Raw genomic sequence first — 144,179 nt, forward strand, 5'->3', positions numbered from 1 at the left:
ATGGAGGAAAAAAAGTTTGTAAGTGTGAAGTCATAAACAATAAAAATTAAGGCACATCTAAAAAACTCACTAGAAGAAGTTATTTTGATGTTGAAATACCCTCAATTCGATCACCTCGACCTCAAGATGTATAGACACGAGAAGAATAGATTTCAAGTCATGGAAATAATACGTCCTGTAATGTATTATCTAGACCGTCAATTTTTATGATTTTCAAATACCCATAAATCTGCACGGTCTACACTGTTTAAAATCTTTAAATTGAATAATAAGATATAAAAATAAATTTCTCAGTCATCATAAAGAATTCTAATAGTGAGATAACATATTTCAACACTATTCGAATGTGTGCTTTATTTTGATTGCTTAGGGCCTCAACCCTATACATATTAAACCCTTTATTGAGAGAAGAGTATGCATAAGATACAAGAAATCAAAAAAGAGAAAAGAAGAAAGAAACATACACGAAAGCAGAAAAAGGCCCTGCATACATAGGGAAAGCCATGCACAATGAAAAATGCAAGCACGGTTTAGAAAGAGATCATTTCTCTTATTCAAAGAGTGAGATTATCTACTCCATTCGACTAGTTCCAGGTTCGAGTACCTGACAACTCATTCTTCCCACATAGGAAAATATTGAAAAATATTTTTTTTACTTTTTCGTTATTGAATTGAATAAATTCTTAATTCAATTTATATGTCATATGTCTTTCACCTCACTTATCATTTACTAATCATTCGTATAGGGCAGTCACAAGAAGTATGAAACAAAGCCTATACTAACTCATCAGCATCCTTATTTTTCTGTGAAAATATGTTGAAACATAACCTTCTTTGCTCTCAACCTAAAAAGAATCTCATCCATCACCAGTTTCCACGCCCAAGGAGTAGTTTGCGGGTTATTATACCGCTTGATTACGTTAGCTTAATATCCTTCGATGATAAGTTTGTTATGTTATGCCTCGCAAGTTTAAGACATGAAATATACTGTGCTTCTATGTGCTTCTATGTGAAGGGAAAAGTTTATATAGATATGAGGCTTTAAACAATCAAATTAGACCTTATCTCAAAAATTTCATTAGAAGAGGTTGTTTTGATGCCCAAATATCCTCAAATTGATCATCTCAACATCAAGATGCATATACATGAGAAAAAAAATAGATTTCAAGTTTTGAAAATAGTGTATTTTGTAATGCATTTTTGGACCGCCAATTTTCAAGATTTTCAAGTTTTCATAGATGTGTCTATCTACACTATTTTTTAATATTTAAACTTTATAAATAAAGATGAAAATATATTTCAAGGCTATTACAAAGATTTTCATCAATATTGAAACCACATTTCTCGACACTATTTGAAGGTAGGCTCTAATTTGATTGTTTGGAACCTAGGCTCTATACAAACAGCAGCCCTAAGTTAAAGACCCCATTTTTTAATGCCATCAGCTCTGACTTGCAAATATTTAACATGGTTACTTATTATGAGAATACATTCAGCTAAAACTAAAGTTAGGGCATCTTGCATCTCTTAGATAATCCAATTATGTGTTTTGGAACCTGGTGATTTTCAATCTGGATCGTCAATCAGAATGGGAATCGATCAGGACTCAATTGGTTCCGGTAAGGTATAGATCCTAGCCTCATTTCTTTTTTATATATTTTTTAAAACTTATTTAATATTTTCTTACGTCCCTTGTATATCCCCACCCTATAAACCCTTATTTTAAATTTTTGTTTTATTTTATTATTTTGTTAGCATTTTTCTGGATCACCAATTCAGAGCTATCCAGACCCGCTCTAGATCTGTCTAGTAATTCACCACAATGATTTGCCCTACCGATCCAAGTTTTGAAACATTGAGAGAAATTGCCAAGCAACTTTCATGTAGAGAGATAAAAGTCCTAAGTACACCAAAGGTTCCCCCCCCCCCCCCCCCCCAATATAATTTTTTGTTTTAGGATACCACAACGGTACTAGGCCTCGCAATGGATCAAGCAGCCTGATATTTAAATATCTAGGGCTTGGGCCACAAATTATAGGTGCGTGGCTTACCCTGGAAAACTAGGGTGGGGGCTGCAAAATATGACCTGGAGTTGGGCTAGGGGTGACCCACACTCGAGCCTTGGCTTGGGCCACGTTCTGGCAACATTTGGCCTGGGTGGCGTTTGGGCCGGCCCTATAGGCACCGCGGCCAAGCGAGGGCCAATCCTATCCCACCCCAAGCGCCCATTTCTAGCCCTCTTTTGGCATTGATTTAAGTAACAAAAGTTTAAGCTTGAAGTGGCACCTTGCAGGCTGCATGGAGTGTACTTGCCAAGTCTATTTTGACTTGAATTAAATGTGATTATGATCAAAGCATATTTTTCTAAATGAAGAGATTTGTACAAGATGTCAATCTTATATTATTGAAGTAAGGTGCACTTTATAAAACTATATCGAAAGATGTAGTTATACTATTGAAGTGAGGTGCACTTTATAAGACTATGTCGAAAGATGTAGTTGTGGTGCTAGAAATCCTTACAATGACATAAAAATTTATTGTCACCGTAATTATGAAATTTGAAGGTCCAAAAATGAAACTTATAGAACAGATCTATAAATACTTAAAGATTTTGAAAATAGACGGTTCAGATAATGTGCTACAAGAAGTACCATTTTCATAACTTGAAATCTTTTATTATTTTGTGTTTACATATTTTAAGGTTGAGATGATCCAGTTGAGGGTATGTGGGTTTTTCCGCATGGAAACAACCTTTTTTTGATAGATTTTTAAGGTACGCATTACTTCAAGAGAAAAGTTTATATAGAGCCGAGGCTCTAAACAATCAAATTTGAGCCTACCTCAAAAATTTCCCAAGAAGAGATTGTTTTTATGCCCAAATATCCTCAAATTTTTATCTCGACATCAAGATACATGGACATGAGAAAAAAATGGGTTTCAAGTTTTGAAAGTTGTGTATTTTGTAATACATTTTTGGACCGTCAATTTTCAAGCTTTCATAGATCTATCAATCTACACTATTTTTTAAGCTTTAAACTTTATAAATAAAAATTAAAATATATTCTAAAGCTATCACAAATATTTTCAGTATTGAAACTACCTTTCTCAGCACTATTTGAAAGTAGGCTCTAATTTGATTGTTTAGGGCCTAGGCTCTATACAAACCATCCCCTTACTTCAATAGTAGAAGTAAAATGAGGTCATGCATGTTTAGGGCCTTGTCCATGGTGCTTTATAGACAAAATAGCATAAAAAAGGGGATGTACACCAACTTATCGCCAAATAGTAACTTTGCAATGAGCAAGGCAGTCTGGCTTTGAAAAATTAGGGCGTGTAGACCACAAAATGTGGCTTGAAGGCCGGGCCAAGGACCGGCCACCATGGTCCGAGTGCTAGGGCCACAAGAGGTCGGCCCAATCCGGCCTTGCTGGGCCTTGTTTCCCCCCCCCCTCCCATATTTTTTCATTTTCTTCTTAAGGTCTATGAGACCCGACCCAGCACAGCCCTGACAAGGGCAACGCCAAGAACAAGGCATCTTTAGTTTAGGTAGGGCCAAGACCAAGGGTTCTTTGGTTTAGGCTAGGGTCAAGCCAGTCCTAAAGTGGCTAGGGCAATCGCTAGATTGGACCAGGCCTGGACCATTAGTATTTCTAGTGGTCATCATATCGAGTAGGGATTTGGGTTATCCCAATTTGCCAACAATTACATTGTATGTTTAGCGTAAAAGCATGCAATGTGCATATAACTTGCTCTAATGATGCTTTTTAGAGAAGTCATTCCATTAAATCATCGCCCCTATATATATATATATATATATATATAGATAGATATATATATATATATATATAGACACGAGGTTATGGTGAGTCAACCAACACACACCTATTATTGTAAGCCACATTGTGCACCAACGTCATCTCTAAGGTGGACGTCAAAAAATGGTGCCTCCGCTAGAAGTTAAAATGGATGGTAGAAAAAAATGTTTAGAAAACACCATTTTTTTTTTCCAAACACAAAATTTCAGATTCATGATCATCCTCATGAGCAAAAAAAAATTTCCCAAGAGATTACTATCATCTAGAACATGACCATAGTGAAATCCCCAATCAGATATTTCATCATTGTCCAATCATCAGATGGACGTTCATAAAGAGGTTCAAAACAGCATGACCCATGTGGTTCCTATTTTTTTCTCCTTTTTTTTTTTTTTGACAAAATTACAAGTGGTTCCTATTTTGTTCCACCAGCATCCATCCATTCATCTACTAATCAATGGTGTACACCATGCAATTTTTCATAAGGAGAGATGAAATGTTCACCCGAAGGTTTTAAAAATTGGCAAACCAAAATGAAACCGACAGGTTCTGATCGGGAATCGACGAGAACAGTGGGGTTCTGCTTATAGATCTGGAACCAAAGTCGATTATGTTAGAGAACTAGTTTCACTTTATTTTTAAGGGAAAAGTTTATATAGAGCTGAGGATCTAAACAAGCAAATTCGAGGCTATCTCGAATATTTCACTAGAAAGATAGCCAAATATCTTCAAATTGACCATCTCGACATCAAGATGCATGGACATGAGAAAAAAATAGATTTCACCTTTTGAAAATAGTGTATTTTGTAACATATTTTTGGACCGTCAATTTTCAAAATTTTTAAGTTTCTATAAATATCTCGATCTACACTATTTTTTTAAGCTTTAAAATTTATAAATAAAGATGAAAATATATTTTAAGGCTATCAAAAAGATTTCCAATATTGAAACCACATTTCTCGATACTATTTGAAGGTAGGCTCTATTTTTTATTGTTTAGAGCCTAGGCTCTATACAAACCGCAACCTATGTTTAATATTCTTCTAAATTTTTTTGCTCCTTAATTTTTTAGTTTTTTTTATTTTCCAGTTCACCAGGCCGGATCATCAATGTAGATTGTTGATCTACCAATTCGGGCCAATTTTTCATGGAGGGGGCCGGGTCATCGAATCCTATTTTTAAACCTTAGTTCATCAAATTTGCGTTGGGTTAGTGTTGAAAAAGGATAAAAAAAAATAGATCCCCCCACGAGATCGCATTAGTCTCTCTTTCGATTTGACGTGGTCGAATCTTTCAACGGCTATATGTTCTCCCGGTCCTTTAAAGAATACAGTCATTAATTCCCTCTGAACATAATGTAAACCGACAAGAACTCACCTAATTTCCATTGGCAATAAATTGGAGGCCACGTCAGCATTGTACAGGCCGGCCTATAAAACTCAACACTCCCTCTTTCTTTGTCGGTGAATTTGTCAGAAAATAAAAAGGTAGAGGAATCATTGATTGGTCACTTAATTTAGCTGAGTTGTGTTCTTGGAGTGGGGAGGATCCATCTCTTATCTTATCCAGTTTAGCATTTCCCCAAAAGAAGAGGCTGGTAATTTCTTCTCCATACCTCATTATTGTTCTTCATCTTCATTTTTAGTTGAAATGAGTTTTTTTTTTTGTTATTTCAAATTATATTTCTCAGTGATTGTCCTCTGAATCTAATGGGTATTTCTCTCGGTTAAAGAACGTTCACTGGTTTCAGTGGGGAGGGACAAAAAAAAATTTCTTGAAACCAAAATCTTTTCTCAGAATTTATTGTGGTTCAATAGGAAAACGAGTTCCTATATATCGTTTTAGCTTGTTCTGATTTTTAAGCTTGTGGTTTTAGAAGCAATGCCACAACGCCCTCTCATACCCTTTTAGGACCCGTTATTTAATGGCAGTAGCTTCATATGGCCAATAATGTGAATGATCGAGGTTAAAAAATTAAAGAAAAGTATATAATAAAATTATTTATCTTTAATACAAGATGATCATAATTAATTTTGACTGAATATGAAATTAGATAGATGCATTTAGCCCATTGACCAAAATCAAACTTCAAAAGAAATTCTTTCAAACTTTACGACACACTCGTGATATCATATTAAACATTGGATAGTTGTAAGTAATTGTAAATCAATCGTAAATTGTCGCATTATATGCAATCCCAAAAATTAAAAGTTATTTTCTTAATACTTGATAAAATGGGACCTTGATCAGGCGAATTATTAGAGGATTCAATGCTTTTTATTATTAGTCAGTGTCTTTTATATCTTGCTATAACCTTAGCTGGAAAGTTTCTGGATCAGGTAATCATAGTTTTAGCTCCGACATGTCCCTCCGATTTTCTTTTTCGCCTAAAATTCGAGCTATTTATGTGACTATAAAATATTCAAGGCTCTTTTTTTTTTTTTTGGGCCAACTCCCTTGTTTTTTAAAAAAAAAAAAAAAAAAAAAAAGGAAAAAAGGGAAAAAAAGAAGAAGAAAAAACCCTTTGTCCAACAAAATAAACCTCGGCTCGGAGTTTGAGGAGCCTTTTATTGTCATATTCACCAACAGTAACCAATTATTTTGGTCCTTCGTATCCACAATGTTTGTATTTTGGTGCTTTCGTATACCACAATGTTTCACGGGTTTGTGTTTGTCACGATGAGACTTTTCTTTTTTTTATTTGGTTATTTTCTTAATGAGATATTGAAAGAAATTTATCAACTAACACATCGTCATTCTATTTATGAATTATGTTAAGTCATTTTGTTCTATCAGGGCTATATCATCTATATCGTCTGCTAGATATTAGTCATCAAATTTTTTTATTATTTTTATCTATATTTTTTTTAATCTTTCTCTTATCGTTTAAAAATATTCTATTTAAACCAAATTACACTTCCTAACCCGTGATGTGTTAAATCGATACTTCACTTGACCAAACTATTTAAGTCTATTTTTTTTTATCTTATCGTCTATTAGAGCTATCCTGAAATTCTTTCAGATGAATTTATTTAGAGTTATATTATTTATTGTATTGTCATTCATCCATCTCGTCGTTTGTATTTTTTGACCTCCAACATTCTTTTTGAACTTCTCTCTCAGATTTATTTGTATATGCAACTATCACATAAGACTTTAGCAGCACAATTTCACTTCATTTACTCTATTTTAATTTACTCTATTTTAATTTTATGTATGGTATCTTTTTCAATCTTTTTAGCCGAGAGTCAAACTATTTTTCTGGCAAAGTTAATAACTTTAGGCAATGATCCAATGCTATCACGCTATGCTCATTTAAATCTAAATGATTCCTTAAATGACACCTCACTATGATGAAGAATCGCCAAGCATTATTGGGTGGTGAATTATTTAATAGGTAACCTGTTTTATAAAATTATTATTATTATGACATAATTATTACTATATAATGGGTTGGAACGGTCTGGCATTGCCCGTGAGTGATGTGTTGTTGAGCTTAAAAGGAAGCAGGTCACGTTTTTGTCCGTATGTTATTTGGCGGGAGCTTTTGGGTTTGGGTTCCCTTGGGACATTCTTGATTATTTTCTTCTTATGGCACTCCTGTTCGACACGTGTCTTGTCCTTCGATTTGCATTCAATCTTCTTGAGCACGAGGGCCGCGAGATTAGAGGTCGCAACGGTACCCCGATTCAAACTCGAAAGGTATTTGAGTTCAAAGTTTGAACTTATATCCGGATTCATCCGGTCTCGAGTAGATTCATTATCACTATATAATTATGAGTTTTTTTGTATTTTTGGGTATTTTTTATCACCATATACTCTATAATTATAAATTTTTTTTTTTTTTTTTTACAAATAATATAGTAAATATTGTTAATATTATCACAATGTAAACACCGAGCGATTGTCCAAAGACACTATAAGTATAGGTATGGTTTGGTTGAACCTAGACCCATACCCATACCTAAATAATTTTCGAGTCCATAATTTGGATAATATTGGAATTCACAATTTAGACTTTACTCGAAGCCCCCGTCAGATCTGCCTGTAAGGTCCCACGTCTAATCGGGTCCATTGCCTGGCAGGAGATCCTCCATGTGGGAGCTGCAAGCAAATTTGTCTTTTCGTTGGTGGCCTTGCGGCACGGGCGTCCGATCGTGATGGTATTCCTTCTAAGAAAGGGGGCAAAATTGTCTTTGTCAAAAATAAAGGGGAAATATCGTCTTTGGGGAAAAGAAATGAAAGTTGCCCTAGTCTTTGGCAGGGGAGGATAATGGGTAATGGTGACATTTGCCCGGCCCAAGTCTAAAAAACTTGGATCATGAAGTGTGCCCTAAGGGCTAGGTTAGGGCAACCACGGCCTCAGAATAGCTGGATCGAGCTAGGCGAAGGCCAAGGTTAGGCCAAGACCAGCTCTTTTTCTTTGGTTTTCTTGTTTGTTTTATATGAATAATTGAAGGGGTGAGGTTTTGTATAAGGAGTTAATCTTATACTATTGAAGTAAGGCGCACCTCAAAACTATGCTGAAATCGAGTTTGAGTGTTGCAAAGCCTTGCAACAATATAAAAATCTATTGTAGCCCTTATTATGAAATTTAAAGTTTCAAAAATAGTAACACATGAAAATCTAAAAAATAGATGGTGTAGATAATATATTAAAAAATAAAGTATTTCTAGGACGAAAAATTCACTTTATTCATGTCTATTAATCTCGAGGTCGAGATGATTGATTTGAGGGTTTTCAACATAGGAACAACCTTCTTTAGTGGGGTTTTTAGGTACAGCTTACTTATATAGTATAAGGTTGACACCTTATCTAAATTTTAACCTTTCAAAGGCTTAGACCTCACAACAAACTCCACAGTTCATATTCAACCTTAAGCTATAATTATTAATTCAAGTACCTCCTTTTTTAATCTCAATACAAATTTTGCTCTTGTGGTTTTGAGCTAGGCTGAGTGGGTTAGATACCCAAATTTGGGGTATCCTAGAAATTCCTTCCAGCGGTTTTTTCTGAGGGAGCAAATGATCATTTTGCTCCATTGGGAGCACATGATCTTTGGAGAGCGGTGCTTCATAAACAAATCGTCGACTCTCTTTATGTCTCTCTGTTATAAATGTCAAAAGCCGATCGGTCCCGTCTTCAAATTAGTGAAAGTAAATGTTCATATCTCTCTCTCTTCTCAAATTTTATAAAATGTCAAAAGTCGATAGCTCCCGTCTTCAAAGTAGTAAATGTCTTCATCTCTCTCTGTCTGTCTCGCAAATATAGAATTATACTTTTTAGGAAATACACTATATTTATGCACTTTTGTTTTTATTTAAAATTTTAGAAACCACATAAGAATTACTAGATGATTCTATTTAAAAGAATAAAATTTGGATTTTGAGTTTTGTGATAATTAGATCTAGTTTTTCGAAAATTAGATAGCGCGATCATGGCTTCCCTTTTTTCTTGTACATAGACGGCTTACTTTTTAGATCTTTGTTTTGTTTACTACTATTAGTGTAGATATTAGTTCCCCAAAATTTGAGACATACAAATAATATCTCTAGGATGTATTTTGCTCAATGAGGTAAATAAATAGTAAAGTAGAAAAGTTTGGTTCGCGTGAAATTTTTTTCTAAAAAATATTTTCACATTGAAAAAATTATTTCATTTGGTTAAATGTGGAAATATTTTCATACCAATTGGTTCTAGTGCATCTTTTCACCTTAATTGACAACTAATTGATATTAAAATATTCTCACACTTAACACACAAGAAATTTTTTTGAAGTAAAAATATTTTTCGTAAAATATTTTTACATGAACCAAAAGTGCAATAAATAAAGGAAAATGTTTACATAAGGTTGTAACTTTAAAATGAAGAATTATAAATGCATCTAAAAATCCATTAAAGAATGTTTTTTTAAGGGAAAATTTTGTATAGAACCCTAATTCCTCATATTATTTCATGGTAGATCATCTTTCCGTTTTTTCTTTCAAGCGGCACAAGAAAACTCTTAAAGATTTCACCATACTCTCATCTCTTATCTCCATCTTTTATTAACTTTTGATCATAAAAAATAACCCCAACAAATTTTTTTATACCATTTCAACCTAAAAACTTTTTTAATGGGTGAAAAGGGAAAAAGAAGGTTAAAAAAGTTTTTGAGATGAAATGGTATAAGAAGATTTGTTGGGGCTAATTTTTATAGTAAAAAAGTCAATAGAAGAAGGAGATAACATATGAGGGGTTAGGTGAAATATTTAGAGATTTCCTTATGCAGACCGAAACAAAAACGGAAAGAGGGTCTATCAAAAAATAATATGAGAAATTAGGGTTCTATACGAAAATTTTATTTTTCTTATTATTGAAAAATCCTCTAATAGATTATTTCGACATCGAGATGTATGAATATGGAAAAAAGTAATGATACTATGAGACCATCTCACACTCATATGTAGCACTTCAAAAGATCACCATTAAATTTGACATACATCTCTAGAAAATTTATCATATGGGTGTGGGATTTGACTTTTTTACATATCTATTTCAAATTTAATATTGATCATTTGGAGTCCTATACATAGGTGTGGGATGATCTCATAAGATCATTACTCATATGAAAAAAAATAAAAAGATTGAGTCCCAAAAATAGTGCATCTCGCAACACATTATCTAGACCGTCTAGTTTCAAAATTTCGTTTGTAGATCTACTTTATTTTGATCACTTTCTAATTTAAAATTTTATAATTAAATATAAAAATAGATTTTTAGATAATCATGCTAACTTTTTTACATCAAAATGGTATATTATAGTAACATTTGGAGGTGTGCCGGGATTGTTTAACGTACATCCATAAATAAACACTCCTCTCTCTCTTCAGTTCCAATCGTTGACCCCGATCACCCTTCAACATCTTTAAAAGTGCAAGTGGCCGCATGATATGATCGCATCTCTCTCTTCAGGACCAATCGTTGACCCGTATCACCCCTCAACATTTTTAAAAGTGCAAGGGCCCGCCCTCAATAATCATATCATGTAAGGGAAAGGGGGACGCTATAAACTGTCCAAAACCCAAAAACCACCACCCACTGTGGGCTTCAATGGATCTTGCCCTCTATGCCTACACCCTTCTCTCCATCTGCATCTTCATCATCATCTCGGAGCAAGCCACTTACCTGCGAAAGAAGGGCTCCGCCCCCGGCCCCTACCTGGTGGTTCCGTTCCTCGGCAATGCCCTCTCCATGGTCCGCAACCCCACCGCCTATTGGCATGACCAAGCCTCCGCCGCTCTCTCCTCCCCTTTGGGCCTTTCGGCGAACCTCCTCTTCGGTCGCTTCGTCGTCTTTCTCAGAGACTCTGGCCTCTCTCAGAAGGTCTTTGCCAATGTCCGTTCGGGCGTCTTCCACCTCATTGGCCACCCCTTTGGCAAGAAGCTCTTCGGCGAGCACAATCTCATCTACATGCTGGACCATGCCCACAAGGACCTTCGCCGCCGCCTCGCTCCTAATTTTACCCCCAGAGCTCTGGCTACCTACCTTCCATTGCAGTCTCGAGTCATTGTCTCTCATCTCGTGGCTTGGGGGCATCTCGCCAATGCCGGAAATGCCCCTTTGCCGATCCCCCTCCGCCTCTTGTCTCGTGACCTCAGCCTCGAGACCTCCCAGACTGTGTTTGTCGGCCCGTATCTTCCCCAGAACGATCGATTGGCCTTCAAGAATGACTACAATCTGTTCAATGTGGGCCTCATGAAGCTCCCAATTGACCTTCCCGGGTTCGCTTTTTGGAGAGCGAGGCTGGCGGTAGGGCGTCTGGTGGACACCCTGTCCGGGTGCGCCGCCAAGAGCAAGGAGCGGATGAGGGCTGGGGACGAGCCATCATGCCTCATGGACTTCTGGATGGCGGAGACTGTGAAGGAGATTGCAGAAGCTGAGAAGGCTGGGATGCCGGCCCCACCGGACTCTAGCGACAGAGAGGTGGCGGGTCATGTGTTCGACTTCTTATTTGCCTCCCAAGACGCCTCGACCTCGTCATTGTTGTGGGCTGTGACTCTGCTCGATTCTCACCCGGATGTGCTAGCCCGGGTACGTGAGGAGCAGGCCAAGGTGCGCCCGACAGGGTCCCTCGACATCACCCTCGATCAGCTCAGAGAGATGAAATACACTGAGATGGTGGCCAAAGAAGTCGTGAGGATCCGCCCCCCTGCCACCCTTGTCCCTCATGTCGCCGCCTGTGATTTCCCCATCACCGAAGGCTACACGATCCCAAAGGGTACAATTGTTTTCCCCTCAGTTTACGAGTCATCCTTCCAGGGGTTCACAGAGCCAGAGAAGTTCGACCCCGACAGGTTCTCAGGGGAGCGGCAGGAGGACCAAGTTTTCAAGCAGAATTGGCTACCCTTCGGAGCCGGGCCGCACCATTGCATCGGACAGAGGTACGCGCTCAACCATTTGATGCTGTTCATAGCTGTTTTTTTTACTGTTTTCGAGTTTCGGAGGCACAAAACGCCGGGGTGTGATGAGCTCGCGTATGTTCCCACCATTGCTCCCAAGGACGACTGCCTGGTTTATCTCTCCTTTAGGAAGGATTTCATCCTTCCTAAATACACAGCTTAAACGGAGAAGCCATTAAAGCATTTCCAACTTTGATTCATTCCTTCTGTTATTCTGTCTTGTGCTATGTGTGGTTGATCTCCTACTTCTTTGTCGGATTGGTGAAACAACTCTGTATAGATTGATAGGATTCTTTGGCTGGAAATTGAAAAAAAAACAAAAAAAGTGAGAGGGGAGACACTGCAAATAACATTTGGTGGTCCATGAGGTAGCATTTGAGTGTTGGTGTCTTTTTAGTTGTTCTTCGCTTATTCCCTTCCTTTTCATATCAGGTGCATCAAGGTTTCATTCAATCCACATAAAGCTCTGATTCATTCAAACCAAAGAAGTGATAAAAGTTGAATTCGATATTTTTGCCTGCAAATGCGACTATTTGCTTTTATATATATATATATATATATATATATATATATATATATATATATATATATTGCTAGGAATAACTTTTAGACATGTAATCTTTACAACCTATAAATTAATCTCTATAAAAAAATTATTTCTGAAATAAGTACTAGAAACAAAATAATAATGCCTCAAGATTGAATGGAGACCGTCTAATATTTGATGTAAGTGCTACAATACTCTAAATTTGATTTTTTTTTCTTTTGAAGATAATCATCTAATAGTTTTCGCTAAACTTCGTAAACCCTAGAGTGAGAGAAGGAAAGGACCGAACCACACTCCCATTATCTATTGCATATATATGTGCAATAGATAACAAAAGACTAAAGTACCCTTGAGGGGAGAGAGAATAAATAAATGACTATATAATAAATAAACGATAAAATAACTCTCTTAACAGTTTGATGTGGTTCTCAAAATTTTAGACCAAAAATAATCTTTTTAAACAGGAGTAAGGCCCATTTTTTGCGCCCACAATTTTAAACTAAAATAATTTTTCTAAATAGGGTTAGACCCTTTTTTTTGTGCGAGGGAGTAGACCCGTAGCATGCTCTGGAGCATAGTATAGGTTCTATTTTATTTTATTTTTATTTTTTTTTTCAGTTTGTTTGGTGGTTTGTGAATGAGTAGTTAGCTTAATTCAACCTAAACAGGGCTTCTTAGCCGTTAAATCGTCATAAACAGAGACCAATCTTCCAGCCAATATATTTCACAACCCGTATTGTGGCCGTTGCTGGGCCCAAATGCATGGTATTTTGGGCTACATTTGACCATCCTTTAACCTCCATAAAGATGTTCAATTTCTAAGAAGATATTCTTTTCCTTCAAGAAATCCACAAAAGAATCTGGGTCCGACAAAGAAAGAAAGAAGAAACCAATAGAAAAGAAAAGGGTCTCCATAACACAAAGGACCAAATGAAGCATTAGAAAAGGAGAAGATGAGCTTCTTTGGGCAATTCTTGGTGGTAGAGAAAAGTAGGGTTGCAATGGGCTAGGCCCTAGCCCCTATATGGCCGGCTTGGGCGGAAAGAAACCCACTCCTTTGGACCACTATACAATAAAGTAACAAAAAAAAAAAGATTTACATTTGGATCTCAAATTTTTATCCTAATATACAAAATGTTCCATTTAAAGGGCACTATCCCAAAGCTTGGGCCACTACCCTACTAACGGTAAAAGATAAAAAGAAAAAAAAGGAGCATTTCGTATTTTACAAAAAATATTAGAGTCCGGATGTAAATCACTCAAAAAAAAATAATAAGAAAAAAAGTTGGGCCAGTCGAACTTGGTGGACCCTATCAATGACTTGGCCCGGGTCCTACCTGGCTTTATCATTGAGCCATAGTGGCCTCGCTGGCCCTAGTTGTTTGGGCCACCAACAGGCCATTGCCAGCCCATTGTCAGCCCTAGAGAAAAGGAACTTCGAAATGGATAACCATTTCTCCTAACTGTAATATTTGCATAAATATCCGGTTGCTGCTGAAAAATTAGGTCCAGCAGAAAATCAGGATCTGTTTATTTACACTCAACTTCGAACTCAAAGCAGCCCTGGCTTGCAAACATTCGTCCTTCATGATTAGCCTCTCATTCATCAGGATGTGAGTTAGTTGCTTGCTCTTCTTAGCATGTACATCTCCTTCTACAGTAATAATGAATGCCATTAATATAACATCGACCAACTATAAAGACCAAGGGGTCTGTTTGATGAAATTCATATATATTTTTTTTTCTTTTGATATTGCGTATTGTTATAGAGGATAATTTTGAGGCTGATGTTTTAAAAAAGCGGAGTGCACCGATCATCTTCATGATCTCATCGTTCCTGTAACTTTCCTTGTATCTCCCTTTAAAATTCACGGTTAATTTTCAAAAAAAAAAGAAAAACAACGACCGGCTCAAATGTGAAGAACCCGACCAAAAAGGACAAAAGAAGTTAAAATTGACCAAAATAATATGAGAATATGTATTGGAGAAAATTTGGAAAAAAAAAAGGTCAGAAATACGAGGACGAAGAGAATCAAACGTCGGAAACGACGTGATGAGAAGAGAGAGAGTAGAATTAAAGAACGTCAGAACGAGCAGTTATCCATGGCTCAGAATAATCATCAGATGGCATGATGCACATGCAAGGTTTTCAAGTGGGGTAGACTCCAATGTGTCCAAATTTTTTTTTGACTATGAAATAGAGAAAAGCAAATAATCCCCATCACTGTCTAATCAATGATGTAATGGGCGTCACCCTCTTTTTTTCTCTTTTTTTGTTTTTTTTAATTTCAGGGTCATGTACCTCACTGTATTTGGACCACTGTTGTCATCACAAAACCTGCCGGTTCGAACCGGAACCCGACGGTTAGATTGGTACCGGCAAGGTACCGACTCTGGTTAAAGTCGGTTTTGTGGTACTAATAGATACCTCGGTCTCTCCAAAATATTTCGGCACCAAAACCGGCCGGCTTATGGTCGAATCGGCCGTTTTCATTCAAAACCAACCAGTTTATTCAAACGGGTCAGGTTTAACGATATAACACCTGAAATAACGTACAAAATGGTATAATATGAAATAACGGCCGTCATTTGACACAACGGGCATTATTTGTAACAGAAACTGTGACTCGAATTTTGTAGCTTTTTTTTATTCCAATTTCTTACTTTTTTTTGTTTGTGTCGATCAATTATTGCACTTATACACCTGAAATTTTCTATAAATAACTGTTTATTGAATCAAAATCGCAGAAGAACGATTTTCTGTGGATTGAAAATGGCGGATTTATGAAATTGTGAAATTTCCGCCATTTTATCAATCTGAGCTTCAATACCCCATGAATATGCATGAAAATGGAGGGCTTTGATGCATTATTGAAGGCTTAAACTATTCCCTGTTTCGATTTGTCGAAAAAGATGAATATTTGAGGTTGATTTCGGCCAAAAGTGAGTAGCAGTGAAGAACTGTATTCGATGAAAAAAAATTGATTTTTGATCCATGCATTGATCGTTTGTTTTCGAAGTTATCAGTGAAGTTTGATCATAAAGGCTTCATCAACATAATAAATTAGGTATTTTGATTTATCATTGAGTAAATTTATTTATATGAATTTTTTTTGCTGCGTTTTTGTTTTGAAAATTTCGTGAAGTGAAATATCCATCATTTTTTGAAGAACAATTTCAATAGTGAATGGATTTTCATGAAATATGGGGCATTTGAATCTTAATTGAAGTATTTATCATATCCCCATGTCAATTTGTTCAAACAATGAAAGATTTGGGGTTGATTTTGACTCTAAAGTTTATGTGTTCTTTGGCTCGATTTTAGGGTTCTTAAAAAAAAATTGTTTTTTTAAATAAAATTACATTTTGTTTTTATAAAAAATATGTTATTTGTGTTGAATAATTGAAAAAAAAATTATTCTTTCTTTTAATTTTATATATATTTGATGAGCCTGTTGGATTATTTTTAATGTTATTTTTTTTTTTACAAAAATATTTTTTTTGTGTGATAGATGCGAGAAAAAATTATTTCTTTCTTTTTAATGTTATATATTTTTTATGAGCTTCTTGGATTGTTTTTAATGTTAGATTTTTTTTTATAAAACTTTGTTTTTTTTGTGATGATTATGAGAAAAAAAATTCTTTCATTTTAATTTTATATATTTTTGGTGAGCTTGATAGATTGTTTTTCATGTTGTGCTCTTTATATTTTTACAAAAATATGTTTTTTTGTGATGAATATGAGAAAAAAACATTTCTTTCTTTTTAATGTTATATATTTTTGGTGAGTTTGTTGGATTGTTTTTAATGTTATATTTTTTTTTATAAAAGAATATTTTTCATGTTAAAATTGCAATCTTATATAAATTTTTCATCTTAATTTTACATTTTTAAGTTGTAATGTCTACAAAAGGCAAACCTTTTGTGGAAAAAGGTGCATATCCTGAATATCTTTATTGCCGAGGTGATTATTTTCTAGTTATGAAGGCTATTTATTGATTCATGGTCATGATCATTTAGGGGAATAATCTATCAATGGCTAACTTTGCTTTTCTTTTTCATGATTGATCAATAGTGCTCCATTCTTTTTCTCTAACTATTTATTTATTAATTTTTTTGTTTGTATAATGATTTTGTTTTGCTCCTTAATTCCCATCGATTCAAGGTCTCATTGCACCTCATTCCTATAACTGTGCATCATTTTTTTTGCTCCTCAATCTTATTTTTTTGTTCATGTATTGTTGGTTTATGGGATTATTGTCGATTTTTTCGTTTTGATGAAAAATTTGATAACTAATTGTTGGTGTATCTGCTGTCTATGTTCTCAACTTCTTGTTTGGTTGTGACATTTTATTCTAATTTATTTTTTTATTTATTTCAAGTTATCTATCATTTGTTGCAACTTCATACTCCTGAAATCTATTTATCAGCCTCTATGAAGAAAAGAGGTAGAAACTAAAAAGTGTTTTACTCATCTCTCATGTTTCCACGTGCTGAAATGGATAAAAAGTTAACCTATTTTTTTTTAAATATGCATCTTAATTCTACATTTTAATGTTGCTATCTTATATAATTATTATTTTTTCATGTTAAAACGCAACTCAAAAGGTTATTGAGTAAATGAGGTTTGACCATTTGAGATTTGGCCATTTGCAAATCGATTTGGTCATATTTTTTTAAAATATAGAATTTAGCCATTTGAAGCAGTACTTAACACCTTGACCCACACCCTGCATTTGATAACCAAGTTATTGAGTCAACGAGGTGTTCTCTCTTACTGCCTTGACTCACAACCCTTTGAAAAACTGGGAACATTATGCTATTAGAAAATATGCTCTCAAATCTAATTCTAAACTGTATTAAAGGGTTTTTCAACATTAAAACAACTTCTTTCAACATCAACATTAAAACAACATTAAAATAGTATGGAAGCATATATTATTGCATCAATTTACTTTTTCTTTTATTATTGTCTTCTATGACCCATAAAGAAGTAGATATAAATCTTTGTTGCAAATATTTTAATTTAAAAAACAAAATTTTGTTTGTACTTCATTTATTTATTTATTTATTGTGTGTTTGCTTGTATGCTTAATTACCTTGAGTTGCATTATGCACAGAGGGATGGATAAATTTGTAATGCTTTATTTCATTTTGGGGTCATCGAAAATGCAAAGAGCACCTTGCTTGGGTAAAACATTGAGGCAAAAATGTCTCAAATAAATTTTTTAATGAAATTTTATGTTCAAGAAAATAATAAGATGAGGAGGGGGGATATGACGTGGCAGTATGGCATAAAAGTGAGTGATAAGAGACGAGTTCGGTGCAATTTTTGTAATAAAGAAATGTGTACCATGATCTCCTTTGCCACTCTCATTACTAGTAGCCATTGTTATTTGGACTTTGTAACATCATTAATTGAAATAATGTCAAATTATAAATTGTCTTGCATATCTCCATAGTATTCAAATATTAATTTATATAAAAAGTTGTTTCAATTTTTTTTATAAGATAAATGTATGTAATATGATAGTATACACTTAATCTAAGTTTTTTTTTTTTTTTTCAATTTTTTGGAGGTTTTTGACCTATTTTTTTTTTTTTAATTTATAAAAATCTACTTGACTAGTTAATCCAGTTAACCGCCCCGATTAGTCTTGTTCCGATTCCAACCGCTCCCAACCCCTTGATCTGTTACCGTTTCGGTTCGATTTTACAAACAGTGTATCAAATGTACTTTGTTTAGGCCGAGAGCCAAATCTTTTGATTTTTCACTTGTACTTTGTTTCGGCCGGAGAGCCAAAGCTTTTGATTTTTCACTTGTACTTTGCTTGGCCGGAGCCAAAGCTTTTGATTTTTCACTTGTACTTTGTTTCGGCTGGAGAACCAAAGCTTTTGATTTTTCACTTGGAACTGATGCGAAATGAATAAAAAAACATTTTGGCTAAATTCGGCTCACTTCAGCTTGTTTCGGCCGAAAAATAGCGTTTCAGCTAAAGACTTCGAGGTCAAAAATGAAAATTTTTCTCTCTCAAGGGGAAAAATGAAATTTTTCCTCTCTCAAGGGGAAAAATGAAATTCTTTCTCTCCCAAGGGGAAAAATGATATATTTTTTTCTCTTATATGGTAAAAAACTAAAAGGTTTTAACTTCAAGTTCAAAATTAAAACGTCTTATAGAGTTTTACACTTTTATCGTATGCACTCGCCACCTTCGAGCCAAGGTCTTCTCAGCCCTGCAGGAAATTATAGGTACTCACCCTCTCTCTCTTTCTAACTCCTAAGTCATGTGCAACTATGCCCTAATTTTGGGTTTTTTTGAAGATCCAAACGGTACCCTAATTTTGGGCTTTCAAAGACCCAAAAGGTGCTCTAATTTTATTGAGGATTGTATAACTCCCTTTCTTAATTGTAGAGATTCACTTGAAATTTTCTAGTTTGTAGAGATTGATTTAGCCAGAGGTACTTTCTTAGTTGGTAAAGATTCACTTGGCCATATTTGTAACATTCTAGTTTATAGAGATTTATTATTCATCATCCCCACAATCAAGAGATATTGCTGTATATTTTTATACCAGCGGTATATTATTATATATAGCTCAATATCAATAGAGAAAGATACCAAATTCTCACATCTCTTTCCCAAATACGAATTTTACATGGTATCCGAGCAGTAAAGTCCACAATAAACCTGTTTGTCATATCTCTTCTTCACTTTCAAGCCTTGACACAATGGAAACGATGCAAACTCGCAATCAGGTATCGAGTCTCAGTTTTCACTTGAAAGTAGCAATGCTTTTGCTTTTGATTTCTCTTCTCCTTATTATCTCCATCACTCTGACAAAACTGGAGTTATATTTGTCTCCAAACCTCTTTTTGGAGACAACTACAAAACGTGGAGAAGAGCTATTACTGTGGTTCTTGGAGCAAAATATAAATTGTGCTTTGTGGATGGTTCATTTTCCAAACCATCTAAACTACTTACTGATGTTAAGACTTGGGAGAGATGCAACCACATGGTGGTTTCGTGGTTACTCAATGTACAATCCAAAGATCTTGTAGATAGTGTTGCATATGTGGACACTGCATATGAAATTTGAATAGATCTCGACGACAGGTTTCTCAAGGAAGTGGTCCAAAGATCTATATTCTCAAGAGGAAGCTCTCTACAATCCAACAATGGCAGTCCTTAGTGGCCTCTTACTTTACTTCTATGAGGCCATATGGGACGAACTAGCCTCGTATGTGAAAGTTCCTGTGTGCACTTGTGGATCATTTAAGGAGAACTATGCCCAACAACAAATTGAACGAGTGTGCCAGTTCCTAATGAGGACTGAGTGATTTTTTTGAGATTGTTCGTAGTCAAATCTTGGCTATGGACCCTCTTCCTAATATCAACAAAGTTTACTCCATAGTCCCGCAATAAGAACAACAAAAAGGGGTTTGCAAATTTGTCAACCCTTGTAAGGAGAAGCATCTGCTCTTGCAGCTCATTAAAATTTGGAGAAGAGATGGCGCTATAGAGGAAAGAAGTTGCGTCTATTTTGTGAGCATTATGATCGCGAAGGCCACATCAAAGCAAAGTGTTACCAATTAGTGGGGTATCCTGCTAGACATCCCAAGGCTAAGGATCAACCACATGCTCACAACTCACTCGTGCAATCAGCTAACCATGGCCAGCATAACATCAACACTAGTTCAGGCGTAGAGTTCATAAGCAATGGTGCAGCTGTCCCGGGTTCATCCAAAAAGAACTTTCTTTCCTTAACACCAAGCCAATATTGACAGTTGATGTCCATACTGAATGTCGAAATCCAACCTACTTTGTAGGTATGGAGTTTGTCTCTTCATTCCAAAAAACAATGAGGACTCATAGATCATTGATTTTGGAGTAGCTAACCACTTTACTTGTTCCACTTCTAGGCTATCAACTTGTGTTTCAAATCATAATGGTAAACTTGTTCGTATGCCTAATGGTAGTACTACTTCCATTACTCATGTAGGTCAATCCAACTTGAGTCCAACTATTAGCCCAGATAATGTTTTTTGCGTTCCAACTTTCAATTACAATCTTCTCTTAGTAAGCAAATTAACTAGTTCCATGAATTGTGCTGCTATTTTTTTTTTTATTACTTTTGTGTCTTTTAGGACCTGCGCACGAGGAAGCTGATTGGAGCTGGTGAGGTGCGAGACGGTTTATATCACTTCGTTTCTGGTATCCCTAATAATCTCACTGCCTTGCCTACTATTCAGAGTCATTTTGCTGCATTATGGTATAAGAGGCTGGGGCATCCTTCTCTGCACTGAATGTGTAGTGTGCATTTTACAAATTTAAACTTATCTCTATGTTCTATTTCTTTTTGTAAAGCATGTACTTGGGCAAAACAAACTAGAGTTCCTTTTCCTTCTAGTTTGAATAAATCTAAAGACCACTTTAACTTAATCCACTGTGATATATGAGATGGATACTGCACTCCATCCCACTTAGGAGCACATTATTTCTTGACTATTGTAGACAACTGTTCACGATGCACATGGGTTTACTTGATGAGGTTCAAATCTGATACTTCCCATTTTTTAAAGCTTTTTTTTGCAAATGGTACAAACCCAGTTCAATTGTTGTATTCAACAAATTCGAACTGACAATGGAGCTGAGTTCTTGTCTCACGCTTTTTCAAGAATGTTGGATCCTCCACTAGCAAACTTGCATACATATACCCCAACAGAATGGCATTATTGAGCGCAAACACCATCACTTACTTAAAGTGGCATGTGCTTTGCGCTTTCAGGCCCATCTTCCCATTAAATTTTGGGGTGAATGTTTTTTGATAAACAAAATTCACCAAATTCCCACACCCATATTGTCTCGCAATCTCCATATGAAGTATTGTTTAAAACTTAGCCATCTTATGAACACTTACATGTTTTTGGGTGCCTCTGTTATGCTCATAATAGTGATATTCATAAACACACATTTGATCATAGGTCTAAGCAATGTGTTTTTGTTGGATATCCTCATAATTAGAAAGGCTACTGTGTCTTTGAATTGCAAAAGGAGACAATTTTCACTAGTCTAGATGTGATATTCATGCAAATGTGTTCCCTTTTCAAGAAAAGAATATGGAACCTGAGACCATTCCCACAGTTTTTCCCATGCCTGTTGTGGACAATGACACTTTTGAAGTTCCATCTTTAAACCTACCCACTCCTGATATTGAGGTGCCACCTTCTCATGAGTCACCTATTCCAGTTTCATCGCTGCCAGTTGCAACCATGATACCTGCTACACACATTCTTGTGCTTACCCCCGTGTGTCGTTCGAAATGTGTCATTTGGTGTCCAACTCATCTTAATGATTACATGTGCTCCCAAGCTCACACACAATCGTCTCTCACCAATACGGCTTCACTCAAACAACATCCATCAGGCACTATTTCTCCTGGTAAACCCTATTCCATCTCCCATTTTATTTTGGATTCCAACTTTTCTTCATCTCACCGTGTTTCTTTGACAAACATTTGTTTTAATAATGAACCACAAGGTTATGCACAAACTGTCAAACACTCTCACTAGCGTGATGTCGTGAAAGCTGAGTTTAAGGCTCTTGATCTCAACAACACTTGGATTGCTCAATTCTTACCGCCGACAAACATCCCATTGGCTGTAAATGGGTGTACAATATTATGTACAAGGCCGACGTCACTATCGATCACTACAAAGCACGTCTTGTCGCGAAGGGCTTACCCAAATGGAAGGGCTGGATTATCATGAGACATTCACTCCTGTAGCAAAGTTAGTTATTATGAGATGGCTCTGTAAAGGGCTAGAAATTGCATCAATTAGATGTCAATAATGTATTTTTGCATAGGGATTTGCATGATGAAGTATACATGAAACTTCCACAGGGTCATCCTTGTAAGAGGGAGCATCTAGTTTGCTGATTGCAGAAGTCTCTATATGGCCTTAAACATGCCTTTCGAAATTGATTTGACAAATTTTCCCAAGCTCTCCATGATATCAGATTCAAACAATCCATTGGGGACAATTCTCTGTTCGCATCCAATGTCGATCACTCTTTTACACCTATTCTAGCTTATGTTGATGATGTGATTGTCACTAGCAATGATGTCAATGCCATTTCCTCATTGAAAGTATTTATGCAATCTCGGTTTCGTCTCAAAGATCTTGGATTGCTAAAATACTTTTTTGGTATTGAGGTTGCACTATCAACTTGAGGGATCCTTCTCACTTAGAGGAAATACGCCTTGGACATTTTGTCTGAAACTGGCTTCCTTGGTTGCAAGCCAATATGGTCGGCTGGTGGGGCGACTCATATACTTTACTATTACATGGCCTGACATTACTTATGTTGTGCACATCTTGAGCCAGTTCATGCACAAACCACAAACACCTCATCTTGAAGCAGCTCATCGTATTTTACATTATTTAAAACATATACCCACACAAGGAATTTTACTTTCATCTAACAACAACCTGCAACTATCCACGTTTTGTGATTCCGATTGGGCAAGTTGTTCGATGACCCGATATTTCACCACTGGATATGTAACTTTCTTAGCAACAGTCCTATCTAATGTGCACTAAGAAGCAAAAGATCATATCACGTTCTTCTATAGAAGCAAAATATCGTTTCATGGCTACCGCTGCTTGTGAGCTCAATTGGCTCAAGTATCTTCTTCTTGACCTAGGTATACGACACTCGCAACCCATGCTCCTCTATTGTGACAACCAAGCAGCACTACACATTGTAGCAAATCCCTTCTTTCATGAAAGGACGAAACATATAGAGTTAGACTGCCACCTTGTTCGAGAGAAAATTCAAAATGGTCTTCTCAAAACATCTTATCTCTCTAACAAACATCAACTTGCAGATATTTTCACCGAGGCCCTTGGACGGGACCAATTTCATTCTTTATTGCGCAAGCTGGGTGCCTCGTTCCTCCACAATCCATCTTGAGGGGGAGTATTGAGGATTGTATAGCTCACTTTACTAATTATAGTGATTCATTAGGACTTTTCTAGTTTGTAGAGATTGATTTGGTCATATTTACTTTCCTAGTTGGTAGATATTCACTTGGCCACCATCTAGTTTGTAGAGATTTATTATTCATCATCCCCACACTCAAGGGATATTGTTGTATATTTTTATACTAGCTGTATATTGTTATATATAGCTCAATATCAATAGAGAAAGATACCAAATTCTTACATCTCTTTCCCAATTACGAATTTTATAAATTTTGGGTTTTCCCACACTATGCCCAAATTTTGGTCTTCTCACTAGGTTTTTTAACCACTAATAATTACTGTAAATTGATATGCTATGCAATTGAAAGTTTTCGATCGCCAATAACTGACAAAATAGCCATATTTTAGAGAGAAATAAAAAACAGAGAAGAGATCTTCAAAAAGAAAACACATACATGGGAGTCTGAGTCCTCTACCACACACCACCAGATCACAAAAAAAAAACACCCACTCCTCTCTCTCCCTCTCTCCAAAATAAGCTTATTTCATTCTACAAAAAAAATAACTGTCATTTCAATTGGATGTCCATCCCCTTTTATCATTGTTTTCTCACCTCCAATCCTTATCTTTCTACACAGCTTAACCCAAAATTAAAAGTATGAACCAACCAAACCTAAAAGAAAAAAAGATAACTCCTTTTTGAACGAACACCTCTTAAATATAAATGGATTCATCAAACCAAGGTGAAAATCTTAAATATAAATGGATTCGTCAAACCAAGGTGAAAATGACTCATCCTCCAAAAGAAAAAACAAATAGACTCATAAATAAAACACTTATCAAACTAACCAAAGAATCCTAAACTAGTCTTATCTCTAACAAATTAACCCTAATAAAACTAGAAATAAAAATTCTAGATACCATAACAATATATATATATATATATATATATATATATATATATATATATATATATATATATATATATATATATATATATATATATGAGTAATGACACTATGATACCCTCTTACACCCATGTGAGTAGGACTCCAAAGGATCATCATTAAATTTTGACACAGATTTCTAAAAAAGTTATGATATGGATGTGGAACTTAGGTGAATAGGTTTATTGATAACTTTTCTAGAGATCTGTGTCAAAATTTAACGGTGATCCTTTGGGGTCTTACTCACATGGGTGTGAGAGGGTCTCATAGTATCATTGCTATATATATATATGAAGAAGTTTTTCCAAGAAAATAAAATGTAACCTTAACTTCTAAAATAAATATAATTCTAAAAAAATAACCAAAAATCTTCCCACATCACTAAAAATAATATCAACAAAAATAAAAAAAAATAAAAATAAAAATAAAATTTCGTAGCAACCAGATCTTAATATGCATCATTCTCCTCTTGTTGGAGAGAACTCGTCATCAAATTATAAAATATGCTACGATAAAATTTGTATTAGTCTTGCAACCTTCTTTGACTCCAATATTGTAAGCACGATCTTAGGACCTAAGGGTTATTGCATTAATCATAACGCAACAATTGTGCATTAAAAATGTGAAACCATCGAGGAAAAGGTCATTGTATGTTGATAAAGTCTGTTCAGCCACATAAACTTGTTGAAACTGCTTAGGCTCATCCTCGAAGACACACAACATATTCAATGGTTGAACCAGTTTCACTTAGTGATTCTCCTTGGTGGCCTTTATCTTTTTCTTCGTCAAATATCTGCAAAGATTCAATCTCAAATGGGTTTGGATTGATATCTTGTTTATCCACCTCTCCATTGATGAGAAAGTCATCATTGCTGCCTCAAGGCTAATTTCTTTCTTTTCATTTTGCTTTTCATAAAATAAGGTCACACATGACATCAAGGAATGATGATTCCAATTGAAGATCCAAACTCATTTTTTCTTCACCATCAATTGGTTCTTCGTCAAACTTAGGTAGATCAACTTTGCTGTTGAAATCATACGTTCTACTCTCCCCAACATGAGGCTACTGATGTAGAGAGTGTGCATAAAACAGGTTATCGAAAATAACATTTGACTCACTACCGTCATCATAGTGTGTCGGGGCTGGATTTTATGCCAAGTGTTGGGTCAGCTTCTCTACTTGACTTTTGAAATTTTTTATCTCGATATCTTTAAGGACTCGCTCTTGCTGTGTTGACTCATTCCCAGTACTTCGCCGTAGACTATCTTCACGAGCCATGATGCCTATTGATGAACACCATGATCTACAAGAATCGATTGATGCTCTGGTACCACTTAACAAAGTTGAAAATATTAGGCCGCCAACAGAGAGAAAAATAACCATGTCTTAGAGAGAGATAAAACACTGAGAAGAGATCTGTAAGAAGAAATCATAGATGTGGAAGTTTGAGTCCTCCACCACGCACCACCAAATCACAGAAAAGAAAAGCTACAAAAAGGGCTCTCTTTCTATCTCTCTCTCTAAAAATAAACTTATTTCATTCCATAAAAAAAAAAAAAAAAAAAAAAAACAAACAAACCACTATTACAATGAGATGTCCATCCCCCTTTTATCATTATTTCTCTCACCTCCTATTGGTTAGGCCTCGTTCTTGTCGGGTCATATGACTGCGCGGGGACACAAAATTGGGTCCAGCTCGAGATCACTCTCTAGGGACCGCGACGTGCATGCGGGCAGGTACCAACTAGTGAGAGAGGATTGTGTGGTGTGAGGCGGGACTGACCTCATGGTAGGTCCGTGACACGCGCAAGCGGTTTTCGCTTAGGTGCCCTCTTAGATCACGACTAGCCTGAGGCTGGTTCGGCTTTAGCCTCCTTACTTGCACTCTACGACTTGTAAACACACACACGTAAGGTTGTCAGACAAGTGGGTCGAAAGACCCTGACTTGCCTGGTAGAGGGGTAAATAAAAAGAAGAAATGAGGTGATGCGATATTGTTTATGAATAAACAAATGAGTGAGTATATTAGAGTGTTTGAGGTGGAAGGTAAAACGAGAACAAGTAAAGTAGAAAAAAAGGCGAAGAGAGAAGAGAAGGAGAAGGCGGAAAAGAGTAGGGAGAGAGAAAGAAGAGAAGAGAGAGAGAAGAAGAAAGAGAAGGGAGGAAAAAGAGAGAGGGAGAGAACGAGAGAGGAGTGAACAAAGGGAGAAAGTGGGAGAAAGATGATAAAAGAAAGGAGGAAGAGAGAGAGGGAGAGAGAGCGAGAGAGAAGAAAGAGAGGGAGAGAAGAGACGAGAGAGAGAAAAAAGAGATAGAGAGAAGAGACGAGAGAGAGGGAAAAGAGAAGGGAGAGAAAGAGAGAGGAGAGAGAAGGAGAGAAGAAAGAGAGAAAGTGAGAAGAAAGGAGGAAGAGGGAGAAAAAAGAGGGAGAGAAGATAAGAGAAAGAGAGGAAGAGAAGAGAAGAGAGAGGAAGAAAGAGAAGGGGGAGAAAGAGAAAGGAAGAGAAAGAGAGAGGAGAGAGAATGAGAGAAAGTGAGAAAAAGAGGAGAGAAGAAAGGAAGAAGAGAAAGAGAGAGAAAAGAAAGAGAGGGAGAGAAGAGAAGAGAGAGAAGAAAGAGAAGAGAAGAGAAAGAGAGAGAGAAGAAAGAGAGGGAGAGAAGAGAAGAGAGAGAGAAGAAGAAAGAGAAGGGAGGAGAAAGAGAGAGCGAGAGAAAGAGAGGAGAAGAAAAGAAAGAACAAGGGGAGAGAGAAGGGAAGAAATAGAGAGAGAAAGAGAAAAGAGAGGAGAGAGAAAAAGGGGAGGAGGGAGAGAAATGAAAAAAGGGAGAAGAGAGGGTGGGCCGACAGCTTAACCATTGGTTCAGTTTAACCGTGAGAGAAAGAAAGATGGAGAAAGGAAAGAGAAGAGAAGAGAGAAAAAAGAGAAAGAAAGAGAGGAGAAGACAAAAAACAAAGAGAGAGAGAGAGGAGGGAAGAGAGAGCGAACCGACGGCTTAACCGTTGGTCCAATTGACTGTGGGAGAGAAGGAGAGAGAGGAGAGAAGAAAGGAGGAGAGAGAGGGAAAGAGAAGAAATAGAGAAAAGAGAAGAGGAAGAGAGGGAGAAAGAGAATAGAGGAGAAAGAGAGGGAGAGAAAAAAAGAGGTGAAGAAGAGAAAGAAAAGGGGAGAGAGAGAAAAGGGAAGAAATAAAGTCAGAATGAGAAAAGAGAGAGGAGAGAGAGTACGAGAGAAAGGAGAGGAAGGAGAGAAAGATAGAAAGAGAGAAGAGAGGGTGGGTTGACAGCTTAACCGCCGGTCCTGTTTGACTGTGAGAGAAAGAAAGAGGGAGAGAGGGGAGAGAAGTGAGGAAGAAAGAGAGAGAAAAAGAGAGGAGAAGAGAGAACAAGGAGAGAGAGAAGGAGAGAGAGAGCAGACCGACGGCTTAGCCACTAGTCTAGGTGATTGTGAGAGCGAATGATAGAGAGAAAGGAGAGAAGAAAGGAGGAAGAGAGAGAGGGAGAGAGAGAAGAAAGAGAGAGAGAAGAAAGAGAGAGAGAAAGAAAGAGAAGGGAGGAGAAAGAGAGAGGGACCGAAAGAGAGAGGAGAAGAAGAGAAAGAACAAGGGGAGAGAGAAAAAACAAGGGGAGAGAGAAAGAGAGAAGAGAGGAGAGAGAAACCAAGGGGAGGAAGGAGAGAAAGGGAGAAGAGAGGGTAGGCCAACGGCTTAGCCACCGGTCTAGTTTGACCATGAGGGAAAGAAAGAGGGAGAGAGAGGAGAGAAGAGAGAGAAAAAGAAAGAAAGAGAAAGAGAGAGGAGAAGAGAACGAACAAGGAGAGAGAGAAATTTGATATCTAGGGGTTCTGAACCCAACAAAAGTGGTTTGGTGTTTATCTGAAGCTCCAGTGATAGCGCTGTAGTTGTAAGATGCATTTTTGGCACGTTAGAGGCTGAATCTGAAAATTGATTTTGTCTCTGATCCACCTTAACGTCGTCAGATCGCGACGAAACTTAGCGGGTATTCTTAGGGAGTCATGGGATACCTCCACATGCTTTTTAGGACCAATATATTCTTTTTCAAGAGTGTGCTCCAGATTAGGGTTTATTTCAATAGTGCTTCCGTGACCTACTGACATTTTGGTACCTGCCGGCCTAGGTCGCGATTGGCTTCCTCTTATTCGCCTCGAGGATTCAAGTGTTAAAAAATACCTCAAAACACCTATCCTTATCTTTCTAAAAAGAATCGTATCAAGGCCAAGCTTCTAATGACTCAAACTTGCCTGAACGGAACTCAACCCAAAACTAAAAGTACTGACCTATCTAGAGAATGTTTAAACTTCCTAAAAACAATAAGATAAATCCTTTTTGAACCAACACCCCTTAAATGTAAATGGACTCATCAAACCAAGGTGGAACAGACTCATCCTCCAAAAGAAAAACAAATGGACTCATAAAACCAATACTTATCAAACTAACCCAAAGAAGTCTTGATTATCTCTAAAAAATTAACTCTAATAAAAATAAAAATAAAAAATACAAGATAACGTAACAAAAAAAAATACAAAAGAAGATTTTCCAAAAAAAAAAACAAAATGTAACCCTAACTCCTACAATAAATGTAATTATTAAAAATTAACCCAAAAATCTATCAACATCTTTAAAAGTAAAATCAACAATGCAAATGAAGATCTGTTTGCTAGAAAATTTTAATTTTAATTTTGTTGGTTTTATTTAAATTTTAATTTATTTATTATTCTTGACACAGTTGAAAATTTTCAATTGGCAATAACCAGGAAAATAACCATGTTTTAGAAAGAGAAATAAAAAACTGTTAAGAGATCTACAAGAAGAAAGTGCAGACTTGGGATAAAAGAAAAACCAACAAAAATGAGACACTCTCTTTACAAAATAACCTTAATCCAGTCCATAAAAAAAGGCACCATTATACGTCTATCCCCTTTTTATCATTGTATCTCTCACCTCTTGTCCTTATCTTTCTACAAAGATTATTTATCTTCTAAGGTCAAGCTTCTAAGAAGTCAAACTTACCTAAAAACAACTCAACCCAAATTAAAAATAGGGACCCACAAAGAGAATGTTTAAACTTCCTAAAAATAAAAAGATAACTCCTTTTTGAACCAACACATCTTGAATATAAATGGAACCAAGGTGAAACAAACTCATCCTCCAAAAGAAAAACAAATGGACTCATAAAAAAAAGGACTTATCAAACTAACCCAAAGAACCCTAGACTAATCTTATCTCTAACAAATTAACCCTAATAAAAAAATTATAATATAAGATACCATAACATAAAAAATAACAAAAGAAGATTTTCCAAAAAAAACAAAAATGTAACCCTAACTCCTAAAAAAAATATAATTATTAAAAGGCAACTCAAAAATCTACCCACATCTCTATAAGTAAAATCAACAATACAGATGAAGATTTGGTTGCCACAAAATTTTAATTTTATTTTTGTTGATTTTAATTTTAATTTTATTTTTTATTTAATTATTGACATAATTGAAAATTACAACTGGCAATAATCGGCAAATTACCTGCATTTTAAAGAGATAAATAAAAACCTGATAAGAGATCTGCAAAAAGAAAGTACAGATGCAGCAGTCTGAGTCCTCCACCGCGCATCACCAAAACCCAAAAAATAAAAACCCACAAAAATGCTCCCTCTTTCTTTTTATAAAGTAATCTTATTTCATTCCATGAAAAAAAGAAGCCACCATTACAGTATAACGTCCATTCCCCTTTTATCATTATTTTTCACACCTCCTGTCCTTATCTTTCTAAAAAGAATCTTTATCTTCCTAGGCCAAGCTTCTAAAGTCAAACACAAAACCAACTCAACCCAAAAGTAAAAGGAGGGACCTACTAAGGGAATGTTTAAACTTCCTAAAATTATAATAGGGACCTACTAAGAGAATGTTTAAACTTCCTAAAATTATAAAATACTTCCTTTTTGAACCAACACATCTTAAATATAAATGGACTCATCAGACCAAGGTGAAAAAGACTCATCCTTCAAAAGAAAAACAAATAGACTCATAAAAAAATGACTTATCAAACTAACCCAAAGAACCCTAGACTAATCTTATCTCTAAGAAATTAACCCTCGTAAAAAAAAAAAAAAAATACAAGATACAATTATAGAAAAAAAAATCAAAAGAATATTTTTTAAAAAACCAAAATGTAACCCTAATTTCTAAAATAAATATAATTCCTAAAAAGTAACCCAAATATCTATCACATCTCCAAATATAAATTCAACAAAAATTATAATAAAAGAAAAATCAACAAAAATAAAAATAAAAATAAAATTAAAATTTTGTAGCAACCAAATTTCATATGCATTAATCTGCACAAATTAAAATTAAATTTGTGCATCTTGTACAATTGCTTGATTTTATATTATAAATGGATTGATCTCATCAAGCCACTATTGTCAAATGGATATTAATAAACTTAACTCATGGATAATTATCATCTTTTTTCATCACCATTATTGGGTTTATTAACATTCACTTTTTTTGATTTTTTTTTTGCATATTATAAATAAAGATTGTCAAATAGATTTATCTCAACAAGCCATTGATGTCAAATGGATGTTAATAAGCTCAACTCATGAAGAATTATCAAATATTTTTCATTACCACTCTTTGAGTTTTTTAATATCTATTTTTTTTATGCATTTTATAAATGGATGTTGTCAAATGGATCGATCTCATCAAGCCATTGTCGTCAAATGGGTGTTAATAAACTCACTCATGAAGAATTATCAAATATTTTTCCATTGCCATTGTTTAGTTTATTAGCATCTTTTGTTTTTCGCATATTATAACCATATTTAATTTTTTATTTTCTGGATTGTTTTAGTGATTATAGTTTGTCAATGGTAATAGTTAGAACATAGTAACAAATTTATTTATTATTAATTTTTTTAATTTTTAAATTTTTTTATAAACATATATATATATATATATATATATATAATTTGATTTAAAAAGAACCCGAAGTCTTTCCCGAATCAACCGAAGCACCGAATTGCTTCAATTTTCAGACCAAACTGAAGCAAACTCATGAAGCACATCTAAAATGATTGATTTGGACATCATATTAAACCTGATGAGTCGATTCAGATAGGAAGCGGTCGATCTAATTGGTGCTAGGGTGGTATGGTTTCCGGCTCGGTTGCTGATCGCTGATCATCTGACACAGATATTTGGGTGAACAATACGCACCACTGATCTAAGTTTTGAAACACTGGTTAAAAGCATCGTGATCATACATGGATTCGAAAGGCAGTATACTTTTCCTTTGACATGGTCTGTAATTCTACATCACCGTATAATCCTCTTGAGCGATTATTGCACGCATATGTGGTCGTGAGGGTGATCGCTCTTCAATCAATGGATGGATGGAGAGGGAGTAGAACCCCATTTTAGGTCATTTCATGCTCTGGTGCCTCCCACCATTGAAACACAAAGCCCAACAGTTAAAAAATTGGCTAATACATTTTTATTTAATGTGGGAAAAAGAAATAGTATTTATTTAGAAAATTTATATTAATATCTTTTTTTAATTAAAAATCTATTCCCCGTATGCTATAATTTATGCTTATGTTCCCATTTTCTATATCTTTTTTTCATTTTTTACAAATGCCATAGGTTGGGACTTTCAAAATCTAAACCAAAACTATGACCAACATGATCTGGAAATCCAAAATCCGAACTTGTTTTTTGTGAATTGATCAATTCGAATTTTGAAATTTCAAATCGGTTTATTTTAGTGTTGGTTTAGAATTTTTAAATTTCTCCCCTTTCCTCACCTACTTAACTCGATGCCTTCTCCCAAAACTCAAATGAACTATTTCAGAGTTTTAAAATCCAAAAAAGTTGCAGTTCGGAATTTCATTTTTCAAATTGATTTGTTAATAGTTTCAGTTTGGATTTTGAGAGTCCAAACCAATGGTATTTTTAAAAAATAAAAAAATTTAAAAAAAGGGGAGGAAATTTTTCTTCAGTCCTTAATTTTAAGAGATTGGTTTTCGTAAGTTTCCTATTTTTTTGGATAGTTACCATTATGTAAGATGATTATCTTTTGGGTTAGTCCTAATTGGGTGAGAATAGATATGAGAATCCACATAGTTGATTAGGATAAAGTTACTTTTTCATAAAGTTAAGAAAACTATGCGTCATCACATGGGATCTTATTTGGGGGTTTCTTCTCTATTTAAGTTGTACAATAGAGAGAGAAAATATAAGGAATAGAAGGGAAACTTTTGTGGTTTTCTATAGAGTTGCATTGTGGGAGATTGAGTTTCTTCTTTGGATCTCTCAGGTATGAACCTCTTGTAGTTTTCTCTCATTGATTAGGGAAACAACATCGATCGTCTTCGCCCATGAATGTAGTTATATCTGTGAAGAAACACGTAAATTCTGATGTTTTTTTTTCTGTTATTTCTTTCCTGCTTTATTTTTTTTGCTTGTTTGTATATTTTTCTCGTACTTTATTTGTCAAAAATCTACCCATTGGGTTTAAAGGTTCCACGGACAATAAGTGGTATTAGAGCCTGGTTTGAGGTTGTCGGTATGACAATAAAGATTTCGAATGACAAGTACGAGGTGGGGAAATTTGATGGCAAAATAATTTTGGAATTTGGCAAATAAATATTTGAGATTTGCTAGTGCTACAAGGTTTACATAAAGCTATGAAAGAAAAGTTGAAGAAACTAGAATCGATGTCGGATAACTTAAATCTGAGGGCTATAAGCACTATTCGATTGTGGTTATCAAGCAAACTGCTATTTAATATCGTCAATGAGGAATCTGCATCAAGTCTTTAGTCGAAGCTTGAGATTTTTTATATGTCGAAGTCCATCATTGTTTTTTATGCCAAAATTGTGTACGCTACGGATGAATGAAGGTACATATATCCACGAGTACTTGAATCATTTTAATAAATTATTTGTGAATTATTGAATGTTGGTGTTAAAATAATGATGATGATAAGCATATAATTTTATTGTACTCACTCCATCATACTATCAGTATCTTATCACAACATTGCTTTAAAGAAAAGTGACTTTGACTCTTCTCTCTAATGAGTTGAGGAATAGATAGTGGAATGCTTGATCACATGCAGATAGTTTAGTGGCTAGAGGGAGATCTGTTGAGAGAATGAAAATGGACATGAAAATCAAGGTTGGTCTAGATCCAAATCCAGATCAGTAAAATGTAATATTCATTGTTATTACTACAAGAAAAATAGACTTATCAAGAAGAATTGTTAGAAACTCAAAGAAAGACAAACTTCTGAAACAACCAATATAAGTGATGGAAGCTCGGTAAGTGGAACAGATAATGTGTTGGCAGTCTCAACAAGTTGTGACTACTCTAAAGATACATGGGTTCTTGATTCAGGATATTCCTATTTTATATACCCTCATCGGGATTGGTTCACCACATACATGAGCATTGATGTGAACAAGTTTTGATGAGGAATAATACAGTGTACAAGACCATTGGTATTCAAAAAATTACTATCAAGGTGTATAATGGAGTTGTGAGAACCTTGATTGATGTTAGACATGTTTCAAATTTCAAGAAGAATCTTTTCTCTTTAGGTGACTTAGACTCTAATGGCTGCAAATTTGTTGGAAAAGGGTTCTAAAAAATCTAAAAGGTGCTCTGGCTGTGATGAAAGGTAAGAAGCTCAGACAAAATTTATATGTGCTGCTTGATAATATTGTCCCAGATAGAGCAGAAGTTTCCATATCTAATGATGGTGATTTTGACTTGACTCAGTTGTGTCATATATAGTTGGGCCACATGTGTGAGAGAGGTTTGACAGAACTTAGCCAACGTCAATTGATCAATGGCATGAAGAAGTACAAGTTGGACTTCTGTGAGCACCATGTCTATGATAAGCAGTATAGGGTGCAATTTCGCACGTCAGAATATACAAGAGAAGGCATTCTTGACTGTATTCATTTAGATGTATGGGGCCCTACATCAGTTATCTCAAAAGATGGATATCTATACTTTGTTTCCTTCATAGATGATTTATCAAAGAAGGTGTGGACTTACGCATTAAAGAAAAGACAGATGTATTTAACACATTCAAGCATTGAAAAACTATAATCGAAATATAGACCTAAAAGAAGGTCGAGTGCTTGAAGACTGATCATGGCGTTCTCTTATCTCTCTATTTTCTCTCTCTCACGGTGATGGTAACGTCCTGTGCATTCTTCTCTCTCTTTTTCTCTATCTCACACATAGTGATGACAATGTCGTGTGCATTCTCTTCTCTCTCTATCTTCCCTATCTCACGACGATGGCAACGTAGTGTGCCTTTTCCTCTCTCTTCTCTATCTCTCATACACACGGCGATGGCAACACCGTGTGTGTTCTCTTTTCTCTCTGTTTTCTCTGTCTCACACACACGGTGATGGCAATGCCGTGTGCATCTCGTTCTTTCTCTTCTTCTTCTTCCTCTTGTCCTTCTTTCTTCTTTGTCTCTCTCTGTTTGAACATGCACTGCGATGGCAACGCCGTGGATAGATCTCTCTCTCTGTTTTCTTCTTCCTCTGACACCCATGGCGGTGGCAACACCGTGTGTACCTCTGTTCTTATTCTGTCGTCCCTGACATCCATGACAGTGGTAGTGCCGTGCGTATCTCTTTCCTCTCCTCTTTCCTCTTTCCTAATCTCTTTCTCTCTCTTTCCTTCTTTCTCCTCCAGCTCTTTCTTAATTTCTCTCGTCACTTTCCTTTGCCATCTCTTCTTTCCTTTCTTCTCTCCTCACTTTCCTTTGCCATCTCTCTTTCCTTTATTCTCTCTCTACTTTCCTTTCTTCTTCCTCTTTCCTCCATTATGGATGCAGAAGTCCATCGCCGTTCATGTTCTTTCTCTCTCTTCTTTCCCTGTCTTCTTTTCTCTCTCCTATTTCTCCTTTTCATCTTCCTTAACCTCCCTCTCTTCTTTTCTCTCTTCCTTTCTCTCTCTTCTTTTCTCTCCTCTCTCTTCTCTCCTCTCTGTCTTTCTCTCTCTGTTATTCTCATCCCTTATCTCCCTCTTTCTTCCTCTCCTTCATCTCTCATTTGACTAAGGGACAAGTCTGGCACTGTCACGGTAGTTTCGTCGTCATGCAGTATTGCCATCGTGCTAGTCTGAGTTACCACGCTCGTCTTGCTGCCACGTTGAACTAGCCATTGTGCCAAGGGGATCGGTGTTAGTGTTCTATCGTCGAGTAGTACTGCCGTCGTGTTGGTCTCGTTACCGTGCCCATCTTTCTACCACGTCAGGTCGATCATCATGCCAATCTAGCCACTGTGCTAGGCTAGTTACCTTGTCAAGTGTCTCTTTTTTTTCTTCTTCTCTCTTTTTCCTTCTCCCAATCCTCTTCTCATAATCTCTTCTCTTTTCCTCTTTGAATGTGCGTGCCTTGTGTACATTCACCCAAGGACAAAGTGGGGTCACTCAGCCCATTTGTCTTGAAAAATTAACCATGTGTGTGTGATTGCAGAAACAGGAGAATACAGGCCAAGAGAGGCGATTTCGAGCCAGTTGTAGGACTGAGGAGCTTTCTTTATTATCTAAGAGGGTGCCCACATAAGCTAGCCCAAGCAAGTCCCAAACCCACCTTAAATTCTTCTCTCATCAGTTGGTACACTTTCCCTCGCTCCTGAGCGAGGTTCCCGAGAGAGCGATCTCAAAAGTACCGGGTTCCCCTGAAACCTGAGACACGCGCCGCCAGGTAATCCGGATCCGGAGGGTGAGATTGAGGCACCTAACTTGCTTAGCAGCTCCACTGGGGACTTACCACCCTTTAGTCGGATCGTCCTTGTTTGGCTAGTTTCTCCTTTCTTTTTCTGTTTCACACACCATATGGCTTCTGGGTTCTTCAACCTGTTGATCCGAATCGGGGATTTTTTGATCCCCGCATTCACGAAATTCCCCTGAGAACAAGTTCCTCGAACTTCATTCCCAACCTTCTATTTGAGCAAAAACCCAGTGTCTAGCTCCCAGGTTCTAACCTGGATACACGTGAGGAGGGACTTAGAAGTCCCTAATTCCCCATCTCTTCGCCCTGGTGGAACTTTCACCAAGGCACCCTGCATTGGTAGCACATTTGCTGTCACTCACAGCATGCACCATGTCATCGACAAGTCACTTGTCGATCGTATTGCCGAGGTATGAGGGAAGGTTGCCCAGTCCCTTTCTACAAAAGGCAAGCAAATTGCCATATCTCCTGTGGGTCGCCATAAGGCCACCCCCCACATTCCTGCACCACCACGAGTCTCTGTGATTAGAGACGCGACACATCGAGGAGGAGACCATGGGGCCTCCACCGCACGCTCACACACTAAGGCTTGTGGGTCATCCACTCAAGTCACACCTTGGGGCAGCCCTTGTGCTACCTTGAGTAAGCGTTCAGGACCAGGCCTCTTTGGGTCGAAACCTGTGCGCATGCATATGGATCCCACTGCTCAGGCCAACTCCATTTCTGTGCCAACCCAAGCACATAAGAGACGATCCCTTCGTCCTCCCACTCAACACACACATGCACACCCTGTAAGGAGCAGGCTGCGACCTGTTCCCTTACATACATGTGCTCGCAGTTCTTAGCTTCCTGAGGTTAGACCACCTGTTCGAGCTAGGGCTGACCCCCAAGTCACCCGGAATGCTACTTCAAGGGCCGTACAAGTGCCACCTTCCCAGATCACCGCTTTCTCCTGACCCAGACAACATCGAGAGCCGGTCCCCTCTCCTTCCGCCCTTTCTCCTCCTGACGGACATCTCAAGACATGATACTCGAAGGTTTTCCCTAAGAGTACCATCCTCAGCCAGCCTCATCCGGTTTGCTATGCCTCTGGAGCCCACAAAGGAGCTCGGGGAAAAGCCCTGCTGATTGATGAAGTTCTTCAACTTTCAAGGCAGCAGCTCAAGCAGGCCCCTGTCCAAGGTCAACATTCGCTGGGCCATTTCATGGACATTGCCCTCTCATGCTCTAAGAAAGCGGGTCAACCTCAACCCCAGTCTTAGTTTCGGAGATGTCTATTGCAGTTTAAAGCTCAAGTAAGATAGAGGACTGTAGATTCTGATTTAGGAGCCGACCAAGAAAGTCATGACACTCAGCTCCAAGGGTCTCCTCCCTCAAAATCCCTTCCACCCTCTTCAAATCATAAAGATTGAAGAAGAGGTGTGAGAATCCTCCATCATGATCAGCATCATAGAAAACGATCCGACCACCCAGCAGCCACGGTCCCAAGACCGTCAAGAACCGGTCCTCACAAACTCGGTATACAAGAGTCAAGTCCAGTCGAGGCATGTTGACCCCTTGCTGACCGATTTGCCACGTGCAACCCATCAAGCTCGGAAGCCCTCAAATGCAATAAGGCTGACCTCCCTGGAGAAACAGTCAGCATAATGGTTATAAATGAACCTGACTCGCAGGAAGAGCTCATGAATAAGTTCGAAGACATGTGCATGCAATGATGGAGAAGATTGATCACATAGATGCCGCGCGACATTCGGCTAACCATGAGGTCAACTCCCATCATTCAGATGATACACCTCCAAGGCAGCCTACTCCTTCTGCCTCACAGGATAATTCTATCCCTCACCCTGTCTCACAAGCAGCTATGGTGACTCACAACCTAAAGGACAGACAAATCTTGGGAATACAGGGTACAACACTTTATCAAAAGCCGTACCCTTCATACATTGACCAGGAGTTGTTTCCCTCATATTACAAAAAAGAGAAGTTTCCCTTGTTCAATGATACCACATCCCCGCACCAGCATATTGCCCATTTCCAAGCAGCATGTCGAGAGACAGCACTGGTGGGAGACTCCTACTCCATCAGTTTGTTGTAACCCTTGATGGCCCGGCTTTTCAGTGGTATGCTCGACTTCCCACAAACTTAGTACATACTTGAGAGCAAATAGAGAAACTGTTCCACTAACGCCTCTATGAGGTTGAGAGAGAGGTTCAAACCATCTAGCTTCTCACTTTGACCCAAGATCCAGATGAACCTGTAGATCAATTCATAGTAAGGTGGAGAGATTTGGCTGCTCGTCATCCCAATACCATGCTTGAGAAGGAAGCAGTTCAAACTTGTGTACGAAACCTGCGACCTGAAATTGCTCCTTCAACCCGACCTCCATGTCAGAGCTGATCTCTAAGTCAATTCGCATAGAGAGTCTGTCACGCCAGCATGGTGGGTCACGACAATAGTCCTTAAGCTCGAGAAACAACTGGGGCAATGGTACTTCTCGTATCAACGCCCGGGGCAACCAACAAAAGGGGGTGATCAGTGCAGTCGTTACCGTCAGTGATTCAAAAAAAGCTACCTCTCAGACTTTGGACCTTTCCAAAGGGGTAAGCACAACAAAGACAACACCTTAGATAGGCAAACAACAGTCGTTGTACAACCGGGTACCCCCCCTGCAAACCTTATTCGAGATGACTATTTCACCAGACATCAGAACAAGGTTTATCCTTTTGAAAAGGAATGGGTTCCTGCACTGCTCTGACTATTGCTGGGACAGAACATGATCGAGCTGCCCGAGGTCAAGTTCCCTGATCAAGCTGGTCTTGACACGCACGCAAGATACTACGCTTATCATCAAATGATAAATCACTCCACAAAAAAATGCTACACACTTAAAGATCTCATCGTGGCTCTAATTAAAAAGTGTTAGATCAAGCTTAAAGAACTCAAGAAAGCATTCAGGACAGCAGAAGCATCCCACACAGTGACAGTTCAGTATGAAGATGAGGCACCCATCATCCTTTGTGCCATGTTTGCCATGATGCTTTAAGAAGGCCTCATCATGGCAAAACTAGCAAGACAACCCAAACACCAGACTCAAGGAGCCAAGGGTCTATGATGCCCATATCATAAGATATCGGGGCATGACTTGAGCGAATGCTCTAACTTCCACGAGTTATTAGCGAAGAAAATGCAGAAAGGCCAAGAAGTTGGTGACGTCCCAGACAGAGATCCCCAAACCTCTCCTCCATTGGTACAAGAGGACCCCTTGACTCAAGACTTCGAAATGATAATTCGGATCCCCTTCTAACCCTGTTTGAGGTGATGCACCAATAAGGGCTTGTCACTCCCCAGCTGGCAAGGCAGCCCAAACACCTTGCTCAAGGGACCGAGAATTACTAGTGCCCATACCATCAGATATGGGGCCACGAACTGAACTAATGTTAGGGCTTTGAAGCTGTGGTTGTGGAAAAAGTCCAGGTAGGTGGTCAGATGCCTTGATCTCGCCTCCTCGTATCAAGGTGATCGGGTGACATATGTCTTGGGTTCGGAAGACCCGCGACCTGAGATTTCTCTCGAGGACCTTGTTCACAGAACAAGGGCAGGTTCCCAATTAGTGAGAGAGGAATTTTATTCGTGAGGTGGGGACTAACCTCACCTGGGTTCGTGACTTACTCGGGCTGACTTGCACGGGCACCCTCTTAGATCACTATAGAAAGCCCCCAAGCTGCCTCCGTTGGTTCGAAATCACCTCCCTTGACCTGTAATCGCCTTGTTTTCTGAACAACACTATCATGGTTAACTTGCAAGACAAGTGGGTCGAAGGACCCACCCTTGTCTTAGGGCAATGCACATTCACATGGCAGAGAAGATAAGAAGTTATGGTGATGAAGAAGTAGGTTCAAACAAAGAAAAAAAAAGAGAAGACGACTTGATAAGGGGACGAGACTAGCACGATAGCCGGACCAATATGGTGACTAACTCGGAGTGGTAGCAAGATGGGCACGGTAACTTAGACCTACACGACAACAATACTACTCGAAACCAAGGTCAATATGACTGGCTTAATCTGGTGTGGCATCAAGACGGGCATGGTACTAAGGACAAGCACTATGGTACTACTGCTGGATAGCCAGATCACTATGATATTGCTAAACTGAGTCTGTCTTTTAGTCAAGCAATAATGAGGAGAAAAGAGAAGAAAAGAGAATGAAGAGAAGGTGTGAGACGGCGAAGAGGGAGGATCTCGACAGTGTTAAGATCGCTATGGCCATGGAGTAACAGTGTTGTGGCCCTAGACAGTGTTGGACATTACTGCTCACGATGAAAGGGGGCAGGCAGCGAACTTCAAACAGCGTTGCGACACGAAAAGACAACACATCCCTCCCCAGGCCACAATAGCTTTCTTGTGAAGCGCACGACAATAAGCGTGGGACCTGAGAGAAGCCTGCAGACGGCGATAGGCACCGAACACACGAACGAAGCTCGAGGATGGTGATAGGCATCGAGCATGTAAAAGAAGCCTACAGACAGCCATACGCATTTTTGCGACCCTTCACGGGTGGCGATAGGCATCGCTGTCTGTGATAGGCACAGGGTGTGAGAGAGAAGCTCACAGACAATGATAGGTATCGTCGTGACCCTTCGCGGGTGGCGATAGGCATCGTTGTCTGCGCATCAGGATGAAACCCCTGGAAGCGGCAATAGTCATCGCCATCTGCGCTTAAGCGGGACACCGAGGATACGCATGCGGACAATGATGAGCAGCGTCATCTGTGAACTTCGTTGAGAGATAAAGATGAATGAAGAGAGGGGGAAAAAAACTCATGCATGGCGCTGCCATTGCCATGCATGACATGCAAAACCACAGGAACAGAAAGAAAGGAAGAGGCATGCACGACACTGCCACTGCTATGCATGGCTTCTAAGAAAAACTCAGACGAAAGAGAAGAAAGAGAAGAAGAGAGAAGAGAGGAAAGAAGAGAAGAGAGAGAAAGAGATGTACCTTAAGCTCAAGGGTATCGACCTAAAAGTTTCTTTCTCCTTCATGTCTCTCTCAAAACTTGACCCAACAATAATAGGAGATGGAAATTTTATCAAGCAAAGTTCACTCCATGTATAATGATAGTACATGATATATATGGAGTTTTGCCCAAACATGGGTGGATTGATAAAAATTAAACCTAATTGCTGAAAATTAAGATTTAATTGAATTAAATAAAATAGGGTGAAAAATGACTGATTTGCCCCTTTCTAACAATTGGGAAAATTCCAAAACAGTCCTTGCCACTGCCCTAGAATGTGCGTTATCTTTCATGGATGATTCGAGGTTGCTCTAGTGCCTATTTGTTTGAAAGATGATTGTTTTTTTATAGGGCTCAGTATGGCGATCGATTTGATACCAACTTCGAGCCATGGATCATGTTTTTAAGCTACTATCATGCGATTTGAAATTTAAATGAATCTTGCAAACTTCAGATATATAGTGTGCTCGTTTCTTGATGTTTTTCTGTTATTTTTTCACTGGATCACACTGAGCATGCTGTTACGGTCGCATGACAACACACAGCTCGATTTCCTGCTCGAACGAAGATTTTACAACTTTTGAGTTTTGGCCGGAATCTGGAATTCTGGTGCCCAAATTTTCGGCCATTTCATCAGATTTTTGTGCAAAATCTGATCATTTATCATGCGTCGGGTTCGGACCAGTGATAGCCATGGATCTTATGCACGCGATGCAATTTCTTTCATGTTGATCGGGTTCTCAAGCGCCGTGATTTGGCAACTCATGTGAGGCGTGTCGCTGCTGATTTTCCTACTACTTTCTTCCTGGATCAGCAACTTCTCCCTAGCTTTTCTTTGTGCTCGAATGTTGTCAAGGGGCATGCCACATATCGAAACGGCTGTCTTGACGAGACGAATACGTCCACAAAATTTGAGCACGATCTAACTGGGGACGAATGAAGTATGGACCCCGAAAGTCACTGTTCATGACTGTCCCTTTAATGGAGATTACTTGCAGGGTGGCCGCATAGGAATAGTGTACGGCTCTCCTGTTTCGGTCTTCCACCCATCACTTCTTCATGAAGTGTTCGTTTAAGCTGAAATTTAACTTTTGAGGGTTTTTAATCGTGCCGTATCCAAAGGCGGTGATCTCACAACTGTGTGATGCTCCAAAAGTAGGGTTCCAGGTATAGGAGTTTGTTTCAGGGTGCTAGAGGTTGATTCTGTCGGAACTGTTTCTCAGTCTGCACTGCCTTAAAGATGTCGGATCGTGACAAAACTTGGAAGGAAACTTTTTGAAATCCTTATGAAGATCTTGACCTATTATGGGGCCATTATGAGATTGTCAAAATTTTCATTATCTGTCAGGTTTTATTGATCGGCTTCTCCTTTTATTCTGCATCAGAGATCCATAATATTGAAAAATGTCTTCAAACAGCATGCCCAGCCGAATGTTGTGCTTCAAGAGAAGCGAGAAGGACAACATTAAAAAAATTTCCACTAGCTTTATTTCCTTTTTTTTCCTAGCCACAGGACCACGTGAACGTCGAGGAGATCTACCCAATGCCGTAACTAGGATGCTCAAATGTTTGGATGCAATGTACAGGTCCATTCGTGGAGACTTTAAGGGGAGAAGAGACTTTGAGGGATCATGTAGAAGTCCTCAGTCTTAAGGGACTATTTGTGATTCTGGCAGCTGAGGATTTTGTTTAGACCTCGTTGGTCAGAATTAGGCCTATCTGGCGGCCAAGTGCTATGAGCCTTCGGTCGGTGTCATTTGCTATTACACCCGGTTAGCTTTTGACAATCAAGCTACCTTGGTGGGTCCTCATCCTGCTGGGTCTAGTCGGGGGCTTTTTGTTGACATGTCCCGAAAGTTTGGAACTGTCAGCTAGGGAGGGATTTTGGCGAGGCAGCCGCATGGCGAGGCATCACCCAGAAGTCTCTGGTAGGTTCTGCCCTTTGTCAGTTTCTTGCCTTCATGAGTGTCTTTAGCATTTTGGAGGGATCTTTTGATCATCGTCCTCACCCTCAAGGACTCTTTTTGATTTTAGGGGATTTATTGTGCATCGCCCGCACCCTCAGGGACTCTTTTTTATTTTGGAGGGATCAATTGTTCATTGCCCCCACCCTCAGGGAATCTTTTGGATTTTGAGGGATTAATTGTTCATCGCCCACACCCTTAGGGACCCTTTTTGATTTTGATGTTGAAGTTTGGAAGATCTTGTGAAGCTCTTACTCCCGGGTGAGCCATTTTGTGTTGTGATTGGATGCTGGTAGCTGAGGATTTTGAGTAGACCTCATTAGCCAAAATTGTGCCTGTTTGGCAATTGGGTGCTGGCTGAGGTTGTGATGCTGTGTCAACTTGCTTTATTGGTCCAAGCGCCCTTTGCAGGTTTTCGCTTGGACTGGGGAAGTGGCATTGTAAAGACGGTTTTCACCAACCTACTTTCTTTTTGGGTTCTTTTACCCATGACCTTACGGTCATGTCCACCCATTTCATCTGTTTTTGCTCACGGAGCCCCTTTGGGATTTTCATCATGCCTGGGTTTTTATTTTCACGAAAATCTTTTACTCATGGTTTCATGACTATGCCCATCCATCATTTTTACTCATGACGTTTCCTTGTTCAGGTATACACCATGCCCGTTATTTTATTATTATTTATTTATTTATTTGTGTGAAGGAGTGTTTAAGGTCATGCCTTCGGGACCTGTGCGAAGCCCTTTAGCGTCATGCGGCCAGGATGTACACTATAGTTTAAGGTCATACAGCTAGACCATGGTGGGGATAGATAACAATCTGTAGAGGCCATAGAGTGATTGTGGTGGTGGTTTTGACTCACTTTGGGGAGATGGTACGAGGCTACCTATGAAAAGTGGAAGACGTATGAATGGAAGATAAAAAGTGGTGACCCACTAGCTTACGACAAGTATGGATGGCAGGATGGTTTGCCATTTTGTGAGCATGGGTGAGATTCATTGGGGAATGATGAATGTAATGATAAAGTGAATGGATTCACTGGGGAAATGATGAAGGTGGTGCTTGCACACGAACGGGTCGATTAGGGAAGACATGAGTGAAGATGCACGTATTAAGGTCATGCCTCCGAGACCTAGGCAAAGCAGTTTAACGTCACACGGCCAGGATGCGCATTATGGTTTCAGGTCATATAGCTTGGACCGTGGTTATGCAATTTAAAGTCATGCCCATGGGACCATACAGTTTAAGGTTGTGCAACTAGACCTCTGCTACATTTTAAGGTCATATAGTTTGGACAATTTTACTAATCCTTTTAACGTCATGCGGCTAGGACGTGCACTACAATTTAAGGTCATGCAACTGGACCATGGTTATGTAATTTAAGAGTCATGCAATGAGGACTGTGCAGTTTAAGGTCATGCAACTAGACCTCCACTACAGTTTAAGGTCATATAGTTTGGACCATGCAGTTTATGGTCGTGCACCTAGACCGTTAAGGAGAGTTGCCATGTAGGCGATTCTCAATGGGGAATAGGTATGTGGATAGCAATCCGACTCCCTTGGGGATAAAAATGGTTAAAAATAGCAAGAGGTTTAAATGGCGAGGTAAATTTCTTTGGGGATTGTAATTTCATTGGGGATTGTAAGACAAGTATGACTCCCTAAGGTGAAAGATGAACTCCATGGCTCATGGGAAAGTAACCCAACTCCTGAGAATAGGATAATTTGGAGCGCGACTAACTTAAGGGGATTGAAGGGATAAGCATGACTCCACGGGGCTAATGAACAATATTATGCATGTAACTCCGCTGAAAATGAAAGGCTGGAGCACAGGTGGAACCCTATCGGGGATTGAAGAGATAAGAATGACCCTAACTCCATTGGGGATAATGGGCCGCTATACGGATGTGGCTCCTACTAGGGATGTGGGAGGTGCATCCTTTTCACAGATTAAAGTCATGCGCATGGATTATTTGTCACGTCATTTTAACGTCTTGCTACAGGGGCGTGCGCTATAATTTTAAAGTCTTGTTGCTTGGACCATGGCTATGAAGTTTAAAGTCTTGCAACTAGGACCATGCAGTTTAAGGTTGTGCAACTAGACCTCCGCTACAGTTTATGGTCATATAGTTTGGACCATGGTGCTAAGCCTTTTAATGTCATGCAACTAGGGGGTGTACTGCAGTTAAAGGTCATACATCTTGACCATGGTTATGTAGTTTAGAGTCATGCAACGAGGACTGTGCAGTTTAAGGTAGTGCAACTAGACCTCCACTACAGTTTAAGGTCATATAATTTGGACCATATAGTTTAGGTCATGCATGTAGACCATTTAGATGGAAAGAGCATGTGACTCCATGGGGAATAGAGCCATAATTGGAGACTCAACTCCCTGAGGAGTGAGGAGTGCGGTGCAGGGAATGAACTCCCTGAGGATGCAGAACGATGGTCCAAGTGGGAGTGACATAGTATGCGCATGGTGCTAAGTTTTGGATGACGGACACGACGTTAGGCCCGGATGACGTGCGCACAACGTTAGGCCTGTGGATAATGCACATGGAGTTTACCTCTTGTGAAGCACGCACGACGTTAGGTCTTCGCGAAGCACACAACGTTAGCTTCTTGACAAAGCGCACAATGATAGCTTCTTGGTGAAGCGCACAACGTTTAAGACTTTGGTGAGGTGCACGACGATAACACTTCATGAAGCGCGCGACGATAACCCTTTGTGAAGTGCACGATGATAGCTTCTGGTGAAGCACACGACGATGGCCTTCGAAGGATACACGACGATAAGGCATAGTGATAGTAACAGATGGTAGTAGTTTCATGAGGCACAGGCGGCAACGATTCGTATTCAGGCATCGGGCTTTGAGCTGCCTTGAGCTGGATCTATCGCTGTTTGAAAATGAGGATTGAAGCATTATTTCGAACTTGTGAGGGGCCCTTCGCGGCACAACTGAGTATAAAAGGGAGTAAAACCCCATTATACTATTTTACCTAAGGGTAAAATAGTGAAGAGAGTTTTTAGAGAGAGCTGGGGCTTCCGTCAAGAGACTTTTGGCAAGAGTTTCCAGGCCAAAACTCATAGTGTGCAGGCATTGAAGAGTTCTTCAGCAAACTTCAGCGAGTCGTGAGCCTTCGCAAAGCGCTTGCGAACTTCTTCAGAGAGTGCTGAGACCTTTTGAGCAGGGAACATGAAGCTTCACAAGGATTCATCGAGACTCTGGCAAAGTTGCAAGGGTCGCAGTGGTACTTTGCCAGAGTTCCAGTGATCTTTCGGTCATTCTGTGGTTTCTTGCAGGTTGCAGAGAGGTCAGGGGACTCTGACGGAGAAGAAGGAGGAGCAGCAGTGGGCTCACCGAAAACACAGTGAAATTTCGGCGAGTTGAGGCGTGCAAAGAAGGGAGAAGGGAAACCCGCAGGTTCTATGGGAATTCCAGTTATTGTTTGTTAGCTTCGATCACCGGTGGAAGAGAGGGAAATGGTGGGGAAGGGTTTCCTGGAGAGTAGGAGTGAGTTCCCGGCGAGGAGAGGAAACACCGGTGAGAACCCGAGGCATCGTGAGGCTGCAACGGTCGGGGAGGTGAAGGACCGTGGGATGGCGAACAGTCACCCTGCATACCCAGGGTGACAGGCTACACTGCGAGTGTCAGGCGGCGTGCCCAGATTTCAAGGGACGTGGTGTGCCACACATGTGACGCATGCAAATAGCTGGAGCACAGGTGTTAAACATAGACGACATTAGCCCACTCTTCATCCCAGTCTTTATGCAATTCTTCTGCTTTCAGATGGTGATAAACCCTTAGTTGTGAGATGACGATAGCCTTGCCTTTTGGGCATGACGATAGCCTCCTTGGTCATGAGACGGCGATAGCCCTACCTTATGTGCACGATGATAGCCTCCTTATAAGAGCAGTCGGCTTTATGCCTTTAGTGACCAGCCGACGATACTCCCTTGCGAAGGCAGTCGGTGCTACGCCTTAGCATTTTGTGGAAGCCTTACACAGTCGGCGATAGCTCTGCCTTCTGTGCATGGCGATAAGGCAGACTCTTAGTGACTTGCACGCGGTAGTGAAGCCTTTGTTCTAGTCTTCATGGCCCAACCTTCAGGAGCCATCCCAGATGTGAAGAACCTCCCACGAGTAGGGGAGCTTGGCACAAATGAATTCACCGGTGAAAGCTTGGTGAGGGGTGAGCCAATCTGGCTCACCAAGGCTTTGAGTGAACCAAGGTGGCCTTTGAGTGTCACCTTTGCTAGTGACCCTGTTCGCTTTGAGGTTAGAGAAGACGGCGACGAGATTGTAAGACTAGAAGAAGGGGTAGGCCTCCTTCACTGCTTGCATAGAAATATAGCCTTAGGTGGGGATTTGCCAACCCTAGGCAAAAGAATGGTGAAGACCCCGGGCCTGAAGTGGTCTTCTGCTGGTCTCCGAGTGTGAGGGGAGCACGAGTATCTGAATGGGTATTCATCCTGGACTGTAAGGGTGCTGAGTCGATACAGGGATATTCTGAAGTGCACTTCCCAGCTGGCCACCGTTTAGTGCTCAATGGGATACTATGACCGTTGTTCAAAGACGGTCAAGGTGCTATTGAATAGTATCCCACCGTTCGTGCCCCCAAACTCAGTCATTTTTGGAGGTGAACGGGTAGGGAAAGAAGACCCACCAGCAGGATTGCAAGAGTTGTTCGGGATTTAGAAACTGCTCGGCTTGAGTCCAAGAAAGGACACGTCTCCTTCACCCAGTGGGTGGCGTTCTTCTATGGGGACTTTGATGATGACGCTGGCCCAAGCCCATGAAGAAAGGGGAAGGAATCCATGAAGGGAACTCCTCTAGTATTTGAGCGTCACCGCGGGAATGACCACAACTTCTTGGCGGCGTACCTGGTGCTCTTTTGGTGTAAGTTTGCTCTTCCCGAAGAAGCATACATTATACATCCAAGCACGTTCTATGTAGCTTGTGACATGGCAAGGGGGAGAGAGTACGTGCTCACACAACCGGTCGTATGCAACATCTATTATGGCTTGAGAGCCATGTCTAGAGGAAAAATGTATCAAGGCGACGAAGGAGGGAACAACATAGTGGATGGCGAAGCCTTCCTAGAGGACTTCAAGATGCTTTTTCCCATCCACTATGTGTATGGCTGGCTCGGGCTTTATTTCCCCAACACCTACCTCATAAATAGGGTGTTGGATGAGACAATGTGCCTGTTTTTTCCGATGATTGCTGGCAGAAAGCAATCTTCCACACTCTTGGTCATGCTTGTAACTTGCTCTACAATGACCATCTTCATATGAGTAGACCGGCCTTCCTGGTTGGGAACCTCATAGATCGTGCTTTTGCCGATGAGCTGGGCAAGAGCCTGAATGATAATGATGCTCCTACCACCCATAAGGAGTTGATGTATAGGCTGAGTGTCAAAGGCGGGGTGCTACCTTACTGTACCATTCATAGTGTCAAGCTTGAGGGGTATTTCCCTCATTGATTTTCTCGACAGCACGGGCTAGACCAAGGGTGTCCATTCTCGGTGTTATTTCAGAAGCGGCATAGCAAAGTTAGCCACATGAAGAAAGACCAGCTAGGGACCCATCGTGAGACCTGGCTCTTGAGGCACATTTACACAGCTTGGGCCACGTGCTTGGAGTTTACAGTGGTCAACAAGTACGTGCTGCCATATTTTGGCAGAGTAGTGCGAGCAACCGAGGCCCACGAACTCTGGTGGCGAATCACTAGTAAGGGGTATTGGGAGGCCGACCACCCTTGGAAAGGGGATAACACCTACTGGAGCTAGAACACACGACAGAGGAAAGTGACGATGAATCCTCCATTGGGGGAGATATTCACCCTGAGCTTCCCCTAGAACTAGCGTGTCGTTGGGCGGCCTTGCTAGATTGCCGCAGACAAGTCTTTGCCATGGTTTCTCAATATGGAGAAGAAGACAAAGAATTTTTGACAACCTCTCTGCTATCTTCAAATGGATGGAGGGCTGCAAGGTTCCAGGGTGTGAAGGGCGCCCGGTCCAGGATTTGAATAAGTTGATACAACAAGCATGCTGCTGGCCCTTCTTGAGGGGGTGCTTCTGAGACTGCTGCACCCCTCTCAAGCGAAGGGGAAGAAGAGGAAGTGGGCTGCCCTGACCGTTCCTCGTGCACCTGCTCGTCAGGCTTCGAAGCGTAAGGGCTCAAGCGTCCAATGGTTCGGGAGCCGGAAGATGGCTCTTCGCCTGCTGCTTCTTCGAAGTCATACGTGTCTCCTACTATTTCTGCATCACCTTCTGCTCTTGAGGAGTCTTCCTCCTCTGGCTCTTCAGAGACTCATGCTGGTGCCTCAGATCCCACTGCACTGATTGAAATTGCTTCGGACCAAGAAGTAACGTCCGAAGCTGAAGGGGAGGACCCAGTCCCGATGGAGATGAGCGGGGCTGATGAAGCCGACCTTGATGGGGCGGCTCAGACGAAGAGGGATGCTGAAGCTCTGGAGGTTGCTATGCCTATCGAGGAAAGGGAAGCCCCGGTAGAGCTTGCGATCATAAAAGAGGCTAGTGCCCCAGGGAATGAAGAGGAGCCACCCAAGCAGCAGGAAGTTGCTGCCCCATGTGTTATAGTTGTAGGAGATGTAGAGACAGGACATCCTCAGGGGTCAGACTTTTAGGGCCCAGAGGTGGGCCCCCTCCACACTTGCAAATGATGAGATCTTGGGCTTCACAGTCCCTTGGGATAAGTCAGCAACTCACACGGGAACCCTCGTTAGGAGCTTTGGCTCTCTTTCTCTCTAAAACAAAAAAGCCCTTCTACTGTTTTACCCTTCAATAAAAATGTAATGTGGGGTCTCTCCCCCCTTTTACACCCCGCAGTACCTAGGACTGCCCCCCCCCCACAAACTCAGAATGATGCTCCAGTTCCTAGCTGTTGATGGTGATAAGGTCGAGCTGAGGCAGCCAAGCCTGAGACTCGAAGAAGAATCACTGAGCGCCTCATTAGGACTTAGTCTAGGGGACTAGTGTCACGCGCTTTGTTAAGAAGATTTTCACCACGCGTCTCATCCAGGGACTACCACTGAACGCTTCGTCAAGAGGCGATTGTCGTGCCCCCCGTTAAGGAGTTACCACCTTGCGTCTGGCCAAGGGCTACTACCACACTTCACGCCATCATCCAGGTCTAATGCTGTACTTAGCGTCATACGCAGGCCTGACGCTCCCCTCCGGACCATCGTCCCATATCCTCAAGAATTTCATTCCCTACACCACAACCTCGACCCTCAGTGAGCCCAATTTCTGGTAATGACTCTATTCCCTCCATCTTTATGGTTTTCGCTCTATGACTTTAAACTGCACAGCCATGGTTCGCACTGCATGACCTTAAAATGCATCACCATGGTCCTAACTGTATGACTTTAAACTGCACAGCCATGGTCCTAGTTGTATGACTTCAAACTGCATAGCCAGGGTTGGCTCTGCATGACCTTAAACTACATCGCCATGGTCTGCGTTGCATGACCTTAAACTGCATCGCCATGGTCCTAGCTGTATGACTTAAACTGCACAGCTATGGTCCACGCTGCATGACCTTAAACTACATCGCCATGGTCCTAGCTTATGACTTTAAACTGAACAGTCATGGTCCACTCTGCATGACCTTAAACTGCATCACCATGGTCCACGCTGCATGACCTTAATACCTTAAAACTGCATCGCCATAGTCCTTGTCTCACGACTCAAAACTGTATGACTACGATTCGAACTGTATGACCTTAAACTATAGCGGAGGTCTAGTTGCACGACCTCAAACTGCAAAGTCCTTATCACATGACTTTAAACTTACGACCATGGTCCAGCTGTGTAACCTTAAACTATAATGCACGTCATGGTCGCATGACGTCAAAAGGCTTAGCACCACAGTCCAAACTATATGACCCTAAACTGTAGTGGAGGTCTAGTTGCACAACCACAAACTGTATGGTCCTAGCCGTATGACTTTAAACTGCTCATCCATGGTCCGAGCTACAAGACCCTAAAATTGTAAAGTGCAATGCGCCAAATGGTCCATAGGCATAACTCCAACTGGACCCCCAATGGATTTAGATGCATGTAAGGGTTGTATTCATCCCGTCATCTCCAGAGAGTTAGAGACGTTCTTCCTTCAACCCACGAGGGGGGGTTCATCCATGCCCTGGCCTCTCGGAGTTCCATGCACACCGATATTCATTATCCCCATGGAGTCACACTGGCCCTCCTAATCCCCAGTGAAGCCTTTCCCGTTAACTACCCCTCGTAGGTCACCACCTCCATCTACGTCTCTTCACATGTGGATAGCCTTAACTATCTTTATCTCTAGGGAGTCAAATTGCTATCCACATACCTACCCCCATGCAACCCTACTGACATGGCGACTCATACACGGTCCATGCTGCATGACCTTAAACTGCATAGCCACGGTCCAAACTATATGACCATAAACTGTCGCACGACCTTAAACTTTACGGTCCTAGTTGCATGACTTTAAACTGCATAACCATGGTCCAAGCTATATGACCTTAAACCATAATGCACGTCCTGACCGCATGACATTAAACTGCTTTACCCCGGTCCAGAAGGCACGACCTTAAAGATGTGCCATGTGCGCGTACACCCCCCTTTTTGCATGCATCACCACACACGTCTTCCCTAACTAGCCCATTGGTGCGCACATACCATCTTCTTCTTCTCTCCAGTTAGCCTACCTAGGCCCACACGCCCTTTACATGCATCACCATGTACGTCTTCCCCAGCCGGCCCATTCTTATGCGCGGGCCACCTACACCACTTCCATTGCCTCTCTAGTGAGTCTACGTGTGCACACACACCCTTTACATGCATCGCAACACACGTCTTCCTAAGCTGACCCATTCATGTGTGCGGGCCACCTTCACCATCTTTCATTTCATTCCCCAAAATCTTAACCATGCTCACCAAACGGCGAGACATCTCATCGCCAGCTAATGGGTCACCACTTTTCACCTATCATCCAATCAACTCTCTACATGCAACTTCATGCCACCTTCCAAAATGAAGCAAAGTCACCCCCAAACTCACTCTATGGCCTCTACAGACTGCCACTCCTTGCCGTTATGGTCCAGCTTTATGACCCTAAAACTATAGTGCACGTCCTAGCCGCATGATATTAAAAGGCTTCGCATAGGTCTCGAAGGCACGACCTTAAAACATGTATTCTCTAAAAAAAAAACGGGCATGGTGCACACTTGGACAAGGGAACGCCAAGAGAAAAATGACGGACGGGCATGGTCACAAAACCATGAGTAAGAGAGTTCCGTGGAAAAATAAACCCAAGCACAGTGAAAACCCCAAAAGGGCACCGTGAGTAAAAATGGATGAAAAGGGTGGACATGACCACAAAGTCATGGGTAAAAGAGCCCAGAAATAACGAAAGTTCGTGAAAACCGTCTTCACGGTGCCACTTCCCTTGTTCAAGTGAAAACCCATGAAAGGGTGCTTGGACCGATAAAGTAGGTTGATGCACTTCAACAGTCTCAGCCGACAGCTCAACAATCATGGCTTGTTAGGGAGTGAGAGCCTCATAAGATCTCCTCAGTTTGAATGGCTCGTCAGGGAGTGAGAGCCTCACAAGATCTCCCCAGTTTCAACGGCTCGTCAGGGAGTGAAAGCCTCATAAGGTCTCCCCAGTTCAGCAAAAACAAGAGCCCATGAGGGTGAGGACGATGACAAAAATATCCCTCTAGAAATGCTAAGGGCCATTACGAAGGCAAGAGACTGACAAGGCCAGGGTTACCATAGGATTCAGGGCACGTATCGCCAAAGCCCTCTAGCCAGCTGGGGACCAAAATTTCAGGCGGGCTTGAAGCCCCTGATTGGACTCTGCTAGACGGGACCTACAGGGATACCCTGCACATCAAAGGAAAACCTAGTGTAGCCATAGTGCCGACCAGAGGTTTGTAGCATTTGGCCTTCAAAAACAAGCCTAGTTCTGTACGAGGAGGTCCTGACAAAGGCCTCATGCTCCATAACCACAAAGAGTCCTTGAGGGTGAGGACGATGACGAAAAGATCCCTCCACCTCCAGAAATGCTAAGGGCTATTACGAAGGCAAGAGACTAACAGGGCCAGGGTTGCCACAGAATTCAGGGTACGTCTCGCCAAAGCCCTCTAGCCAACAGGGGACCAGAATTTCGAGCAGACCAAAAGACCCCGATTAGACTCCGCTAGATGGGACCTACAGGGATACCCTGCACATCAAAGGCAAACCTGGTGTAGCAACAGTGCCGACCAGAGGCTCGTAGCATTTGTCCTTCAAAAAAGGCCTAGTTCTGAATGAGGAGGTTCTGACAAAAGCCTCATGCTCCAGAACCATAGAGAGTCCTTGAGGGTGAGGATGATAATGAAAAGATCCCTCTAGAAATGCTAAGGGCCATTATGAAGGCAAGGGACTGACAAGAACAGGGTACATCTCGTCAAAGCCCTCTAGCCAACAGGGGACCGGACTTTCGGGCGGGCTAGAAGCACCCAACTAGACTCCGTTAGATGGGACCTACAGGGATACCCTTCACATCAAAGGCAAACCTGGTGTAGCAGTAGTGTCGACTAGTGGTTCATAGCATTTGGCCTTCAAAAAACGTCTGGTTTTGTACAAGGAGGTCCTGACAAAGGCCTCATGCTCCAGAACCATAGAGAGTCCTTGAGGGTAAGGATGATGATGAAAAGATCCCTCCATAAATGCTAAGGTCCATTACAAAGGACAGATACTAACAAGGCCATGGTTGCCATAGGATTCAGGGTACATCTCGCTAAAGCCCTCTAGCTAGCAGGGGACCAGACTTTCAGGAGGGCCAGAAGCCCACGATTGGACTCCACTAGACGGGACCTATAGGGATACCCAGCACATCAAAGGAAAACATGGTGTAGCAGCAGTTCCGACCAGAGGTTCATAGCATTTGGCCTTCAAAAAAAAAAAGGCCCGGTTCTATACTAGGAGGTCTTGACAAAGGCCTCATGCTCTATAACCACAGATCGTCTCTTGAGGGTGTGGACTCTACGAAGATCCATCAAACTTCCTAAATGATTGCACTTCTCGATTCTCTCGAAGCACAACATTCAGTGAGGCATGCTATTGGAAGGTATTTTTCATCAACATGAAGCCCCCACTAAAATAAAGGCCTAAAAAATAGTGGAAATTTTGATAGTCTCAAAACAGCCCTAGAACTATCCAGGATCTTCATGAGGTCTCTCAAAAGTCTCATGTCAAGTTTCTTCGCATTTTGACGTGTTTAAGGCAGTGTAGACTGAGAAACAGTTCCGGCAGAATCAACCTCTTGCACCCTATAACTAGAGCTACCTTTTCAGCATCTCAAATTACTGTAGGACCATCACCATTGGATCCGACACGGTTGAAAACCTATAGGGGTTAAGTTTCAGCCCAAACGGACACTCCAGAAAAATGTTATAGGTGAAAGAGTAAAATAGGAGGAGCCGCACGCTATTCCCATGCGGCCACCCTACAACACTACACCATTAAAGGGACAGTCACGACTAGTGGCTTTCGACGCTTATATCTCAACCGTCCCAGATCGGATCGTGCTCAAATTTGGTGAGCATGTTCGTCTAGTCAAGACGAGCGATTCGATATATGGCACGCCTCGTGATGATACCCAAGCATGAAGAAAAACTAGAGAGAAGTTGCTGATCCGTGAAGAAAGTGCAGTAAACTCAGCAGCGTCATGCCTTGCTCAAGCGGCCAAATCATACTGCTCATGAGCCCGATCAACACGAGACCAATTCCATTGTGGGCTTAAGGTCTCGGGCCATCTTTGACCTGAACCCCGTACATGATCAACGGTCGGATTCTGCACATGAAGATGATGAAAAAACTGCAAATTCCATCATCAGAATCCTTGATTCTGGCCAAAATTCCAAACTTGTAAAATCTTTGTTCGGTCACAGAATTGAGCTGTGTTTGGTGCCCTGTGATCGTAGGGGCATGCTTAGTGTGATTCAATGAAGAAAACACAGGAAAACACCAAAAAACAAACACACTATTGATTCGAAGTTTCAAGATCTACTCAAAATTCAAGTCACATGATCGTGCACTAAAAACACTATTGCTCGAAGTTGGTATCAAATTGATCACCAAGCCGAGCCTTATAAGAAAAAAATCATCTTACGATCAACTGGGCATTAGAACGACCTCAGATTGGCCATGCAAGAACATGCAAGTCCTAGGGCAACACAGGGACTGTTATAAAATTCCACAACTTGTTAGGAAGGGGCAAATCTATCATTTTGTATCCTATTTTCTAATTTTTTTTAAATCAATTTAATCTTAATTTTCAGCAATTAGGGTTACTTTTGATCATCCACCCATGCTTGGGGCACACTGCTATATATATGTACCATCATTGTATGTAGAAAAGAGAAGGCATACACATACACACACACACGAGAGAATTTTCACTTAATACAAGTTTTTCTTTCTTACCATTGTGGTGTTACGCTTGAGAGAGAGGGTGAGGAGAGAGAAACTTTCAATCGGTACCCTTAGGATTGAGGTAAATCTTGTCTCTCTTCTTTTTCTTTTCTTCTTCTCTCTCCCTTCTCCACTCTATGATCCCTCTTCTTTGTCTGAGTCCCTCGTGGAGGCCTGTAAGGTAGTGGCAGTACCGTGCATGCCTCTCCCTTGGTCTCATAGGTTGCGTATGGCAATGACAGCACCATGCGCGAGTCTCCCTCCCCTCCTTCTCGTCTGTCTCTTTCTCTCAGTGAAGTCTGGAGATGGTGCTGCCCATCGTTGCCTACAGATGTAGCTTTGATCTCTTGATGAAGAACTTAGATGGCGAATTGTGTTTCTGCTTGCATGAGTCTTCCTTTGCTATGCATCTAGCGTAGACGGCGATACCTATCATCGTTCGCTAGAGGCCCTGACAATACCCGTCACCATTTGTGAGATTCCTCCACGCGTCCTGTGGCTATCGTTGTTCCCCCAGCGTCTCACGGCTATCTCCATGCGACCTAAGAGAAACCATCATCGTGTGCCTTGTCAGGAGCCAGCGCCGTCCACAAGGGATGCACTGCCTCCTTGCATTGCCCAAAACAATGTCTATTGACGTTCGGATTTCCCCTTCTCTTCGTCGTCTCGTTCTTTCCTCTCCACCTCTTGCGCTTCTCACTTGATTGGGGTAGGCCTAGCTTAGAGCTGACTTCGGTTCCGAGTAGTATTACCGCCGTGCTGGTCCTTGAACCATGCCCGTCACGTTACCACTCCGAGTCGACAACTTCTGGCCGTCGTGCTAGTCTCGTCCTTCCGTCAAGTTCTCTTCTCCTATTTACCTTTCGTCTAACCTTGCACTTCATTGCCTTCTCCCATGATTATGCATTACCCCAAGTCAAGGGTGGGTTCTTTTCGACCCACTTGTCTTACAAAATAACCGTTGAAGTGTTGTGCAGAAAAACAGGAGGATTACAGGTCAATGGAAGCAATTCTGAACCAACTCAAGCAGCTGAGGTCCTTCTTCATGATCTAAGAGGGCGCCCACGCGAGCCAGCCTAAATAAGTCCCGAATCCACTTAAAATTCCTCTCTCATTGGTTGGTATACCTTCCCTGCCCTCGAGCAAGGTTCTGAGACAGCGATCTCAAGTAAAAGGTCCACCAGAGACTCGAGACACATACCACCCAATCACCTGAATCCGGAGTGCGAGATCAAGATAGCTAACCAATGAGCTTTGATATGGAGGGTGGATTGGAGGCTTCAACAAGCAGGGCAATCTCGGGCAGCATATTTCATATGCAGGTCTGAATTGCTTCTCTTTCAGTCATGAGAGTGGCATGATAGGTTGCCAACTCTCTCCATCGGGTGATGAATTTATTGACTGGCTCACCAGCTTGAGTCAGAGTGAGGAGCTCAATGATTTTCACATTTCTCTGGACTTCATAGAATTGTTGATAAAACAACTGCTCTATTTCTTGCCATGTGTGCACCGAGCTTGGACGTAGCCGAGCATACCACTAGAAGGCTGACCTTTCGAGAGTTTTGACGAACTGATGAAGGAGGAGTCGTCCGCCAGTTGCCGTCTCTCGACAAGCAGTTTGGAAGTGAGCGGTATTCTGGTGCAGGGACGTCGTACCATTGAACGAGAGGAGCTTCCCTTTTTGATAGTTTGGGGGAAACGACACCTGGTCAATATACGAGGGGTATGGATTTTGGTAAAGCGGTGCCCCTTGCATGCCTGAGACCTTATTCTTGAGACTGTGGGTCACCATGGCATCTATGTCAGTTTGTGAAACCATATCGGGAGCAGAGCTGTCCTGGGAGGCCAGTGGGGGAGTTTGCCCGGGAGCTGTGTCCTCTCTAGGCTGGGAATTGGCCTCATGGCGAGGAAGGGAAGCAGGGGACCTGGAGGCCTCTAGGCGATCCATCTTTTCCAGAATGGATTGCATCATCACCTCGATTCTGTTCATCCTCTCTTCTTGGGCATCATCCGGCTCGTTGATCACCATGACGCTGACCGTTTTGTTTGGAAGATCAGAGCCAGGTGGAGTCGTGGACTACCAGGGCTTGCGAGTCGTACGTGGCAAGTCGGTCTGTAGGGGCTCAGCATGCCCCGATTGGACTCGAGCCTTGTACGCCGACCGTGTGAGGACCGGTTCTTGATGGTCTTGGGACCGTGACTTCTTGGCAGCTCGATCTTTTCCTGTGACGGTAACCACCAAGCAATCTTGGACTTCTTGCTTAGGTTCTAGAATCCGAAGAGGGAAGAATGAGTTGTGAGGCAGGAGGTCATCAAGAGTGGTAACTTTGACTGCCTTAGGAGTCTCTCTCGTCAAGAGCTGCATGCCTCTCGTCTTCTTGATCTTAAGACTACAATAGATTTCAGTCCAGAATCGAGCCAGAGACTTGGACTGTCTTGTCTTTCTTGAGCATGCGACGACTGTGTCTATCAGCTGGAGCAGATAATGAGGTCCCAGGATAGAGGTCAATCTGGGCTACTACCTTGGAGTTTATAGGCTTCTATTTGCCATCAGGCCTTTGCCTCGAATTCCCTTGTGAGGTCCGAGTGCATGACTGACTTGGGATGGCTGACTCAAGATGGTACTCTTAGGGAAAACCTTTGAGTACCAGGTCTCGAGGTGTTTGCCTGGCGAAGGAAGAGAGACAGAAGAAGGAACTGGCTTGCAACTCTGCTTGGTCGGGATCGAGGAGGAACCTGTGAAATTGGTGCATGTGCACCTTTGGAGGTAGCCATCCGAGCAACTTGGGGGTCAGCCTGGGCTCGATCAGCTGGTTCAACCTTAGGAGGCCGAGACCTATGAGCTTGTGTCTGTGAGGGATCGGAAAGGAGCCCATCTCTCACAGGGTGAAGCCATGTGTGTTGAGAGGGAGGACGCAGTGGTCGACCTTCATGTGCTCGAGTGGGCACAGAATTGGCGTTCCCCCGAGTTGTGGGATGCAGATGCATGTCGCGTGCAAGGTTCGAACCGGGAAGGCCTAGCCTTCGACGTGAACTCATGGCCACATGAAAGTTGCCTCGAGGTGTGGGTCGAGTGGTCGGACCCTGAGCCTTCGGGTGTGTGCGAGAGGTGGAGGCCGCATGATCTCCCCCTCGATGGGTCGAGCCTCTAAGCATAGAGGTTCGGGGTGGTGAAGTAGTATGGGGAGTGTGGTTAGGTGCCTCGATCTCATCGTCTGAATCAGGATAATCGGGCGACACGTATCTCGGGTTGCAAGGGAACACGGTATTTGAGATCGATCTCTCGAGAACCTTATTCAAGAACAAGGGCATATATTACCAACTAATTAGAGAGGAATTTAAGGTCGTGAAGCGAGACTTACCTCATATGAGTCTGTGACACGCTCGGGTTTGCTCACGTGGGCGCCCTCATAGATCACGTTGAAAAGCCCCCCTGGCCTATGGGTGGTTTGGAATCGCCTCTCTTGACCTGTTTATCTTTTCCTGCAAACACATACACACGCATATTAAAAGTACCGACAAGTGGGGCAAGGTCCCCAGCTTGTTACTGGATGAAATAATGAGAGAGATGAATTAAAATAAAATAAAATTAGACAATGGAATTAGGATTAAAATAGAATAAAGTGAAGTGAAATAAATTAGTAAAATAAAAAGGATGGGAGAAAATAAATTAAAATGAAATGATTAAAATAAAACAAATGAATAAAAATAGAGTAAGGGATCGTTGGATAAAATAAGTGGAATAAAATAAATAAAGTAAAATAAAATAAAAGAAAATGAAATGAAGTGATTGAGGTGAGAAAAATAAAATAAATAGATAAATAAAATAAAAAGATAAAGATAAATTAAAATAAGATTAGTGGAATAAATAGAATAAGGTAAATGAATATAAGATAAAAATAAATGGCATAAACGAAAATGGCATGAAATAAATTACAATAAAATTGTTGGGTTACCGGGTTTTGGGTTTTGAGTGAGAAGAAAAAGGACAGAACGAAAGTATCACGAAACTAAAAAAAAAAAAAAGGAACGAAGTGAAATCAACGAAAAAGAAACGAAATAAGAAAAGGAAACAGGCGTTTTGCTTTGTGGGTTTTTTTCCTTTTAGTTTTAGAGAGAGAAAATGCAGCGAGGGAATGGGGGAGTTGCAGAAAGTGGAAAAGACGGAGAAAGAGGGCAGCGAGCAATGAGGAGGTTTGAGAATGGTGGCTGGTTGCAGCTGTGGTGTGCGGTGATGGTGGTGAAGAAAAGAAGAGCAGGAGGCGAGGAACAATGGGCCGAAGTTGCAGGTAAGTGGTGGTCACAGCAACCAGGTCGGGGCTTGATTGCGGCTGCGTGAGTTGGAGATAAAGGTTGCAGGCAGGTGACGAGCTAGGCTGCAGAGAAGAGGAGGGAGAGAGCAGCCGAGTGAAGGTTCAGAGAGATGGCAGCAGGGGAGAGATGCTGAAGGTTGAGCATTTGGTTATATGGCGCGGCAGCGAGGCTGCTGCCTGATTTTTGGTGGAGTGAAGTGTAACAGTTAGTGGAGAGGGGTTTAATTGAGGAGAGAGCAGTGGCGGCAGTTTGGTGTCACTGGGAGAGAAAGAAAAGAGATAGGTGCAGCCAAGGTCGAAAGAGAGGGGAGGTTGCTGGCCGGGAGAAAGGTCGTCGCTGCAATTTGAATGGGAAAGAGGTGATGACGGAGAAGAGAGCTGAGACGCAACTGAGTGGGTCGTTGCCTGATTGAAGTAAAGAAGAAGATGGAGGATGGCCGAGAGCGGGGATGGTGCACAGGGGCTGAGAAGGAGGTGGGGCACAGGAGCTGGGAAGGAGGTGTCGATGGAGGAGATGGCGAGGGTATAGCAGTCTGCTGCCTGGTGCGAGAATGGCCAGGAAGAGGGGAAGCCTGGTTGTAGGTAATGGAGGTGAAGGAGAGAAGAGTGCGTTTGGCTACTAGTGGCAGCGATGAGTAGTGGGGATGGGAAGGATAGAGGCAGCAGTGAGGTTAAGATGAGGGCGAAAGATGGGGAGCACAGGGGGAGAGCTGCGTGAACCGCAGATAGGTACAAGTGCGAAAGTTTTAGAGAGTTGGTGACTGATTAGAGAGAGGTTGAGATGGTTGAGGTAGGAGCAGAGGTAAAGAGCTCGGTTATGGTGCAAGGCGATGAAAGGTGAGAGCGTGCGGCGTTGTTCAGCAAGGTGGAGGAAGAGCGCACAGCCGGCCATAGGAAGAGGTTGGATAAGCGCACAGCCAGCGATAAGAAGAGGTTGGATGAGCGAACAGCAAGCGATAGTAAGGGATTGAATGAGCGCACAGCCGGTGCTAGGTTGAAATTTGCACAAATGGCTATAGGTTATGAAGATTTGGGGAATGGTGGTCGCAGAGGACTATGGAATGTGAAAGAAAAAGAAGAGACGCCAAGGGGCACCAAAAAGAGTAAAAGGAAGGTACAAAGAACAAATCGGGAAGTTAGACGTGAGAGCCTATCTGAGTAGGAGGTAGATCTGAGGGTGCACATGGACTTGGTAGACTTGCAGGGATAAAAAAATGAGAAAAATAGATAGAAGAATGAGAAAAAGGAGGAATTGTGGTCTTACTAGACCACAAGGGAAGAGAGGAAAAAGTTGTGGTCATGAGATACCACAAAGAAGAGGGAAGTGAAGCGTTGTGGTCATGCGAGACCACAAGAGAAGGGAGAAGAAATAAGAAAAGAATGAGAAAAACAAAGAGGAGGATGGATTCCGCCGTTTATGAAAAAGTTGAGATAAAGAGAGAGAAAAGAGAAGGGAAGAGACAGACTGATATAAGAGATAAGGTAGAAAAGAGGAAAGGAGAGAAAATCACCTTATCGAGGGATACCGACTCTTTTCTTCTTTCGCCTCTCTCTCTCCAAGACGAAATTGAAATTTTATTGAATGATCGAAGGTCTTTTTACATATAGGTTTAACATATTTATATAGAATTTAGCCCAAATATAGATGGATACCCAAAAACTACCTCCGTTGTACGAGTGTCGTGATTTGGTCCATCGAGCGAGGTATGTAGCAGCTGAATTTTCTGCAACTTCTTCACGGATTGACAACTTCTCTTTAGCTCTTCTCCCTGCTCGGATGTCGTTACGGCCATATATCAAAACTCTCTCTTGACAAGATGAACATGCTTACAAAATTTGAGCGCGATCTAACTTAGAACGAGTGAGACATTGCCTCAAAAGTCACTGCCCATGATTGTAAAAACAGCCACCTTTAATGGTGTTTTGGTGTAGGGTGGCCAAATAGTATGCGACCCCTCCTGTTTCAATGTTTTGCTTGTAACTTTGTCATGGAGTATCCGATTAAGACGAAACTTGACCCATTAGGGTTTTTTACTGTGGCGGATGTAATGGCAGTGGTCCTACAATGATTTGGCATACCGAAAATGTAGTTCCAATTATACGAGTTCGTTTTAAGATGCTTGAGGTCAATTTTTCGAAAATTGTTTCTTTGTGTTCACTGCCTTAAACATGTCAGAATGCGACGAAACTTCGTAGGTGGCCTTTTGGAGTGCTTAGAAAGATCTTGACCAATTATGGGGCCCTTCTAAGACTGTCAAATTTTCCACTATTTTGTCAAGCTTTATTGACCGGCTTCCTCTTTATTCCGCATCAAGGACCAAGTGTTGAAAAATATATTCAAACAGAGTGGCCTTGCGGTGACCCTCAGGAGAGATGACGACCTGCTTGCCTTTTGCGAAAGTAGACAGGGAAGCCTTCTGACGTACCTCAAGAATATGACCGGCAAGGGACTTGTTAGTAGCAGGGTGCGTGTTGTGTGTGGTGGCACCAATGCAAAGGGCCTTGGTGGAGGGTCCACTTGGGCTAGGAAGTAGGGAGTTAGGGACCTTCAAGTCCCTTCTCGCACCAATCTAGGAGAGAACCTGGGAGCGAGATTGTGAGTCCTGACTCAAGAGGAGTGTAGGGAACGAGGCATGAGAAGCTCGCTTCCCTAGGACGATCACGAGTGTGAGGATGAGAAAATCCCCAACTCAAATGAACGGGTTGATTAACCTAGATGCTATGAAATATAATATAGAAAGTAAAAGGTGATGTGATCAAGCAAGAGCGAATCGACGAAGTGGTAATAAGTCCCCAGTGGAGTCGCCAAACTGGTCGATGCCTTGATCTCGCCTCCCAAGATCTAGGTGATTGGGTGACACATGTCTCGGGTTCGGAAGAACTGGGACTTGAGATTGCTCTCTCGGGAACGTTGTTCAGAACAAGGGCTGGTGCCCAATTAGTGAGAGAGGAATTTTATTCGTGAGGTGGAAACCAACCTCACCTGGGTCCGTGAGTTACACGGGCTGACTCGCGTAGGCCCCCGCTTAGATCGTGACAGGAAGCCCCCCAGCTGCGTCAGCTGGATCGGAATCACCTCCCTTGACTTGCAATTTCCTTGTTTTATGCACAACACTATCATGGTTTACTTGCAAGACAAGTGGGTCGAAGGATCCACCCTTGTCTTAGGGCAATACACATTCACCTGGCAGAGAAGATAAGAAGTTATGGTGATGAAGAAGAAGGTTCGAATTAAGAAAGAAAAGAGAAGAGGACTTGACAAAGGGACGAGACTAGCACGATAGCTAAACCAGTACAGTGATCGACTCGGAGTGGTAGTAAGACAGGCACGGTAACTTAGACCGGCACGATGACAATACTACTTGAAACCAAGGTCGATATGACTGTGTTAATCTGGTGTGGCAGCAAGACAGGAATGGTACTAAGGACCAGCACGATGACAATACTGCTCGACAGCCATACCACTATGATAGTGCTAGACTGAGTCTATCCTTTAGTCAAGCAAGAGTGAGGAGAAAAGAGAAGAAAAGAGAATGAAGTGAAGGCGCGAGATGGTGAAGAGGGAGGATCCTGACAACATTAAGATCGCTACCCACGACCGTAGAGTAACAGTGTCACGGCCCCTGCATGGCGTTGTACATTGCTGCTCATGGCGAAAGGGGGTAGGTAGCGAACTTTAGATGACATTAGGCATCGCCGTTGGCATCACGAGAAGACAACACATCCCTTCACGGGTGACGATAGCTTTATTGTGAAGCGCACAACGATAGGGGGACACGATAAAAACCTGTGGACGACGATAGGAACTGAACACACGAAAGAAGCTCACATAAGGTAATAGACACCGAGCGCACAAAAGAAGCATGCGGACTACGATAGGCATCGTCACGACCCTTCGTAGGCGGCTATAGGCATCGCCTTCTGCGATAGGCACATGGTGCAAGAAAGAAGCTCGCTCACGGTGATAGGCATCGTCGTGACCCTTCGCGGGCGGTGATAGGCATCGTAGTCTGCTATTGGCGCGGGATGCTAGAGAAGCCTGCGCATGGCGATAGGTATTACCGTAACCCTTTTACAGGCAATGATAGGCATCGCCGTCTGCGATAGGCACATAATAGGATGAGACCCTTGCGAGTGGCAATAGGCATCGTCATCTGCACTTACATGGGATGCCGAGGATAAGCCTATGGACAATGATGAGCAGCGCCATCTGCGAACTTCGTTGAGAGATAGAGACGATTGAAAAGAGGGGGAAAGAAACTCGTGCATGGTGCTGCCATTTCCATGCATGACCTACAAAACCACAAGAAAGGAAAGAAAGGAAGAGGCATGCGCAGCACTACCACTGTCGTGCATGGCCTCTGAGAAAAACTCAGACGAAAGAGAAGAAAGAGAAGAAGAGAGAGAAGAGAGGAAAGAAGAGAAGAGAGAGAAAGATATTTACCTTAAGCCCAGGGGTACAGACTTAAAAGTTTCTCCTCCTTCCTATCTCTCTCAAAACTTGACCCAATGATAAGAAGAGATGTAAATTTTATTAAGCAAAGTTCGGTCCATATACAATGTTAGTATGTGATATATATAGAGTTTTGCCCAAATATGGGTGGATTGATCAAAATTAAACCTAATTACTGAAAATTAAGATTTAATTGAATTAAATAAAATTAGAAAATAGGGTGCAAAATGATTGATTTACCCCTTCCTAACAATTGGAGAAATTTCAGAACAGTCCCTCCCGCTGACTTAGAACGTGCGTGATCTTTCATGGATGATCCGGCGTTGCTCTAATGCCTATTTGTTTGAAAGATGATTGTTTCATATAAGGCTTGGCATGATGATCGATTTGATACCAACTTCAAGCTATGGATCGTGTTTTTAAGCCACGATCATGCGACTTGAAATTTGGATGAATCTTGTAAACTTTGGATCAATAGTGTGCTCGTTTCTTGATGTTTGTCCATGATTAATTCACTGGATCACACTGAGCATTATGGTGGCTTGGCAACAAATGCAGCTCGATTTTGTGCCCGGACAAAGATTTCGTAACTTTTGGGGTTTGACAGGAATCTTAAATTCCAGAGCCAAAATTTACAACCACTTCATCGGCTTCGTGTGCGAAATCTAGCCATTTATCATGCATGGAGTTTGGACTAGTGATAGCCATGGACCTTACACAAACAATGCAACTAGTTTCACACTGATCAGATCGCGAGCACTATGATTTGGCCGCTCAAGCAAGGCGTGTCGCTGCTGACTTTTCTGTAACTTTCTTCACGGATCAGCAACTTCTCTCTAGCTTTTCTGCACGCTCGAGCGTCGTCACGGGGGATGCCACATATCGAAACGCTCGTCTTGACGAGACGAACAAGTTTACAAAATTTGAGCACAATCCGACCAGGGACGAATGAAGTATGGACCCCGAAAGTCACAGTTCGTGACTGTCCCTTTAATGGAGATTACTTACAGGGTGGCCGCACGAGAATAGTGTGCAGCCTCTCCTATTTCCCTCTTCCACCTATAACTTCTTCTTGGAGTGTCCGTTTATGCTAAAATTTGACCTTTTGAGGGTTTTCAACTATGTCGAATCCAATGGCAGTGGCCCCATGACCGTTTGATGCTCCGAAATTAGGGTTCCAGTTATAGGGGTTTATCTTAGGGTGCTAGAGGTTGATTATGCCGGAACTGTTTCTTAGTCTGTACTGCTTTAGAGATGTCAGAACATGACGAAACTTGGAAGGAGACGTTTTGGAGTCCTTATGAAGATCTTGACCTGTTCTGGGGCCATTCTGAGACACTTGAAATTTCCACTGTCGGTCTGGCTTTATTAACCGACTTCTCTTTTTATTCTGCATCGGGGATCTATGGTGCTGAAAAATGTCTTCAAACAACATATCACATTGCTTTTGTTGAACACCTGCAAGTCGATACTTCCACTCAGGAGAGTGTCCCAGTACAAGACTCCCATGATGAAGCCTTTGATCTCGCTAAACAGTCGACTTCCCAACCATGAAAAGTCCATCATAGGCGGAGCAGGCTTCAAGTCTTTAAAGTGAGAAGTGATTCATCGAGCTAGGGCTATTCACAAACCTAGCAAAACGGACCAAGCACCTTCAAAGGTGACTAGAAGGAGACGAGCACCAAGAGCTACTTATCAGAAGAACAAGGTTCCTCAACCACCAATCGAGCCAGAATTCCTCAGGCCTCTTCCTCCCTAGCCGACTTTAAAAGACTTCATCTCGGTCACCACTGACCTCATTCCTTCTTCTCATCAAGAGGATACCTCTGAGTCATCTCTTACTTGGGGCATGTCTAATGAGGGTGACGACGTTAAAAGCACTCCCCAACTGTCTAAGCAAGGGAAATACCTAAAAGACTCCCTGCACACTTCTAATTCTGGTGATGACGTAAAAAACTGCCCAGACAGGTCCAATGAGGAAAACAACCTTAAAAGTCCTTACCTACTGACCCTTCTCCTTCTTCTTCTTCTTCTTCTTCTTATCCTTCCTCCTCTATGTCTCTTACAAGTACAACCTTGAAATGCCCAGACTTTGAGACTCTTGACAAAGAGCTCGAAGGAATCAACATAAGTAGGACGCATCGAAGGCGGCTGAAAAGATGTTGGCCCAGGCGGCTGGATTCTTAACAGTTGCTAATGCCTTGGCAGCTCGAGCCAAGTTAAAGCCATCCTCTTCTATCGGGAAGCACAAGAAGTCAAATTCAAAGAAACCCCAGTGGCCTCCTAATCCTGACTTTGAGCAGAGACTGAGAAAATCAAGGCGGCCGAGCTTCTATTCTCAGGAAGCTTTCCACATGGTGCAAATCTCAGGAACACCATCCAGCACGGGGCAAATGAGCCTAAGGTAGAGGAAAACGCTGCAACCTCCACCTCATAAGCCACATACCTTAAGTTCCATGATCCGCCACTTCTCCCTTACCCAAATACCTCAAACATATTATCCATCCTCCAACTCCCTGGGCTCCTTCCTCGCTCAAATACCCTGGACATTCCACGCATCCTTCAATTCCCTAGGATGCCGCTGGTCTCATATACCCCGCCATCTCCTAAGCCTCAACCTCAAAAATCCACTCAGACTACCCAAACCAAGCCAGCTGTCCAATCAAGCTAGCCAACAGCCCAGAATAAATCTCCTCCACCAAAACCTGCTCCTCAACCCATAATACCACCCAAATCAGTGACAGGTCTGGGAGCACAAAAGGCTGACAAGGAAAAGGTGAAGTATGATGTGATAGAGCACCTAAGAAAACTTCTAGCCATTTTCAACATCTATGATGCCCTCATGCTCTCAAGGGATTACCGTATGGCTCTGGTTCAAGCTCTCTCCAATCCAGAGGTGTACGAGACCAAAATGAAACCCATTAAGGTGGACCCATTGTTTATGATGAAAATTTGACAGATCTTCCGTTGAAGATCTCTCAAATTTTAACACCTTAAACTAATAAAATAGATGTGAATAAAGTGGTAGAGAAAGTGGAACTGATCGAATTCAGATCTGAGGCCAGATTTGCCCAAATATGGGTAGATCTACTCTCAGATATGTGGCAGAGACAACAAGATCCAAAGCATTAAAATACGATTTTAAGACAAATTTAATAGATCAAAATAAATAAAATAGAAATAAAATAATAAAATAATAAAAAAGAGAGAGGAAGAAACAATACCAAATCGGGCCGGATGACCCGGTGTTCCCGAGCCTTCGAGGGCTTGCCCGTATCAGAACTGGTCCTCTTTGCCTCTCTGATTTGGATGTTGACCAGCAGATCTCCGGTATAAAAAGGTTAGATCTATGGTTGTTGTCCCTTAAGTTTAGCTTTGATCTAGGGTTATTGTGCCCTAGGTCTAGATTTTCTCAAGCTTGAGGGTCAGGGTCTCAGGAGGTTAGGGTTTCTGTCTTTCTAAAGCTTTAAGGTTTCAATCTCTATTGGTTTCTCTATGTTTCCCTCGGGTCTAAAAGAGAATTTCCTTAGTTTTCTAAGGGTTTTGTGATCTCTAGAGGTTGAATATTAATTATGAGATTTTCTCTAATTTGTTTGGATTTTTGGGGATTTTTCCTAAAGTTTTAGGAATTTTCTAAGGGTTTTTCTTATTTTTTGTATTTTTGAGTAATTTTCCTAATTTCGATAATTTCTAAGGTTGTTTTTTCTCTTTTTCTCTCTCCTTTTGAGTTAGGGAGAGGGGGTTTTTATAAGATTAAATTGGTGATTTTTTTTTAAATTTTTTTGGAGCTTTTTCATAATTTTTTGATTTATCTTGAAGTTTTAGCCTTATCTAACTAAAGAAAATGCATTTACTGTGTCATTAGATGTATTGACTGCATCATCAACCAATGTCTGGGCCTGTCAGGCTTGTTACAGCCTAGCCCACGGCCCGACAGTTGGGTCTCACAGAGATTAAATTATTATTTATTATATCTTTTTATCCATAGGTCCGATTCATGCGATTCTTAGACCGTTGGAAAGATCTTGGGCTCTATTTCAATTTGGGATAGGATTTGGAGTAATTAAATTGGGTCTACTAGGATAATGTGGTCCTAAGGGTTCAGAAAACCATAAAATTTACCAAATTTAAAATGGGGTGTCAACAATTGCCCCTCTTGGCACTTCCTATCCTTCGAGGGACAGGTGAGTGGTAAAGAAGTAGACACTTTGACGTTTCCTGTCCTTCGAGGGGTAGGTGAACGTCAAAGATAAAGTAGATATTTTAAATTTCTTCTTGGGATCAGGTGATCAGGGGGCACATCAACTAGCCCTCCAAATCATTGCCCTCACGGAGCTTACCTACCAAGGGATTTTTCCTCCTAGGATCTTCGACGTGAAGTGTCGGTGAGTTACATAAGCTTGAAACTTGAGTTGGATTTTCTAGCCATGCCACTTAACTTCAGGGGTTTTGATAGTTTGAATTTTTAACCTTCGCATTTTCTTTGATCTCCTTAAGGTTTCCTAAGGCTGTCTATAGGAAAAGGCTTTCTATAGAAAGAGACTTTTTTGGCCAAATTTGAAGTGAGAGACGAGGCAGCAACGCGACAATCGTGGCAACGCGGTAATCATCATATACAGGTGTCCCTGCTCCATCGTTTTTTTAAGACTTTTTTAGAATTTTTTCGAAAGTAGGGGGAGATTTGAAATAAAACCCAGAGCAGGTTACGATATTAACAAAGAAATTAAAGTTTTTGGAAAACAAGACATATAGTGAAAATTTTCGAAAAGAGAAAGATATTTCGAAAAACAAGGTTGGTTAGCAGTTTTAACTCTTGCAACCATAGAGTCTTCTAAGAAGTTTTGTGTCGTGCAGCGATGGACCATACACCCGACCCTTTTACATCAATATGGGGATAAATGGAATCCATCGAACATGGTGGTTGTGCCCGAGATACACCCGACCTTTTTACGTCATATGGGTTACGTCGGACGAGTTTGATGTTTTTCCATCGAACAGGGTGGTTGTGCCCTGGATACACTCGACCTTTCACGTCATACGGGGATAGACGATACCTGTCTCTGCTCTTTAACATTGCACGAGTTTGACATTTTTCCATCGAATAGGGTGGTTGTGCCTTGGATACACCCGACTTTTCACGTCATACGGGGATAAACGGTACTTGTCTCGGTTCTTTTACGTCGCACGAGTTTGATGTTTTTCCATTAAAACAGGGTAGTTGTACCCTGGATACACCCGACCTTTCACTTCATACGAGAATAGATGGTACCTGTTTCAGCTCTTTTACGTCGCACGAGTTTAACATCTTTTCATTAAACATGATGGTTGTGCCCTGAAAACACCCGACCTTTCACGTCATACGGGGATAGATGGTACCTGCCTCGTCTCTTTTACATCGCACGAGTTTGATGTTTTTTAATCGATCAGGGTAGTTGTGCCCTGGATACACTTGACCTTTCACGTCATACGGGGATAGATGGTACCTGCGTCGGCTCTTTTATATCGCACGAGTTTGACATTTTTCCATTGAAATAGGGTGGTTATGCCAAGGATACACTTGACCTTTCACGTGATACGGAATAGACGGCACCTGTCTTGGCTCTTTTACATCGTATGAATTTGACGTTTTGCAATTAAACAGGGTGGTTGTTCCCTGAATACACCTAACTTTTCACGTCATACGGGGATAGACGGTACCTTCCTCGGCTCTTTTAGGTCGTACGAGTTTGACGTCTTTCCATTGAAATAGGGTGGTTGTGTACTGAATACACTTGATCTTTCACGTCATACGGGCGTAGACGATATTTACCTCGGCTCTTTTACGTCGCACGAGTTTGACGTCTTTCTTTTCTTGGCTCATTAACGTCGCAAAAGTTTGACATTTTTCTTATCTCGGCTCTTTAACGTCGCACGAGTTTGATGTTTTTCTTGTCTTGGCTCTTTAATGTCGTACGAGTTTGACGTTTTTTTCTTGTCTAGGCTCTTTGAATGTAGCATGAGTTTGACATCTTTTTCCTGTTTCAGCTCTTTATTGATGCATGAGTTTGACGCGTATCCTATCTCGGCCCTTTTACGTCGCACGAGTTTGACGTTATCCTATCTCGGCTCTTTTATGTCGCACGAGTTTGACATTTTTTTGAATTGAACTTTGGGACATTATATGCACACATGGGGATGAGCTTGCCTCATTTCACCTTAGGGGATCCAATCGAGAGAAAAAATACACCCAGACTAGCCAATATCATCATTGACAAGATTCACCCATCTTCGATATGTGGTAGTTGGTAGTTATACTCATACAACCATAGAGTGCCTAGCTAGTTTCAAGCCTTCATAATAGACGTAGGAAGTTGGCTTCGAGAATGAAGCCAGATTGACTAACAGTTTAACTTCTTGTAGTGATGGAGGAAGTCCTTTCTAAAAGGGTTTTGAAAATGGAGGGTTTTAACAATCAGATTGAAAAAGCGCTTTTAAAAGGGACGGGCTGGAAAGTTTTGACACCTGTGGCCCTTTTGGTGGTCCTTATGTGAGCGTCTCGAATCCTTGCTTGAATCTTCGGGATGAGGAATCATCAAGTATATCTTTATCTTCCAACCTAAGCTCTTGTATTACAATTCCAGGAGAGTTCTCTAGAGTTTCGAGCGAAACAGAGTCTTGAAAATACATGATACTGGCCCTGGGTATTTAGAATCTCTTTCGATTTTTGATTTCATTCCTCCACCACTCACCTTTCGAAGTTTCAGACGATCTAGGTTCTTAACAATGTTCCATTAAATTAATGCTTATTGATTTTCTTTTAACACCACTTTGACTCATGGGGAGGAAGAGAAGATGTTTAGAGAGAAAAGACTTTGGAGAGTAGAAGGAAGTAGAGAACTTCTTCTTTTTCATTGCCTTGGGGTCCCTTTTGGGTGTTCAGCCCGGTAGCCTTTTTTTCCAACTCTTGGGGTTCCTTTCGGATTTTCAGCCCAGTGGATTTCTTTTTATTTTATAGCTCCGGGGTCCCTTTTGGGTGTTCAGCTCAGTAGCCTCTTTTCCAACGCTTGGGTTCCTTTAGGATTTTCAGCCCAGTGGATTTATTATTATTATTATTATTATTTTTGAAGAAGAAAACAGTGACAAGGAAGAGGGGGAGGAAAAAGAAGAGTCAAAAGGTGCCCCCTGTTTTTTTTTTTTAACAACTCATCATAAGATCATTCGATCCTCTTTCCCTCTTCCAAGTGGCAGAGACGTTCAAATATCGGCCTTCCTCTGATTTTCCTTAACCCAGGTTAGCATCCAAAATCTCTTTGACATTGGTTGCCGAGTCTCCATTGAAATTTTCCTTTAAACTGCTCCACTTGAACCTTGACTTAGGACTACAAATCACTCTTAGTTTCCTAATCCCTCATTCTTCTGTATGGACGGATAGGCTCATCAGGGTTCTCCCATTAATGGAGTATTTTATGTTACACATTAGGCGTTAATGCCTTTTGAAATAGGAGGCATGAATGCCTCATTTGGTTATTTGAAAGGGGTGAGTGATCACCCAACTCCTTTTCGATAATATTTTTCATTACAAATTTCGAATGGCTTTTCGGAGGTTAACTCCGTAGTCGGCTCCTGCTTTGTCCTCAAGCTTATGTGAGACTCTCGCACCAGAAGAGTGATTAAGTTGGTATCAGATAGCCTTATCGCATGTTGGGAATCAACGAAGAAGGGTTCAATCTCATCAGTTGCCCCTATTGTATCCGCTTCATGAGAGTAGTTTGCCCACTATTGAATATTTTGATGGGGTTGCTCTTGAAGGGCTTTCTGTTCCGTTGAGAACTTGTTATTCACATGATGAATTCTCTTGATATGGTGGTGCTCCAGTTATCAGAGTTGTGCTCATGTCGTTAATGACTTTTAAAGAGCCTATCTCTTGAGGAGGTAACATGGTCGTATTTTCAATATCCAATTCTTGATCTCAGATTGGTGGATCATTTAAGAAATCTTGTGAAGGTGGTCCAGGTGGACCCCTTAGAATTTCAAAGGTTCGAGCTCTATCAACTCTAGTGAAGATGCCAAATCTTTGAGAACAATCAAATTTGGGCTCTTTGCTTCTCCATCATCTATAACTGGGTTCATTTTGAGAGGTGACTCAGTTAAATCTTCTAAGCTTGACTACTTATCCCATATAGGTGGATTGGCGAAGAAGTCTGGTGAAGGTGGCCCAGATGGACCCCTTAAAATTTCCAAAGGTTCGACTTCTTTTGATATTTTAGGTGTTGGCCCCTTGTTTGGAAGCGTAATGAGAGCCTTTGGGTTGTTGACCCCTTGTTTGGAAGATGATCCCTTCTCGTTGATCTGGATCACATCAATTTCTAACATGTCATCCTCATTATATTGATCCCTCTTAGGTGGGTCATCCAGGTGTTGGGGTGAAGGGCTTCGTTTTAGAACTTGATCATTTGCCCCCTCACAAGTTATCGTCCCAGAATTAAGATTTTTCTTGTCGTTATGGGCTTGGGAATCCATAGCTTCAAAACATTGGTTGAGCTTATGCTCGAGTTCACATTACTCTTGCGAGTTTGATTTGTTGCCACACACTTGTGCACCCTTTATTGTGTTAACATGGAAGTACATGTTGAAGGGTTCATATGCCTTAGTGTGGCTCAATGAGGGGATTTCTTGTGCCACTTTTGGCAGTATATATTGGAGTGGAATTGAATATGCGATACCCCTTTCTTCGGTTATGGGATTAGAGTTAAGATCATCCTCGTTGCTTTGATCTTTAGTCATTAACTCTTGGGCAAGATTATGCTCGTTTTGTTCTTCATTTACTAGACTTTCCAGTTGATTTCTTCTTGTATTCCAAGTCCTTTGTGGATGGTCTTCGGGTTTGGGTACAACTTGTGATTCTCCTGAGTTAATCAGGTTGACATCATATTTGTTTGTCGAAACATCTAGAGTTTCTCTTTTTTCTATGTCATCAGCTTATTTCTTTCTGACACTTATCGTGCCATTATCAATGAGGTTTTGAACTCTATGTCTGAAAGCTCAATATTCCTCAGTGTTATGGGCATAGTTTTGATGCCATTTGCACTATTGAGATCTATCGCCTCCATGAAAAGGAGGAATCTTGGCTTCTGTCAGTAATTCTATGAGTCTTTCCTTAAGCAACTTCTTCGTGACATTGGTCATAGGGTTATCAATGGGATTGAATTCCCTTGGTGTAAAAGTCTGCATTCTCCATGTGGTAGAATGAATTTTAGTCTTTCCCTGTGAATGGTTTGCAAACGGATTGCTTCTCTTGATAATGTTCACTTCTCCTTCTTGAGCACGTTTTTCAGCTGTGGCCTTATTGTCCTTTGCTCGCTCCTATTTCAAGAATAGCAATGAATGAGTAAGGGACTGCCCCCATACTGAAGAATGTGACGTATTTTGGAGTCATGTTCTCTAATGTCAGGCTTCCCTTCGTCGCTTCACAGAGTGGAATTTCAATAACCCGCATAGCGGCTTCTCTGAATCTGGTTATAAACAGGGAAGGAGCCTAGCCTGACTTCTGTTTGGTGGAAATTAACTCACCAAGGGTAACGGGTCTTAGTCTTCCTCCGCTATAGCGGGAGGAAAATTGCCTGAACATTTCGTCAGGAGTTGCTTGAGGGTCATCCTTCATGAATATTCGGTGCTGCATCAAGGGTTCTTTTGATAATCTATGAAAGAACATGACCTTAAGTTGGTTAGGTTGGTCTCGCAGTGTGTGGACCATCAATAAGTAGGTGTTGATATGTGCCTCAGAATCCTCTTTCCTTGGAAATTTGTTTCTGAACTGTGGCATCCCAAATCCCACTGGTAGATTTTCTAGGTGTCATAGAATTTCTTGTACATAAGCTTTAGGAGTTGAGAAATCCCATATTCTCATTTTCTCTAAAAAGTCTGGAAGGTGTTTCATATGAGTGAATTGAGTCATCGTTATAGCTGTGAACTGGCTCGGTTGTATGGTCTGTTGAACTTGACTTTGTGGTATGTGGCTCGTATAAAATTGGTTGTTGGGCCCATGTAGCAGGTTGCCCCAAGGATTGAACCTGAGGTTGAACTTGAAGTGCCGATTGTTAGCTTGTAGACTCACCTGAGCTAAGTTGGGTCTGAGCATACCCATTACTTGGAGGTTGCAAAACTTGGCCACACAAGGAGGCCTGCGGGATAGGATTACCACTTAACTAGGATGAAGTCATCAAGCTACTATGATGACTAGACCTCTGACCTCAGGTGGCTAGGTCTACTTGACTCTGACCTTGGTTGGATGATCTATCCCTAGGGTTAGGGATTCTCTTGCCTAAGCACTAGACTTAAAGAGTGAAGGACTGCTAGATGAAGTTTGCCCTCTAGGTAGTCTTGGGCTCAAGTGATGATTAGAACTAGACCTCTTGCCCAAAACGGATTAGATTGGAAGGCTAACAACCTTAGGATTATCCGAGTTTGAGCCAAAATGTTGGACTTGGCCTAAGGCTTGAGCTTCTGACCTGACTTTCATGGATTGAGTGTGCTGAATGGTGTGTCCTCTTTTGAGCAGGTCTTGAAAAGTAAGCATGCATTTTAGGATTATTTTTATATTGAGTTAGGTCAAAACCCTGATCTTCACTGGTGATGGGTTGCTTAGGTAGACTTTCCCTAGTTGTATGTGAACCCACTCACCCACTAACTGGCTGATTGACAAGACTGGAATGTTGGGTTGCAAATTGACCATCGGGGTTCATACAGCTGAGATCGGCTGACTCAGAGATTTGGGTTGGGGCCTTATTCTTGTTGTATCGACTGGATTTGAGGTTAACCCCTATGTCTTGGAGGATTGCCCCAGGCCTGACCACTTGACTATTCAAGATATTATGAACCTTATTAACTTGTTGGCCCGTTACTTCTAAAGGGTGACCTTGAAGGTGGCTTAGATGGCTAGGCTTGGTTCTATGTGGGTCGAGAGTCGGCTCACTGATGTGAGTGCTATGGATGATTTGTGAGGGAGCACTGTGATGGTGCCTCTCAGACTGACTAGGTTCTTTGGATCTAGATGGAGTTGGGGCCAAAGGGTTGGATCTTGCTCTGCTATGATCTTGGGTCATGATTCCTAGACACGGTGAGATCTAGACTCGACACCTCAGGGTAGACCTAATCTGACTCTAGGGGTAAAAACCCTAACTAAGACCTAGGCTAAGACTAGACTGGATCCTAGACTTGTTAGACTCAATGGATTTTGGTTTAGACTCTGAACTAGGGTATGCCTAGTCTAGCTCTAGAGGCAACTCTGTGCTTAGACCTAGATGGTGCACAAGTCTCAGCTCGGACCAAGAGAGGGTCTAGATTTAGAGGGGTAAGCAACCCTAATGTATTTTATTTTTTATTTTTTTATCTTTTTAATTTTGATAAAACACAGTTAAACTAAGCATGGTGAAAGCAGAGAAAATATGATTTCAGTCAAAATTAACAAACTAAAATAAAATCAAAAGGGCAGAAACATAACAGATCTATCTGAAGCAAAATATTTTTTTATATTTTTAAAAAATTTATTTTAGGTAAAAGATTGGTCAACAGGGAGCCAAAAGTCCTTGGAATAGTTCTGTGGGGTCCTATAATTGTTTTGAGACCCTTGCAGTTGGCCGACATGGGTAGTGTCGCCCAAGTGGCACTACTGGTGTTGCCCTTGTACACAACTGGTGTCACCCAAAAAATTATTTTTTTAATTTTTTATATGTTTATCTTATTTATATTGATGAAATAAGACTACTTCAAACTTGGAAGAAGCAGGAAATAAAAATATTTATGATGAAATAAATAAGCCTAGATTGAACTGAAAAATAATTTTTTTTGTATTTTATAAAATTTTATTTTGATCTAATTTTTTTTTTCAGTTACAAAAGAGTCCCTAGAACAGATCCACAAAGTTCCAAAGGTTTCTGAGACGTTTGAATTTGGGCAACACTGGCAGTGTCGCCCAGAAAAAGCAGGGTTTTGGAGCACCGAAACCTTGGATTATGGTCATAGATGACTTTTTAGGATCTTTTGTGACTGAAAACAATGAAAAACAGTGAATAAAAATTGTAGTTTGATGCTTGGATCAAGCTCGAAATAGCCCCACGATGGGTGCCAAACTGTTTACGATGAAACTTTGACAGATCTTCCAATGAAGATCTCTCGAATTTTAACACCTTAAACCAATAAAATAGATGTAAATAAAGTTGTAAAGAATGTGGGACTGATCGAATTCAGATCTGAGGTTAGATCTTCCTGAAAATCAACAGATCTACTCTTAGATCTGTGGTAGAGCAAGCATGATCTAAAGCATTAAAATGCGATTTTAAGACAAAGTTAATAGATCAAAATAAATAACACTAAAATAAAACAATAAAAGAATAAAAAATAGAGAGAAAGAAATAATACCAAACCGAGCCGGATGACCTGGTGCCCAAGCCTTCGAGGGCTTGCTCGTATCAGAACTGGTTCTCTTTGTTTCTCTGATTCAGATGTTGACCATTTGATCTCTGGTGTAGAAGGGTTAGATCTAGGGTTGTTGTGCCATGGGTCTAGGTTTTCTCAAGCTTGGGGGTTAGGGTTTGAGAAGGTTAGGGTTTCTGTCTTTTTGAAGCTCTAAAGTTCGATCTTTATCGGTTTCTATGTGTTTCTCTCGGATCTCTAAGGGTTTTGTGATATTCAGAGGTTGAATATAAGATCTGAGATTTTCTCTAATTTTTTGGGATTTTTCCTAAAGTTTTAAGAATTTTCTAAGGATTTTTGCTATTTTTGAATAATTTTCCTAATTTCAAGAAATTCTAAGGATTTTTTGGTATCTTTTTCTCTGTCCTTTTGGGTTAGGGAGAGGGGGTTTTTGTAAAATTCAATTGGTGATTTTTTTTAAATTTTTTGGAGTTTTTTCAGAATTTTTTGGATTTATCTTGAAGTTTGAGCCTTACCTAATTAAAGAAAACATGTTTATTATATCATCAGATGCGTTGACTGCATCATCAGCCAGAGTTTGGGCATGTCGGGCTCGTTACAGCTCGGCCCACAGCTCGAAAGTTGGGTCTCACAGTGACTAAATTATCATTTGTTATATCTTTTTATCCATGGGTTCGATTCAGGCGATATTTTGACCGATGGAAAGCTATTGGGCTCTACTTCAAATTGAGATAGGATTTGGGTAGTTTTGGGGTAATTAAGTTGGATCTACTAGAATAATGTGTTCCTAAGGGTTAAAAAAATCATATAATTTGCCCGATTTAAAATGGGTTATCTGCACCCATCAATTTTGAGCGGATGCATGGCAATCACCTTCTTAAAGGATGATTTGCAATTAGGAGAAAAATTTTCCAATCGCCAACTCTTTGTGACTGGTGAGTTATAGGCGTGCCCCATCAACCGAATTATGTTGGATGGAGGGTCAGCAGTCAACCTTATCCCATGGAGAATTCTCACTCATTTGGGATTAGGGTCTGAAGATCTCATGCCAACTCATATCACAGTCCAGGGGTTGAACCATTCAAGAGAGAAGCTGGCTGGCACTATCCGCCTTCATCTTAAGATCAGTGAATTAAACGATTACGCTCAATTTCATGTGATCGACACCGACACGTCTCACAACATCTTTCTCGGCCGCTTGTGGCTCCATGATCAGGATGTGGTTCCAGCCACATTGCATCAATGCTTCAAGGATAGTCGAGATGGGAGTTAGTACACGGTCTATGCTGATAGAAGACTGTTTCTTGTAGCAGAAACTCACTATACTGATGCCAAGTACTACTTCACATATTCAGTGTCACCCCAAAATTCAAATGATGGTGATCCGAAGTCGTAAGGAATACAAAACCCTCACCTCGTGAAGATGTTGAAGATATTGGCAAAACTCTCATGAGCATGTTTAAAGAGGAATAAAGACAAGGCAAAACACTTCCTCTAACTCCCATTCATCCTAGTATGCCATCACCCATCATCCCTGAGGAACCTTCATCTTCCCTTGAAGATGAGGCTTCTCCCTCTACTTCCAATTCTGAACTACTCATGCAAGAAGACGAACTAGAAGTCAATCCTGAGATTGAGGAGGTCATGGGGAAAAAATTTCCAGCTCCGAGGGCCATCTACACGTTGGACCATCAGAAAGTCCTGCATGTCCCCTTTGCACTCTTGGAAGCAGAAATAACGCATCGGCCACCCTCAAAGGTTTTGCGTTTCCCTGATTCTATTAGAAGCGAGAAGTTAAGGAAAGGACAACCTTCTTGCCCTCAAGAGCAGGATCTCCTGGCAGAGTTAAGAAGCGAGGTTCGCAGTCTCCAGAACCAATTGGGGGTGATGCGTATCACTTCAAAACACCTAAAGGAGTTCATGCCCGAGAGTAAGAGCTACGATGGGCTTGGAGTGAATGCATCTCGAATAGAAGCCAAAACTCCTCCTGATTGGACTATTTACAGCGATCAGGCCCATCACATTATGAGGACGATCAATTATGAGCCCATGTTTAATCAAACATTAAGGGGAGAAGAAGCAACTGCTCCCCCATTCGAGGTCATTGAAGCTACTGCGACTTGTCATAGAACAAAGCAAGGTGTAGGGTATCCCTCCACGTCCCATTCCACGAAGGGGCAGAAACAATGAACAACAGCAAGAGGGAGAGTGCAAAGAAGCAAATGGAAAAAGAAAAACCATGCATCGCAATGAAGAGAAAAGAGAATTTTATTCGTAAAGAATGAGAATATCACAAGTGGCGACATACAAAGAAAGTAAAAGGCAAAGAGGGGCATTTTATTTCTTTTGCCAAAATTTTGTATACAACGGATTATGAATGAAGATGTTCACTCAGTTCTCAAGACTAAGCCAATAGTAGTTCCGTTGTGTCCATTTGATTCTATCCTTCATAGTCGCTGCCTGGAGAAGGACAAACTTTCTAACCAAAGGAGAATATACTCCACATACCAACTGGTCGTAGTAAGCAAGCCTTCCAAACCATTGATGTTACGTTCAAGAATCACTATGTCATTCTCATTTTCAAAACACGCGAGTTCTTTAAATATCGAAGGAACCTTTGAAGGCCAGATCTCAGAATCTGAGTTAGTAAACTAACGCATGAGCAGGTCGGTTTTAAGGTTACCCAAGTGTGCTGTCGCATAATCTATGACAGTTAAAGGCCCAGGGAAGAACTTAAGAAAATACCTGATAAAGGGATATTTCTCAATAGAAGCTGATTCTTCTAAATCCAGAACTGCCCTAGCCTATTGACCTATTTCAGTCACTTTCATTTTGAACAATTTTGCACAGGAGAGATTGAAGTCTAGGAGGTTGTCTGTCAGCCTCTTCGCCAAAAATGGAATCATGATCATCTCAAAGAAAGAATCTCAGTTGAAAAGCTGATAAGCGACTCTAAGAAGATCACGCCCATTGTCCATAGAAACATTACGACGATTAAGCCTGGTAACTTGTACAGGGAAAGGCATCACAGCCTGTGAAACGATAAAGCATCCACGAATGTGCCGAATGAAAGGATGAATAATTTGACCTGACAGGGAGGTGACTACAAAAGCTGAACCTATGATACGTTCCCTTCGTGAAGAAATCGCAAGGCCTCCTCTCAAGGTTGCAAGAGAAAATGACTGATTGCCCATTACTATCAGGTCACATGGACCAGAATCGCCTTGAGAATGCTGTGGCGCACCCTCGCACTTAGGAGCAAGAGGTCAAGATAAGGGAGGCACTTCGTTAGCCCTGACTGGCTGACAAGAATACATCCGTTAAGGGGCTTTATCCAAGCACGACCTATGCACAATCAATCACCAATACACGAGGCTATCACTGCGTGTGAAAGGCGCTGACTAACGCCACGCTTGACTTAATCCCACTTGCACCAAATAAGGCCGAGAGCTGACTGTGTTTGCTAAGGACTAACGGCAGGTGACCTAACGCCGGTTGTGTTTGCTGAAGGATAACGCCGGCCGTGTTCTCAAAGCCCAATGCCAGCTGTGCCTTCAAGGACTATCGATGCTTGAAGCAACGCTGCTTATATCTCCCGCACGTGCCAAAGACTGCACATGTGTAACCTCGAGCTCCGAGGGCACCGCTTGACAACTGCCATTTGCGACATGGCCTGACACCGCACATGTAGAGGGTGACCGTTCGCCATCCCATGACCCTTCACCTCCCCAACTGTTAGAAGCTTGCAACACCTCTGGTTCTCACTGACGTTTGAACTCACTCCTTCTCGCTGGGAAACCCTCTCCGATCTTTCCCTCTCCTCACTAGTGACCAATGCTATCGGGGAACCACTTGAAACTCTCCAGAAAATCCCTAGCAACCCTTCGTCTCCCTGCTTGTTGGGAAACCGTCTTCACGACGTCGGGAAAACACTTCCATTTACCGAAAATAAAAGACCGCTACTACACTCCTACTATTCCCTGGTGACGAAAAACCACCGTAAGTTCATGGAAATGACTGGTGGCTCCTGCCTCTTCCCCACCACTCCGGTGGCTGAGAACCTTTGCTGGAATGTCTCTACAACTCGCCGGCATTCTCCCTGCTTCACTTGAAACCTTATATTCCTCAACAGAAACCTCGACGCTCCCCGACAAACTCATGCAGACACCCTGCCAAAGCCTGTAAAACTTGTCGAAATATCTACGTGCTCATTGGAAGTTCTTACTGGAAGTCTCTTCTCTCTCACTGTTAAACTCTCACTGTTTTACCTTCGGTAAAATAGTAAAAATGGGTTCTTTCCCCCTTATATAGAAGATGGTTCCCCAAGGTACCCCTCACAAAGCAAGAATACCATATAGGTCCTTAAAGGCCAACTGGTATTGGGACGAACCAGGTTGGGCTCAAACCGAGGCCCAAAAATAAAGGCTTATTGCTGACCGCACAACCCCGAGCACCAATCTTCAGATGAGAAGGACTGGGTTGGGCTCAGACCCTAGGCCTGAATAAAAGTTTATCGCCATGCGTGACTAACGTCGCGTGCAACCAACGCTGCGTGTACCAGTGCCATACGCATCAGTGCTACCGCCATCTACAATCACTCCCGTGCATTCTAGTGCCTCTCGTTCTAGCGCTACGTGAGCCAATGACTAACGCTGCGTATGTTGCTGCTGTCTGTGGCTAGCACCGTGCATTTCTGAATTTCTTCACCATTGTGAGTATTCTACCATTGTCCCTAGTGGAGTTGCATCAAAGCCATAACCTCTGTCATCCCCAGTGGAGTTGCATCCAGGTAGTTCCCCCCAGGCCACAATCTGTCATCCTCAATGGAGTCAGAAGCAGTCCACTGTCCCTCATCCTCAGTAGGAACTACACCTGTACTGCATCCCGTTGATCCCCAGCAGAGTTAAGGCCATGCTTTTTCCTTCTATCCCCTGTGGGTCAGTCTCGCACCAAGCTCTCTTGTCCCCATGAGTTGGGCTACCTTCCATGAGCTTATTCCCCTTGGAGTTGCATCCTGCACCTTAGGGAGTCATACTTGTCCTCTAATCCCCAGTGAAGTCTGCTTCCCACCTGAAACCCCTGCCATCATTTTACCCCCAGGGAGTCAAATTACTATCCACAAACCTATTCTCCAAGGGACTTTACCTACTAGGCAACCCACACAATGGTCTGAGCTGCATGACTCTAAAGGACAGAGCCATAGTCTAGATGCACGACCCTAAATTCCATGGTCCAAACTATATGACCTTAAACTATAGCGATGGTCTAGTTGCACGACCTTAAACTGCACGGTCCTAGCTGCATGACCTTAAACTACACATCCTTGGTATAGGTGCACGACCCTAAACTACATGGTCAGAACTATAAAACCTTAAACTATAACAGAGGTCTAGTTGCACGACCTTAAACTGCATGGTCCTAGTTACATGATTTTAAAATTGCATAACCATGGTCCAAGCTATATGACCTTAAACCATAGTAGACGTCCTGACCGCATGACGCTAAAAGGCTTAGCACCATGTTCCACTATATGACCTTAAACTGTAGCGGAGGTCTATCCTAAACTGCATGGTCCTAGCTGCATGACTTTAAACTGCATAGCCACGGTCCAAGCTATACGACCCTAAACCATAGTGTATGTCCTGATCGCATGACGTTAAATTGCTTTGCACAGGTCCCAGAGGAATGACCTTAAATATGCCCCCACACATGCGCACACACCATTTTCGTGCACTTTCATACAAGTCTTCCCTAACCGACCCGTTCGTGTATTTACACCACCCTCATTACCGCCCCTGTGAGTCCATATCCCTTCTTCACCCTTCATCATTCCCTAGTGAGTCTCACCCATGCTCACAAAACGGTGAACCATCTCGCCATTTATATTCGCCGTCAGCTATTGGGTCACCACTTTTCCACCTTCCATTCATACATCATCCATTTTTCATAGGTAGCCTCGTGCCATCTCCCCAAAAGTGCCATACTCATTTATGGCCTCCACATATTGCCATCCATCTCCACCATGCTCCAGCTGTATGACCTTAAACTGTAGTGCACGTCCTGACTGCATGACGTTAAAAGGCTTCACATAGGTCTCGAAGGTATGACCTTAAACACACCTTCACAAAAAAAAATAAATAATAATAATAAAATAGCGGGCATGGTTGTATATCTGATAAGGGAACGCCATGAGTAAAAATGACGGACGGGCTGGTCACGAAACCATGAGCAAAAGAGTTCTGTGAATAAAAACCCGAGCACAGTGAAAACCCAAAAGGGCACCGTGAGTAAAAATGGAAGAATAAGGGAGGAACGATCGAAAGGTCATGGGTAAAAGAGCCCCAAATAAAAAGGAAGTTGGCGAAAACCGTCTCTACGGTGCCGCTTCCCAAATCCAAGTGAAAATCAGTAAAGGGAGTTTGGATCAATAAATAGGTTGATGCAACACTCGCCTCTACTGGCGGCTTCAGCCCACATTCTAAAGAGAAAAATCTCTGGTGTCATAATACCAGGAACAAAAAACAAGAGCATCAAGCAAGATTTCGAGAGCTTGAGTCCATATAAAAAAATGACTCGAAAGACAGAAGACTCGCCAAGAAGGCAAGACAAGTCTCTTGAGGAAGAGCACTATTCCCACAAGGTCACAAACACACTCCGAAATGTCGAAGATGCCCTTAGAAGGCCAAAGTCAGCCAGAACTTGGACCTGTTATGTTAACAAAACTGTAAGTAGGGGGCCGCGGTTATACCTACAGTGGTCACCTCGATAAATTGAGGAACCCTACCCAACTGAGTACATTCCTGGTGCACCACACATACGGACTCCAACCAAAGGCCCGTCAACACACCATCTACAACCAATAACCAACAACAAAAAAAACATACTACAAAATGCTAAAGACACCCCCAGAAGGCCAAAGTCAGTCAGAACTTGGACCTGTTATGCTAACAAAACTACAAGCAGGGGGTAGGGGTTATACCTACAGTGGTCACCTCAATAAACAAAGGTACCCTGCCCTACTGAGTACAATCCTGATGAACCACACAGACGGACGTCAACCAAAGGTCCTTTAGCATACCATCCTCAAACCCAGACCAAAATGGGAAAAATTCCCTTCAACATGACACTCAACTGCCAAACAGGCCTGATTCTGACCAACGAGGTCTGTACAAAATCCTCAGCTGTCAGAATCACAATTAGTCCCTTGAGGGTGAGAACTTTGACAGGATCCCTAAAATGTCTCCACAGATGGACCTGTACATTGCATCCAAACATCTGAGCATCCTAGTGTTAGCATTGCGTGAATCTCCTCGGTGTTCATGTGGTCTTGTGGCTAGAAAGAAAAACGTAATAAAGCCAAAGGAAATTTTCTGAATATTGTCCTTCTCGCTTATTTCAAAGCACAACATTCAGCAGGGCAAGCTGTTTGAAGACATTTTTCAGCACCTTGGTCCCTGATGCGGAATAAAGAGGAAGCCGGTCAATAAAGGAATGACATACAGTGGAATTCTCGACAGTCTCATAATTTCCCCATAATGGGTAGAACACTTCCTAAGCACCTCAAAAGGCCGCCTGCCAAGTTTTTTCGCAATCAGACATGTCTAAAGCAGTACAAATAAAGAAAAATTTCAAAAAAGCAGCCTCTAGCACCCTGAATCGGATCCCATAACTAGAACTATATTTTTGGTGCATCAAACAGCTATGGGACCACCTTCATTGGATCTGGCATGATCGAAAATCCCTATACATTAAGTTTCGGCTTAATTGAGCACTCCAAGACAAAGTTATGCGTAAAATACCAAAAAGGGGTAGGCCGCACACTATTCCCGTGCGCCCTCCTTGCACCAAATCATTGTTAAAGGTTACTTTTTTTATAGTCTCGGACAGTAAATTTTGGGGGCCATATCTCATTCATCCCAAGTCGGATCGCGCTCAAATTATTTGAACGTGTTCATCTCATCAAGACGAGCATTTTGATATGTGTCATGCCCCATGAAGAAACCCGAACAGGAAGAAAAGCTAGCGAGAAATTGCTGATCCGTGAAGAAAGTTGCATGAAAATCAACAACGACACTCCTCACTCGAGTTGCCAAATCATGGTGCTTGCGCATCAGAATGACACAAGACCAATTCCATCGTGTGCGTAAGGTCTAGGGCTATCTCTGGTCTATACCCCAAACATGATGAACGGTCGAATTTAGCATGTGAAGGCGTCAAAGTGACTGCAAATTCTGGCACTAAAATTCCAGATTCCGGCCAAAACTCCAAAGTTGCGAAATCTTCGCCCGGACATGAAATCAAGTTTCATTTGTTGCCACGCGATCATGACGTCATGCTCAGTGCAATACAATAAAGAAATCATGAAGAAACATCAAGGAATGAGCACACTCCGAAGTTTTCAAGATTCATCCAAACTTCAAGTCGCATGATCGTGGCTTAAAAACACGATCCATGGCTTGAAGATGGTATCAAATAGATCTTCATGCCGAGCCCTACAAGAAAATAATCATCTTTCGATCAAATGGGCACCAGAACAACCGCAGATCACTCACGGAAGATCACCCAAGTTCTAGGGCCACATTAGGGACTATTTCAGAATTTTATGTATTGTTAAGCAGGGGGAAAACAATCCTTTCGCACCCATTTTTAGAATTTATTTAATTCAATTAAATTGTACTTGTCATCAATTGAGATAGTTTTTAGGCCTCCACTCATGTTTGGGCCCAATTTTGTAAATACACGCTAAACCTAACTGTAAAGGGTTCGCAAGTTCTTCCTTGATTCCCCTTCAATTGATCAATAAAGTTCATGCATTTGCTTTGAGTTCATGAGTACACCTTGTAGAGAGAGAGAGTAGAGAGAAGAAAAGGGTCGGTACCCTTCGGTAAGGTAATCTTCTCTTTCTACCTCTCCTCTCTCTCTTTCTCTCTCCTCCTCTCATCTCTATCTTTCTCTTCCTCCCTTTTTTTCTCTCTCATGCTTTCTATCTCTTTCTTTCGTCTTTCTATTTTTGGCTTTTCTCTCTTCTTCTCTGTGAGTACGCATGACAGAGACAGAGCCATGCAGATCATCTTCTTCCTTCTCTCTCTAATCCACACGGTGATGGCAACGTTGTGTGTGTCCCATTCTCTTTCTCCTTCCTCTCTTTCTTCTTCATCTCGATCTTTCTTTCTGTTCTTCTCTGACTGAATGTGCATGGCGATGGCAATGCCATGCATGAACCTCTTTCTTTATCATCTTCTCTATCTTACACGGAAATGACAACATCGTGTGCGTTTCTCATTTCTCTTCTTCTCTATCTCACACATGGTGATGGAAGAATCGTGTGCGTTCTCTTCTCTCTCTCACGGTGATGGCAATGTTGTGTGCATTCTTTTCTCTCTTCTTCTCTATCTCACACATGACAATGGCAATGCCGCGTGTGTTCTATTCTCTCTCTATTTTCTCTATCTTGCGATGATGACAACGTAGTGTGCATTCTTCTCTCTCTTCTTCTCTATCTCACACACAGCGAGGGAAACATCACATGCATTCTCTTCTCTCTCTATTTTCTCTATCTCATGGTGATGGTAACACCGTGTGCATTCGTCTCTCTCTTCATCTCTATCTCACACACGGAGATGGCAACATCATGTGTGTTCTCTTCTCTCTCTATCTTCCCTATCTCACGGTGATGGCAACGCCGTGTACATTTTCTTCTCTCTTCTCTACCTTTCACATACACGGCGATGGCAACGCCGTGGGCATTCTCTTTTCTCTTTGTTTTCTCTGTCTCACACACACGGTGATAGCAACACTGTGTGCGTCTTCTTTTTTTGCTTCTTCTTCTACCTCTTCTCATTCGTTCCCCTCTCTCTCTTTGTCTGAACATGCACGACGATGGCAATGCCTTGTACATATCTCTCTCTCTCTGTTTTCTTCTTTCTCTGACACCCACGATGGTGGGAGCACCGTGCGTACCTCTCTTCTTATTCTTTCCTCCCTGGCATCCACGACAGTGGTAGCATCGTGTATCTCTTTCGTCTCCTCTTTCCTTATTTTTCTTCTCTCTTTCCTTCTTTCTCGTCCAGCTCTTTTCTAATTTCTCTCCTCACTTTCCTTTGTTGTCTCTTCTTTCCTTTCTTCTCTCGTCGCTTTCCTTTGCCATCTCTTCTTTCCTTTCTTCTCTCTCTACTTTCCTTTCTTCTTCCCCTTTCCTCCATCATGGACGACGGATGTCCATCGCCGCCTGTGTTCTTTCTCTCTCTTCTTTTCTCTTCTCTCTCTTCTACCTCTTTTCTTTCTCTATCTCCTTTTTATCTTCTTCATCTTCCCTCGCCTCCCTCTCTTCTTTGTCTCTCTCCTTTTTCTCTTCTTCATCTTCCCTCGCCTCCCTCTCTTCTTTTTTCTCTCTTCCTTTCTCTTCTTATTTTCACTCTCTTCTCTCTTATTTCTCTTTCTCTCTCTGCTGTTCTCATCTCTTATCTCCCTCTTTCTTCATTTCTTTCCTCTCTCATTTGACCAAGGGACAAGTCTAGTGCTGTCATGACAATCTCGTCATCGAGCAGTATTGTCGTCGTGCCTGTTTGAGTTAACTCGCCTGTCTTGCTGCGACATCAAACTAGTCGTTGTGCCAAGCTGACTGGTGTTGGTGTTCTATCGTCGAGTAGTACTGCCGTCGTGCCGGTCTCATTATCGTGTTCATCTTGCTACCACGTTAGGTCAATCATCATGCCAATGTAGCCACTGTGCTAGGCTAGTTACCTGGTCAAGTGTCTCTTTCTTTTCTTCTTCTTCTCTCTTCTTCCTTCTCCCAACCCTCATCTCATCATCTCTTCTCTTTTCCCCTATGAATATGCACGCCTTGTGTACATTCACCCAAAGACAAGGTAGGGTCACTCGACCCACTTGTCTTGTAAAATTAATCATGTGTGTGTGATTGCAGAAATAGGAGAATATAGGCTATGGGATGCGATTCCGAACTAGTTGTAGGACCAGGGGGCTTTCTTCGTGATCTAAGAGGGTGCCCACATGAGCTAGCTCGAGTAAGTCCCAAATACACCTTAAATTCCTCTCTCATCGGTTGGTACACCTGCCCTCACTCTTGGGTTTTTATAGGCCGAGGTTTAGAAGACAATACAACCAAGGCGACATGTCAGCTAGCATTTATGACATTGCAAATGTCATCGGTGCCATTCGGAATAGCTTCGAGCTGTGATTGGTCTATCAGAATCACCAGAAGGCGACGTATATCAAAACATAATTTTGAAGGCAGTCGGAACATCACTGATGCCATTGCCAATGGCGTCAGTATTTAACAGAACCGTATCAACCGTATTAAAAATCAATTAATATTTGTTGACTGTCATTAATGACGTATTAATGATAGTGATGATGTTCCAAGTGCTGCCGGCTCCATGATGAATATTATCAGAATTCTGATGAATGTCGTCAGAATTCTGATGGTCCGAAATTCACACAAAACTGACCTACAGGCTGTAGAGTGCCTGTTTTTTGTATAAATACCCCATTTTTCCTCAAATCTAGGGACCGAATGTTCTTGATTTTATTTCAAACCTAAGGTTGGAACTTTCCCCAGTTTTGAGCTCAAGTTTGGCTTGAATCTTTGAGCTCAAGCTATGTATTCAAGGTTGTGATAGAGCCCTATATGTGAGCCCACTTGACCTTCCCCATCCATCTTAGACCCTATATCCAAAACTGAAGCTTCGAACCCCTTCAAGCTACACTATCAAACCGAAGCCGGTCGGGAAAATCTGAGTTTATGTGCCCTCTTCCTATTATTTCTATTGGCCTCATTAAAAAATGGAATTTCGGGATTGACTGTGCAACCATTCAATTTAAATCAACGCCGACTCTGGGTGTCGGGCCTAGGGGCCCAGTGTTGAATATTGTTTGCTCTTTCCTTATTTGCATTTCTTGTATTTATTTCCCTTCTTTCGGTTGCATTTATGTTTTTTCTTCTTTTTTCTCTTCATTTATGATCAAACTCTCTTTCTCATCCCTTTTCATTTAGTATTTAGTTCTCTATTTGTTGCATTTGTTTTTCTTTTCCTCTTTCTTCTTAGTTATAGTATTCCGCCTTTTCCTTTGCATTTATCATCTTTTAATCATAGGCGTTTACCTCACATTCACTTTCTCATCTTTTTCTTTTAATGCCTTACTCTCCTTTTCTCTCTCTTATTTAATGCAACATCTTCTCCTTCTTTATCTTCTTGCATCTATGTTCTTCTTTTCTTCATCTTATTTTCTTCATTTAGCTATTGCATGCCTATCTTTCGGGTGGGCTCTTCATTTAGCTATTGCATGCCTATCTTTCGGGTGGGCTCATGTTTCCTAGTCTCTATGCTATTTTCATTTATGGTTTAGGCCCTACTCTCATCCTCTTTCATTTGACTTTTACCTTTATCTAGTTGTATTTATTTATCTTTTCCCCTTTTATTCATCTTGTTGCTTAGATCTCTCTCTCTCCCCCCTTTGTATTTACTTTTGTTACTTTTCTAGTATTTTATTCAATACCTTAATCTCATTTCCCCAATTTTCTTCTTCTAATAATTCTCTTTAATGTTATTCATCACTTTTTTTTTCTATTTTGTATTCATCTCTTTATTTCTTCTATTTATGCTTTATTCCCATTTCCTTCTTTTCTCCATACTATTTAATGCACGTCATTCTCGCCATCTTCTTTTTGTCTCTATTTTATTGTTTTGTAGTTTAGTTCATTTCCTAGATCTTATTCGCACTTTCCTTTTATCCAAATTATTAGTTAGAATAGATAGCTTCCATGATTTTTACCTTCTTGTTCTTTTTACATTTGGTAGTTAGATTCTTTACTCATGTGTAGCATTATTTCCCTAGCTTGTTAGTTCATTTATACTCATCCTCTCCTTTTCCTTTTTCTAAATTTATTTATCTAAAAATATCTTTTTTCCTTCAAATCCTTTTTATAAATCTTCTTGTTGAGTTCCAAGGTTGAAATAAGAGGGAAGCCGGCTTTGCCCGCTGTCCGGGAGGGATACAGCCTCGTGTCCCAATTTTACCTCAAAACATAATTGACATGATCTATTCTATTTAAACTCTTCGATTTGTTTGCACCTGAAACCAAGGAAGGGACGAAGTTCCTTGCCCTTATTTTTTAGTATAAATATTATGGTGCTCGCCATGGCCCCCGTCAATCTTACCTTCCATCTCAACCGTTGAAGCGACCTCTCGAACCTCTATTTTAAAAGGCTCCATCAACTCGAAACTCTTCCCGGCTTATTGCGAGCATTCGTTTCTTTTCAACCGTTGAAGTTATCAAGGAAGGTGTCAAAACCATCCTCAACAAATTTTGCCCATCTCGGCTTGCCCTTTGTGCACTTTTTGAAGTCTCTGAGACTCGTTCCAGTGGCAGTGTCGTTAGCGCCATTGCCAGTGCGCCAGGTCTCTATGATTCCAAAAAGTGCTCTCGGCCCTCCTAGGCTTGTTGTTGGCCGGTTCGACCCTTTTCGTTGAGTTTCGAAGAATAGAGTATTGACGACATTTGCACTGTCTACAGCGACATTCGCAGTGCTACCAGAATTTTGTTTCTCTGGTTCTCAGCCAGGAGTACCCAAGATGACAGTTATTTGGCGATGTTGCTAGGTGCGCCAGCGGCATTGGCATTGACGTCAGAATTCTTTTTCCCCAGATAGTCTCTTTTGATGGTACTGTAGATTTATCACTTTCCTTCCTTTTCGTGCCCTCGTCTGCACCCCTATTTCGGAGGGACCTTCTTCACTGAACCTAACATTGCACCCCGAGTAGGGTTGAGTTGACATAAGTTGCACTCTTCATTGGAACCGCGCTTCAGTCCTCTTTGACCCAAAGTGCCAATTGCCTAGCATCAAGGTGCCAAGTATTCAGTCATTGCTAGGGTGCCTAGCCCCTCACTTTCACTACTCTTTGATATGCCTCCCCAAATTGTAGCCCAACCGACTCGGTGTGATTAAACACCTCATGTTCATTTTTATTTGAGGATCATATTAATTGACTGACACACTTTTTAACTTGTACGCGTGCTGATTTACCACACTCAAACTCATGCACCCGAGTGAACGAATGTAAAACTTCTTCCTCGGTTTTTGAAAAACCTGCATCCGGTCTTAATGTTTCTGAGGTAGGCACCTAGTTCTTAGAGGAAGAGCAGGAGGGATCGTGGGCCCTCAATGAGAGTGCACCCTCTGTATATACTCAACCTCTAAGAACACCACACAATACTTTAGACCCATGGTCGCTTATAAGAGTGGCCTGGACCAAAGGTGGGTTTACGTTGATACCTTATCTCATTTCTAAACTAGGCCTTACCCTAGGAAGGAACTGTATGTCTGGCCTTACACGCTAGTGGTTTAGAGGTACGCATGTCTTTTTGCTTGATTTGTTTACATAAGTAGAGAGATGTATTACGACCTAATTATGGTGGTGGAAGAGTCTGACACCGAGTCAATTGGCAATTCATACCAAAGATCGAGTTCCTAATCCAGCCGTCCAGCAAGACAACGCACAACCATCCCCTAGGACTATGGGACTCAACCTCCAGCTAGGCTCGTGGTTAGGCCACCTAGTCATCTATCTGAAGACCAAGTCGTCGGTCCAGCACTAGGGGTCACCAAGTTTGTACTGGCCAAAGCATCTTGAACAACCAAGGAGTTAAGCTGGGTGGAGTCCTCCAACAAGCAGGACTAGTACCACTGTCCCGATGCAAGACACAAGATCGGGTATGTGTCGTTAGTGGTGGTCAAGCCAGTGATTTAAGCATAGGTGTCCCTCTAATACCAGTAGCTCCCCATCCTTTAAATAGAGAGCCTTGTACTAGAGGTAGTGCCACAGGATCCTCTTGTGCCCGCAGTAGCCATAGGGTTGATCGAGCTCCTCTTAGAGCCTCCCAACCTAGAGCCTCCCAACCTAGTGTAAGACTAGCAGCTGAGTATGACTCAATTTCCTCTAGGGGCAAGCCAACCAGCAGTAGACAGTATAATAGATCCAGCTAAGATAGCTAGAGCTGTTCTCCAAGACATAAGAAATCCTAGGTTAGGACAAGCAGCAAAATTTTCAGCCCAACCTAATCCAGGACCCCCTCAAACTAGTCAAGCACAACCCGATCCAGTGATGGTGTTGAGCAGGCCCATCTTTGAATTTTCATACCAATTTCATAACCCTCAACCCATGTAAACTCTTCCTATGGAACCGACATACCCACCATTACATCAACTGACCCCTTTGCACTCTGCTAGTCAACCTACCACCCTAGGAAGCAACCCTTGGGTATCATCTACATAGGCAGACATGAACTAGTAATCTCTGGAAGTTCAGATGAAATTCATACGTGCAATACTACAATGGTTGGGGCTTGACGGTATGGCTCTCATTGAGCCTTATGATGAGTCCTACATACATGGATTTGCCGACCTACCAATGAAGGCCTTGCCACCAAAATTATGAGATCGCTTTAATGGCTAGGGAGACTCAGGCTTCATGTAACCTGCTATTTACTAGGCGTACCAACAATCTGAGATAGGCTGGTAACCCTTAAAGCGGTGTTTGTCCGTAGTCTCGCAGAAGACGCCATCACTTAGTATAATGAATTTGTAAGGGTCTATCTTGAGGATTCCTACCGAGAGATGTTTAAGAGATTCGTCACCCATTTTGGAACCAAGAAGCCACAACCGATCTCAGTAGGGGAGCTAGTCGCCCTTCAACATGGACCAGATGAACCATTCCCTGATTTCGTCAACAGATTTAATGACATGGCCTCAAAGGTCAAAGAATGCCCATTATCAGATTATGCTAAAAGTAACATGATATTGGAAAATGCCAACACTGAATATAAGACGTTCTTCAGTCACGGCAGTGTCCCTCTGACATTCAATATTATGTCAGATAGGATCACATTATACGAGGGAACTAAATCTCAGATTGTCGATATTGAGTTGGGAGAAAATCAGAAGATTAATGAAGCCTTGAGAAAGATCCCTCGGGCTAAACCGCAACAAGCCGGGGAGGTAAACCAGATTATCCACCACCAGGCAAATCCGAGTAATCAAGATTGACCAGCTAGCTAAGACCAGCCAGGAAACCCAAACTGGGGAGGCAACCAATACAAACCATACAATCAGCCCATAAGGCTGCAAAGACTCTTCAACCCGTTGAAACAACCTTTGTCCGAAGTGCTTCGATGACTTCTAAAGGAATGAGACTTAATTCTTCCACCTCCTTCACCACTCCCGTATGAAATGATAGACAGAAGAAAGTATTGTGAGTGACACCAACATCATCAACACAATGCTCATGATTGCATCACACTAAAGCTTCCAGTTGAAAATCTGATAGAAAAATGGGACATTAAAGTGGTGAAACCCGATGAGCCTTTTAAAGAGGCCAATCAAAAAATGGGGATCTATATCGACCCATTGTCAACCAGTGATCCTTAGCTATGTGACACACAAGTTTCGACATCAGATTCAAGGGGAAAGCTCACAGTCTCTGCCATCCATGAAGAGTTGTACATTATACATCTGTCCCTACTCATCTTCCCATGCATAATACCGGCTACGTCAATGATTCCAAGGGAAACAACCCCTAAAGAACCTCTCCGATACATCTTGATGCCCACTACTCATAATGATTAAAGGGACATTGTCCCTTCAGAACCTTAGATATGGTACCAAGATATTATAATGTCAGTCGCTCCAGAGATCTCGAGAGAGTTTTCCTATCAGGAATCCCCATCACAACCTCAAGATGTTAAAATGACCCCAAACTAAGAAGCCGAGCAAGACGATTACTCATCTCCCAACAGCTTGGCAGTAATTAGAGTTGAAGAAGGGTATCATATTAAAAAAACAATCCAATTGGAAAAAACGTACGAGGAGATTGACACATGGATTAAGGACCAACCTTCCTTTACCCTTATCGAAGGGATCATCACTTCGCTTACAAGACATGGTCACCATTTCAAACCAACTCGGCTCAGAGCCGACACTTTATAAGAAAGGATATGGAATCTTGCCTCTATGCCGCAATCGGTCACAAATGATCAAATTCTCAGTGCTCAACCATCTCAACAGAGGGCAACCACTAGTATACCTAACACCTATGACCTCCTGGCACAATTAGATAGGGTCCCTCCTTCCATATCACCCGATGAGTAAGACAAGATGGTTACTTTCCTTAAATAATATCGGGATGTATTCGATTGGCCATACAATGACATGCATGGATTGGATCCGACCTTAAGTTGAGAATCACCTCAACATACAGGTGTTTGAACACATTTTTCAGCACCTTGGCCCCTGATGCGGAATAAAGAGGAAGCCGGTCAATAAAGGCTGACAAAATAGTGAAAATTTTGACAGTCTCAAAATTGCCCAAGAACTAGTCAAGATCATCATAAGTACTCTAAAAGGTTACCTGTCAAGTTTCGTCACATTCTAACATGTCTAAGGTAATGAACACAAAGAAACAATTTCGAAAAAATGGCCTCTAGCACCCTGAAATAGACCCTTACAACTAGAAATATATTTTTAGTGCATCATAAAGTTATGGAACAATCTTCATTGGATCCGGCATGGTCGAACACCTTTATGGGTCAAGTTTTGACTTAATTGGACACTCCAGGACAAAGTTATGAGCAAAACATTGAAACAAGAGGAGCCGCACACTATTCTTATGTGGCCACCCTGCACCAAAACACCATTATAGTTGACTGTTTTCATAGTCACGGGCAGTGCCTTTTGGGGCCCATATTTCACTCGTCCCGAGTCAGATCGCGCTCAAATTTTATGAGCGTGTTCGTCTCCCCAAGACGAGCGTTTCAATATGTGGTAAGCCCCGTGAAGACACCCAAGAAGGGAGAAAAGCTAGAGAGAAGTTTTTGATCCGTGAAGAAGTTGTAGAAAATTCAGCAGAAACATGCCTCGCTCGAGTGGCCAAATACTGTGCTCACGCATCAGATTGACACGAAACCAATTCTATCATGTGTGTAAGATCTAGGGTTACCATTGGTCCAAACCCCGTACATGATGAACGATTGGATTTTACACACCAAGGTGATGAAGTGATTGTAAATTTCGGTCGCCAAAAACCCAAAAGTTGCGAAGTCTTTGTTCGGGCTCAAAATCGCGTCCCGTTTGTTGCCATGCGATCATGACAGCATGTTTAGTGCACTACAGTGAAGAAATCACAAAAAAACATCTAGGACCGAGCCCATTATCGATCTGCAGTTTTCAAAATTCATGCAAATTTCAAGTCTTATGATCATGGCCTAAAAACACGATTTCTGGCTCGAAGTTGGTATCAAATTGATCACCATGCCAAGACCTACAAGAAAACAATCATCTTTCGATCAAACGGGTATCAAAGCAATCCCAGATCAGTCACGGAAGATCACACAAGTTCTAGGGCAGTAGCAGGGACTGTTCTAACATTCCACCAACTGTTAGGCAGGGGCAAAACAATCCTTTTTCACCCTATTTTTTTTATTTTTTTTTAATTTAGAATAATTTTAATTATCATCAATTAGGCTAGTTTTTAGGCATATACCCATGTTTGGGCCAAATTCTATATAAACATGCAAAACCCTAATTGTAAAGGACCTTTGGTACAAACTTTCGTTCATTTGTACACATTGATCAATAAAGCTTTCAATTCTCACTTAAGTTTGTGGGTGCACCTTGGAGAGAGAGAGAGAGGAGAGAGAAGTGGTCGGTACCCCTCCATAAGATAATTTTCTCTCTCTTCCTCTTTTCTCTCTCATCTTTATCTCTTTATTTATCTCTCCTCTTTTATCACTCATCTCTATCTCTCTCTTTCTCTCTCCTCTTTTCTCACTTATCTCTATCTCTCTTTCTCTCTCGTATTTTCTCTCTTGTCCCTCCCTTTCTCTTTCCTGCTTTCATCTTTATCTCATTCTCTTTCTTCTTCCTCTAGTCTATCATGTCTCTCTTTCCCTGCCCCTCTTTCTTTCTCCATTCAATCATGGTAGACTTATCATCTGCTGTGATGCCTTCCTGCTCATGAGACATGAACAGTGAGCCAGGCCCTAGCCTGAGAGGCGAGCCGAGCCTCTGTCAAAATTCTCTCCTTTCTCTCTTTTATCATAAACGGCGCAAGCTTATTGTCACCTATGCTTTCTCTCTCTTTCTTCTCATCTGTCACAGACGACGCAAGCCTATCGTCGCATGTGCTTTCCCTCTATTTCTTCTCTTCTATCACAGACGGTGTAAGCCTATCGTCGCCTGTGTTTTCTCTCTCTATCTTCTCTTCTATCACAGCCAACGCAAGCCTAGCGCCGCCTGTGTTTTCCACCCTTATTCTTCTATCACAGATGGAGGAAACCTATTGCCACCTGTGTTCTTTCCCACTCTTCTTTTTTCTGACACAGCCGGCGCACGCCTATTGCCACCTGTGTTCCTTCTCTCTCTCTCTCTTATGTCACAGACGGCTAAAGCACATCACCGCCTATGTTCTTTTTCTCTCTTCTCTCTTTATGTCACATCCGGTGGAGGACCATCACCGCCTGAGTCTCATCTACCTCTTTCTCATGTCACAGCCTGCGGAAGCCTATTGCCGCATGTGTTTCCTCGTCACGCCATGGATGGTTGAAGCCATCACCATCTGAGTCTTCTCTCCCCCCATCTCATTGCCGTATGTGTCCTTCTCCTTTCCTTCCCTTCTCTCTCTTTTTCTCCTCTCATTGTTTTCTCTCTTTCTCTGCTTCTTCTTCTCTTTTCTCTTATTTTCTTCTTCTTCTTCTCTTCTCTCTCTCTTTTTGTTCTTATTCTTTCTTTCTCTTACCTTTTCATTTGACTAAGAGAGGAAGAGACTAGCATGCCATGGTAGTCCAGTTGTCTAGCAGTAATGCCGTTGTGCCGGTCAGAGTTACTGTGCCCGTTTTATCATCACGACAGATTAACCATTGTGTCAAGCTAGTCGGTATTAGTTCTATCGTCTATTAGTAATTCTGTTGAGCTAGTCTGAGTTACTAAGCCCGTTTTACTGCCACGCCAGGTTAATTACTTACTAGTTTAGTCACTGTTTCGATCTCACCATCTGGTCAAATTCTTCTACTCCTAATCTTTCTTCTCTCACTCTTCTCTTCTTCTTTTTTGAATGTGCACGCTCTTGTACGTTCGCCTAAAGGCAAGGTGGGGTCCCTTGACCCACTTGTCTTGTAACATTTGCCATATGTGTGCGATTGCAGAAACAAGAGAATATAGACCAAGGGAGGCGATTCTCAGCTTTACGATTGGGGGGATTTCTTCGTGATCTAAGAGGGTACGCAGGCGAGGCAGCTTGAGTAAGTCCTGAACCCACCTTAAATTCCTCTCTCATCTGTTGGTCTACCTACCCTTGTCTTTTAGTAAGGTTACCGAGTTAGTGATCTCAAGTCTCGGGTTCCATTTGAGACCCGAGAGACGTGCCTCCAGATCGTCCAAATCCGGAGGGGGAGATCGAGGAATCTAACCAGCTTGGCGACTCCACTGGGGACTTACTAACCCTTAGTCGGATCGTATTTGTTTGGCTACTTTCTCTTTTTATTTTCTATTTTTCACACTTATGGCTTCTGGGTTCTGTAACCCGTTTAGCCGGATCGAGGACTTCCTTATCCCCGCATTCGTGAATGTCCCAAGGAACAAGTTCCTTCAACTTCCTAACCTGGATGGGTGTGAGGTGGGACTTAAAGGTCCCTCACTCCCTGTCTCCTCACTTTGGTGGAACCTCCGCCAGGGCACCCTACGTAGGCAGCACACATGTCACCACTCACAGTATGCACCTTATTACCGGCAAGTCACTTGTCAGTCATATTGTCAAGGTACGCCGGAAGGCTGCCCAGTCCCTCTTTGTAAAAGGAAAGCAAGTTGTCGTTGCTTCTGTGGGTCGCCGTAAGGTTCCCCCCACATTTTTGCACCACTACGAGTCTCTATCCCAAGAGGCTCATCACATCAAGGTGGAGACCATGGGGCCTCCACCTCTTGCACACACCCGAACGCCTGTGGGTCTCCCACTCGAGCCACACCTTAGGGAAACTCTCATATTGCCTCAAGCTAGTGTCCATGACCAAGCCTCCTTGGGCTAGGTCTTGTACACGCTATCCATATGCACCCGACCTCCCGAGGCAAAGCCGTCGCTGCGCCAACCCGAGTACACAGGGGACAACTTCCTCGGCCTCCTACTCAACACACACTAGTGCGCCCTGTAAGGGGCAGGCTTCCACCTATTTCCTTACAGACACCTGGTCGCGATTGTAGGCCTCCTAAGGCAAGTCAATCTGCTCAAGCCCGGGCTGATCCCAAAGTCGCCTGTGATCCTTCTTCAAGGGGCGCACACTCGTCACCTCCCCAAACTGTTGTTCCCCGCTCTCGACTCGGGCTTCATTGTGAGTCGATCATTCCACCGCCTGCCCCGTCTATTTTGGAAAAGCACCTCAAACCTTGGTACTCAAAGACCTTCCCCAAGAGTACCGTCTTGGACCAGCCGTATTATCTCGGTCATGCCCTTAGAGCCTATAAGAGAGCTCGAGGCAAAGACCTAATGAGAGACCCTATCCTTCTTCTCCCTCAACCCAGGCTAACTTCGGTCCTTGGCCCTCATCCTTTGCCGCACTTGATGGAGATATCTCTCTCTTGTGTGAGGCGAGTTGACCAGTCACAGTCCCATTTGCAATTCTGGCATGAGATTCAACAAAGTCTCAAAGCCAAACGCGACAGGGGTCTGCGAATTCTGACTAGAGAAGTAGTCAAGACAGTCTGGACACCCAACTCTGACAACCTTCTTCACTAGAATCTCTTCTAGCCTCTTTGGAAGACAAACCTTAAAGAAGAGGAACGAGAATCCTATGCCATGGTTAATGTCATTGAAGATGAACCGACCACCCAGCAGTCATGATCCCAAGACCTTCGAGAACCATTCTTAACCCGCTCAGCATACAAGAGTCGGGAGCTGTCAGGGCATGCTGATCCCCTACTGACTGGTTTGCCACGTGTGACCCGTCAAGCACGAAAACCTTTGACTGCATCCAAGCTTGGCCTCCCTAGAGAAACGATCAGCGTCATGGTTATAAATGAACCTGCCAACTCTCAAGAGGCCCGTATGGAAAGGTTTTAACAGATGGTCCAAGTTATGATGGACAAGATCGACCGCATGGAGGTCGCCCGGCACTCGGCTAACCATGAGGTCAATTCTCATCAGTCGACAGATGTCCTTCCCAAGCAGCCTCCTCCTCCTGCCTCACAAGAAAATTTTGTCCCTTACCCCTTCTCTCAAGCAGACATTGAAGCTATGGTAACTCATAGCCTGAAGAACAGGCCGATCCCATGCATACAGGGCACGACGCTTTACCACAAGCCATACCCTTCTTACATTGATCAGGTTCCCTTCTCCAAGTACTATAAGAAAGGGAAGTTTCCTCTCTTTGATGGAACAACATCCCCCCATCAACATATCGCCCATTTCCATGCAGCATGTTGAGAGACAGCGGTTGACGGGAGACTCTTCCTTCATCAGTTCATTGAAACCTTTGACGGCCTTGCCTTCCAGTGGTACGCTCGGCTGCCTCCAAACTCAGTATGTACTACGAGGTCGAGAGGGAGGTCCAAACCATTGAACTTCTCATACCCAAGAGCTAGATGAACCAGTGGATAAATTCATATCTAGATGGAGAGTTCAAACCTGCGTTCGAAATGTACGACCTGAGATCACTCTACAAGTCGAGGCCTTTAACCCAACCTCCATGTCAGACTAATCTCTAAGTCGGCTCGCATAGAGAGCTTGTCACGCCATCATAATGGGTGACGACAACAGTCTTCAAATTTGGCAAACAACCGGGGCATTGGTAATTCTCGAGGCAACTCCCAGGGCAATTAACAAAAAGGAGTGATCAGTGTAGCTGTCACAGTTAATGTACCAAAGAATGTCACCTCCCAAACTTTTCACCTCTTCAAAGCGGTCGGCACAACAAAAACAACACCTCAGGTAGGCAAACAACAACAGTCATATAATCGGGTGCCTCCACTCGCGAACCTTAAGTGAAGTGAATATTGGATCACCCATCAGAATAAAGTTTATCCCTTTGAAAAATAATGGGTTCCTGTATTGCTCCGATTACTGCTGGAACAGAACATGGTTGAATTGCCCGAGAGCGCGTTTCCTGACCAAGTTGGTCTTGATACGCACGCAAAATACTCTGCCTATGATCGAAGGGTAAATCACCCCACTGAGGACTGTTATACACTTAAAGACCTCATCGAGGCTTTGATCCAAAAGGATCAGATTAAGGTTGAGGAACTCAAGAAGGCATTTGAGCAAACTGAAGCCTCTCACATAGTGATCGTCGATGAAGAAGACGATGCACCTGATCTCCTTCAAGCCTTCTTTGTCATGATGCTTCAACTAGGCCATATCACACCAAAGCCAACAAGGCAATCCAAGCGCCTTGCTAAGGGAACAAAGAACCAGTGGTGCTCGTACCATCAAATATGTGGACATGATCTGAGCGAATGCACCAGTTTTTATGAGATAATTGCGAAGAACATACATGAATGTCATGAATCCTATAACCTCCCACAGGGGAATCCCCAGATCACAGCTCCACCGGTGCAAGAGTACCTCCCAACACAAGACCTAGTTAATGATGGTTCAGATTCTACTGAACCCTCAACTTCCCAACCATGGATAGTCTACCATGGGCGAAGCAGACTTTTGTCGCTAAAAAGATAGGCTATTCGTCAAGCTAGGGCTGTCCAAAAACCTAGTGAGATGAATCAAGCACCTCCAAATGCACCCGAGAGGAGACAGGCCCCAAGAAGGGCTTGCAGAAGGAACAAGTCTCCTCAACCACCGGTTGAGCAAGAGTTCCTCAGGCCTTTTCCTCCCTTGCTGACTTTGTAGGATTTCATCCCTGACGCAATCATCCTTCCACCTTCACCTCATAAGGAGGACACTCTAGGGTCATCCCTCACTTAACACATATCCAATGAGGGCGATGGCGTTAAAAGCACTCCCTAACGGGCTAAGCAAGAGAAAGACCTAAAAGACTCCCTGCACAGGTCCAATTCTGGTGATGATGTAAAAAGGTGCCCAGATACGTCCAATGAGGGAGATGACGTTAAAAGCACTCCCCAACGGTCTAAGCAAGAGAAAGACCTAAAACTCCCTGCACATGTCCAATTTTGGTGATGACGTAAAAAGCTACCCAGATAGGTCCAATGAGGGGAATGACCTTAAATCCCCCTAACCTACTAACTCTTCTTCTTCTTCTTCTTCCCCCTCCTCCTCTTCGGTGTCTCTTGCAAGTACAGCGTTGCAATGTCCAAACTTCGACACCCTTGATCGAGAATTTGAAAGAATCAACATAAGCAGGATGCAATGGAGACAACTGAGAAAGACAATAGCCCAGGCAGCTAGGTTCTTAATAGTTGCTGATGCCCTTGCTGCTCAAGCTCGATCTGAGCCATCTTCCTCTTCTTGAAAGCATAGGAGGTCCAAGCCAAAGAAACCCCAGTGGCCCCTTGAGCCAGACTTTGAGCAGAGACTGAGAGAATCTAGAGGGCAAGGCTTCTATTCTCAGCAAGCTTTCCACATGATATAGGTCTGTGAAGTATCAGCTAGCCTAGACCAAGCACCACCAACACCCAGTTAAGAATCGGATAATCCCTGTGAGGGTGTTTCTATTTCTCTGTAACCTTCAAACTAGTCTCCTAGAGCCTGATAGGCTTGAAGGCGACCCCTCTGCTCCTCAATTCAGGGAGGGTACAAAAATCATGACCTACACTGAAACTTATTGGAAGTAGAGATGTCGGGATCATGGGCCTCTGCATTTGAAGTTAATGGGAAATCCTCTGAGCATAATGATGACGAGTTGCAGGAAGCCCCAGAAGAATGGGAAGAAGGTGGCCCAGCCACAGCTGATGAACTCGAAGAAATAAACCTAGGAGATGAAGCTGATCCCAAGCCTACCTTCATTTCGATAAATATGTCTCCAGAGGAGAAAAAGGATTTCACTGCCTTTTTATGAGAAAATCGAGATGTCTTTGCTTGGCATTACCATGAGATGCCTGGTTTAGATCCCCAAGTTGTTGTTCATCGTCTGGGCATCGATCCGATTGTCAAACCCGTCAAACAGAAATCAAGAAGGTTCAGGCCTGATCTTGAAATGTAGATAGATGTTGAGGTAACCAAACTTAAGCAAGCAGGCTTCGTTCGCGAAGTCAAGTACCCAAAATGGCTGACAAATATTGTGTCAGTTAGGAAGAAAAACGATCAAATCAGGGTCTGCATCGACTTCCATGATCTCAATACCGCATGCCCTAAGGATGATTTTTTGTTGCCATTTACAGAAATTCTCATGAACTCCATAACTCACTGTCAGATTTTCTCTTTCATGGATGGATACTCCGAGTACAACTAGATATGGATGGCCCCAGAAGGCGAGGAATCCACCACGTTCCTAACTCCAAAAGGAGGCTTTTGCTATATAATGATGCCTTTTAGATTGAGGAACGATGGTGCAACGTATCAGAGAGCAATGACAACTATCTTTAACGATGTGATGCACAAGGAGGTCGAATGCTGTGTCGATGACTTGGTGGTGAAATCCCAAGAGAAAGAAGCTCACATGAAAGATCTTGAAATGGTTTTCGAAAGATTACGCCTTCATCAGCTCAAAATGAATCGGCTAAAATGCGCCTATGGTGTGCACTGCAAAATATTCTTGGGTTTCATTGTAAGACATTGGGGATTGGAGCTCGAGCCAGTCAAGATCAAGGCGATCCAGGAAATGCCGCCACCCACTACACTTCGAGAATTGCGGTCCCTTCTAGGGAAGCTTTCTTGCATCCGCAGGTTTATCTCAAACCTCTCGGGTCGCTGTAGGCCTTTCACTCACCTGTTGAAGAAGGATAACTCATTCATCTGGGATGAAGTGTGTCAGGCAGCACTTGATGACATCAAGCAGTATTTGTATGTGACTGCTTTGGACGAGTTGCTTGGAGCATTATTAGCACAAAACAATAACGAGGGGAAAGAAACTGCGTTCTAGTATCTTAGCCGTAGGATGCAAGGGGTTGAGAAGAATTATAACCCTATTGAAAAGATGTGCCTTGCCCTGATCTTCGCAGTACAAAAGCTTGATCACTACTTATTCGGTTATGAAGTGAAATTTATATCAAAAGCATTTCGTGTAAAGTTTCTCATGACACGTCCATGCCTATCAGGACGGCTTGCTAAGTAGGCATTATTGGTGATGGAATTTGACATCACATATGTCCCACAAAAGGTCATTAAGGGGCTGATTTTCTTGCAGCACTCCCTGTATCGGTGGAATCTCCTTTATCAAGCGACCTCCCTTATGAAGAAGTATTTTGTGCAGAGCTTCCTCACGCGTGGGAAATGCACTTTAACGGAGCCTTCCAATTTGATCGAGGGGGCATCGGGGTGGTATTCCTGACTCCGAAAGGAGGAGTACTGCCACTTTCTTTCTCTCTTGCCGAGGCCGGTTCTCATAACAAGGCAAAATATCAGGTCCTTATAATTGGTTTGGAGATAGCCTTCGATCTAGATTTGGAACAACTCAAGATCTATGGTGACTCTGAGTTGGTTATTCGACAACTCAAGGGAATATATGACTTAAGAAAGGACACTCTCAAGCCTTATCATGGTACTGCAAAATCATAGATGGCCCAGTTTGAGGACGTATCCTTGAGTCACATTCCCAGGAGGCTAAACTCGCAAGCTGATGCACTTGCAAAACTTGAGGCTACAATTCAATTATCCATATCAAGACCCACGCTTGTCTGGGTGGAAGAATGGAAACACATTGAACTAAGAACTGAGGATGATGAGAGAAATCTCTTCCCCAATGCCCTCCTTATCCATTTGGAGCACTTCTATCTGCTAAAAAAGTAATCAAGACTGAACAAGAAATATCACAGAGTCATGGAGCTAAGGTTCGAAACTAAGAACCAGAGTTCTTCGACCCAATATGCATGGAAGTCAAGCAAGTAGAAGATTGGAGAAAGCCCATCACTAGTTTCCTAAAACATTGCAGGCTCCTGGAAGATTGTGTCGAACACAGTAGTGTACATCAAATGTCTACCAAGTATACCATCCTTGAGGGAGATGCTCTCTTCAGACAGTCCTTTGACAGTATTTTTCTTAGATGTGTGGAAGCACAAGAGGCAAATAAGGTGTTGGAAGAAGTACACTCAGGATTTTGTAGACTACACTAATCCGGTCCTAAGCTCTATGAACGGATATAGAGATTGGGGTATTATTGGCCTTCGATGATTGCTGATTCCTTAAACTATGCTAAAAATTGCCAGTTGTGCCAAATACACTCAAGTTTTCTTCACCGGCCTCCAGAACCCCTACACCCTACTGTGGCATCATGGCCCTTCTCAAAATGGGGTACAGACATTGTAGGGCCTATTGACCCTCCTTTGGCAATGGGTCATGTATTTATTCTAGTGGCAACAAATTATTTCTCTAAGTGGGTAGAAGCGGTTCCCCTTAAGCAAGTTCTTGGGACCATAGTAGCTAATTTCGTGCGACATTGGTTACGTGCCTCGATCTCTCCCTCAGGATCTAGATGATCTGGTGGCATGTATCTCAGGTTTCTAGTGAACCCGGGACTGGAGATCGCTCTCTTAGGATCCTTGATCAAGAACAAGGGCAGGTATACCAACCGATGAGAAAAGAATTTAAGGTGGGTTCGAGGCTTACTCGGGTTGGCTCACGTGAGCGCCCTCTTAGATCACGAAGAAAGCCACTCAGCTGCTTTAGCTGGCTCAAAATCGCCTCCCTTTATCTGCGATCATCTTTTTTTCTGTACAACACTAACATGGATAATTTTCAAGACAAGTGGGTTGAAGGACCCACCCTTGTCTTAGGGCGATGCACATTCCTGCGACAAAGAATGTGAGGAATAGGGTGATGAAGAGAAGAGGGCTTGAATGAGGGGAGAAAAGAATGACGAGAAGGCGTGAGACAACAAGGAGATGGAGTCTCGATGGCGATAGGTGTTGCCACGCACAACCATAGAGTAACAGTGTCGCAGCCCTTAGATGGCACTAGGCATCAGTGCTCCTGGTTAGAGGGTGAGCAGTGAACTACGAACAACACTGGGCATCACTGTTGACAACACGAGAAGGCAGCACACCCTTGCGCAGGTGGTAATAGCCTCTCATGAAGGATGCGGCGATAGCCGATTGTGAATCGCGCAGTGATTGTTCTTTGCAAGGGACACGGTGATAGTTCTTTAAAAGGGACACGGTGATAGATGTGGGACGCAAAGGGGAATCGGCGGATGGCGATGAGTGCCGAACTTATGACGGAGGCACGCGGGCAATGATAGACACCGAACACACAAAAGAAGCTCGTGAACGAAGATAAGCACTGAGCGCACGAAGGGAGCTCACAGATGGCAATAGGCACCAAGCTCACAAAGGAAGCTCATGGACGGCGGTAGGCACTAGAGGTGCAGAGGAAGCTCACGGACGACGATAGGCACTGAGCTCACGAAGGGAGATCAAGGACGACAATAGGCATCAAACACACAAAGGGAGCTCACGGACGATGGTAGGCACCATATGCGCAGAAGAAGCTCGCAGGCGGTGTTGGCACCGAGCGCACGAAAGGAGCTTGCGGTCGACGATAGGCACAGAACGCACTAAGGGAGCACGCGGATGGCGGCAGGCATCGGATACACAGAGGAAGCTCGTGGACGGCTGTAGGTACCGAGCGCATGAAGGGAGCTCGTGGACGGTGATAGCCACTCAACGCATGAAGGGAGCTCACGGACGATAATATGCACCGAACGCACAAAGGGAGCTCGCGAACTGTAGTAAGTGCTGGCATGACCTTTTATGAGCGGCGATAGGCATTGCCGTTTTTGATAGGTGCACAACAGGGGGAAGACCCCTGCAAGGAATAAGTTTCGTCGTCTGTGTTCTTTGTTGAGACGTCGAGGATACATCTACAGACGACGATGAGCGATGCTGTCTATGAGCCTTATTGAGAGATAGAGACGAACAAACATAAGGAGGAAAGAAGCTCGTGCATGGTGCTGCCATCGCCAAGCACGACCTGTGAGACCATAGAAAGGAGAAAGAAGAAAAGAAAAAGGCATGCACGACACTGCCACTGTCGTGCATGGCCTTTGAGGGACGCTCAAACGAAGAAGAAGAAGAAGAGAGAGAAAATTTACCTTAAGCCTAGGGTACCGGTCCAAAAGTTTCTCTCTCCTTACTCTCTCTCTCCAAACATGACCCAACAATGAGAAGGAAAGGGAATTCTATTAAGTCAAGATTCTCTTTTGTGAAGGGTTCCAAGCCCCTTTGTGTATAATGATGGTACATGGTATATATAGAATTGTGCTCAAACATGGGTGGATTGATCAAAATTAAAACTAATTGCTAGAAATTAAGATTTAACTGAATTAAAAGAAACTAGAAAGTAGGGTGCAAAATGATAGATTTGCCCTTTCTAACAAGTTGTGGAATTTCAAGATAGTCCCTGTGTTGCCCTTGAACATGCATGATTTTTCATGGATGATCCGAGGTCGCTCTGATGTCCATTTGATAGAAAGATGGTTGTTTTCTTATAGGGCTCGGCATGGTGATCGATTTGTTACCAATTTTGAACCATGGATTGTGTTTTTAGTGCACGATCATGTGACATTAAATTTAATGAAGCTTGAAACTTTGGATGAATTGTGTGTTCGTTCCTTGATGTTTTTCTGTGATTTCTTCACTGGATCACACTGAGCATTGCATCACAATCGTAGGACAACAAATGTAGCCCGATGCCGTGCCCGGACGAAGATTTTGCAACTTTGAAGTTTTGGCAGGAATCTAAAATTCCAGCTATAGAATTTGTAGTCATTTCATATGCTTCATGTGCAAAATCCGACCGTTCATCATGTACAGGGTTCGGACTAGAGATAGCCTTAGACATTACGCACACGATGGTACTGGTTTCACGTCGATTGAGCTCGAGAGTGACACTATTTGGCTGCTCGAGCGAGACACGACGCTGTTGATTTTCTTGTACTTGCTTCACATATCAGCAACTTCTCTCTAGCTTTTCTTTGCGCTCGGGAGTCATCGCGGGGCGTTCCACATATCGAAATGCTAGTCTCGATGAGACAAACACGCTCCATCAAGTTTGTACAGGATCCAATATTATACGAGGGAGATATAAGTGTCAAAATTCACTGGTCGTGACTGCCTCTTTAATGGAGTTGAGTTGCAGGGTGGTCGCACTGGAATAGCGTGCGGTCCTCTCTTTTCGATCTTTCACCTATGACGTCCTCTTGGGATGTCGTTCAAGTTAAAATTTGACCCTTGGGGGTTTGAAATCGTGTCGAATCCAATGAAGCTGGTCCCATAGAAAATTGAGACACAAAAAATATAGCTCTAGTTACAGGGTCCGTTTCAGGGTGCTAGAGGTTGATTCTGCCGAAACTGTTTCTCAGTTTGCACCGCCTTAGACATGTCAGAATACGATGAAACCTGGAAGGAAACTTTTGAGAGTCCTTATGAAGATCTTGGCCAGTTCTAGGGCTATTATGAGACTATCAAAATTTCCACTGTTTGTTAAGCTTTATTGACCGGGGACCCATGATAATGAAAAATGCCTTGCAACAGCATGCCGCGCCGAATGTTGTACTTCAAGAGAAGCTAGAAGTACAATCATTTGGGAAATTCCCCTGGCTAGCCAGAAGACTACTTGAATGCTAAGGAGATCCATGCAATGCTGTAACTAGGATGCTCGGACGCTTGGATGCAATGTATAGGTCCATCCGTGGAGACTTTAGGGGGAGAGTTTTGAGAGATCTTGTTGAAGTCCTCATCTTCAAGGGACTATTGGTGATTCTGATAACTTGAGGATTTTGTAGGGACCTCATTGGTCAGAATCGGGCCTATTTAGAGGCCAAATGCTGTGAACCTTTGGTCGGCATTGTTTGCTGCTACACCAGGTTTGCTTTTGATGATCAGGGTATCTCTGTAGGTCCTGTCTAGTGGGGTCCAGTTGGGGGCTTTTGACCAAGCCCGAAGATTTGAGCCTGTCGACTAAGGGGAATTTTGGTGAGGTGACCTCATGGCAAGGCAACACCCTGAAGTCTCTCGCAGATTAAGCCCTGACTTCGTCAGTTTCTTACCTTCATGAAGGTGTTTTGGCATTTTGGAGGGATCTCTTGATAGTCGTCCTCACCCTCAAGGACACTTGTTGTTTTTGGAAGTGAAACGTGGGAGATCTTATGAGGCTCTCACTCTCGAATGAGCTACTTTACATTGTGATTGGATGATGGCAGTTGAGGATTTTAGGGAGACCTCACCAGCTAAAATTATGAATGTTTGACAATTGTGTATCGGTTGAGGCTGTGGTGTTGCGTCAACCTATTTTGTTGATCAAAGCGCTCTTTTGTGAGATTTCACTTGAACAGGGGAAGTGGTACCATAAAGACGCTTTTCACCAACTTCCTTGATTTTCGGGTTCCTTTACCCATGGCCTTGGAGTCATGTCCGCCCTTTTCATCCATTTTTGCTCACGGTGCCCATTGGGGTTTCACCGTGCCTGGTTTTTGTTTTTACGAAACTCTTTTACTCCTGGTTTTATGACCGTGCTCACCCATCATTTTTTCTCATGGCATTCCCTTGTTCAAGTGTACACCATGCCCCTTTTTTTGTTGTGAAGGTGTGTCTAGGGTCATGCCTTCAAGACCTGTGCGAAGCCTCTTAACGTCATGCGGCCAGGACATGCACTATAGTTTAGGGTCATATAGTTAGACCGTAATGGTGATGAATGGCAGTCTGTGGAGGCCATAGAGTGTGTATGGTGATGGTTTTGACTCATTTTTGGGAGATGGTACGAGGCTGCCCATGAAAGATGGAAGATGTATTAAAGGTGGGTTAAAAGTGGTGACCCACTAGCTGACGACAAGTATGGGTGGCGAGATGACTCACCGTTTTGTGAGCATGGGTGAGATTCACTGGAGAATGATGAATAGTGGTAGTGAAGTGAATGGGTTCACTGAGGAAGAAATGAAGCTGGTGCACGCACACCAATGGGTTGGTTAGGGAAAGCATGCGTGAAAATGCACGTAAAAGGGGGTGTGCGGGTATGTGGGGGCAAGTTTAAGGTCGTGCCTCCAGGACCTGTGCAAAGCAGTTTAACGTCATGCAGCTAGGGCGTGCACTATGGTTTAAGGTCATATAGCTTGGACCGTGGTTATGCAGTTTAAACTCATACATTTAGGACCATGTAGTTTAAGATCATACAACTAGACCTCCGCTACAGTTTAAGGTCATATAGTTTGCACCATGATGCTGAGCCTTTTAATGTCATGCGGCTAGGACGTAGACTATGGTTTATGGTCATATAGTTCAGACCGTGGCTATGCAGTTTAAAGTCATGCAGCTAGGACTATATAGTTTAAGATTGTGCAACTAGACTGCCGCTACTATTTAAGGTCACAGAGTTTGGACCATGGCTATGCAGTTTAAAGTCATGCAGCGCAGACCATGGCTGTGCAGTTTAAGGTCATGCAGCATGGACCATGGCCATGCAGTTTGAGGTCATGCAGCATGGACCACGGCTATGTAGTTTAAGGTCATGCAGCACGGACCACGGCTATGCAGTTTAAGGTCATGCGGCATGGACCACAACTGTGCAGTTTAAGGTCATGCGGCATGGACCACGACTGTGAAGTTTCAGGTCATGCGGCATGGACCATTACTGTGCAGTTTAAGGTCATACGGCATGAACAATGGTTGTACAGTTTAAGGTCATGCTACATGGACCACGGTTGTGCAGTTTATGATCATGCGGCATGGACTATGGTTGTGCAGTTTAAGGTCATGCAGCATGGACCACGATTGTGCAGTTTAAGGTCATGCAGCATGGACCACGACTGTGCAGTTTAAGGTCATGCGACATGGACCATTGTGTGGGTCGCCATGTAGGTAAAGCTCCATATGGAATGGGTCTGTGGATAGCAATTTGACTCCCTGAGGATAAAGATAGCTTAGGCTATACACAAGATTAAGATGAAGATGGTGGCCCTACAAGGAGTGGTAAGTGGAAGCGGACTTCACAGGGGATTAAGAGGGTAAGTATGACTCCCTGGGGATGATGAGTAATGGTGTGCATGTAACTCTGCTGAGAATAACAGGTCAGAGTACATATGCAACCCCACTTGGGGTAGTGGGTCGCAATGGGGTGTGACTCTTATTGGGGTGTTGGTGTGAAACGGACCCACTGGGGATTGAAGGGGTAATCATGACTCCCTTTTTCTTCTGCATATGCTTAACTCCATGGGGATGTTCATGAAATACACCAGAAGAAGGGATGCGTCCATTTCACAGTTTAAAGTCATGCATGTGGACTATTTGTCACGTTGTTTATCGTTTTACTACAGGGACGTGCGTTACAGTTATAAGGTCTTATAGGTAGGACCATGGCTACGCAGTTTAAAGTCATGCGGCTAGGGCCATGCAGTTTTAAGGTCGTGCAACTAGACCTTCGCTACAATTTAGGGTCATATAGTTTGGACCATACAGTTTAAGGTTGTGCAACTTGACCATGGCTGTACAGTTTAGGGTCATGCAGCCAGGACCAAGGCCGTGCAGTTTAGGGTCATGCAGCATGAACCTTTGTGTGGGGAGAATGTGACTCCAGGGGAAATAGAGTCGTAGTTGGGGACTCGACTCTCGGAGGAGTGAGGCTGGAGTGGAAGGAATGAACTTCCTGGGGATGCAGGATGAAGGTCCATATGAGTGTGTCAGGACGTGCAAACGATGGTAAGTTTCGAATGACGCTCGTGGTGTTAGGATCTTGACGAAGGGCGTGCGCCGTTAGCCACTTAGTGAGGCACGCAACCTTAACTCCTAACGGGCGTGCGACGATAAGCCTTGACAAACTGCATAGTGATGGCCTTTGACGAAGGTGCGCGGCGATAACATCTTACGCAGAGCACGACGATAACATCTAACGCAGCGCACAGCGATTGCTTCTGAGTGAAGTCTTGTGGTGAAAGCATCTTACGCAGCGCACGACGATAGCCCTTGACAAAGGTGTGCGGCGATAGCATCTTTCACACTGTACGGCAATTGCCTCTGGGTGAAGGCACACAGCGATAACCCTTGGGCGAAGCTCTCAGTGATAACGCTTTTGGGTCTCGGGCTTGACCCACTCCGGCCTGGTCTTATTGCCATCAGAAGCTGGGGACTGGAGCGTCATTTGAAATTTGTGAGGGGCTGTTCGTGGCACTGCTGAATATAAAAGGGGGGAAAACCTCATTTTACTGTTTTATCAAAAGGTAAAACATTCGAAGAGAGTTTTAGAGAGAGAGAGAAAGAGAGCCGGAGTTTTCTTTGAGCATTTCCCAGCTAGTGTTTTTCTCGACCCATATTTGCAACAGATAGGCTTTCAGAAGCTTTTTTTGGTGAGCTTCAGCAGGTCATGGGCCTTTGCAACGTGCTTGCAGGAGTTTTCAAAGGGTGTCAAGGCTCTTCTGAGCAAGGAAGAGGGGCTTCTCAGGGGCTCACCGAGACCTTTTTGGTGAAGCTACAGGAGTCACAGTGGTGTTTTTTTGGAGTTGTGGTGCTTTTTCGATAGTCCTGAGGCTGAAGGGGAGGTTACAGTGAAGTCAGGGGAGCTGATGGTCCTCTTGTTATCGAAAGAAGAAGGAGGAGTAGAGGTGGGTTCACCGGAAACTCAAGTGGAATTCTAGCGAGTTTGTGGCGAACTACTGCAGTGCAGAAAATAAGGAAATTCACAGGGTAACAGAGAAACTTTCTGGGGATTTCGGTGGTTTTTTATTGGTCCCGGCAACAAATAGTACGCGGAGGGGGGGGCGGGGTTTCGGTGAACATGAGTGAGTTCTCGACTAGGAGAGGAAGCGTCGGTGAGAACCTGAGGCATCACAAGCCTACAATGGTTGGGAGACGAAAGGTCATGAGAAGGTGAACCATTGGCGTGGAGTGACGGTTGAGGAACTCGAAGAGGCATGGGAGTTAATGCCTCTCGGGAATTGGAAACAATGGGAACTGGGGCACCGTGAGGGAATGCGTTAAATTAAGTCACATGCAGTGCTGCCTTCATGGGTGTCTAGGCCGCGTACTGCGATAGCCACGCTCGGGAGCATGCTATTTGCGACGCTAGTCTCGCGCGGCGTTGGCCTGTCTATGGTAATGGTAGCACGAGGCATTGAGCTACACACGACAGTGGTCACGTGCGGTGTTGAGTCATACGTGGCGATGATCACTCACAGTATTGAGTTGCGCACGGTGATGACCATGGACGACGATGCCTTGTGGGGGCCAAGAGTAATAGCAAATGAGAGGGCCCTATCACTCTGGTCTATTAGAAGCCAAGTCCTCTAGCACAACAGTGCAGTCCATGTTGTTTTGAAGGAAGGGAAGCCATCATGGGCCACTTCCTTGGAAGCTATCCATGCCTCGCTAGATGAATTGAAGTTGACTTGGAAATAATTGGGCTTCTTCTTTTTGGCCTGTACCTCTTCGGGAGCCTTTGAGAGGTGGAAGACCTTTTCTTGGCTGTTGGTGATCCCCTTATTCCAAGAGGATGGAATTTGAAGTACCCTCCTCGGTGGTTGGTGTGCTAATTCTGCTTCTAAAAGAGCAATGTGGACTTGCAGAACCTTTTGCTGCTCCGGCAAATAGGTAACCCTCGGTGCTAAAAGGTCTACCTCTAGGGCTTCCTCAGTCTCAGGAGTTGCTTCAAGCTTGCCATTTTGTTATGGTGAATTAGAAGCAGAGGTAGAGAGGAAGCTTTGTATTTGGGAGAAGGCACCATGACCTCGAAGAGGTGACAAGGTATACTTGGGCAGATAGGAGTCAAAGGGAGGATTTTGCCTTGTCTTTCCTTCTCTTTGAACATGTTTGTAATCATTCGTCCCGATCTTTAGCGTCATCGTTAGACGAGGGTCTTGTCTCTCTCACAGGCTTCCAATCATCATCCTTTAACTTTTCTGGAGCTGGAAGGTTTGTGAAATAATACTTAGCATTAGCATAATGAGTTTCGACTACAGGGAATGGTCTTTTTTCAACATAGACCCTGTGTTGTCTCCCATCTTCGTTGTACTTGAAGCATTGGTGGAGCGTGAAAGGAACCACAACCTGATCATGAAGCCAAGGGTGGTCGAGCAGGATGTTGTAAGAAGTATCAGTGTCGATCACATGAAACTGAGCATAATTGTTGAGGTCACCGATCTTGAGGCGAAGACGCACTGTACCAGCTAGCTTTTCTCTTGATTAGTTGAACCCTTGCACGATGATGTGGGTAGAAGTGAGGTCATTAGATCCTAATCCTAATCAAGTGAGGATCCTTCTTGGGATCAGGTTGATTGCTGACCCTCCATCCAACATGATCCGGTTGATAGGGCAGGTGTGTAGTTCACCATTCACAAAGAGGGGGCGATTGTGGAATTTGCCTCCCAATTGAAGGTCGTCTTTGTAAAAGGAGATTGCCAAGCACCCACTCAGAATGGCTGCGTCAACCTCAATGGGCTCCACTTCAGTCTCGTATACCTCTAGGTTAGAAAGAGCTTGCACCAGGGCCATACGATAGTCTCTAGATATCAGAAGGGCATCATAGATACTTAGAAGGGCTGAAAGCTTTCTCAAGTGCCCAATTACATCGTATTTCACTTTATCATCATTAGTCTTTTACGTTTCTGATCCAATCACTGGTGTAGATAGTAGGGTAGGCTTAAGAACAAGCTTTGGTTGAGTCTTAGTTTGTGATACTGACTGACTTTTTGTTCAGCCAGTGCAATTTGGTTTGATGGGGAGGCAATATGTATTTGTATTAGGGATGTAGAGGTTTGAGGTTGAGGCTTAGGCACTGAAGGATCAGGAAACTTGAGAATCTTAGGCTTTTGAGGTGTGGGTTGTATCTTCTTCCCCTATCTTAGGTTCATTTTCCCCGTCCTGGACGGTACTTCAAAGATCTGCACTATGTGGGAGGCCTCTTTGAAAGAGGAGCATGAGGATGGCTTGGTCTTCACATGGGTTGACAGGGCGTCGGTACCTATCAAGAATCTAACCGCCTAGGCCAGCATCTCTCTTAGATGCTTCCGCTGCGACCTGCTAAGGCTGGTGCCTCTGAGCTCTATGTTTAGAGTGTCGAAGTCTGGGCACTATCGAGCTACACCTGTGGAAGAAATAGAAGAGGAGGGAGTAGAAGAAGAGTTAGAATGTCCCAGGCAGCTTTTTGTGTCATCGCCAGAGTTGGACGTGTGCAAGGAGTATTTTAGGTCTTGCTCCTGCTTTGACTGTTGTGGGGTGCTTTTAGCATCGTCACCCATATTGGATGACTCTCGAGCTATTGATGACTCAGGGACATCCGTCTGATTGGATGACAGGATAAAGCGAGCTGCGTCTGGGATGAAGTCCTATAAGGTTAGCAGTGGAGGAAGGGGCTTGAGAAACTCTTCCTCGACTGGTGGCTGAAGGGAGACGATTCCTTTGGTGAGCCGACTTGGGTGCCTGTCTCCTTTTGGATCCCTGAGGAGGGGTTTTGTCCTCCCTGTCGAGCTGATGAGTAGCCCTGGCTTGGTGGACTGCCTCACGCTTCAGGGATTTGAGCCTACTTCGCCCATGGTAAACTTCTCAGGGCTGAGAGGTCGAGGGTTTGAAGGGTCCGGTGTATCCTCATAAGGGACATGTAGTGGAATTTCCTCTTGTATGGGAGTTACTGCTTGGAAGTGCCCTGGGAGAACGACACAAATGATGTGGCCTTCACGTACCTTCTGAGTGACTATAGCTTCGAACTCAGAGCATTCTATCAGCTCGTGGCCCCATACTTGGTGATATGGGCACCAGAGGTTTTCGTACCCTGAGCAAGGAGTTTAGGCTGCCTGACAGGCTTGGGAGTGACGCGACCCTATTGGAGCATCGCCTAGAAGAGGCCTTGCAGCGGGTCTAGCTCAGTGCTTCTCGGGGCTTGCATCAAGAGTTCTTCTTGCATTGGTGGAAGAGGGACTTGAGGGCATCCTTCTGGGTTACCATGAGCTTCCTGACATTGTTGCATCTTCTTTGTCAAGAGTTCGTGGAAGCTAGTGCATTCGCTCACATCATGGCCTCGTATCAATTGATACGAGCACCAGAGGTTCTCAGTTTCTAGAGGTAGGAACTTGGGCTGCCTTGTCAGCTTTGGCGTGATGTGCCCCTCTTCAAGCATTATGGAAACTAGTGCACGGAGGATGGCGGGTATCCCATCATCTTCTTGTATTGTCACTATGGGAGAAGCCTCAGTTGCCTCGAATACTTTCTCTCACCCTTGTTAATAAGGGCTTCGATAGTTTCGTTGAGCTTATAGCAGTCTTGAGTGGGGTGGCCTACTTTCCTATGATAGGCGCAGTACTTCTCATGTGTCTCCTGTCCAGCTTGATCTAGAGTGTTAACCTCCGACAGCTAGATCATGTTTTGCTCTAGTAGTTGTCGAAGCAGTGCAGGAGTCCACTCCTTATCGAAGGGGTACACCTTGTTCTGGTGCTGGGTGCAAAAGTCGCTTTGCTATATGTTTTTGGGAGGCGGGACCTTATTGTAGGACTTCTTCTTGCCCCCGGCCTGAGGCGTTTGTGCCTTGGAGAGGTCCAGGGTTTGAGGGGCGGCTTTGTTAGTGTCAGTCACGGTGACGGTCGCACTGATCACTACTTTTTCCTAAATGCCCCAATTGTTGGAGCGGGAGTTCGAACCATAGGGTTGCTTACGAGATCTGCCATGGTGCTTGGACAGACCCTCAATATGAACTGCTTTAGAGATGAGTTATGACATGGAGGGTGGATTGGAAGCCTCGTTATGTAGGGCGATCTCGGGAAGCATGTTTCGTATACAGGTCTGGACAACTTCTTTTTTAGTCATGGGAATGACATGAAAAGTTGTCAGCTCTCTCCATTGGGCGATGAACTTGTGAACTGGCTCACCAGGGTCTTGAGTCAGAGTGAGGAGCTCGATGGTTACCATGTTCCTTTGGACTTCATAGAAGAGTTATTAAACCAACTGCTGCACTTCCTACCAGGTGTGCACTAAGTTTGGAGACAGCCGAGCATACCACTGGAAGGCTGGCCCTTCGAGAGTCTCGATGAACTGACGGAGGAGGAGTCATCCGTCAATTTCCATCTCTCAAAAGGCCCCTTGAAACTGAGCAGTATGCTAGTGTTGAGAGATGTAATACCGTTGAATAGGGGGAGTTTCCCCTTTTGGTAGTTTTGGGGCTATGGGCCACCATGGCATCTATATCGGTCTGGGAAAGCCTGCGAGAATGAGTGCTGTCTTGGGAGACTGGTGGGGGAGTATGCTTGGGAACTGTGTCTTCGCCAGATGGGGAATCGGTCTCATAGTGAGAAGAAGGGGACCTGAAGGCTTCTAGACGTTCCATCTTTTCGAGGATGAACTTCATCATTACCTCGAACTTGTTCATCCGCTCTTCTTTGGTGTCTTCCAGCTCGTTAATCACCATGACACTGATCATTTCTTCTGGAAGGTCAGAGCCAGGTGGAGTGATGGATGGCCAGGGTTGGGGAGTCGTGTGTGGAAAATCGATTTGCAGGCGCCTAGCATGCCCCTACTGTACTAGAGCCTTGTACGCGGACTTTGTGAGGACCGGTTCTCGACGGTCTTGGGACCGTGGCTTCTAGGCAGTGATCACCGAGCAGTATTCTTGGACCTGCTTGGGTTCTGGTATCCGTAGAGGGAAGAGGGGATTACGAGGCAGGAGGTCACCAAAGGTGGTAACCTCAATTGCCTTGGGGGCTTCTTTAGTCATAATCTGCAGACCTTTCTTCTGCTTGATCTTGAGGTGGCTATGGACCTCACTCCAGAACCGAGCCTGAGGCTTGGACTGCCCGTCTTGAGCAGGCGAGGGCCGTGTTTATTAACTGAAGCAAAGAATAAGGCTCAAGGACTGAGGGTAACCTGGGTCGCTGCCTTGGAGGCTGGAGGCTCCTGTCTGACATCAGGTCGTTGCCCCAAATTCCTTTGTGGAGCCCGGGTGCACGGTTGACCTGAGGCTGACTTAAGATGGTACTGTTAGGGAAGACCTTTGAGTACCAGGTCTCGATTCTTGCCTGGTGTAGGAGGAGTGACAAAAGGAGCTGGTTCATGACTCCACCTGAGTCGGGAGTGAGAAGGAACCTGCAAAGTCGGTGTGTGTGCACCTTTAGGGTTAGCCGTCCGAGTGACTTGGGGGTCAGCGCGGGTTTGCTCAACTGGTTCGACCTTAAGAGGTCGAAATACACGAGCTTGGGTATGTGCAAGACTGGGTAGTAACCTATCTCTCATAGGGTGAAGCTGTGTGTGCTGAGAGGAAGGACAGAGCGGTCGACAGTTTTGTGCTCGAGCTAGAGCAGAATTGGAGCTATGGGATGCATGGCGAGCTCAGGATTTGGCCCGAAAAGACCTACCCTTGAACACGAGTTCGAGGCAGCAATAAGGTTGCCTCGAGGTGCACCTCGAGTGGTTGGACCATGAGATTTTAGGTGTGTGGGTGGGGTGGAGACCTCGGGATTTTTGCCTCCGTGTGTCGAGCCTCCAAGTGTAGAGGTTCGGGGTGGTGAAAGAGTTCGAGGGGTAGCCTTGCAGCGGACCCTCAGAAGCGATGGCAACTTGATTGCCTTTTGCGAGAGTGGACAGGGTAGCCTTCCAGCATACCCTAGCAATATGACTGACAAGGGACTTGCTAGTAGCAGGGTGCGTATTGTGTTCGGTAGCAGATGTGCAACCAATGCAAGAGGCCTAGGTGGAGGGCCTCGGTTAGGAAGTAGGGAGTTAGGGACCTTTAAGTCCCTTCTCGCACCAACCTAGGAGCTGAACTATGAGTCCTGACTCAGAAGGAGTGTAGGGAAAGAAGCTTGAGCAGTTCGCTTCCCTGCGACAGACACGAGTGCAGGGATAAGAATGTCCCCGACTCGGATGAACGGGTCGAATAACCTAGGTGTCATAAAAAGTAGTGCAGAAAGTAAAAGAAGTTATTGATCAAAAGAGAGCGAGCTGACGAAGGGGTAATAAGTCCCCAGTGGATTCGCCAAGCTGGTTATATGCCTCAATCTTGCCCTTCAAATCTAGATGATCTGACAGTACGTATCTCAAGTTTCTAGTGAACCCGAGACTTGAGATCGCTCTCTTAGCAACCTTGCTCAAAAAAAAGGGCAGGTATACCAACTGATAAGAGAGGAATTTAAGGTGGGTTCAGGAGTTCATGAAGAAAGCCCCCCAACTGCTTCGGCTGGTTCGAAATCGCCTCCCTTGACCTGTGATCAGATTGTTTTCTGTACAACACTAACGGAGTTAATTTATAAGACAAGTGGGCTGAAGGACCCACCCTTGTCTTAGGGCAATGCACATTCGTGCGGCAAATAATCTGAGGAATTAGGGTAATGAAGAGAAGATGGCTTGAATGAGAGGAGAAAAGATTGAGGAGAAGGCATGAGACGACAGCGAGATGGAGTCCCAACAGCAGTAGGCGTTGCCACCCACAACCGTGGAGTTGCAGTGTCGTGGCCCTTGGACGACGCTAGGCACCACTGCTCACAGCTAGATGGTGAGCGGTGAACTACAGACGACACTGGGCATCGCTTTTGGCAACATGAGAAGGAAGCACACCCTTGTGCGGACGGTGATAGCCTCTTGTGAAGCCCGTGACGATAGCCAATTGCGAAGCATGAGGCGATAGTTCTTTGCAAGGAACATGACGATAGGCGTGGGACGTAAAGGGGAACCGGCATACGGCGATGAGTGCCGAATGCACGAAGGAGGCTTGCGGGAGGCGATAGACACTGAACGCGCAAACGAAGCTCGCGGACGGCGATGGGCACCGACAACCATGGAGTTGCAATGCCGCGACCCTTGGACGACGCTAAGCACCACTGCTCACAGCTAGATGGTGAGCGGTGAACTACAGACGACATTAACATGAGAAGGAAGCACACCCTTGTGCGGGTGGTGACAGCCTCTTGTGAAGCCCGTGACGATTCCCAATTGCGAAGCATGAGGCGATAGTTCTTTGCAAGGAACACGACGATAGGCGTGGGACGTAAAGGGGAACCGGCAGACGGCGATGAGTGCGGAACGCACGAAGGCGGCTTGCGGGCGGCAATAGACACTGAACGTGCAAAGGAAGCTCGCGAATGGCGATGGGCAGTGAAAACCACGGAGTTGCAGTGTCGCGGCCCTTGGACGGCGTTAGGCACCACTGATCACAGCTAGATGGTGAGCGGTGAACTACAGACGACAATGGGCATCGCTTTTGGCAACATGAGAAGGAAGCACACCCTTGTGCGGGCAGTGATAGCTTCTTCTGAAGCCCGTGACGATAGCCAATTGCGAAGCATGAGGCGATAGTCCTTTGCAAGGAACACGACGATAGGCGTGGGACGTAAAGGGGAAGCGACAGAAGGCGATGAGTGTCGAACGCACGAAGAAGGCTTGCGGGCGGTGATAGACACTGAACGCGCAAAGGAAGCTCGCGAACGGTGATGGGCACCGACAACCATGGAGTTGTAGTGTCGCGGCCCTTGGACGATTCTAGGCACCACTGGTCATAGCAAGATGGTGAGCGGTGAACTACAGACGACACTGGGCATCGCTTTTGGCAACATGAGAAGGAAGCACACCCTTGCGGGAGCGGTGATAGCCACATGTGAAGCCCGTGACGATAGCCAATTAAGAAGCATGAGGCGATAGTTCTTTGCAAGGAACACGACGATAGGCGTGGGACGTAAAGGGGAACCGGCAGACGGCGATGAGTGCCGAACGCACGAAGGAGGCTTGCGAGCGGTGTTAGACACTGAATGCGAAAGGAAGCTCACGGACGGCGATTGGCACCGAGCTCATGAAGGGAGCTCATAGATGGTTATAGGCACCGAGCGCATAAAGGAAGCTCGTGGACGGCGGTAGGCCCCAGACACACAGAGGAAGCTCGTTGATGGTGGTAGGCACCGAGCACACAAAGGGAGCTTGCTGACGGCTATAGGCACCGAGCGCACGAAGGGAGCTCAAGGATGGCAGTAGGCACCAGACTCGTAGAGGAAGCACGTGGACGGTGGTAAGCACCAAGTGCACAAAGGGAGCTCGTAGATGGCGATAAGCATCGAACGCATGAAGGGAACTCACGGACGGCGGTAGGCATCGGATGAGCAGAGGAAGCCCACGGACGACGGTAGGCACCGAGCACACGAAGGGAGCTCATGAATGGCGATATGCACCGAACACACGAAGGGAGCTCGCGGATGGCGATAGGCACCGAACCCACAAAGGAAGCTCATGGGCAGCGATAAGTGTTGTCGCGACCTCTTACTGGCGGGGAAAGACCGTATGAGATAGTTACACAACAGGGGGAAGACCCCTGCGGGTGGCAATAAGTTTTGCCATCTGTGTTCTTCGCTGAGACGTCGAGGATACCTCTACGGACGGTGATGAGCAGCACCGTTTGCGAGCCGCACTAAGAGATAAAGATGAACAAACAGAAGGAGGAAAGGAGCTCGCGCATGGCACTGTCATCGCCAAGCGCAACCTGTGAGACCACAAGAAAAAAGAAGGAAAGAAAGAGGCATGCACGACACTGCCATAGCTGGGGATGGCCTCTGAGGGAGGCTTAGACGAAGAGAGAGAAAATTTACCTTGAGCCTAGAGGTATTCATCCAAAAGTTTCTCTCTCCTAACTCTCTTTCTCCAGACGTGACCCAACAATGAGAAGGAAAGGGAATTCTATTAAGTGAAAATTCTCTTTTGTGAAAGGTTTCAAGCCCCTTTGCGTACAATGATGGTACATGGTATATATAGAATTGGGCCCAAACATGGGTGGATTGATCAAAATTAAATCTAATTGTTGAAACTAAGATTTAACTAAATTAAATGAAACTAGAAAATAGGGTGCAAAATGACATAGTTGTGCCTTTCTAACAAGTTGCAGACTTTCAAGATAGTCCATGTGTTGCTATAGAACGTGCATGATTTTTCATGGATGATCTGAGGTTGTTCTGATGTCCATTTGATCGAAAGATGGTTGTTTTCTTGTAGGGCTTGACATGACGATTGATTTGATTCCAACTTCGAGCTATAGATCGTGTTTTTAGGGCGTGATCATGTAACTTGAAATTCGAATAAATCTTGAAACTTTGGATCGATTAAGTGTTCGTTCCTTGATGCTTTTCTGTGATTTCTTTACTGATCGTGGGCCAACAAACGCAGCTCGATTTCGTTCCCGAACGAAGAATTTGTAACTTTGAAGTTTTGGCCAGAATCTAGAATTTCGACGACGAAATTTACAGTCACTTCATCGTCATCACGTGCAGAATCCGACCATTCATCATGTACGAGGGTCGGACTAGGGATAGCCCTAGACCTTACACATGTGATGGAACTGGTTTCACGTCGATTGGGCTAGCGAACGGCTTGATTTGGCTGCTCGAGCGAGGCACGACGCTGCTGATTTTCTTGCACTTTCTTCAAGGATCAACAACTTCTCTTTAGCTTTTCTTCGTGCTCGGGCGTCATAACGGGGAGTGCCACATATTGAAATGCTCGTCTCGATGAGACGAACACGCTCCATCAAGTTTGAGCATGATCTGATCTCGGACGAGGGAGATATGAGCATCGAAATTCATTGGTCGTGACTGCCCCTTAATGGAGTTGAGTTGTCGGGTGGCCACGTGGGAATGGCGTGTGGCTCTTCCTATTTTGCTCTTTCACGTATTACTTGTTCCTGGGATGTCTGTTCAAGCTGAAATTTGACCTCTGAGGGCCTTCAACTTTTTCAGATCCAATGACTGTGGTCCCATAGTAAATTGAGACACAAAAAATATAGATCTTCTTATAGGTTCCATTTTAGGGTGCAAGAGGTTGATTCTACCGAAACTGTTTCTCAGTCAGCACTACCTTAGACATGTCCGAATATGACGAAACTTGGCAAGAGACTTTTGAGAGTCTTTATGAAGATCTTGGCCAGTTTTGGGGCCATTCTAAGACTATCAAAATTTCCACTGTTTGTTAGGCTTTATTGATCAGTGACCCATGATGATGAAAAATGTCTTCCAACAGACATCACATCATATATCGGTTTGGAGTTTCTGACAAGATTATATAGGACAATGACCCTCAGCTCAGAAGTCATCACATTGATCGCTTAGTTAACCAGTTCGATTTCAAGTGGAGGTACTGAACTATGTAGCACCCTCGAGCCAACGGATTGGATGAAGCATTCAATAAGAACTTGTGCAACGTTTTAAGGAAATCAATATCAAAGAAAAAGAAGAACTGACATGAGAAGCTTCCTGAAGCCTTGTGGGCCTATCGCACTACCACACGAAATGCCATCGGTTCCACTCCTTACCCTTTAGCCTATGGAGGTGAAGCAGTTTTAGCTCTTGAAATTTAAATCCCTTCATTGCGTGTCGCTATATATCAAGGACTAACAGAAGATGAGAGAGTCAAACTTCGATATCAAGAATTGGATGCACTCAATGAAAATAGGTTGGAGGCTCAGCATAACCTCAAACTGAACCAGGGGAGAATGAAGAGGGCCTTTGACAAGTCAGTTAAAGTCTGCTCAAATGCTCGTGGGGATCTAGTTCTAGCCATCAAGAGGCCGATGGTTATGCACGGCCGGTGTAAAGGGAAGTTTGATCCCAAGTGGGAAGGTCCCTTTATAGGTACAAAAGTCTCGCCAAATAGAGCTTACATACTAGCATATCCTGATGGAGAGGAGGCAGTGCTCCCTATCAATGGGCAATACCTAAAGAAATACTAACCATGATGTATACTCAAATAGACTCGATGCGGAACATCAAAAGAGTTAAAAATGAGGGTAAAAAGAAAATGAACAAGATAGTCCAAAGACAAAGTTTAACTCTTTTTATTGCAGTAAAAAGGACTTACAAGTTACAAGTCAAAAAGCCCATTATTAGGGAGGTTACAAGTATGTATCTGAGGAAAAGAGAACAGTTGACACCTGCAGTGTTGCTCTTGCATCTAAGGATAAGAGGATGGTTACAGGCTAAAAAGAAATGATCTCCTCATGGAGAAGAAGCAAAACCACCAAAGAAATGCTCTCGTCATGAAGAAGAAGTAAAACCACCAAAGAGGATGGTTACAGGCCAAAACAAGAAGCCATCCATTTTCGAGTCAATTTCAATTCATCTGACAAGTATACCAAACATACAAAGCAGACTTCTCTAGTAAGGAGCTGACCTATGATGGAGAGCATACCATGTTCCCAGTGGATGCCCTTCCACGGAACAACATGGACTTCACTGTTGTGCTGGAGGACTTGGCTTTCAACGGGCATCATAAGCCGGGCCTTACCACTGGTGACCACCCTTTGCCTACCCAAGTCAGCGCAGTGCATGAACATCGTCGTGCGTAATAATTCCCACATGCAACTGATTACCACATGCGAGCAACACCGTGCGCGTCATGATGCCCACCATGCACTAATAGGCACCCTCTGAGGTTAGCGTCAGCTGTGTCCTCCAAAGGCTAGTGCCAACTGTGTTTCTAACTCCCAGCACTAGCTGACTTTTCTGAGGCCAGGACCGGTTGTGTCTTCCGAAGGCTAGCGCCGGCTGTGCTTCTAACTCCCAGCACCGGCTGCCTTTTTTGAGGATCAATGCCGACGGTGTCAGCGTTGACTAAGCTTTTAAAAAAAGTCCAGCACCGGTTGCGTATCCTAAGTTAGCGCCGTCGTGACTATTCACTCCCCCGTCACTTTTCATTTTCCCATGACCCGTCGATTCCTGTGACTCCTCGTTTTTTGACCTAAGTCGTTTCGTCTCCCCTACGATTCCACGATTTCCAATGGAAATCGTTCACGTTCCTGTGACAGTCCACCTCCAGCGACGGTCAGTCTTCTGGCGCCCTTCGGGTTCCATCGAGAATTTCCTTTCCTGCCAGAAAACGTCTACAATCTTTCTTCAAGTCACCGGGAAACCACTTACACCTGCCTGAAAATTGCTAAAGAAAATCACTGGAAAGCCCCTAAGCAGCCCACTACTACAATTCCCTCCTCTTTTTCTCTTTGCCAGAACTTTCAAAATCACGGTCGGAGTTCCCCTGCTTCCCGGTGAACTCCCTTTCTTCTCGCTGCAAATTCCTCCAACCTCACAAAAGCATGGCCTTCCTTACTGGCTTTTTCTTTCCCTTAGCCGGAACCTCCCCTGCTCACCGGCAAAACTTCTAACTTGGCCGGAATCCCTTGTGTGTTTGCCGAAGCTCTCACAGGAAACCTCACCCTCACTGTTAAAATCAAAATTTTACCTTAAGTTTTTATCCTTCGATGAAATAGTGAAAATGGGGTTTACCCCCTTTTATATAGCTGATGCATTCCCCAAATGCTCCTCGTAAACTGAGAATCCCAGCCACATCCAAGAAGGCCAAACGTCAATGGGCTAGACTAGGTGGGGTTTTGACTCGTCGCTCGAGGAAAGTTTTACCGCTACCCATAAAATCCCATGCGACAAAGGCCCGAACCGGGTCAGGCTCGGGTCAGGGACCTGAACACTAATCCACACCTAGCGCTGACTATGTTCTCAGTGACTCAGCGTCGGCTGTGTTCAAGATATAGCACAGGTTGTCCTCAACACCGGCTTTTTTTTTATTTAATAACCCCAGCGCTGGTTGAGTGTTCAAGAAGTAATGTTGGCCGACTTTAGTGTCGGTTGCGTTTTCAAAAGGCTTAGCACCGATTGAGTATTCAAGAAATAATGTTCACTGTGCTTAGCACCGACTGTGTTCTAAATAGTCCATTGCCGCTCACCTAATGCTAAAGCCGTGTGTGTCTTACTACTGTTATCCTTAGTAAAGTTGCACCCAGATCATGACCTATTATCCCAAACAGAGTGATACCCAAGCCGTTCAACGCAGGCCATGACTTCTCATCTCTAGTAGGAGTCATACTCATACTGCAACTCATTATCCCCAGTGGAGTTAGGGTCATTTTTACCACTGCAACCCCCGGTGGGTCTGCCTCACATGTAGTTATCCTGTCCTCAAAGAGTCGAGTACCATTTTTCACTTGTAAGGGACCCACACTTGTTCCCATTATCCTCAATGAAGTTGGTCTTCCCATCTGAACCCCTTGTTGATCGTAACCATTTTATCCCCAGGGAGTCAGATTCCCATCTACAGACTTATTCTTCATGCAGCTTCACCCACATGGTGACCCAGCCTCGGTCCACACTGCTTGACCTTAAACTGCACAGCCTTTGCATGACCTTAAACTGCACAACCTCGGTTTGCGCTACATGATCTTAAACTACACAGCCTCGATCCATGCTGCATGACCTTAAACTGCACATCCTCAGTCCACAGTGCATGACCTTAAACTGCACCGCCTTGGTACGTACTGCATAGCCTTGGTCTAGCTGCATGACTTTAAATTTCATAGGTCCAAACTATATGACCCTAAACTATAGCACACGTCCTAACCGCATGACATTAAATGGCTCAGCATCATGGTTTGAACTATATGACCTTAAACTGTAGCAAAGGTCTAGTTGCATGACCTTAAACTGCATGGTCCAAGTTGCAGAACTCTAAACCGCATAGCCATAGTCCAAGCTATATGACCTAAAATCATAGTGCATATCATGACCGCATAATGTTAAACTGCTTGGCATAGGTCCAAGAGGCATGACCTTAAATACGCCCCACAACATATGTGCACACGCCCTTTATGTGCATCTTCACGCAAGCAACTGACCCATTCGTGTGCGCACCATCTTCACCGACTCCCCAGTGCGTCCACCTTTCTTCATTGCTATCATCAATAATTCCTTAGTGAGTCTTAACCATGCTCACAGGATGGTGAGCCATTCCACCATCCATACTCGTCTTCAGTTAGTGGGTCACCACTTTCCACCTTCTATCCGGCACCACCATGGTCCAGCTGTATGACCGTAAATTGTAGTGCACGTCCTGATCGCATGACGTCAAACTGCTTCGCATAGGTCTCAAAGGCATGACCCTAAACATGCCTTCACAAATAATAATAATAATAATAATAATAACAGGCATGGTGTACACCTGGACAAGGGAACGCCATCAGTAAAAATGATGGACTGGCATGGTCACGAAGCCAAGAGTAAAAGAGTTATGTCAAAATAAAAACTCGAGCACGATGAAAACCCCGAAAGGGCACTGTAAGTAAGAATGGAAAATAAGGGTGGACATGGTCGAAAGATCATGGGTAAAAGAGCCCTAAATAAAAAGGAAGTTCGTGAAAACTGTCTCTACGGCGCCCCTTCCCAAGTCCAAGTGAAAATCTGCAAAGGACACTTGAACTAATAAACATGTTGATGCAACACTCATCTCCACAGGTGGTTTCAGCTCACAATAATAAAAAAAAAATCCCCGATGTCACAATACCGGGACTCAAAAAGACGAGCTTCAAGGACATATTTCGATAGCCTGAGTCCATTTACATGAAGGACTCGATGAGCAGAAGATTTGCCACGAAAGCAAGACAACTCTCATGAAGAAGAGCATCATTCACAGGAGGCTACTAACACACTCCAAAATTGTTGAAGACGCCCCAAGAAAGCTAAGTCAGCCATGACTTTGGAGTGATAATCACGATCGCGAGGTATCTTGATTGTCGGAACTTCACAACAGTGGGTAGGGGTTATACCCAAAGCTGGTCACCTCGATAAACTGAGGTACCCAACTCGCCACGGAATAATTGGTGTGCAAAGCAGACGGCACTAATAGAAGGCCCTTCAGCGCACCATTCACAAAATCCTCGAAACGTTGCTCCACACTAGAGGAAACAAACAAACCCAGACCAAATGGGAATAATGTCCTTCGACACGGCACTCAATTTCCAGATGGGCTTGAATCTGATCAACGAGGTCTGTACAAAATCCTCGGCTATCAGAATCATAACTAGTCCCTTGAGGGTGAGGACTTCGACAGGATCCCTCAAAAAATTCTCTTCTGCCCCCAAAAGTCTCCACGGACGGACCCGCGAACAATGCATCCCAACGTCTGAGCATCTTAGTTGTAGCATTGTGTGAATCTCCTCGACGTTCACATGGTCCTATAACTAGGAAGAAAAAAGTAATAAAGCCGAAGGAAATTTTTTGAATGTTGTCCTTCTCGCTTCCCTCAAAGCACAACAATCAGTGGGGTAAGCTGTTTGAAAACCGTTTTCAACACCTTGGTCCCTGATGTGGAATAAAAAGGAAGCTGGTCAATAAAGTCTGACAAAACAGTGGAAATTTTGACAATCTCATAATGGCCCCAAAACTGGTCAACATCTTCATAAGCACTCCAAAAGGCTACCTGCCAAGTTTCATTGTATTCTAACATGTCTAAGGCACTAAAAAAAAAAAAAAAAATTCAAAAAAATGGCCTCTAACACCCTTACAACTAGACCTATGTTTTGGTGCGTCAAACAACTGAGGAACCACTACCATTGGATCTGGCACGGTAAAAAACCCTTATGAGTTAAGTTTTGGCTTAATCAGACACTCCACGATAAAGTTATGAGCAAACCACTGAAACAGGAGGAGCCGCATACTATTTTCGTATGGCCACCCTGCACCAAAACACCATTAAAGGTGACTATTTTTATAGTCGTGGGTAGTGACTTCTGAGGCCCATATCTCACCTGTTCCGAGTCAGATCGCGCTCAAATTTTGTGAATTTGTTCATCTCGTTATGACGAGTGTTTTGATATATGGTGCACCGGGTGACGACAGTCGAACAGGGAGAAAAGCTAGATAGAAGTTGCTAATCCGTGACGAAGTTACAGAAAATTCAGCAGCGACATGCCTCGCTCGAGCGACCAAATCACGACGCTCACATATCAGATTGATGTGAAACAAATTCCATCGTGTGCATAAGGTCTAGGGCTACCATTGGTTCAAACCCCGTATATGATGAATGGTTGGAGTTTATACACGAAGGTGACGAAGTGACTATAAATTCCAGCCACCAGATTCTTGATTCCGGCCAAAACCCAAAAGTTGTGATCCGAAGTTGTGATTCCGACCAAAACCCAAAATCACGCAATCGAAACAAGCACACTATCGATTCGAAGTTTCCAAGATTCATGCAAATTTCAAGTCTCATGATCGTGGCCTAAAACCACGATTCATGGTTCGAAGTTGATATCAAATTAATTGTCATGCCGAGCCCTGCAAGAAAACAATCATCTTTTGATCAAATAGGCATCAAAGTAACCCCGGATCAGTCACAGAATATCATGTAAGTTCTAGGGGCAAAACAGTCCTTTTGCACTCTATTTTTTAAATTTTTTTGAATTCAAAATAATTGTAATTATCATTAATTAGGTTAGTTTTAGGCATCCACCCATATTTGGGCCCAATTCTATATAAACATACAAAACCTAAGTGTAAAGGACCTACGGTTCAAACTTTCATTCATTTTTACACATTGATCAATAAAGATTTCAATTCTCGCTTAAGTTCGTGGGTGCACCTTGGAGAGAGAGAGCGAGGAGAGAGAAGAAAAGGGTCAGTACCTCTTGGTAACGTAATTTTCTCTCTCCTCCTCTTTTCTCTCTCATCTCTATCTCTCTCTTTCTCTATCCTCTTTTCTCTCTCATCTCTACCTTTCTCTTTCTTGCTTTCATCTTTATCTCCTTCTCTCTCTTCCTCCTCTAGTCTATCATGTCTCTCTTTCCCTGCTCCTCTTTTTTTTTCCATTCACACATGGCGGACCTATCGTCTAGTGTGAGGCCTTCCTGCTCATGAGACATGAATAGTGAGCCAAGCCTTAGCCTGAGGGGCGGGCCAAGCCTCTGTCAAAATTATGTCCCTTCTCTCTTTTGTCACAGACAACGTAAGCCTGTCGTCGTCTATGCTTTCTCTCTCTTTCTTCTCTTCTGTCACAGACGGCATAAGCCTGTCACCGCCTATGCTTTCTCTCTCTTTCTTCTCCTCTGTCACAGACGGTGCAAGCCTATCGTCACCTGTGTTTTCTCTCTCTTTCTTCTCTTCTGTTACAGTCGGCGCAAGCTTAGCGCCGCCTGTGTTTTCCATCCTTGTTCTTCTATCACAAACGGCAGAAACCTATCATCACCTGTGTTCTTTCCGTCTCCTCTTTCTTTTGACATAGCCGGCGCAAGCCTATTGCCGACTGTGTGCCTTCTCTCTCTCTTCTGTCACAGACGGCGGAAGCACATCGCTGCCTGTGTTCTTTTTCTCACTTCTACCGTTATGTACAGCTGGCGGAGGACCATCGTCGCTTGAGTCTCATCTACCTCTTTCTCATGTCATAACCGGTGGAAGCCTATTACCGCCTATGTTTCCTCCTCACTTTTCTTCCTCACGTCATAGCTGGCAGAAGCTATCGTCGTCTGAGTTTTCTCTCTCCCCATCTCATTACCGTTTGTGTCCTCCTTCTCCTTTCCTTATCTCTTCTTCTTCGCTCATTGTTTTCTCTCTTACTCTGCTTCTTCTTCTCTTTTATCTTCTTTTCTTCATCTTCGTCTCTTCTCTCTCTCTTTCTGCTCTTCTTCTTTCTTTCTCTTACCTTTTCATTTGACCAAGAGAGGTGGAGACTAGCATTCCATGGTAGTCCAATTGTCAAGCAGTAATGTCGTTGTGTCTGTCAAAGTTACTGTGCTCGCTTTACTGTCACGACGGACTAACCATCGTGTAAAGCTAGTCGGTATTGGTTCTGTCTTCTAATAGTAATTTTGTTGAGCCGGTCTGAGTCAATGAGCCCGTTTTACTACCACACCAAGTCAATCACTTGCTAGTTTAGTCACTGTGTCGGTCTCACTAACTGGTCAAATTATTCTAGTCCTAATCTTTCATCTCTCACTCTTCTCTTCTTCTGTTTTGAATGTGCACGCCCGTGTACGTTCGCCCAAAGGCAAGGTGGGGTCCCTTGACCCACTTATCTTGTAACATTTTCCATATTTGTGCGATCATAGAAACAGGAGAATACAGGCCAAGGAGGCGATTCTGAACCAGTTTTACGACTGGGGGGCTGTCTTCGTGATCTAAGAGGGCACCGACGTGAGCCAGCCCAATTAAGTCCCGAACCCACCTTAAATTCCTCTCTCAACGGTTGGTTTACCTTCCCCTATTTTTAGTAAGGTTTCCGAGAGAGTGATCTTAAGTCTTGAGTCCCATTTGAGACCCGAGACACGTACTGTCAGATCGTCTAGATCCAGAGGGAGAGATCGGGGAACCTAACCAACAGGACGAGGCAAATCTTATCAAACAAAAGGCTCAACGACTAAAGACTCACCTGGAACTTAAGACCAAGGAGGAAATGGACAAACTCTTAAAGGAAAGCTTCATCATGCCTGTCAACTATCCCGATTGACTGGCCAATAATATTGTCCTCCCTAAGAAGGATTACTGGATTAGAATGTTTCGAATTTAGGGATTTAAACAAAGCTTATCCAAAAGATGATTTTCGTCTACCTAACATAAATACCCTAGTCGACAATAGTGTTGAACGTGAGTTACTGTCATTTATGGATTGTTTCTCGAGATACAACCAGATCTATATGGCTAAGGAAGACCAAATAAAATCTTCTTTCATTGCACCATGCATAACCTATTGCTATCAAGTCATGCCTTTTAGACTAAAAAATGCCGGAGCGACGTATCAAAGGGCAATGACCGCTATACTCCCATATAAATATGAATGATTATGTGGATGACATCCTAGTAAAATCCAAGACTAGGGATGACTACCAAGCCAACTTAAAATCGGTAATGAAATGACTTCGAGGATATTAACTCAAGTTTAACCCTCAGAACTGTGCTTTTGGAGTCACTTCGGGAAAATTGCTAAGCTTCATAATTAGCCAGAGGGGCAACGAAGTAGATCCGAAAAAAATTTGATCCATCACCGACATGCAACCTCCCAAGAATACAAGGGAAATACGAGGCCTGCAAAGAAGAATATAAGCCATAAGGCGGTGCATATCGCAATTAACGGACAAATGTATGCCCTTCAACAGGCTATTAAGAAAAGATACATCGTTTGAATGGGATGAAATTTATCAAGAAGCTTTTGAGCGAATAAAATATTACTTGACCAATCCGCCACCGTTACGCGCACCTGTTCCCGACAAGCCCCTGATCCTATACCTCTTTATGAAAAATAAGACAATTGGGGGCTATGTTGGGGCAATACAATGACTAAGGGCAGGAAAAAATCATTTATTATCTAAGTAAAATCTTGGTCGACTACGAAACTAGATATACGGATGTCAAAAAGCATTGCCTCATCTTAATTTGGGCAATTAAAAAATTGAGGCATTATGTTTTATCACATACCACAAAACTCATCTCTAAGATGGATCCATTGAAATATATCATCAAAAAGTTGATCCTCAACGGATGGCTCGCAAAATGGCGTATGCTCTTAAGTGAGTTTGAAATCGACTATGTCACCCAAAAGTCAATCAAGGGGCAAGTGATAACTGAACACTTAGCGGAACATGCACTCTCTTGTAATACGCCAATTAATACCGACCTACCTAATGAAGACCTCTCCAAAATAGAGGATCCAACTTTGGAGATATATTTTGATGGTATAAAAAATGAATATGGGGCGGGATTGGGCATCATTCTATGCCCATCCGAAAGGATCTTGATCCCTACTGCCGTGAGACTTAACTTTTCATGCACAAACAATGTGTCCGAATATGAAGCTCTTATAATGGGGCTTGAAAGTATGGTCGAAATCTAAATCGAAAGATTACGAGTTACTAGTGATTCTCTCCTTATGATAAGTCAAATTCAAGGGGCATGGAAGGTGCACGAAGAAAGATTGGTACCCTACTATGAAAAGGTGGGGCACCTAATTAGAAATTTTAAAAACATCACCTTCCAACATGTGGCAAGGACCAGCAACGGATTCACATATACCCTTGCCACCCTTGCCTCCATGGTTATTATCCCTCCGGGGGTAGATGTCAAGCCATTCTACGTCCGATACAAACATAATCCCTCTCTCCAAAAAAACAGTGAAATTGAAGAAATTGATAGAAATGAAGAAGAAATGGGAGGGATCTTCGCCATAAACGAACAAGGCCAAGTAGAAGCGAAGCCATGGTACAATAACATACTCACCTTTCTAAAAAATAATGAATATCCAGAAGAGGCAAGTACAAAAAGCAAGGAAGCCTTAAGAAGATTCGCGGTCAATTTTGCTGTCTGGGGCGATTAAATTTATAAAAAATTCCTTTAATGGAGTCCTTTTAAGGTGCGTCGATCATCCATAAATCGATAGAATCCTCACCAAAGCACACAATGAGGGAGGACACCCTGGGGCAGCTACTCTCACCCAGAAACTTAGGCATTAAGGATATTACTGGGCTACCATGTTTGAGGACTGCTGGAAACATGTGAAGAGTTGTCCCAAATGTCAAATATATGGGGACCTCATTCACATTTCATTCATGCCTTTGAATTCAACACCACCAGTATGACCCTTTGCAAGGTGGGTTCTTGATGTTATAGGAATGATATCTCCTAGAGCATCAAATGGACATAAGTTCATCCTAATTTCCACTGAATACTTCACCAAATGGGTTGAAGTTGCCTCCTTCACAAAAATTGAAGGACGGTATGAGGTATGGTTCCTCAAAGACAACATCATTTACAGGTTTGGGGTCCTGGAAGCAATCATCACATATAATGGGATGAACTTCAAGAATGATATTGTCACAAGGGTATGCAAGAAATTTGGCATAACTCAGAAGTTTTCAGGCCCTATTATCCGTACGGAAATGGACAAGCTGAGGCCACCAACAAATCCCTTCTTAATATCGTTGATAGAACTATAGCGAATGGGAAAGTTTGGCACAAAAAATTACTAGACTCCATATGGGCATATCGGACCAACACGAAGACACCAACTGGTATGACACCATATTCATTGGTTTATGGTATGAAGGCGATCATGCTTGTTGAGATCGATATCCCCTCTCTCAAGATACTTGCGCATCATGCCTTAGATGATAATGGAATACACTAAGCACGACTAGCCTCCTTTCTCGCTCTGGATGAGAGGAGACTCCAAGTTGGCAACATGGTATGGAGATATCACAAGCGCATCGAGCAAGCCTACCTAAGAAAGATCATTCCTAGACAATTTCAATTTGGCAACATGGTACTGAAAAAATTATTTCATTCATCTGCCAACCCTCACCCATTGGGAAAATTCAAACCTAATTGGGAAGGATCGTTTGTGGTAACCAAAGTACACCCAGGAAACTCTTACAGGTTAAGAAATCGAGATGGGTTGAAAATACGCCGACCCCATCAACATCTTATACCTTAAGAGATATTACCTGTAGGGGGCAGATAAAAAAAAGGAGGGAAATAGAAAAATTCAAACAAAATGCCATATATATATATATATATATATATATATATATATATATATATATATATATATATATATGAGCAATGATCCAATGCAACGATTGTATTATAGTATAATGCAACGACAATTCTAGAAAACCATGTTACTGGTATTTATATGACCCCAAAGTTTGCACATACACTCTGTTAATCTCAATAATCAATCCCCAAAAAAAAAAAAAAATCAATTTGAACCCTAGATATTGTTAAAATGAGTCCCCTCCAAAAATGAATCTAGACCATTCATTTTGTAAATTTCAAGATCTTAGCCTTTATTAACTCAAAATAATTTTTTTATTTTTTAACATTGTTTATCTAATGATAATAAAGCCATCCAAAAAAATTGGAAATGAAAAAAATCTTTCTAAGGTCTAGATCTAAGCGTCTCACCAAAATGAACGGCCTATGTTAATTGGGCTGAAAAAATACTTTCTATGTTGTGTTTTCCAACTTTTTATTTTTATTTTTTTTATTTTTTTTGTGATTGTTCATTGGAATAAAAAGAGTGTATATTTCAAATTTTGGATCAAACAAATGGCCATAAGATGGTTTTTTAAGGATATTGCATCATATTATTATACAACGGTTGAATGAAATCATTGCCCATATATATATATATATATATATATATATATATATATATATATATATATATGGATTGGTGTCTATCAATCCATCCACATACAAAGCTATAACTTTACACATCCAATTAATGAACACCCCATGTGATTAGCATGAAACTGAAAATTATCCATCAAAACAAACCCAAGAAATTCCTGGAAACTAAACCATGAAATATGCCTCCCAAGGAACCCCCAAGGGTCCCCTTTTATAAAGGAACGCCTCAGCAATGTGGCGCCACTTGGAATGTTGCCAAAGGCATTGCCAATGGCACCACCACCTATGAATTGTCATTTCAAACCAAGGCCCAAGGGATCAGAGGCAATGTCTAATTGGTTGAAATCAAGGCAGGTCGGAAGTGATGGATTATTCCATTAGGGCCCCATGTCAACAAATGACCAAAATGCCCTTTGAACGTCTGGAGATAGTCGAAATGTTGTTGGCAACTTTGGCAGTGTCACCACACTCTTTACACTCCAAACTGACTTGGATCCGACTTGGGATGGATAGCGGACCCCCTGAGGAACCATATGAATGGCCAAAGCCAAGCTCCTTTCAGAACTCCCTAACAGATACTGACAATACCAGCTAAGGGCAGTCCAACTCCCATACCTGTCTATGGTTGCGCAATGACAAACTACTTAACCTCGTCCATGGTTGCATGACATTAAACTTCGTAACCCCGTCCATCACCGCATGACGCTCACCTGAAACCTTTACGTAAACCTAGCCTCCATAACCCAATATTACCTCAGTGGGATCACAGACACTGAAAGGTGGAACAAGGCAGATAAATTCATAACCACTTGACTAAGAGTAGTTTCAAGAACGAAGGCTTGGGCGCTGCTTCAACAGCCGTCAAAGATTTGCTAAAACCCGAAGACAAGGTGACTAAAGCACCTCAATCATAAGAGAAGTGTCACACCCCAAAAATTTACAATACTAACATTCCTGAGATGTGACAGTCAAAACAAAGCAGTTTTAGATATCTACCATGCATTGAATCAAAATCAAAACCCCCTTTTATTTTTATTTTTATTTTTTTTGAAATTTTAGGATTATTATATAAACTCTGTGCATAAATAATAATAACATATAGGTCAAAACATATATACATCTCTTGACAAGACAAATTTACAAAGGCGAATTTTTACAAAGTAACAAAAGAAAGTTTACGCACAACTACAATATCTTCCAAAGTTGATCCTAACGAGCACTCAAAATGAAACCGTAGTTATCCTGAAAAAAATGTTTACCATAGTTTGATGAGTTTGGCTACTTAGTAAGTGATCATCATAATCCTAAAAAAAATCATGGTTGAAAGATATCAATATTTTAAAAAAGGAAATCTATTAAAAGAAATGCATCAACAGTTTCACTTTCAAAAATGCATAATTAAGTATAATTCGAATAATTGAAATGCGTATAACATTTTAACGGTAGTGCATAATTCAAAGGATTTTACAAAATACCCTACTGGCGTCCCAAGTAGGTCACCTATATACCCCATCAGGGTCCTGATGGGTCCACTTAATCCCTATCGACGTCCCAGATAGGTCCACTTAATCCCTGCATGTTCACTTATACTTCACCGGAGTACCTGATGAATCCACTTAATCCCTAACGGCGTACCAAATAGGTCCACTTATACCTCACCGACGAACCGGATGAGTCCACTGAGTCCACTTGCATACTTAAAGTATTTCTAAATCTCTTTAAACATTCGAAAGCAGCAATATCATGTACTCAACATATCACTGCAATGATTAACATGAATTTCACTGAAACCATTAATAATAGTCACTTTCAATAATATTTCAAAACTATCCAGTCAAATATTTTGGGCTCAAATTCAGAAAGGTAGCAGTGCGTGAAGACATTCTAGCATAATTTCCAATCTAGTATGTATAGAAAAACTCTTACAGAAATCGAAGAATACGAAATTATCACAATTTATGGGATGTCAATTCGCAAATAAACATTTCACAGACTATGCTACAATCAAATGCAAGAATATCAGTTTTCAAATAATAAGGCAGTCATTTGCACATGAATTTTACAATGGCTAAATATTCAAAAACAGTAGAAAAAAATCTCACAATTTTACTAAAAGCAGAAATATCACTTTTATTTCTAATAATTTTACAGTATCTAAAATTCTCTAGCAATAGACAAGAAAAATAAATTTATTTCTAAAAATTTACAGCATTTAAAATTTCTAGCATGGATAAAATATCACAATTTTATTAAAAAGATTATTTTTGGAGACAATGAGGTCACTTACAGTTGCTCATCAGATTTGATTCATCGGAACCATATATAAGTCTGGACCTTCAAAATGGTCTAAGAGATTCAAGGTTTAGAGTTCCTAAGCTTTACTTTGTACGGTTACTGCTCTCGCCTTTTTATTTTCTTTGGAGGAACTAACCCTTGTCGGATGGTCAAGCCCCTTGAAATTGCCGACTACATGGCAGAAGTAAAAAATTATATAAGCGAAGGAAGACCTCATTACTAGGCTGTTAAAAAGGGATGGTCCTAGAAGGACTACTCCAAGAGAAATATCAAAGCGTGCTTTCCTGTTATCCTCAAAACTCATACGTATATAAGGGATATAAGGGAGAACACATTTTCTTTTTTTTTTTCTTTCTAATGATTTACAATATTTAAAATTTCTAACAATAAATAAGATTTCACAATTTTACTAAAAGTTTATTTTTTTCAAAATAATAAGGTCGCTTGCACATAAAATTTATCGCGCCTAAAATTCATCATAATAAGCAGAAGTAATTATTGCAGTTTATTTTTAAAAAGAATGGATTATTTTTCAAGAGAATGAAGTCACTTACCTAAAATATTTGAGAGTGATCTTCCGATAAAAAATAGGCTAGAGAGAGGAGCTCACTGTGTTTGTAGGAGGGAGAGCAAGAGTGGAGCCCTTACCCTTCGCCCTATTTAAATCTTTTAAAACGCCTCCACCTCATGTATGAGGTGTAGCGTAAATGTCTGCCTTTAACAAATGAAAACCACATCCACTAAAGGACGTGGCAATGCAACAAAGCTTAAACCAAATGAAGGTAAAAGATTTTGAAAGTAGTGATGGTCCCTAGGGACCATCATGCTCATATGGAGCATCACTTATTAAAATTTTTTTTTTCTTTGAAATTTTAGGATTATTACATTCTTCCCCCCTTCAAAGAAATTTAATCCTCTAAATTTGTGTACCTGATTACTGAAAGAGAAGGATATTTTTCTCTTATTTCGTCTTCTTGTTCCCAAGTCGACTCCTCTTTTTAATGGTACTGCCATAATATAAGGACCAAAGGAATCTCCTTGTTGCGCAACACTTGTACCCTCCTATCCAGTATCAAAATTGGTTGCTCAATGAAGGATAGGTCCTTCCTGATCGGTAAAGGTTCATATTTCAAGATATGGGATGGGTCGGGCTGATATTTTCGTAATGATGATACATGGAAGACATTATGGATGTTTGCCAATTCGAGTGGTAAGGCAAGTCTATAAGCGACACCTCCGATTCTTCTCAAGATTTCAATGGTCCGATGTAATGTGGGCTCAGCTTTCCTTTCTTGTCGAATCTCATAATGCCTTTTATTGGTGAGATCTTTAGGAAAACTCGATCACCTTCCTCAAATTAAAGATCTCTCCATCGATTATCGGCATAACTCTTTTACCGACTCTGAGCTGTTCTGAGCCTTTCTCGAATTAATATTACCTTATCTGTGGTTACCTGGACAATCTCTGGTCCCAAAAGCTTTCTTTCACCAACCTCGTTCCAACAGATGGGTGACTTGTATTTTCTTCCATACAGGGCTTCATATGGTGCCATCTGAATACTGGCTTGGAAGCTATTATTATAAGCAAACTCAATCAGGGGTAAATGGTCATCCCAGCTTCTTGTAAAGTCAATGACACAGGTCATTAGCATATCTTCCAAGGTTTGGATGGTCCTTTCCGATTGTCCATCAGTGCTAAAGGTGAGTCTCGTCCCCATGGTTGACTGTAGCCTAGTCCAAAATTTAGAAGTAAACCAAGTATCCCTGTCCGATATAATACTGACCAAAACTCCATGGAATCGTACTATTTCTTTAATTTACAACTGGGCTAGTCAATCCAAAGTGTAAGTCGTGTGAATCGACAGAAAGTGGGCAGCTTTAGTCAGTCGGTCCATAATGACCCAAATGCTATCATGTCCTGAATTTGTTCTGGGCAAGCCAGAGACAAAATCCATAGAGATGTGCTCCACTCCACTCTGGCACGGGTAAAGGCTGCAACAACCCAGCGGGCCTTTGATGCTCAGCTTTTACTTGCTGGCATGTTAGGCACTTAGACACAAATAGTGCTACCTCTTTTTTCATATTATTCCACCAAAAGGTTTTCTTCAGGTCCTGATACATTTTAATCCTTTCGAGATGTATCGTGTAACGAGAGTGATGTGCTTCTTCCAAGATAGATTTATTTACACACTCATCATTTGGGATACAAACCCGCCCTTTGAATCTTAGCAAATCCTCACTACATATAGAGAATTCGTCTTTCTTTCCCAGCTTCATCTCTTCTACAATTATTATAAGCTGAGAGTTTTTCCCTTGTGCTGATCGAATCTGTTGGATTAATTGAGGTTCTGCCTTAATGTTGGCAATCATACTTACCACACCATTAATGGACGGAGCCGTATGTCAATCCACTATTTCCTCTAACAATTTTATTTCTTAGATCATTAGATGAGCTAAGACTCCCGTAGATTTTCTACTTAGAGCATTGGCCACAACGCTGGCTTTTTCTGAATGATAATGGATTGTACAATCACAATCTTTTAAGAAATCCATCCATCTTATCTGTCGCATATTTAAATCCTTCTGAGAGAAGAGGTATTTCAAGCTCTTATGATCCGTGTATATTTCGAATTGCTCACCATATAGATAATGCCTCCACATTTTCAAAATGAATATTATTGTAGGCAGCTGTAAGTCATGAATTGGATATTTTTTCTCATATTCTTTTAACTGTCTTGATGCTTATGCCACTACTGTCCCATAGTGCATTAATATACAGCCCAAGCCTTTATGTGAAGCATCACTATAAATCACAAATCCCCCACTCCCCTCAGAAATAGTTAAAATAGGTGCTGAAGTTAATCGAGCTGTTAGTTCTTGAAAACTCTCCTCACATTCACCTGTCCACTCAAATTTGGCATTTTTCTGTGTCAATGGGGTTGCGATTCGAGAAAATCCTTCTTCAAATTTTTTGTAATATTCTAACAATCCCAAAAAGCTTCGAACTTCAGTCACATTACTTGGTTGTTTTCAATTAACAAAGACTTCAACCTTTGAAGGATCAACTGATAGACCTTCATTTGATATGACATGTCCTAAAAATGTCACTTGTTCAAGCCAAAATTCACATGTACTAAGTTTGGCATACAATTTCTTTTCTCTTAATATTTGCAATACCATTCTTACATGCTACTCATGTTCCTTTTGATTCTTGGAATAAATTAAAATATCATCGATGAATACCACAATAAAATTATCCAAAAAGGGCTTAAAGACCCGATTCATCAAATCCATAAATGCAGCCGGTGCATTGGTTAATGCAAAAGGCATGACTAAATATTCATAATGGCCATAGCATTTTCTGAAAGCAATCTTGCAAACATCTTCACTTTTAATCTTAAGCTGATGGTATCCAGATCTAAGATATATTTTTGAAAACACTTGTGATCCTTGTAATTGATCAAATAAATCATCAATTCTAGGTAATGGATGCTTATTTTTCATTCACTTGGTTCAACTATCTATAATCGATACACAATCTCATGGTCCCATCTTTCTTTTTAACAAACAATACCGGAGCACCCCAAGGTGACACACTAGGCCTAATAAAACCTTTATCTAATATTTCTTCCAATTGTTGTTTAAGTTCTGCAGGTGCCATTCTGTAAGGAACTTAATAGAGAATGGCACCCCTGGCAATAATTCAATAGAGAATTCAATTGAAATCTTAATACTGCATACCATGGCAATATTCAATTCAATAGAGATTAATAGAGAATGGCACCCCCTGGCAATATTTGCATGGTATGCAGAAAGTCAATCCATGCCTAAGATTACATCAAAATCTTAAATTTCTAGGAGTATTAAATCATCCAATAGTTCCTTTTCTTCTATCTTTACTACATAAGATTTGTACACTATATTGGTGTCAATTGAATTTCCCATCGGTGTGGCTACCTCTAGAATGTATTCTAATTGTTCTGGTTCTACCTTTAAGTGGCATGCAAAGTGTGGTGACACAAATGAATGGGTAGATCCAAGATCAATCAAAATATGAGCTACTTTTTGGAAGATAATAAGAGTACCTTGGATCACTGATTTTGTGAGCATCTTGTTGGGTGAACGCAAATAGTCTTCCCTTCATCTGACGCTTTTGAGCTATCTCTCACTACTTTGGAAGCTGTTGCATCTGTAAGCTAGAACATTTTCTAATCTGGTGTCCCAATTTTTCACAGTTAAAACAGGCTCCAGTATTCTAATAACAAGGGCTCGATCCATGCTTTTTCCCACATTTTTACATAGTTCTACTGGGCTTTGAAGTGGCAAGGGGCTTGGCTTCTTGTTTGCCCTTTCAAACTGTTGTCGATTAGATGGTGTGGGTCTAACCTGACTTTTCTGATTTTTCATCTTTTGGTAATCTTCGCAATCTTTTTCAACAATTTGGGCTCAATCCACTATTTCAGCATAAGTTCTCAATTTTAAGACTGATATTCTACTTCTAATAGCTGGTTTGAGACCCCCTTTCAAAAATTTTCACCTTTCTTGCCCCATTGTTAATCATATGTGGTGCAAACCTGGTCAATTCAGTAAACTTGGCGTCGTATTGTGCTACTGTCCAGTTTCCTTGGATTAATTCCAAAAATTCCATTTCTTTTGGGTCTCAAATAAAATCTGGGAAATACTTTTCATTAAATGCCTCTAGAAATACTTCCCAAGTCAAGGGTTTATTTTCTTTGACCAATACTCCTTTTGTCATTCGCCACCAATGTTGTGCTTTACCTTCTAACATAAAAACTGCCAAGGCCACCTTCCTATCATCAGGACATTCCATTACCTCGAATATTTTCTCCAATTGCATAATCCATCCCTCGGCTTCTAGTGAGTTTACAACACCTTTAAGAAAAGGTGGGTTCAATTTCTTAAATTGTTCGATATTACTCCCACCATTTCCCATAACTGATTGCCTGGGTGGATTGTTGTTTTCCATCTCATGTTGCATTAGAGCAACCATATTTTTCAAGGCTTTGTGAATTCCTTCCATATTAGCTTCAGCTATTCTGGATCTTGACTTCGTCCCGGTCTGTACATACAATTAATGTGATTTTAAGTAAATTCTTTTTAAATTTCCTAAAAATCTTAAACCTATCGCTCTGATACCATAGTTGTCACACCCCAAGAATTTAAAATACTGATATTCTTGAGATGTGACAGTCAAAACAAAGCAATTTTAGATATCTACCATGCATTGAATCAAAATCAAACCCCCTTTTATTTTTTGTTTTTTATTTTTTGAAATTTTTGGATTATTATATAAACTCTATTCATAACAAATATTAACATAAAGGTCTAAACATATATACATCTCTTGACAGGACAAATTTACAATGGCGAATTCTTACAAAGTAACAAAAGAAAGTTTAAGTACAACTATAATATATTCCAAAGTTGATCCTGACGAGCACTCAAAATGAAAGCGCAGTTACCCTGAAAAAAATGTTTACCATAGTTTGATGAGTTTTGCTACTCAGTAAGTGATCATCATAATCCTAAAAATAATCATGGTTGAAAGATATCAATATTTTCAAAAAGGAGATCTATTAAAAGAAATGCATCAACAGTTTCACTTTCAAAAATGCATAATTAAATATAATTCGAATAATTGAAATGCGTATAACATTTTAACGGCAATGCATAATTTAAAGGATTTCACAAAATACCCTACAGGCATCCCAAGTAGGTCACCTATATACCCCATCAGCATCCTGATGGGTTCACTTAATCCCTATCGGCGTCCCAGATAGGGCAATTTAACCCTTGCATGTCTACTTATACCTCACCGGCGTACCGGATGAGTCCACTTAATCCCTACCGACGTACTGGATAGGTCCACTTATACCTCACCGGCGAAACGGATGAGTCTACTTGTGTGCTTAAAGTATTTCTAAATCTCTTTAAACATTCAAAAGTAGCAATATCAAGTACTCAACATATCACTGCAATTATTAATATGAATTTCATTGAAACCATTAATAACAGTCACTTTCAATAATATTTCAAAAATACCCAGTCAAATATTTGGGGCTCAAATTTAGAAAGGTAGCAGTTCGTAAAGACATTCTAGCATAATTGCCAATCTAGTATGTATAGAAAAACTCTTATAGAAATCCAAGAATACAACATTATCACAATTTATGGGATGTCAATTCGCAAATAAACATTTCACAGACAATGCTATAATCAAATGCAAACATATCAGTTTTCAAATAATAAGGCAGTCATTTGCACATAAATTTTACAATCTCTAAATATTCCAAAATAGTAGAAAGAAATCTCACAATTTTACTAAAAGCAGAAATATCAAATTTATTTCTAATAACTTTATAGTATCTAAAATTCTCTAACAATAGACAAGAAAAATAAATTTATTTCTAAAAATTTACAGCATTTAAAATTTCTAACATAGATAAAATATCACAATTTTTTTAAAAAGATTATTTTTTGAGACAATGAGGTCACTTACAGTTGCTCATCAGATTTGCTTCATCCGAACCATATATACGTCTAGACCTTCAAAATGGTCTAAGAGATTCAAGGTTTAGAGTCCCTAAGCTTTACTTTGTACGGTTACTGCTCTCGCCTTTTTATTTTCTTTGGAGGAACTAATCCTTGTCAGATGGTCAAGCCTCTTGAAATTGCCGACTAGATGGCAAAAGTAAAAAATTATATAAGCGAAGGAAGACCTCCTTACTAGGCTGTTAAAAAGGGATGGTCGGAGAAGGACTACTCCAAGAGAAACATAAAAGTGTGCTTTCCTGTTATCCTCATAACTCATACGTATATAAGGGAAGTAAGCGAGAACACCTTTTTTTTTTCTATTGATTTACAATATTTAAAATTCTTAACAGTAAATAAATTTTCACAATTTTACTAAAATTTTATTTTTTTCAAAATAATGAGGTCTCTTGTGCATAAAATTTATCGCGCTTAAAATTCATGATAATAAGCAGAAGTAATTATTTTATTTCATTTTTAAAAAGAACGGATTATTTTTCAAGGTAATGAAGTCACTTACTTAAAATATTTGAGAGGGAGCTTCCGATAAAAATTCGGCTAGAGAGAGGAGCTCACTGTGTTTGTAATAGGGAGAGCAAGAGTGGAGTTCTGTAAGGCGACGCCTTACCCTTCACCCTATTTAAATCTTTTAAAACTCCTCCACCTCATGTATGAGGTGTAGCGTAAAGTCCGCCTTTAACACATGAAAACCACGTCCACTAAAGGACGTGGGAATGCAACAAAGCGTAAACCAAATGAACGTAAAAGCTTTTGAAAGTAGTGATGGTCCTTAAGGACCATCATGCTCACCATCACTTATTAAAAGTTTTTTTTTTTTTTTTTCTTTGAAATTTTAGGATTATTACAAGAAGCAATTAGAATGAGCAGAAGTCTAGTGACATTTCCTATGTCGCTGGCTCCATTACAAAGGTCGCCAGACTCCGAGACCTCCAACAAGCATTTTGAATGGATAGAAGTCTGACGAAATTACCAATGTCGCCAGCTCCATTCCAAATGTCGCCAGACCTTGAGACCTCTAACATGCATTTAAAATAGGCAAAAGTCTGGTGACATGCCAATGTCACCGGCTCCACTCCGAATGCCGCCAGACCTCGAGACCTCCAACATGTGGGCAACAGTCTGGTTGAAAAGACTGAGGAACATACTGATGTCTC

At 42.4% G+C, this 144,179-nt stretch overlaps 1 protein-coding gene and 1 long non-coding RNA gene across 3 annotated transcripts; one reads left to right on the forward strand and one right to left on the reverse strand.

The window, feature by feature from the left end:
- The first annotated feature begins 10,894 nt into the window (after positions 1–10,894).
- LOC18435199 (cytochrome P450 710A1) lies at positions 10,895–21,244 on the forward strand. Its single transcript, XM_020667820.2, has 2 exons — positions 10,895–12,238; positions 20,950–21,244. The coding sequence occupies exons 1-2, from the start codon at positions 10,908–10,910 to the stop codon at positions 20,969–20,971; spliced, it is 1,353 nt and encodes a 450-aa protein (XP_020523479.1). The 5' UTR covers positions 10,895–10,907; the 3' UTR covers positions 20,972–21,244.
- LOC148782797 (uncharacterized) lies at positions 14,005–61,220 on the reverse strand. Of its 2 annotated transcripts, none has more exons than XR_016050904.1 (2): positions 59,334–61,220; positions 14,005–14,457 (listed from the first exon to the last, which is right to left on the reverse strand). It is a non-coding gene; the product is annotated as an uncharacterized LOC148782797 (long non-coding RNA). The 2 variants fall into 2 exon arrangements; XR_016050903.1 differs by lacking the exon at positions 14,005–14,457 and adding an exon at positions 25,319–26,071 and having other exon boundaries at positions 59,334–60,706.
- Between the last annotated feature and the right edge of the window lie 82,959 nt (positions 61,221–144,179).

Source organism: Amborella trichopoda, chromosome 3 (assembly GCF_054954075.1).
Source record: "Amborella trichopoda isolate Santa Cruz 75 chromosome 3, AtrichopodaSantaCruz75HAP2 v2.0, whole genome shotgun sequence".
In the NCBI taxonomy this organism is placed as follows: Eukaryota; Viridiplantae; Streptophyta; class Magnoliopsida; order Amborellales; family Amborellaceae; genus Amborella; species Amborella trichopoda.

Excerpts from the sequence above, each read along its gene's own strand:
- LOC18435199 (XM_020667820.2), top strand. The coding sequence starts at position 10,908 with ATGGATCTTGCCCTCTATGCCTACACCCTTCTCTCCATCTGCATCTTC. Across the intron at positions 12,239-20,949 it reads CACCATTGCATCGGACAGAG|GACCTGCGCACGAGGAAGCT; the intron begins GTACGCGCTCAA and ends TGTGTCTTTTAG.